Source organism: Pongo abelii, chromosome 4 (assembly GCF_028885655.2).
Source record: "Pongo abelii isolate AG06213 chromosome 4, NHGRI_mPonAbe1-v2.0_pri, whole genome shotgun sequence".
Classification (NCBI taxonomy): domain Eukaryota; kingdom Metazoa; phylum Chordata; class Mammalia; order Primates; family Hominidae; genus Pongo; species Pongo abelii.
The window spans coordinates 72,126,017-72,270,195 of record NC_071989.2 but is presented as its reverse complement, the minus strand read 5'-3'; the positions used below and the strand labels follow the sequence as shown (position 1 = coordinate 72,270,195).

Here is a 144,179-nt window from a genome sequence, read left to right as displayed (position 1 = left end):
TGATATTTGACTTTTTGATCTATGAAAATGGGAATTTCACACAGTTCAAAGTATATCAAAAGGCTTTGCTTATTTTTAACTATTTGCAACCTACAAAACATCAACTTCTTATGGTTCAACCTAATACTTAAATAAAAGTCAAGTCTCATTAAGCATTTGCAATATGCCATTTCCTAGACCAAACATTATTTATAGACAATTGCATTTAATTTTCACAATTGTTCTCAAATGTGATTATTATCCTCATGCTACAGATAAGAACATTAACTTTAGAAAATGCACTTGTTTCACGGAACTACGGATGTTAAAGGTGCTTCTGGTGAGACTTTGAAAGGAAATAATGGACATGTTTTCGACACTGGAGGAAAGGTGATTGTTGTTATAAAGTGGCAGAAAACATGGGTGAACTATGTTCTAATGTTGAAATATTAGGGTGGAAGAGAGAATAAACTGTTGTGGATTGAATTGTGTACCTAAAAAGATATGTTGAAGCCCCAACCCCCAGTATCTACGGATGTGACCTTTTTGGAAATAGGGCCTCTAAAGATATAATTGGTTAAGATGAGGTCATATTGAATTGAGTGGACCTTAAACCCAGTATAACTGGCATCCTGATGAGAAAAGAGGACAGAGACAGAGGAGACATAGGGAAGAATACCGTGTAAAGATGGAGACAGAGATTGCTGTTACACTGTCTCATGCTAAGGAACCCAATGATTGCTGGTTACCACCAGAGCTAGGAGGAAAATATGGAACAGATTCTTTCTCAGAGCCCGCCGAGAAGCAACCAGCACTGCTGACACCTTAATTTTTGACTTCTGGCTTCCAGAACTATTAGAGAATACTTTTCTGTTGCTTTAAGCTATCCAGTTTTGGTAATTTGTTATGGCAGCCCTAGGAAACTAATTCAGAGAGACAAGTATAAGGTCAGCTGTCTAATAGGTAGTAGAGACAGGATTCAACCCAAACAGACTGATTCCAGAGCTCATGCTATAAATTACAATGAAGTACTGTCTCCATAATCACATCCATTATCTTATTTTTATCACATTCTATTAGTCAGGCATTAAGGATTATATTTTATAGATGGGGAAACTGAATCTCAGGAAATGAGACAACTTGTTAGCCAGTGGCAATACAAGCATTTGAACCCAAATAAAGTAATTTCCATAAACGTTCTACTAAAAACCCAACTCACATTTGGTAATCATCCCCCACGTAACTGTATTTATAACAAGAGTATTTCAGTAGAGTGTTGACTTCTCTAGTAGCTTCTGGATTCATATGCATGTAACGCATTCCTGGGGAAGATTTGAGAACTAAATCAAAGGCTTAACTATTATCCACCACCTCTGTATACCTTAGTAGCTGAGATTTATGAGACCTCTTCTAGTATTCTTTCATGGGAATGAATCCCAAGGGCTAGTGTTCTGCAGAACTATTAACTCTGCCACTATTGCCACATTAAAAACTTACTCTTTGCCTTTCAGAACTCCTTAGACATCTACAGTAGTAGAAGGCCCCAAATAACTGAAGGAAGTTTGAGATTATCAGATGCAGCTAGGAAAAGTCTGCTCCTTTCAATTGTTCCACAGAGCACGAGTCAACCAAAATCAGAAGAGATTTGAACAAGTTTTGAGAATAGAGATGTAGATGATTAGATTATTGTTCAGTACACAAGCACACACATACACACACACATATCTCACTTCTTTTGTTTGTTTGTTTTGAGACGGAGTCTCTGTGTTGCCCAGGCAGGAGTGCAGTGGCGTGATCTCAGCTCACTGCCAACTCCGCCTCCCGGGTTCATGCCATTCTCCTGCCTCAGCCTCCCAAGTAGCTGGGACGACAGGGGCCTGCCACCACGCCCAGCAATTTTTTTTTTTTTTTTTTTTTTTGTATTTTTAGTAGAGACGGGTTTTCACCATGTTAGCCAGGATGGTCTCGATCTCCTGACCTCGTGATCTGCCCACCTCGGCCTCCCAAAGTGCTGGGATTACAGGCGTGAGCCACCAAACCTGGCCTCCCACCCTATTGATGTTGGTTTGACCATGTGACTTGCTTTGGCCAATGAGACTTAATAGGCATGTCACGAGCAGAGGTCTAGATTGTGCTCTGAACTGGGGCTTGCTGCCTTGTTTCTCTGTTACTGCCAAGGAAAGAATAGCCCAGTAGTTCCAAAGAAAGGACAATGAGTCCTTTTTGACAAAGAAATGACAAAGAAAGGCTGAGCTCGGCTATGCCCAGCCTAGACTGTCTGAGCCCACACCAACCCGCAGGTGCATAATGGATGTTTGTTATTATGTGCCAGTAATATTTTTGTGGTTGATAATTACCATAGCACTATTGCAGTAATAGCAGCCTGATGTAATACATAAAGGTTTTAATATGATTCTTTAGGGAGCTATATCCTAATTAAAAAAAAAAAAACCTAACCTTCTAAATGATTATTTTTCCTCTGCCTCTGAATAACCTTGAACAACTGAGCCTGTCTTTCGTTGCTGCATGCTTTTGTTTTATTTGGTCTCCGTTTTCTGAAAGGCAGCATGACAAGATAAATCCATTGGGAAGAATAAAATGAATCCATTTCATAAACAGCTGCAAAATCCCAGAAGAATCACTGTGTAACCCTGCATGGTCACTTTGGTTATAAGAAGAGCCTCCCCTAAGGTAAGATTCAAGCCCTGGATACACTGACTAGGGTGCCAGTCTTTTTTGATTACTGGACTTTCTGTAAAGCACCATTCTCTTAATTGCTCAGTATTTGTTAAATTTGTGAAATATTATGCAAGTTTGCATGCTTCAGGATTACTTTTCATTTATTAAACAGTTAAAGAAAATACAATTGCTTATTTCATGTAACCTGAAATATTTCTCAGGACTTCCAGTGTGATGTTCAGAGAAATTAAATTATAAAAGATTGCGGCCACATGCTGTCTCTGGGGAAATCTCTCATATTAATGAATTCCACTTGTATGCTTAAAAGCTAGCTAAACAGGCTGGGCGCAGTGTCTCACACCTGTAATCCCAGCACTTTGGTAGGCCGAGGCAGGTGGATCACCTGAGGTCGGGAGTCCGAGACTAGCCTGACCAACATGGAGAAACTCTGTCTCTACTAAAAATACAAAATTAGCCGGGCATGGTGGCGCATGCCTGTAATCCCAGCTATTCGCGAGGCTGAGGCAGGAGAATTGCTTGAACCCAGGAGGCGGAGGTCACGGTGAGCGGAGATCACGCCATTGCACTCCAGCCTGGGCAACAAGAGCGAAACTCCATCTCCCCCCCGCAAAAAAAAAAAAAAAGGTAGCTAAACAGACAATGATTGTACTGCTAGAATTGTCTCTATCTGGATGTTTTACTAAAATAATCTAAAATCCAAAAATTTTACACTATTCCTCAGGAGTCTTTCATATAAAACTAAACTTTTATAAAATAGCAATTCTTCAGTTGGAAATTCTAAATTCTCACGTCTTTGGGATTTTTTTCAAATTTGCAAACATGGGTAAACAATGGTCAATAACAATAAATTCCAATGAGTTAAGCATAAATTCACACAATATTTGTATAAAACAAACAGATTACCAAGAACAAAAGGAGCTATTTTATGAGAATGAGTGTGCATTTATTGTAGAACACTAACTCTAAAAAAAAAATTAATAAATTACTTAGAGGAGAGATTTTCCTAGTCCACCCAATTATTCAAAGGAATGGGAAGGGTGCTGTATTTGAAGTACAATTAATATAACAAGAACAGTTACAACAAAAGCCACTTTACCTGACCCCAGATCAGAATACGCTGGCAAAATAAATAATGTGCAAATATACTTGGCAATACAATTCTTTTGAAACTACTTCTATAAAATGCATGTTGTGAGTGTAACCAAAAGACAGTACCTTTGCCCCTAACTAATTGAGAATAAAACAGTAGAAATGTGTACAGAAAAGGGAAGAACTGAACTCTGTCCTTTGACAAGGTATACTACATTACTCTGTTCTTTCTTCCCCTGGACATTTAGGTTCAGTAGCCCACTTCTCTTATCAGTAAAACAAGTTCGTATACAGGAAGAGCCTGACGTTCAGCCTGGTGGAGAGGGGAGAGCCTGGAACAGGCGCTCAGAGACCTCAGTTCTGAAATGGCCCTGCCCCTGGCCAGCAGTGAGTGCTTGGGAAGAGTCATTTCACACCTGAAGGCTAGGTGAAATGTGTTCCCCACTTTCAGATAGTAGAAGCACTTGGCATGTGGAAGTTCTCCATCGTATCAAACACAAATCTAGCCTAAAGAATGTTCCTTCCAAAAAGGATCATGACTTACTATATCTAATATTCCTGTGGTCTATGGTGCTTTGTTCCCTAAAATACTACAAGGAAGAACTGGCCAGAACTCAAGACAGTGAGTTCCACATCAGTTTTCTTTTAAAATTGATTTGTTTCACTTCTCAGCCTTTTAGTTAAGATCCAGTATAGAATCTGTTATTTTCAGTTTGAAATTGATTTGTTTCTTTCATATCTCCTACCCCCCACCAAAGAAAAGTCTGCAACAGTGATTCTCAAGCTTTAGTGAACATCATTCCTGCTATGCTTATTAAAAATACATATCCCTGAGACTCATATTACAGGAATTATGATTCTGCAGTATTTGAGAGGAAACCAAGAAGGTGCATTTTGAAAAATTACCCGTAGTAACTTGGGGGCAGATGATAGTCTGTGAACCACCCTTTGCTTCTCACCCCATATGCCACCCTCCAGCCTGGAGTGATAAATAATGAAATCATTGAATGGGTTACCAATGGATGGTAAATCACGGATCATTTTTCTTATCCATATTTTCTACATTGATATGTATTATTTGAGCAATCAAATAATCAATCACAAAGGATTTTGAAAGAAAATTGTTTTAAGAATTCATATGGTAGATCCCATCCTGTAAACAAGAGAACACTCTTGCATGTAATACCGTAGCAGACAGTGGCTGAGAGTTTAGTCATGTAATTCAAGACAGCCGAATTCAGTCCTGGCCTTAGAGAGTTTGCAAAGAAAGGAATTTTCCTTTCAAAGAAAGGAATTTTGCAATGAAAACGGAGATTGTGAACTAAAAAAGGAGGAGGAGGCAGTAGTTGAAGATTAGTAAGAAAAATGTCAACATTGTTGTCACTAAATGAAATTTCAATTTTTCTCTAATTTCACTTTTTCTTTAAAAGTATCTTTTCATACTTTAAAATAAAGTCTTCACTTCTTGAAAAAATATATTTGCCTACTCTTCATTACCTCACTATTCCACTTTATTCTTACATATTCCTCTCAGACACCAGTTAAGCAGTCTCAGAAACCTGCATCCGAAGTGAAAAATTATAGCTTACAGCCACTTCAAAAAGAAACTCTATTTTTGTTCCACTGCTCTCAGTTCAACTTTCCCAGATCAGCTACTTTTTAACTGTGCAACAGACAATTTGCCTCCTAAGGAAAGAATTGTGCTACATTTACTTGTTCTCCAGAAAAGCACAAAAACTGGTATAGAATGGTTGTGTGTGGTGCTCTTTCTTATTCACTGCTACGTACTCTGTGGCATACCCTAACAGAAACAAACCATGTTCAGGCATGATACAGAATGGAACACTCACCTTTTCTAGGCACAGCCTTCGTGATCTTCCTTTCACTTGAGGCCCATTGATTCAACTCTATAACCCTAAAAAAATATGGAAGGTTTAACTTGCAGCTTTAGAAAATAAGAGGCATCTGAGAAGAAATAAAGCAATACTTTGGGATGAATTATGCATGTTTTATTAAACAATGACATTCAAAATTAAATGTGTCTATAGCAAAAAATATACACAGCTGGTGAGTCTGATGTCTTCTGTTGCCAATATTATCCCACAAGGACATTGGCAAAAGTCTACATCTTTGGCAGCCTTAAAAAAGTAAAGCGGCTGAGGCTTCTTTTTCTGTCATCATTCAAACTGTATGCAATACATAATTGTCTTCTGTATTCAGATGCTGTCCTCATACAATTCCACATCAGTCCATTCTAGATTGGTCTGTGCCGTAGACCAGGACTAATACACACACAGTAAAAATCTGCAGCCTCTGCTCACATTATTCAAAGTTCAGACTTCAAAGACAGAGCTTTTATCAATTTGAGAAAATACAGGTTAATACAGAACCTGTAAGTGCAATTCATGCCCACTTTTACAAATAGGTCTGTTGTAACTGCTTGTAAATAGCCTGTGTTTCACTTCCACAAAATATTTTCTAAGCTCTTAGAGGATTTTGAGAGACTGCCATGGCTCCTGTTGTGAAAGCATAACTCTTAGGCTGAATGCTACTTGAAAAACTATTTTCTTGTACTCTGAAATCATTTCGCATGTTATATCATAAACTTTTCTACACCACCATTGCAGTGACTATAATTAGGTTAAAAATGAGTATTAATTCTCCTGACTTTTGGCTATATGTCTTAGCTTGGGTTCCAAAAGGAAGCAGAGCTTAAGACTAGAGCTTGCAAGCAAAGAGTGTATTTTGGGAAATGATCCCAAGGAATAGAAGTTGGGACTAGGAATTTGGGAAAGAAGGAAAGTCAACCCAAAGGTGGCTTAGCAGTTGAGTCACTGCTGTCATTAATGGGGATTCTATCTCACTGGAGACCCCTTGAGGAGCTATGTAAAATAAGCTTTGGAACTTTCCAGTCAAAGGACAAAAGAGAATATTTATCTGCTAGTTTCCTTCTGTTATTAGTGAAGGGTTTCTTCTTCGAAGTAGAAAAGATTCTGAGAATAGGAGTGTATTAAGCTTTTAAGATACCAATGACAATGACAATTGTGGTGATGGTGATGATCATGATCATAATATCCAATATTACCTATTATTGACTCCATTTCAGGAATTGTACAAATAATTTTATTCACATTTTCTCATTAGGTTCTTGTGATGGTTAATTTCATGTGTCAATTTGACTGGACCCCCAGTTATCTGGACATTTGGCCAAACCTGATACTGAGTGTTTCTGTGAGGGTACTTCTAGATGAGATTGACATTTGCGGCCTGCTCCCATGTGGGTGAGCCTCATCCAATCACTTGAAGACTGAATCAATCAAAAAGACTAAGAGGGAACTCCTCTTGAACATGGACATCAGAACTACCTGGCCTTCAGACTTGAAATGAAACATTGGTTCTTCTTGAGTCTTGAGCCTTTTGGGGAACTTTATACTATGGCTTTCCTGATTAGATACGGATTCAGAAAGAAAGGGACTATACATTTTCTCTCCAGGGTCTCCAGCTTACCAAGCCAATTGCAGATCTCAGAACTTCTCACCCTTCATAAATATGTGAATCAATTCCTTATAATAAATGTATGTGTGCATTTTATTGGTTCTATTTCTCTGAAGAACGCTAACTAATACAGTCCTTATGTTAACCCCATGAAGTCAGTAGAATAGGTAATCTCCATTTTACATGAGAGAACACTGAGGCACAGAAGTATTAGGCATATCAAATAGCACAGCAAGTAGGTGGCAAAGCTGTCTGTATGACTTCAAAACTACCCCTACTATAAATATAAAAATCATTTCCTTACAATTATTTCACACAATGCTGTTGCACATAGTGTTAATAGGAGGTAGAGTGAAAAAATATGTGCTCAAATGTTTCATAAATGTTAGACTGGAAAAAATTAAGCAGGTCTCTTTAAGATTTCCTGGACTGTTTAATATTTTATATGGTAAATCTCCAAAAAAGAGTCATACGTATTATTTTTCTAACATGTTTAATCTCATAAAACTCTTTAGTAGTATATGTTAATATCTTATAATACTAGAATTCTTTAGATCAAAATTTGAAAAGTGTTTGATAGTTACTGTTTTTTTTGAGTAGTATCTTGTGTTACACATTAGTAGGAAAATCCATCCAATTGAGGAAGTGAAAAGTATTAGGCTTTATTAGTAAAAACCAGAATGCGAAAGATGATAAGTTCATGGGATAATTTGGGAAACATGGGCAAGAAAAAGAAAAAATAGAAGACAGTTTATATTCTTTCATCCACTATAGTGGGATGAACAGATCTGAAGTTCGACTAAATAGAATGGTCTACTGAGATTATACTCCGTGACCGGTGCTCCCAGTTGACCCAGTTTGGGGAGCATCTACCAGTTAGATGAATGGCATCTACCTAATTCTATTCATATTATAATAAGAAAAAATGCTAAAAAAGAACTAAACAGTAAATAGGGACATGATAACACATTGCCTAGATCTACCTTGAGAAAAACTGCAGAAGGAAAAAAGTTTGAGACAAGTTTGCCCACAAAGGATGGAATCCCAGGGTGGTCCAGAGTTACAAATCAAGGTGATTTTACTAAGCCTATGATGTCATGCACTTGTTGAGGTAGTACAGCTCTACAGAATTTCCCCATGACATAATCATAGTCAATATAAATAAACAAGCATAATCATAAATCCTCAACTTATCTTACTAACAACCACGTGGCGTGGGGAAAACTCCCAGTCTGGGAGACGATACAGCTTTTCTTCCTGAAGATTTTGTATATTTCTTTGGATTTTAATGTTGGATGCTTCTGTGCAGTTTACTTTCCTGGCCCTTTGCTGGCATCATCCTTGGTCAAACCCAGCCAAGGGGTTAGAGGAAAGAGTAGAAGTCAACATCATCAGCAAAACTATTTCCAACTATGAAAGTTGCCATGGATAGGCCAAGAGTTCCATCTTTTGAGGAAAATGACAGGAATTAAAATTAACTGGTATTCAGACAAGAAGACTTAGTCCTTCATTTAAAATAATTTGATTACAGAAAGCACTATAATGACCTGACATATTAGAAATGTTAGACCATACTGAGCATGCCACTTATTCTAGGAAACCATCATTACATTGATTCTGAGAGAGATATAAATATAAATAAAACATTTTATAAATTTAATAAGATAAATTATCAATGGCATGTATTCATCAGTAAGAAATTTTAAAAGGCACAATTACGTAGCATGCTTAAGAAGGTTGGGATTTCAGAAAGAGGCTTCTGTTCTAGGATTTACCATGGTCAGCAATAGAATCTCATAGTGCCTGGTTGCATAAGTATGCTTGATAAAACCATCCAAATGATTTCTGTGGAACTCACCAAATTCTGTATTTCAGACATGAGTCTGTTTGATTTACAGTATGGCTTAGTAAAAAATTCTTGTCTCTCATCACATATAACCAAAGTAAGGAAAGAGAAAAAGTACATGTAGGGAGAGGCTTCCAGTCATATCCTTTTCAATTATTTCCTAGATCAAACAGGTGAAACCAGGAAGACATTCTCCATGAAAGATAAGCAACATAATGGCCATAATCAAAGATAAGGTTTGATTTAGAAAGTTATTAAGCCAAATAACTCATAAATGTCTATATTAATGGGGGACACAGGGGAAGAAAGCTGGCATCCAAATAGATTATGAGAAAGAGAGAGAGATGTTCCAGTCACAAAGAGGGAAGAAAGGGAGAGAGGAAATTAAACTGATAGCATTTTTCTCCAGATTCCATTTGACAGCCTAAATTTCTAAAGCAGTATATATTTCTTCTAGGCCTGTGACCTCATTTTGAGGCTTTCCGGAAGCATCTTAATATAAGAACTTTTTAATTTTCTAAATATCTCAATTCCCAGGTAAGCAGAAATGTTTTCATTAGCAGAGGATTGAATAAGAGGGCACCTCAATTTAGCTATCTAATCACGTGATCAGAGATCTCTGCTTCTGACCTGGGGTGCCTGTAACAGAAGGAAGAATTCAATCCTAAGGATTCCCAGGTCAAATCCATTATTTAAATGTTGAGTCTCCTAATATTAGTGCACAAATGGGAAAAGGATTATATTTTACTTCTCAAAAGAATAGCTGGCGACATGGAAATGCTGAAACAAGAGCCTTAAACTTCACTCAAATTTCTCCTCAGTTTTGTCCAAACGGATGAGAAGTATTTAAATTATCCCAAAACTATGGTTGAGCTTAACAGAGCTGTAAATAATTTGAATCACATCACAAAAATCTCTGTGCCATATACCACCAGCCAATACCCACTGAAGCACCTGAAATTTCTTTAATTGGGGTCATTACACAAGGTGAAGGCATTTTTAGATTCATTCTTAAATAAATATATTATCTGGAAATGATAAAAATGTACACCCTAGTTTGTATTCTATTATAATAATGTGTTCCATACTGAATTCATTGCAAAAGTTTATTTCTGAAAGATTTCTCCAAGCTTTTAATATACAAATGAACATTGTGATAGGAATAGTGTGCAGGATTTCACAAACATTTTGCCAAGGAGCATGCCCCCCGCTCCCCCCCACCACCACTATTAAGTTAAATCTGGACGAACACTCCATTACATCCATTAAAATCCCAGTATAGGTTGGGAAATGATGGGTCATCAGATACTCTCATCTAACAGAAAACAGGGTCCTAGGATCATTGGGACCCAGCCGGGAGCAGACACTAGAGGAGTACAGGTGTGACATTTTGGGAATCCAGGCATGAGTCAGATGATGCGACAAGTAGGACTAAGGAAGTGGAAAGTGTGGGAAAAGTCTGGGCACAGAGGAAGGAGGCAAAAGAGAGTAAGAAAACCCAAAGCTTTTCACTTTGTCCACTGCATAATTTTGCATAGGCAGGTGCTATTCATCTAGCAGGCAAAGCTCACCATGAACAAATAACTTTGAGTGGCCTTATTAGTTCAGTGCTCTTAATCAGTGAAGCAAAGCCTCTCATCTGACCACACTGGCTGTATCAGGAACACAAGTAATATAAAAGGTTATATATTTTTTATCTCATAGCTTGTTTACAGGATATTAAGCCTGTCTTTGTTAGATAAGGAATTGAGCAAGGGTGTCCCTGGACTGTTTTCAGAAAGACTAAAGAGTCAGGCCCCTTCCCACAGTCTTTGTCATGCCCCTGCAAGTGCTGCTACTCTCTCTCTTCAAATGTCCAGTGTCCTGTGTCCTGGTATTTTCCATGACTTCTAAACCTATTAAAATATTTTCTTATGAAAATAACTGCGGAACTATTTATATTCTGACTTAAAATCCTGCTAAGGATTAACATTTCACCCTTCTGAGGGCAAGTTGCACATTCATGATTTATACGTATGTTCAGAAACAGGTGTCCTTTCTTCAGGCTCCATAAGGACAAGGGGGTGATTTCCCTCCCGAGGCAGACAGTGAGGATTCCTTTTCTTCTCTGAGGATTCCTTCTCATTGTTTTTAGGGGGGAAATATCCCATTGCTCTCTTTCTATAATTGTTTAATCTTTCTTATGATTTACCAAAATTTTATTTTCCTTTTCAGTATCATCCAGTTGATAGTAGTAGCTATATCTATTATTATATTAGCTCTTTGGAGCTCTAGTAGTCTAAAACTCAGTTAAATTACTGCTTCTGGAAATAGCATTTTTCCACTATAGTAAGAAATCACCTTTCTAAAACAAATTAGTTTTCCATGAACTATTTGATTTTTACAGTAAAAAACAGGCCAACGAGCTGTGAAAGAAGAAATCTTTCTTGGGAGAAAAGTAAAGGATTATCAGAGTGATTTTAAACATAGAGTTGTTTCCATGTGCTTACTTAAATAATGTAACAAATAACAGATAACATCAAGTAATATTTTTCAGTAAAGAAAACCAAAAAGAATAAAGAATCTAAACTTTTCATGTTGGAACTACAATGCAGAATTCAAAACTGACAACAAAAGCCTCAGTTTCTTAGCCTGAAGTGAGATCCTTGTAATGTAAAGTAATAAATAAATAAATAAATAAATAAATAAATATAATAAAAAGTCACCATCATCTTCCCCAATGTGATCAACAGGACAGTTGTGGTACTTTAGATGAGGTTACATATCTATCTCTGCCACTGACCAGCTATGTAAGTTTAAGTTAATTAAACAAGAAAGTTTAGCCTCAGCTTCCTTGTAAGAAAAATGAGAACGCTAATACTTTCTTCAAAGATTTCTTAGGAGGATGAAATGAGATCTGATGTATAAAGAGCTCTTTATATGTTGTAAAGCACCACTCAAATGCTAGTTATAGCGAGGGTTGTTTCCAATAAATATAACTCAAGCATCCACCAAGCCTCTTTGACCCCAGAAATGTTATTCAACTTTGTCTGCCACCCATTTCCAAGTCAAAAGCCCTCTCCATGCTTAATCCACATTTCAACCTTCCTTCTTCAAAAATATCTCTACTTTGTCATCCTATCAGCTGTACAGAATTTTCAGACTTTCTCCAGTTCCCTCAGGGAATCCAATCACAGTCAGAATATTATGAAATGAGTAACTCTACTGAAGATTTCAGGATAACACCAGAGAGGTAACTTATCATGTGCTCATTGGCTTCTGCCATCTCCCCAGCTGGGCAGCTGACATGTGAAGCTCCCTGCTGAGAGCAGCCCCGTGGCAAGGGGAGCCCATTCTCCCATTACAAATGCTTTTTCAGTGTACAGTGGTCCCAGGTGCCAGGAAATATAGCTATCACCAGCTCATCCTATGCATATAATGATTAGAAAAATGATGGAACATGATTGAAAATTATAATAGCAAGATTATCCTGTGATCATACCCACTTTTTCAAGTTACTAAAAAATGTGCTCCGTTTAATTTCTGTGCTCAGAAAAATGGAGTAACCCTGCAGCACAGATTGGAAAGGCAGGAGAAGGGTGCAGTACACCCAAGAGATGTGTGGCTGCTTTGTCAGACCTACCTTCTCCTCTGAAAAATGGAGAGGGCAGGAGAGAGCAGTTCCTTATGGTTATGTCCTTGGCTGTCCTCACTAGACACTATAAGTGCTCCAGCATCCTAACATTCCATCTTCAAAAGACAAACTTGACTTAGCAACTACCCAGCATCAGAGATCTGGAACCTCTGGGCAACTTCAGTGGATTTGGCTGAACAAGTAATATCTGGGAATTAAGTTTTCATGGATAACAAAACATGCAGAAAATTGGCCATCCTTTTCAAAAATTCAGATGAAATGTTTTTGACTCTCCTGGAGCTCTAAAGAGCTACATACATATCCATGCTTAATACAAGATCAGAGGCCTCACAAAATTTGAAAAAAAAAAGAAAAATTTGTGTACAAAAAACATATATTTGTTCTCCATACCTTCCTAAAAATGTCTTTCTTTTTTCTTTTTTTATTATGTTTTTAAGTTCTGGGGTACATGTGCACAACATGCAGGTTTGTTACGTAGGCACACATGTGCCATGTTAGTTTGCTGCACCCATCAACTTGTCATTTACATTAGGTATTTCTCCCAATGCTATCCCTCCCCCAGCCTACCACCCCACCGAAAGGCCCCGGTGTGTAATGTTCCTGCCCGCCCTGCAACGTGTCCATGTGTTTTCATTGTTCAGCTCCCACTTATGAGTGAGAACATGCGGTGTTTGGTTTAATCTTCTTGTGTTACTTTGCTGAGAATGATAGTTTCCAGTTTCATCTGTGTTCCTGGAAAGAAAATGAACTCATCTTTTTTTATGGCTGCATAGGAATCCTTCACATCCCTTTTAAGTTGGATTCCTAGATATTTTATTCTCTTTGTAGCAATTGTGAATGGGAGTTCACTCATGATTTGGCTGTTTGTTATTGGTGTATTGGAATGCTTGTGATTTTTGCACATTTATTTTGTATACTGAGACTTTGCTGAAGTTGCTTATCAGCTTAAGGAGATTTTGGGCTGAGATGATGGGATTTTCTAAATACACAATCATGTCATCTGCAAACAGGGACAGTTTGACTTCCTCTTTTCCTAATTGAATACCCTTTATTTCTTTTTCTTGCCTGATCACCCTGGCCAACACTATGTTGAATAGGAGTGGTGAGAGAGGGCATCCCTGTCTTGTGCCAGTTTTCAAAGGGAAAGCTGCCAGTTTTTGCCCATTCACTATGATATTGATTGTGGGTTTGTCATAAATAGCTTTTAGTATTTTGAGATACGTTCCATCAATACCTAGTTTATTGTAAGTTTTTAACATGAAGGGCTGTTGAGTTTTGTCAAAGGCCTTTTCTGCATCTATTGAGATATTCATGTGGTTTTTGTCATTGGTTCTGTTTATATTATGGTTTACATTTATTGATTTGCGTATGTTAAACCAGCCTTGCATCCCAGTAAGGAAGCCAACTTGATCTCGGTGGATAAGCTTTTTGATGTGCTGCTGCATTTGGTTTGCCAGTATTTTATTGAGGATTTTTGCATCAATGTTCATCAGGGATATTGACTTAAAAATTTTTTTTTGTTGCGTCTCTGCTAGGTTTTGGTATCAGGATGATGCTGGCCTCATAAAATGAATTAGGGAGGATTCCCTCTTTTTCTATTGATTGGAATAGTTTCAGAAGGAATGGTACCAGCTCCTCTTTGTACCTCTGGTAGAATTTGGCTGTGAATCCATCTGGTCCTAGACTTTTTTTGGTTGGTAGCCTATTAATTATTGCCTCAATTTCAGAACCTGTTATTAATCTATTCAGAGATTCACCTTCTTCCTGGTTTAGTCTTGGGAGGATGTATGTGTCCAGGAAATTATCCATTTCTTCTAGATTTTTCTAGTTTATTTGTGTAGAGGTGTTTATAGTATTCCCTGATGGTAGTTTGTATTTCTATGGGATCCGTGGTGATATCCCCTTTATCATTTTTCATTGTGTCTATTTGATTCTTCTCTCTTTTCTTCTTTATTAGTCTGGCTAGTGGTCTATTTTATTGATCTTTTCAAAAACCAGCTTCTGGATTCATTGACTTTTTGAAGGGATTTTTTGTGTCTCTATCTCCTTCAGTTCTTCTCTGATCTTATTTATTTCTTACCTTCTGCTAGCTTTTGAATTTGTTTGCTCTTGCTTCTCTAGTTCTTTTAATTGTGATATTAGGGTGTCGAATTTAGATCTTTCCTGCTTTCTCTTGTGGGCATTCAGTGCTTTAAATTTCCCTCTATATGCTGTTTTAAATGTGTCCCAGAGATTCTGGTACATTGTGTCTTTGTTCTTATTGGCTTCAAGGAACATATTTATTTCTGCCTTCATTTCGTTATTTACCCAGTAGTCAGTCAGGAGCAGTTTGTTCAGTTTCCATGTAGTTGTGTGCCTGTGAGTGACTTTCTTAATCCTGAGTTCTAATTCGATTGCACTGTGGTCTGAGATAGTTTTTTTGTGATGTCTATTCTTTTACACTTGCTAAGGAGTGTTTTACTACAAATTGTGTGGTCAATTTTAGAATAAGTGCAATCTGGTGCTGAGAAGAATGTATATTCTGTTGATTTGGGATGGAGAGTTTTGTAGATGTCTATTAGGTCTGCTTGGTGCAGAGCTGAGTTCAAGTCCTGGATATCCTTGTTAATTTTCTGTCTCATTGATCTGTCTAATATTGACGGTGGGGTGTTAAAGTCTCCCACTATTAATGTGTGGGAGTCTAAGTTCCTTTGTAGGTCTCTAACAACTTGCTTTATGAATCTGGGTGGTCCTGTATTAGGTGCATATATATTCAGGATAGTTAGTTCTTCTTATTGCATTGATCCCTTTACGATTATGTAATGCCCTTGTCTCTTTTGATCTTTGTTGGTTTAAAGTCTGTTTCATCAGAGACTAGGATTGCAACCCCTGCTTTTTGTTTGTTTGTTTGTTTTCCATTTGCTTGGTAGATCTTCCTTCATCCCTTTATTTTGAGCCTATGTGTGTCTCTGCACCTGAGATAGGTCTCCGGAATACAGCACATTGATGGGTCTTGACTCTATCCAATTTGCCAGTCTGTGTCTTTTAATTGGTTTACATTTAAGGTTAATATTGTTATGTGTAAATTTGATCCTGTCATTATGATGCTAGTTGGTTATTTTGCCTGTTAGTTGATGTAGTTTCTTCATAGCATCAATGGTCTTTACAATTTGGCATGTTTTTGCAGTGGCTGGTACTGGTTGTTCCTTTCGATGTTTAGTGCTTCCTTCAGGAGCTCTTGTAAGGCTGGCCTGGTGGTGACAGCATCTCTCAGCATTTGCTTGTCTGTAAAGGATTTTATTTCTCCTTCACTTATGAAGCATAGTTTGGCTGGATATGAAATTCTAGGTTGAGAATTCTTTTCTTTAAGAATGTTGAATATTGGTCCCCACTCTCTTCTGGCTTATAGGGTTTCTGCAGAGAGGTCTCCTGTCAGTCTGATGGTCTTCCCTTTGTGGGTAACCCGACTTTTTTCTCTGGCTGCCTTTAATAGTTTTTCCTTCATTTCAACCTTGGTGAATCTGATGATTATGTGTCTTGGGGTTGCTCTTCTCAAGGAATATCTTTGAGGTGTTCTCTGTATTTCCTGAATTTGAACGTTGGCCTGCCTTGCTAGATTGGGGAAGTTTTCCTGGATAATATCCCGTAGAGTGTTTTCCAGCTTGGTTCCATTCTCCCCGTCACTTTCAGGTACACCAATCAAACATAGGTTTGTTTGATAGAAGCATGTTTACACATACTCCCATATTTTTGGATGCTTTGTTTCTTTTTACTCTTTTTTCTCTACTCTTGTCTTCTCACCTTATTTCATTAATTTGATCTTCAATCACTGATATTCTTTCTTCCACTTGATCGATTTGTCTGTTGAAGCTTGTGTATGCTTCACGAAGTTCTTGTGCTGTGTTTTTCAGCTCCAACAGGTCATTTATGTTCTTCTGTACACTGATTCTTCTAGTTAGCCATTCGTCTAACCTTTTTTCAAGGTTCTTAACTTCCTTGCGTTGGGTTAGAACATGCCACTTTAGCTCAGAGGAGTTTGTTATTACCCACCTTCTAAAGCTTACTTCTGTCAATTTGTCAAACTCATTCTCCATCCAGCTTTGTTCCCTTGCTGGAGAGGAGTTGTGATCCTTTGGAGGAGAAGAGGCCTTCTGGTTTTTGGAATTTTCAGCCTTTCTGCACTGGTTTCTCCCCATCTTTGTGGTTTTATCTACCTTTGGTCTTTGACGTTGGTGAACTATGGATGGGGTTCTTTTGTGGATGTCCTTTTTGTTGATGTTGATGCTATTCCTTTCTGTTTGTTAGTTTTCCTTCTAACAGTCAGGCCCCCCAGCTGCAAGTCTGTTGGTATTTGCTGGAAGTCCACTCCCGACCCTGTTTGCCTGGGTATCACCAGCAGAGGCTGCAGAACAACAGATATTGCTGCCTCATCATTCCTCTGGAAGCTTCATCCTAGAGGGGCACCCGCCAGATGCCAGCCAGAGTTCTGTATGAGTTGTCTGTTGGCCCCTACTGAGAGGTGTCTCCCAGTCAGGCTACATGAGGGTCAGGGACCTACTTGAGGAAGCAGTCTGTCCATTATCAGAGTTCTAACACTGTGCTGGGAGAACCACTGCTCTCTTCAGGTCTGTCACGCAGGGACGTTTAAGTCTGCTGAAGCTGCGCCCACAGCCGCCCCTTCCCCCAGCTGCTCTGTCCCAGTGAGATGGAGGTTTTATCTGTAAGTGCCTGACTGGGGCTGCTGCCTTTTGTTCAGAGATGCCCTGTCCACAGAGGTGGAATCTAGAGAGGCAGTAGGCCTTGCTGAGCTGCGGTGGGCTCCGCCCAGTTTGAACTTCCCAGCAGCTTTGTTTACACTATGAGCATAGAACCACCTACTCAAGCCTCAGCAATGGCTGATATCCCTCCCCGCACCAAGCTCCAGCATCCTAGGTTGATCTCAGACTGCTGCACTAGCAGCAAGAATTTTAAGCTAATGAATTTTAGCTTGCTGAGCTCCGTGGGCATGGGACCCACCGAGCCAGGCACTAGAGGGAATCTCCTGGTCTGCTGGTTGTGAAGACCATGGGAAAAGCGCAGTATCTGGGCAGGAGTGTACCATTCCTTCCAGTACAGTCTCTCATGGCTTTTCTTGGCTAGGAAAGTGAAATCCCCCGACCCCTTGCACTTCCCAGGTGAGGGACGCTCCGCTCTGCTTCAGCTCGCCCTCTGTGGGCTGCACCCATTGTCCAACCAGTCTCAATGAGATGAACCAGGTACCTCAATTGGAAAGGCAGAAATCACCCGTCTTCTGCACTGATCTTGCTGGGACCTGCAGACCAGAGCTGTTCCTATTCAGCCATCTTGCCAGAAATCCTCCTTTTTTCTTCTAATAGTCTGAGTTTTTAAGAGTCATTTATTTCCCACCATTTTTTTACTCACAGACATTATTCAAAAGAACATAGCTATAATAATGATTATTTTATTTATGTTAATTCTTCTCCGTAAAAATTCTGTTTTTGTCTTCCCAGCAACCATGTATGGTTGGCAAATATTACTGTTATGGTTGTTTCAATTTTGTAATAAGGAAACTGAATCTAAAAGTAGTTAGTAGACTTTCCTAAGACTATACAACTAATAAATGGAAGAGCCAGGACTCAAACAGGTCTTCTGACTCCTTGGCCCATGATCCCATGCCTCAGTGAAACAAATTTGAAGAATTGTATGCAGGAAACCAGTGCAAGAACAAAATCTTAAATGTGCATGTCTGTAAACAACATTTTGCAGCTAGAGCAAGTCTTCACATATCTAAAACAGTTTCCTCATGAGCATTTTAGTTTCAAAAGAACACTGTGATAGGGAGCATATATCAATGGGTCACAGAAAAATATTATAAACATTGATATTCCTGACTCTAGATTTTTCTAAGAATTATTGTTACAGCTCACATTCATGCCTGTGGCTTTTCTCTCTTTCAATATGCCTTCAAATATGGAGAGTAGAAGCAAGATAGACTTTGTTGTTGCTAGTTACAGCCAACATACCTGCACAGCTGGTATAAGCAAAGAATTTTTTGGTAAGAGACAGAGGGGGCCCCCAAAATCTTTGGAAGGGCTGAAGAGGCAAACACTGGGCTGAGCTTCTAGGGGGAACTCCCAGAGCCACTTCTCAAAACCAGCCTGCCAAGTAAACTGCTGACACAGCCATCCTCAAGTTAGGATGCTTCTCTCACCATGACCAGTAACAGAGCCTTTGTCTGTCTGCCTCAGTATCTGCCACACGATAAAAACTCAGCACCATACCTCTTTCCCCCATGTGACAGTTCAGAATGAAGTTCTTACAGGTGCATCTGATGGGTAGAATCTAAATCACTTATTCTTACCCAGAAACAGAGGAAGTTTTCCTTGTTAGTTTCCTCATTGGGATAGTTAAAACTTACACTATGTGGAATTATTACAATATTTTAAAAATATTTTATGTAACCAGATATGGCAAAAGTTCATTACACTAATTGTTTAAGTGAAAATAATAGAAACTACCATATGGTGTTGTCATATGAATTAAGTGAAATAAAATTTGTAAATGACTTAATACAACTGGTACAAAGGAAGTGATTAATAAATAGTGTGTATTATACTGTAGCAGATTGTTAAGTAGAACCTTTCCTACTGTTCTGGAATTGGCAACTGGGTCTCAAAACTTAGAACACAGGATTATCTAATACCTCACATCCTAAATAAGGTGCAAATAACTTGGAAAACAGATGGACCCTCCAAGATTTAGTAAGAGGTAACTGTTGCTCACAAACATCCCTCAAAACACTCTCTCATATCTTAAACAGGATACTAGAGAGGGGGAAAGGGAGGTAGGAGATGTAGATCCTCTGAATGCCATGTGACTGATACTGAGCCTAGCTGGGGCACTGAAGCTCCACCTCACTGAATGAAGAAGGAAGGTGAATGTTTACCCATAAAGTCCAGTGGGGGGTCCTCTAAAGGATCACTTGTAGGAATTGAAGATGTCTGCAAGAAAGTGAGACGTGGCATCTCATTCCCCAGTGTGACGTGCTACTCTGCCCCCAGGCCCTATTTGAGTAGAGAACAGAATTGAACACAGATGGAAAGGAGGTAATGAAGGTGAAGCCACGTGGTGACACAAGGATGCGTGAGTTTCTCATAGGTCAAGAGAATGCTGTGGTAGGAAGCAGGACCTGAGCTATGTAGCTAGCCCCCTAATCAAGAGGGCTGTCTATTGCTTCAGAAATCAGCAGGAGCTTGTGACCATGTGATGTCCTGATGGTGAAGAAGCTGGAATCCAAGAGAAGAGTTTGGAAGAGTTGAAGCTGGAGACAGATCTTCCATGAGAGGAACTATGAATCAGGAGTCTCTTCCACAGGGCCACCTAAGGAGATTATGTGTGTGTCCAAACATCCATTTCCATCTTCCCCTTCTCTTCCCATCTCCCTCTTCCCTAGCCCAACACACCAAAGAAGTCAAAAAAAAAAAAAAAAAAGGAAAATGGAATCTGACAGCAAGTTCCCTGTCTCTCACTTCAGGCCCCCTCTGGGCATTAATAAACCCTGAGTTAGGAGACAGGGCAGATACGACTGGAGTTTTAGATTAGACTGACCTGGAATTAATTACTGGAATTGGTTTGAAAGCAGATTCAACAGAATGAGGTCAAAGGCACTGGCTGAAAAGAAACAAGACCCTTGCATGTTTGTATCCCACTAGGATAAACCTTCAACAAACCAGTGGTGATGGTATTTTCTTATTATTTCTATTCACTCCCTATTCCTCTATCAGTATTGGTTCACCTTTTGAAAGACAAGATAACTAGGACCAAGTGGCCTCAGCCAGTGTCATGAGAATGTCTCCCCATCCTTTGACCTTTTCTTCACCCAATATTGGCCTCAACGTTCATACCCTGTGGCCAAGGTAAATGCTGACAACAGCCTATGTGTCCTCTTCTTTGGGACTTTTCTCTGCAGACTTGTCTATAACCAACACATATCTTAACTGGAGCAGCATCTAAGGGCATGAATCTTCACACATTCTGTTAGAGCATGATCTGCTTCCCCAGAATCCCTGAGTTACAATGTCAGAATGTTGTAGAGCAGCTTCTGGAACTTTAATGAGCATGTAACTCACCCAGGAATCTTGTTCAAGTGCAAATTCTGATTTAGTGGGTCTAGGAAGATACCTGAGATTCTGCACTTCTAACACTTTCAGGATTCTAGACCACACATTGTATAGCAAGGCTCTAGAGCAGAGAACATTCTAATTCTATTGTATTATATCAGAACCAAAATAAAGAAGCAAAGTTTTCCAGGAAAAGACATCACCAAGAGAAGGCAGAAATTACATTTATTTCACTATTACAGCATTTTTCAGATTACACTCTGTATGCTTTAGGGCTAGATTTTCCATGTCCAAATTGGTCTCTTTTTATGTTAACATTTATCACCTGAGAGTAGCCATATTTTTTCTTCTAGTATTGATGATTTTCTTAGGATATTTATAATTTCCCACCTCAGAAAACCAACTGCATTTAATGTTTAAAAAATTCCTTGTGTCAGGAGGACTCAACCTATAAATTCACTCAAAAGGAGACAGAAAACTTGAACTGCAGAATTCCTAATGATTTAATTATGTTCAATTCCATGTATATGCTAAATTTCAACTTGTCCTTCATCTTACACAGAATTATTCTTTTTCATTCTCTTTTTCCTGTTCCCTTTATATAATTGTTTATATTTAATAATTCAAGTATCAGATGTTTTAGGACAATTATAGATTCAAATACTCTGATAGTAGACAAACTATTTGGTTCTCAATTTTGCTCTCTATGAGGGTGTGGCCCAGCGATCTGTTTTAACGAACCCTCTAGTTGATGGTGATGCACACAGAACTTTGGGAACCCTGGCTGTCAAACTGTGGCTTTCAAATTAGGGTCTCAAGCCTGCTCCTGCCACACCCAACTCTGATTGGATTGTTTTAGAAGTGGGCCTGTCCATCAGTATTTTTTCAAAACTCCCCCCAGTGAATTTAGTGTTCTCATATACAAACAAACAGAAACTACTGCTCTAAGGAGTGCTATTCAGTGCAGGGTCACACAGCTAGTAGGTCCAGAGCTGGGATCTGAATCTATGTGCTTTGATTACAGAACCCAAACTTTTTCACACTATGCTGACGTCTTAGTTTCCCTTTCCCCTGCTCCAGGTCCACAGAATTATCTCTATGATGACTCTAACTTTAACATTATGACTGATTATCCATTATTTCTCTAAAATTGGTTCTATAATATTTCTCATCATTGTGCCCTTCATCCTTCAATCCCATTTCTTAGGTCACATATCTATTGAAGCCACATCCCACTCCTATTCCTAACCCCGGCCCTCCCACCATGCTCTTTTGCTATCTCCCCAACACCATCATGACACAATCACTTGGAGATAACATTGTGCAACTGTTAATATTTGAAAGTCCAGGCTGTTAAAACTGAAAGGATCTCTGAGATCTGCAAGTCCAGGCCCTTTCTACTGCTAATAAGTATAATTGCCTTAGATTTTCCAGATGCAATCTTTCTATCATATACATTTCACGAAAGGGATACTGGGTGTAGCACAAAGCAAGGGCTCTGACATGCAGCATGCATAAAGACATTTTCGCTCATTGGAAGAAAGAAGCTTAGAATTGCCAAAGTCGTCTGTATAAATCTCTATCTTCCTTTTCCTGTAGTGCTCTGACCCATATGTTCTGAAATTCATATACAGGGCTCAAGTGGAGAAAAACCAGATGTTCAGTGTTTTCTACAGAGTGAGAAACAGGCAGAAAGGGGCTGGGAGGGAATTAGTCTATTTAATGGTCTGTTCTTTGTCTCAAAGAACAAGACCATAATTGTGCTTCAAATTGAACATATAGATGGAAAAAAAAAGTCATTAGTAAGACTGGGTAACTTGTAAGTGGAAAGTATTATCTTCAACTACTAGCCCTTTTTTAGAACCTAGATATGAATGGGGTATGCTCTCCTAAAATTATTTGGCATATTTGAGATTAAATCCAAGTATTTAATTAAAATGAAAATTAAAGCCTAGTTATGAACTAATAAGCCAGAATGCCAGTGCTTACCTGTTAATAACAATTCTCTGCCTCAGATTTCTCATTCATAAAATAGGAATAAAGCACTTTTCTTATGAACTTTATTACATTGGCCCAAAGATAACATAATCTACCATGTGTAAAAGAAATCTGGAAAACAAAGCAAGAAGTCTTATCTTCCTCTTATTATCCTATAGCCAATAGGATAAAAAAATAAGAAATATTTTCACAATAACTGATAGGTTTAGTTTTTCCTATGGGCAAAAGTGGCAGCTGCTCTGGGTCATTGCTTTGTGAGGAGAACCCTTAAAAGATTAAAAGTGGCCGGGCGCAGTGGCTCACGCCTGTAATCCCAGCACTTTGGGAGGCCGAGGCGGGTGGATCATGAGGTCAGGAGATCGAGACCATCCTGGCTAACACGGTGAAACCCTGTCTCTACTAAAAATACACACACAAAAAAATTAGCCAGGCGTGGTGGCGGGCACCTGTAGTCCCAGCTACTTGGGAGGCTGAGGCAGAAGAATGGTGTGAACCCAGGAGGTGGAGCTTGCAGTGAGCCAAGATGGTGCCACTGCACTCCAGCCTGGGCCACGGAACAAGACTCCATCTCAAAAAAAAAAGATTAAAAGAATATCTTAAGAACAAAGACAAAAATGACATCTACAGCAGCTGTCAAATTCTGTCAGCTACCGATATCTTCAAATGATCAAATCCCACACAGTCAAACAGCTTGACAAGAATGTAAGCAACACTTACTGGCACAAAAACTTCTTTAAAGCCATTGCTCACACTATGCATCACAGGCAGTTCTGATCATTGATCCTTTTTCAAAATGAAGCTGGGTAAAAACCTGTTCCAGAGAAAGATGACCCAAATCACCCTATAAGCCTCACCACCAGTGAACGTTGAAATAGGCAAGTTTGGCTTTTTTGACAGTATATTCACTATAGGAAAACTTACAAGAAAACTCAAAGGTATTGGTATTTTAAAATTTCATTAGTATATGTCATCTCTGTTTTAACCTGAGAGCAAGGTGGGAACACAAAGAAGACTGAAGTACAGAAAATATACCCAAAGTCCTAGGAATAATTTTAATACCATAATTGATAATGAAGATTCTTCCCATATTGCCAAACCAGGACTGTGTGGCCATTGTATACTTCCTAGCCTTTGTATATTGCTACAAGAAAGCATTGATTTAGATTTAAAAATACACAACACATATAAGTCATACTTGGTGAAAAACAATCCAATGCTAAAAATAATGAGCAATATTTGAAAGGTGTTAGATGACTTATGTGTGGAATCACTGCTGGTTTTCATAAGAATACCTTGCTTGTGCCTTCCTTTGAACTACGTTTGTTTCATCATCTCAGTTCAGATACCCTATAGTAATATAAAACTTCAAAATGTAATTGGCTTCCTTCAGTTTCCTATACACAGAATCATAGATTGTTAAGAGCTAGAGGACACTTCTGGAATGGCTAATTCTGGACATCTATGCACCCTTCCTTCTTACTTCAGCTCATGATGGCCATCACCAGACCACTATGATCCCCTTTTATGACGAACAGAGACATAACTTAAGAGTTCTTTTTCTCAGTGATAGTTTGTTAAATATACCAGTCAGGATGCCAGCAAGAAACAGATGACATGGCCAAAGTAAGAGACTTGAAAAAGGGTTTAATTAAAAAACTATTTATCAAGGATGACTCAGCCTGTAAGGTTTGGAGGGACTGATGAGGTAAGAGAAAGGGGACAGCAGGATGAGTCACATAAAGATGGTCTTCCTGACAATAGTTATAACTCTTGGTTGAGACTCAGCCCAGGTGATCCCACAGAAGGAGGTCTGGGGTAATAATACTCTAAGCTCACCATTATCCCTTCTTCAGGGCTCCTATTGGGACCCAGCATTTAACAAATTTAACAGGAAACCAGAAGGCTAAGAACCCTCAGATGTAGTCCATAAAGGTGATCACCTGGGACAGAGAATGGGTTAAGGAAGGATGGCGGGGGATGTAGAGGGGCAAAATAAAGTTATCCAGCCCCTTAGATGAAGTTATCGTCCTTTAGGTGATTTGCCCTACAGCACACAGCTAGTAAATAGCAGAAGTAGGAGAGAAAGAGGCCTTTTTCCATATTCTTATTACCAGGCCTTTTCTTTGCATGCCATTGCTGGGGAAGGGATGTTCACATATGCTCCCACACAGCCATGAGTATATATGTGTGCACCTTAACAACAGGGAGTTGGCCACTGGGAAAATTCATCTACCACTCTAGGATTAACTAAAACGTCTTAGTTGGTCCTTTAGTTCTGTGTTCAGCCCAGGCACTGTCCAGATCAAGCAGTCTATAAGCTCTGGATCCAACCAACCTGACCAACAGTGCTACAGCTTAAACCAGGTGAACTTTAGGGCCCTTCTAATGCAGTGTTCCAATGTGATTCTAGGGATCATTTCTTTCCTTTTACTGTGTAAATCATAAAGCTGCTTTCTGGATTTACATGAGCCCAAATTAGCTTACCTTTCTGACCCATGACATTACTGAAAATGTCAAACTGTCTTCAACTCAGTGTTACTGTGGAAAGTCCTGTACCCATAATTAACTCAAGGTCATGTCCCAGCTTCTTGTGGTATTAGGTGAAAGTAAACAAAGAGGGTTTTTTAATGAGTGGGTCATTTAAAATTGTTTAAAGTGGCAGAAATGTTTCAGTCACCATTGTTATCCAAAAAGCTTCCTTAAGTTTAGAGCATGAAAATATATGTGAAAGCACAGATTTGGGTTGGGATGGCTCTTTATGTGCTAAATCTTAAAGAGGATCATATTTCTAGACATTTGGTAAAAACATGTTTTGATATGATATTATTACAATATAGGATGTTTAGTAAAATACTTCAGTCTCACATTCTTTTTCATTTAATGGACAGGATTTTAAATTTCCTTATATATTACTAGTGTTCACTTATGTTGGTGATATGGTTTGGCTGTGTCCCCACCAAAATCTCATCTTGAACTGTAGTTCTCATAATCCTCGTGTGTTGTGGGAGGGACCAGGTGGAGATAATTGAATCATGAGGGTGGTTCCCGCATCCTGTTCCCATGATATTGAGTTAGTTCTCATGAGATCTGATGGTTTTATAAGGGGCTTCCCACTTCGCTTGGTTCTTGTTCTCCTTCCTGCCACCATGTGAAGAAGGATGTGTCTTCTTCCCCTTCCACCATGATTTTAAGTTTTCTGAGACCTCCCCAGCCCTGTGGAACTGTGAGTCAATTAAATCTCTTTCCTTTATAGATTACTCAGTCTTAGGTATTTCTTCATAGCAGCATGATAATGAACCAGTACAGTTGTTATGAAAACATCAAATCCCAACCAAAGTAATCAGCTAGGAAACAAACATTTCCTTATTTTTACATACACTCCACATCAGTGATAGACATTACTGTGTACCAAGAGTGATACTATTTGCTGAACAAACTCAGCAACAGATAACACACAAATAATTCTGAAACATTGTCCTGCTTCAAGCTATTCTGTCATTGACAGCACTACAAGTGTCATTAGTAAATATGAACAATACAAGTAAATAGATGCATTAGTCCATTCTAACATTGCTATAAAGAACTACCTGAGACTGGGTACTTTTTTTTTTTTTTTGTCTCTTTTTTTTTTCTTTTTATTACTATTATTATTATTATTATACTTTAGGCTCTATGGTACATGTGCGCAACGTGCAGGTAAGTTACATATGTATACATGTGCCATGCTGGTGCGCTGCACCCACCAACTCGTCATCTAGCATTAGGTATATCTCCCAATGCTATCCCTCCCCCCTCCCCCCACCCCACAACAGTCCCCATAGTGTGATGTTCCCCTTCCTGTGTCCATGTGTTCTCATTGTTCAATTCCCACCTATGAGTGAGAACATGCGGTGTTTGGTTTTTTGTTCTTGCGATAGTTTACTGAGAATGATGATTTCCAATTTCATCCATGTCCCTACAAAGGACGGGAACTCATCATTTTTTATGGCTGCATAGTATTCCATGGTGTATATGTGCCACATTTTCTTAATCCAGTCTATCATTGTTGGACATTTGGGTTGGTTCCAAGTCTTTGCTATTGTGAATAATGCTGCAATAAACATACGTGTGCATGTGTCTTTATAGCAGCATGATTTATAGTCCTTTGGGTATATACCCAGTAATGGGATGGCTGGGTCAAATGGAATTTCTAGTTCTAGATCCCTGAGGAATCGCCACACTGACTTCCACAATGGTTGAACTAGTTTACAGTCCCACCAACAGTGTAAAAGTGTTCCTATTTCTCCACATCCTCTCCAGCACCTGTTGTTTCCTGACTTTTTAATGATTGCCATTCTAACTGGTGTGAGATGGTATCTCATTGTGGTTTTGATTTGCATTTCTCTGATGGCCAGTGATGGTGAGCATTTTTTCATGTGTTTTTTGGCTGCATAAATGTCTTCTTTTGAGAAGTGTCTGTTCATGTCCTTCGCCCACTTTTTGATGGGGTTGTTTGTTTTTTTCTTGTAAATTTGTTGGAGTTCATTGTAGATTCTGGATATTAGTCCTTTGTCAGATGAGTAGGTTGCAAAAATTTTCTCCCATTTTGTACGCTGCCTGTTCACTCTGATGGTAGTTTCCTTTGCTGTGCAGAAGCTCTTTAGTTTAATTAGATCCCATTTGTCAATTTTGGCTTTTGTTGCCATTGCTTTTGGTGTTTTAGACATGAAGTCCTTGCCCATGCCTATGTCCTGAATGGTATTGCCTAGGTTTTCTTCTAGGGTTTTTACGGTTTTAGGTCTAACATTTAAGTCTTTAATCCATCTTGAATTGATTTTTGTATAAGGTGTAAGGAAGGGATCCAGTTTCGGCTTTCTACATATGGCTAGCCAGTTTTCCCAGCACCATTTATTAAATAGGGAATCCTTTCCCCATTGCTTGTTTTTCTCAGGTTTGTCAAAGATCAGATAGTTGTAGATATGTGGCATTATTTCTGACGGCTCTGTTCTGTTCCATTGATCTATATCTCTGTTTTGGTACCAGTACCATGCTGTTTTGGTGACTGTAGCCTTGTAGTATAGTTTGAAGTCAGGTAGTGTGATGCCTCCAGCTTTGTTCTTTTGGCTTAGAATTGACTTGGCGATGCGGGCTCTTTTTTGGTTCCATACGAGCTTTAAAGTAGTTTTTTCCAATTCTGTGAAGAAAGTCATTGGTAGCTTGATGGGGATGGCATTGAATCTGTAAATTACCTTGGGCAGTATGGCCATTTTCACGATATTGATTCTTCCTACCCATGAGCATGGAATGTTCTTCCATTTGTTTGTATCCTCTTTTATTTCCTTGAGCAGTGGTTTGTAGTTCTCCTTGAAGAGGTCCTTCACATCCCTTGTAAGTTGGATTCCTAGGTATTTTATTCTCTTTGAAGCAATTGTGAATGGGAGTTCACTCATGATTTGGCTCTCTGTTTGTCTGTTATTGATGTATAAGAATGCTTGTGATTTTTGTACATTGATTTTGTATCCTGAGACTTTGCTGAAGTTGCTTATCAGCTTAAGGAGATTTTGGGCTGAGACAATGGGGTTTTCTAGATATACTATCATGTCATCTGCAAACAGGGACAATTTGACTTCCTCTTTTCCTAATTGAATACCCTTGATTTCCTTCTCTTGCCTAATTGCCCTGGCCAGAACTTCCAACACTATGTTGAATAGAAGTGGTGAGAGAGGGCATCCCTGTCTTGTGCCAGTTTTCAAAGGGAATGCTTCCAGTTTTTGCCCATTCAGTATGATATTGGCTGTGGGTTTGTCATAAATAGCTCTTATTATTTTGAGATACGTCCCATCAATACCTAATTTATTGAGAGTTTTTAGCATGAAGCGTTGTTTAATTTTGTCAAAGGCCTTTTCTGCATCTATTGAGATAATCATGTGGTTTTTGTCTTTGGTTCTGTTTATATGCTGGATTGCATTTATTGATTTGCGTATATTGAACCAGTCTTGCATCCCAGGGATGAAGCCCACTTGATCATGGTGGATAAGCTTTTTGATGTGCTGCTGGATTCTGTTTGCCAGTATTTTATTGAGGATTTTTGCATCAATGTTCATCAAGGATATTGGTCTAAAATTCTCTTTTTTTGTTGTGTCTCTGCCAGGCTTTGGTATCAGGATGATGCTGGCCTCATAAAATGAGTTAGGGAGGATTCCCTCTTTTTCTATTGATTGGAATAGTTTCAGAAGGAATGGTACCAGCTCCTCCTTGTACCTCTGGTAGAATTCGGCTGTGAATCCATCTGGTCCTGGACTTTTTTTGGTTGGTAAGCTATTGATTATTGCCACAATTTCAGCTCCTGTTATTGGTCTATTCAGAGATTCAACTTCTTCCTGGTTTGAGACTGGGTACTTTTTAAAGAAAAGAGGTTGAATTGACTCACAGTTCCACAGGCTATTACAGGAAGCATGGCCGGGAGGCCTCAGGAAACTTACAATCATGGTGGAAGGCAAAGAGGAAGGATTGACATCTTACATGGTCAGAGAAGTAGGAAGAGAAAAAAGCAGGAGGTGCTACAGACTTTTAAACAACCAGATCTCATGAGAACTCACTCACTATCATGAGAAGAGCAAGGGGGAAATCCGACCCTGTGATCCAATCACCTCTCACCAGGCCCTTCCTCCAACACTGGGGATTACAGTTCGCCATCAGATTTGGGTGGGAACACAAATTCAAACATTGTCATCCCACCTGGCCCCTCCCAAATCTCATGTCCTTCTCAGATTGCAAAATCAATCATCCCTTCTCAACAGCCCCCCAAGGTTTAACTCATTTCAGCATTAACTCAAAAGCCTACAGTGAAAAGTCTCATCATTCTGTCTCTTCTTAGCGCTCCAAACTGTTCCAACCTCTGCTAATTACCCAGTTCCAAAGCTGCTTCCACATTTTCAGGTACCTTTATAGCAATTGCCCCACTTTCCAGTACCAATTTTCTATATTGTGTTCTTACACTGCTACCTGAGACTGGGTAATTTATGAAGAAAAGATGTTTAATTGGCTCACAGTTTTACAGGCTATACAGGAAGCATGGCTGGGGAGGCCTCAGGAAACTTACAATCATGGCAGATGGTAAAGAGGAAGGAGTCATGTCTTACATGGCCAGAGCAGGAGGAAGAGAACAAAGCAAGAGGTGCTACACACTTTTAATCAAACAGATCTTGTGAGAACTCACTCACTATCATGAGAAGAACAAGAGGCAAATATTCCCCCATGATCCAATCACCTCCCACCAGGCCCCTCCTACTACATCAGAGATTACTATTTGACATGAAATTTGGGTGGGGACACAAATCCAAACCATATCAATAGTCATGATTTTTTAAATGATATATTTCATGTGAAATACTTTTCATTAAGAATAACAGTCCTATAACAAAGTGACTAATAGAAATTCCACTTTTGCATTAGCAACAGGTCACAAAAACCAATAACACAAGTAAGATGCCCACATAATCATGTTGGTATACCACTCTCATGTTTATAAAACCCTTTCATATTGAATGAGTTAGGAATATGCAGCTCAAAAAAACGTTCTTCTGGCATATTGACAGTTTTGAATTAAAGACACTTTTTTAAAAAGCAGTACAAAAAGATTATTTTGACCTTTTAACCTGCTTCTTAAAAGCAGGAAATGAAATTCCTACATGAAAGACACCCTTCCTATACCAAAAGGAACATTATTATCCTCAAGAACGAGAAGTTGAGCCTGAAAGAATTCTATACACACCTTGTTAAAATAACTCATCTTTTAAGCCACTCCACAATATTTTGTTGCCTTTTCACAACTTACTATTCTTGGTCTGATTCAGCATGTAAATGCTGAATCAAACTGCTCCTTCAGGTCATCATTTCCTTATGAGGGCTCACAGGCTACATAAATCTTGTAGTAAATAAACTTGCTTGCTTTTCTCCTGTTGATCTATCGTATGTCAATTTAATTCTTGGACTCAACCAGAACCCAAAGAGATGGAAATGGGGTTTTGTCTCCCCTCACTATCCACTTGAACCTCTGGTGACAGTTGAGGCTTAATGGTGTCAACAGTTAGAAACTAATGATGTTGACAAAGAGATATGAGGTGTGAAGGAAGTACGTTAACAATGCCCTTCACCATACCACATCTACCTGACCACATTTATCAGAGAAAAAAAGGTTCCTTGCCCACTTTCCCAACCAGTCAGTAACAGGACCAGAATCTAGGTTTTCTGATGCCTGGTCTCATGCTGTTTCCATTACATTGCTTCTGATGAGTCTTCTATAATTGGATTGAATTCACAGCCCCCACCATTTCTAAGCAGAGCCCTTCAAATAAACAAATATTTACTTTAGTTAAATCACAATAATCTGTGTTAGAAATCAGAAGCAATTAAGGATCATATACATTTATTCATCTGAGGTAATCTTGCTCCAACAATTATTGGCTCAACTAATAGTGATACCTCTAGGTTATAATCTCCTAGGTGGCAGGTCATTTTCATATAGAAATTTTTTTGGAATAAAATAACTGCCATTTGAAGATCTCAAACTGTGTCCAAAGCTACACTCAAAATACCAAGAAAATGATGATAGGCCTTCACGGCAGTCCAAACACACACAATCGGTCAGTGGGTAAATAAAAATGCAATTAAAAATTTGCAATGACAACAGTCAATGCTAGTCTCTTTTAGGACATTTTTTCCACCTATCTATGGCTTTTCTTCCCCTTGCCCCTACCAATATGATAATTCCGGCTCATACTGTTTCACATCTAAATTGCAATGTTGTCCCTGTTTCTGCGGTATACCTTTTGTTCTTCCTATCTGTCCTAGATACAAAGTAAAAACAGGGAGCAAGTGGGAGATAGTTTCAGTAAAAAAACTAACAATTATTAAGCCCAGACTAGGGTCCAGGCTTAGTACAAAGGACTTTACATATGCATTTTCTTCTTATAATATGCAGCCTTTGAGGTGGGTAATCATCTTCCCATTTTAGATGAGGAAACTGGGACTCAAAGAGGTTAAGCAACTTGTCCAAGATCATATAGCTAGCAAATGGTAGAACCTGAAAAAAAAAAATCAATTCACATCTACTCCATATCTAATCAAAAATCATAATCTAATCCCTATCTAAACCAGAGCCCATGCCTAAGAGTATGTTGCCATACACATTTTAGCATCACAATCGGCAAAAATGATTCTCTGAGAATCTAAAACAAAGTGGATCCCTTCGACAAAGCGATACTCAGGTTCACGATCCTTTCCCTGCCTTGCTCACCCTGCTTTCTTCGCTCAGAATTGCGCAGCCAGTCCTGCAAAACACAGCTTTGATTGTGTTTCATTTTTTGCTGGAAGCCTTTCTCATTTCAGCACCCTTCCTCTGCTTTGCCATGTCCTGAAGCATATCTCTGTAACAGCATATATCACACCGCCATCTGATCCACCATTTTTCTGTCCCCTCAAAAGGCAGTCAGCTCCTTGAGAACTGGGGCTATAGTTTATTCCTCATTGTTTAGCACCACACTCACTTTTACCATTATGAGCATGATGCAGGTAGAGCTGAAGGAAGGAAAATACATAACACTAAGTTTAGAGTTTTAATCTTGTATTAGGCTGGAAACTCTACTGAATTGAGATGGAGTTTGCGACTTAAGTGACTAAGAGAATGTCTATTACTCAAGAGTGAACAGAACATCCATGAGAGCTGATGAGTTCCTGTCTGGTAGCTGAGAAAGTGGAAAGGAACAGAGGGAAAAAAGGAAGATTTTGTATTTTAGTTGTGGCAGGTTTGTTCAACAAACCAATCACTTTGAACTCCCAATACCTAGAACAGTGAAGAAATAAATAAATGATTTTCCTTTTCCTAACTATGAAGACTTCCTCAGTACTTTCCTAGCAATGCAAGACACACTTCTAAATGAGCAAATTTTCTAGATACCAGAGTTCTCATCTTTGGAGAACCCAGATCTCATCTTTAGATTTCCCGAGGAAAACTAACTCTGCCTTGGGAAATTCTGGTCATAGTAGCTAACACTTATGTATTTACTGTATGCAAGGAAGAGATACTGAGGCCTGCTTGTGAAGGGCATTGCATGACATAAGAAGTTTCACATATATTTTATCATTTAACCCCTATACCAAACTTATGAGGCAGGTATCACTATTCCTCTTCCAATTTTATGGACATAGAAATCAAGAGAAGAGAAGTGACTTGCCCAAGATCACATTGCAAGTCAATGGAGGATTCCAACCCAGCCTATATGTCTCCATAGCCCATATTCTTAACCAATATCCAAGACCATCATCTGTTTAGAGACAGTTCAAGGAGGATGCAGGAAGGAGAAATAGAGGAACTCCAAGCAGAGGGCACTTTACATACAAAGGAGTTGAAGTTAGAGTAGCCTATCTTATTGTGACAAGGTTAAGACTTCCAAGGAGCTGGACTTTTGGAAGAGTGAGTAGTTGTGGCAGGAGAGGTGTGTTGGGACCCGGCTGTTAGTAACCTCAACGGCGTGACAAGGAGTGTGAGCATCACCTGTGGCCTGCAGAGTAAGGGACTGCTACAGCAGCATATGGAAGATGGAGAGGAATTCAGAAAGTTGGAGAGGAATTCAGAAAGTTGGAGAAGTACAGACCTGCTAGATTGTATTGCTGAGGCAGTGGGAAGGGAAGTAGAGGGGAGAGGCTTGAATTCAAAAGACAGTTCTGAAATAGAAGCATCAGGATTCAATGAACAACCAAATATGTGGAATAAATGGAAGTGGGGGAAGAATGAATGGGAGATTTGCTGGGTGGTGATGGCCATGAGGAACAGGTTTTCAAGGGGAAGTGATGGATCCAGGTTGGGGGATGCTGAGTGTGAGGGACTAGAGTATCCACATAAGATGTCTAGAGGCAGTTGAATGTGAGAAGCTCAGGTGAAGGATCTTTAGTAGAATGTTATCTGGTAAAGGTTGGCTACAGTTCCTTTTCTAGTTCACATGTACACCCAGTTATCTGTGCTACAACGCTGGCAGTGAATGAAATTATCTGGGGAGGATATAAAGTGAGTAAAAGCAGACTTTTTTCCTTATTTTCAATTTTTAGGTTTTATTCATGTTCTTGTGATTCAAATGCCCTTTTATTATTCTTCCAAATATGAATTCTGGCCTGGACAATATTTTTTTTAAATCTCTAGGATTACTTTTCATTCTTTATTTACATTTTATTTATATATTCCACAGCATATTTATTCCATAATAAATACCATTACACACACATACACACACAGTTTCCTTTAGTTTTCTTTCTAAAGCATAAATCAGATGGCTCCAGGACATCTGGGGGTATGCCTGATCTGAAAAGACACCAAGTCTCACCTTCCAGGGACTTTTATCTGAATAGGTCACTTTGTCATCATCAAACTGTACTTATTAAGCATTAGTTCACACATTTTTGTAAATCCACTGGTAATAGCTAGATCCCTTTTTGGCAAACTATCAGGTAATGAGCAGCTGGAGTTTTCTTTGTCTTAGTGATATTATCTCAGGCTATACGAGGCCCCATTGGCTTAGTAAACATAATAGGAAATGCATTATTTATATTGGTCTTCATTAATACTTAATAAAATTATAGGTGTGTGATGTTTCCAAGCTTCCTGCCCTACATCGATGAAACTGGTACACGAGTGCCTTCTCCCAAAAGATCACAGTTAAACGATTGCTGCTGAACGTATGTTTATGTTTTTAATTAATTTATATGAACTTCTAATGCCAAAGCTGGAAAATAATAAGCTAAATTTTAAAACAGACAATATTACCATTTGTGAACTTTAGATCTTATGGTGTTGAAATTGCACTATACTTATTTTTCAACTTCCTATAGATACCTTAAAAATTATTATTATTAAATTATTCTGAAGTTCCAGGAAAGAAAGTGAGAGGCAGAAGGAAGTCATTATAGCAATAAGGGACTTGGCTTTCAAATCCAACCTTTATTTTGCTCACTTTGTCTTGTTGTTCACTCACCACTATCTTTCTCTCTCTTGTTTACACACATCTTCTTTTCATCCAGTTACTAGCAACAAATAGTTAATGGTCATAGATTGAGCTGCACTGGGTAATTAATAACAATAATTTATCAGATTTATAATGCTCCCTTAGAACATTTTAAATGCTTCCAAAAATATTTTATTTCCACCATATATGTAGTCTCTGTAGAGATACAAAGATGATTGGGACTCTGCAATTGGAATGCTTAAAGTCTAATAGTAAACATAAAATATATAGCACAAATGATCAACTATGAATACGAGAACAGGAAGCTCAAGTTCTTTCCCTGTTCTCTGACTCAGAGCTCCTAGAAGGCAGGGTCCTGTGCCTTATTCCTCTTAAAATTCCCGATATCTAACATCACAGCTGGCTAAGAGCTTGAGAACTGAATAAACAGCCCCCCAATAAAAGTGTCATTCTTTCCACCCTGTGCATCACTAACTGTGCTGGCAGCCCAAAATAAGGCAGTCAAGAAAACAGATCAGGTCCCTGCCCTTGTGTCACTGCCAAGGTAATGGGAGAAATAGACAACTCACATGAAGGCAAACAAATAAACATAAAACTGTAACAGATTCAATAAATCCTATGAAGGAAGTAATGGAGACATGGAATAGAGAGTGATGAGAGGTGAGCAGGAAGGGAGGGAGGCTTTAGATTAGGAGATCAGAAGGCTGCTTTGAGAAGGAGGCGTTTAAAGTGAGATCTCCAGAATAAGAAGGAGCCAGCCATGGGAAGATGCAGGTAAGGAGTATTTAAGGCAGAGGGAAGAGTAGCTGCAAAAGGCTAAGGCCTGCAAAAGGAATTATAAGAGGACAGGAGCGAAGCAGAGAGACCAAGTGGAACGTGCTGGAATCTCAATAAGAGATGAGGGCACTTTGATCTAGAACTGTGGCAGTGGAAGTGGAAAGATATGGGTAGGTTTGAAATTTATCCTGGGACATGATTTTCTCTGCTCTTCTCTTGCAATCTGATCTCAATTCTATCTTCTAGAAATTCTTCAAATTTTCTTATTTTCCAATGTGCTTTATGATTTTTTTTTAGTCTTTTGAGGGGGAATGGAAATATAGGTTGAGTATCCTTTATTCAAAATGCTTGGAACCAGAAATGTTTCAGATTTCAGACTTTTTTAAATTGGGGAATATTTGCAAAATTCTTGCCAGTTGAGCATCCCAAATCCAAAAATCTGAAATCTGAAGTGCTCCAAAGAATATTTCCTTTGAGCATTATGTCAGTGCTCGAAAAGTTTTCGAGCAGCTCTGATTTCAGATTTTTTAATTTGGGGTGTCTAATCTGTACCAAATCTTTTCTGATATTTCAAAGAATGGGGGGTAGAAGTGGAGATAGATTGCTTCTCAGCCTTATGGATAAAATAAGGTGTAGAAGTAGAGATAGATCCTTACCCAATGTACATAAAACAGTTTGTATTAGTCCATTCTCACACTGCTGTAAAGAACTGCCCAAGACTGGGTAATTTATAAGGAAAGAGGTTTAATTGACTCACTGTTCAGCATGGCTGGGGAAGCCTCAGGAAACTCCAATCATGGAGGAAGGTGAAGGGGAAGCAAGGCACCTCCTTCACAAGGCAGCAAGAAGGAGAATGAATACAGGAGCAACTACCAAACACTTATAAAACCATCAGATCTCGTGATAACTCACTTACTATCACAAGAACAGCATGGGAGAAACGACCCCCATGATTCAATTTCCTCCACCTGGTCTCTCCCTTAACCCTTGACACATGGAGATTATGGAGATTATGGGGATTATGGGGATTACAATTTAAGATAAGATTTTGGGTGCGAACACAAACTACATCACAGTTTCAAATAAGCGAAGTTTGAGTTTATAGTATTCTTATTTTCCTAATGTTCTCTTCTCTTTCGGTGACTATTTTAGCCGGCATTCTCTAGAAAATAGAAACAAAGACTTTAAGTCCTTTTCAGGGAATATAATCCAAGGAGCAGGAATGAGTAGTAGTGAAATGGGATGAAAAAGCTGGAAGAAACAACAGAAAGATGCATTATGGAGATGGCTACTGCTGGAGCAATTGGTTGCTCCATTTCACAGAACCTCTTAAGAGTTCCTATGAAATGCATGTCAGGACCACCTGATGGTAGGAGGGAATAAAGAAGAAGTATTTATTACCCATCTGCCAAAGATTCACCTTCTAAAACTTGAACTCCCTGCACTTCTGAGTTGTGCATCTGAACCTAGAGGCAGTTTCCACAATGTCTGCCACCCCCCACCACACCCCCCACTCCCACTGTAGCATCAGCAGATAAATCACAGGAGGGGAAGTGAGCGGCAGACGCCAGCCTGAGATGAAGTGCAATCAGGTTGCGTCCAGGTGAAGCTCATGAGATCTTGCACAGAATTGGTTCTACGGCAGTGACTGGCAATAAAATCAGCTGGTGCTGAAAGAATCTGATACAGTAACTAAAAGCACTTGACCTCTTATATTTTCAGAGTCCTCCGTGATAAATACAATTAGAGTTCCAAATCATAAGGCTGAAAAGGGCAACAATGGATTAATATTTTATACAGTGCCAGTTTTTAAATATACCCTTCAAATCTTCCCTCTTGTTAGCATCCTGTGCCACCCATTCATGTGTGTGTGTATTTGTATAAATAATGTTTTTCCCTTTCCAAGATGGCTCTGATGCTTTTTGCATGTGTGAAACACAAGGTAGACAGCAGTCTAGCTCTTAAATTTTACAATGCCTGTCTTTTGGAGGGCTAATAATGGAAATACTAAGTCGTGTTAAGGTTCTAAATTTTTCTAAATGTTAGCAAAATAAAATTATTTTAAGAAAATATTATGTCCCACTACATTATTTCTATAGCAGCTATTTACTATGTTAGTACTAAGCTGGTGATATTTCAGGCCACCCCAAAATAACCTTGCCTAGCAAATGTGGATGACTGTGTTCATGTGGGGGTGGATATAGGCTAAAACTTTCACGTCCCGATTTCTGTGTCAGTAATCTTCCCACAGATAGAGTTAATTCCATTATCACAGTAACTACGGCTGTTGACAGCCTCCAGGACTCCACTCCATAAGGGTTGCTAAAATATCGTGGGAATCATTTTAACTCAAGTTTACACACCAAAACAACACTACATAGTGGAAAAATGTAAATTTGTCCCACCCCTATTCAGACCGTGTAAGAAATTGCTTGTTATTAATTTTACCATGGAAATTTGTGGCCAGGTATGGTGGCACACACCTGTCATCTCAGCACTTTGGGAGGCCGAGGTGGGTGGATCATTTGAGATCAGGAGTTTGAGACCAGCCTGGCCAACATGGGGAAATCCCATCTCTACTAAAAATACAAAAGTCAGCTGGGTGTGGTGTCACGCCTGTAGTCCCAGCTACTCAAGAGGCTCAGGCAGGAGAATCGCTTGAACCTGGGAGACAGATGTTGCAGTGAGCAGAGATCATACCACTGCACTCCAGTCTGGGTAACAGAGAGAGACTCCATCTCCAAAAAAGAAAAAAAAAAAATTGTTCATAGTAAACTCGTCAGGTTTAATTTCCCATTCTAAGGAAAGCAAATTTTGGTTTCTGGAGGAATTTCTATTTGTTAAACAGAAGTAAAACCTTTGTCCTTAATACAATGGTCTTTGATGTTACTGTAGGCAGGTTTAATGAATAAGGAGTATTGAAGTTTGGATGTAGAACCATTAATAGCAGTAAATTGTCCTGAGTAAGAAAGGTAAAGAGGGATTGAGAATCCCCGAAAGAGATTTAGAACATGTGAGGTAGGAACAAGAAGGCAGAGAATGGATGAAGGAAGAAACGGGGTGGAAACCTGGTAGCTCTGAGGACGAAAAGAGGAATTTAGAAGACGAAGCAGGGCTCACTGAGCTTTGTGGGCAATCAGTGAAACCGCAGTCACTTGTGATGCAAATGCCCTTCTCTTGCCCCCTATAAAATCCCTTAATAAATACTTTACTGTTTCCTACCACTTTCATTGATGTAAATTTTTATCTGAGGGAAACTAAAATAGGAAAAGAAAATTAAATAAAAAAGAGAAATGTATAATTTTTATTATTATGAAATTGGTTTCTCTCACTAAATGTTGAACAAATATTTTTAAAATATGGGTTGAAGCAGTACAGTTTTTTCTTTAATTCTGCAGGGCACCACATGAATCTGTCTATCCCTGACATTAACCTAATTCTATAATTCAAAGTAAAAAAGAAATTAAGTTTTCCAGTGACATGAGGCAAGACAAAACTGATGAGGGTCTTCTCCACCATAGAAGCTGGTACTAATGCTTAAATATTTGGGTAACTTCTCTGTAAAGTTTGTCATGATCACTGAGAGATACAAAGGCAAATGAGACATAGATCCTTCTCTAAAGGCTTGTAGTATACAAAAAAGAATGCGAAGCTCTTTCTCTGATCTCTTCCGCCATTTCATCCTGTCAATGACAAGACTTTAGCAACTATCCTCTGAAAAATTAATTAGAAATGATGATACTAGTTTTGTAGAATCTAATGCCTTAACTTGATCTATAAAGAAAAAAGTACCATTCCTCCCACATTCTAATAATTTGTCATGGCATTTGGTTCACACTACAAAAAGTAGAGCAGTGGACATATTGTCATTGTGCCATTGGATGAACATCAGCTCACCTATTCCAACCAAATAGAAACAGGCTTTGGATAAAACATTTCCATTACAATTTAAAGTACCCAGCAACATTTCCTGCATTAATATCTATTTGTACTCAGCATACTTCCTTATCAGTCTAATTACTGTGACAGATTGTTTGCGAAGTGGCCACAATTATTCCCTTGCCTGTATCCATACCCATGTGTAATGCATCCTCCCAGCTGGACTGAATTTGTGACTAAGTTTGATCTATATAATGCAGCTGAAGTGATGTGTACCAACTCTAAGCCCAAGCTGCAAGAGACCTTTCATGCTTTCTATATTGGTTTGCTGGGGCTGCTATAACAAAATATCATAGACTGGATAGCTTAAAAAACAGAAACATATGTCCTCATGTTTCTGAAGCCTGGGAGTCCAAGATCAAGTTGTCAGCAGGTTCAATTTGTTCTGAGGCTTCTCTCTTCTTGTCTTGCAGATGGCTGCCTTCCTGCTGTGTCCTCACATGGTCTTTTCTGCGTGTTTGCATGCCCCGGGTGTCTCTCTGTGCGCTCAGATTTCTTCTTATACTCTGACACTAGTCAGATTGGACTAGGGCCCACCCTAATTCTCTCATTTTATCTTAATCACCATTTTAAAGACCCTATCTCCAAATACAGTCACATTATAAGGAAGTTAGGGTTTCAACATATAAATTTTAGGGAGACACAAATCAGTCCACAACACGTCCCTCACTCTCTCTCTTTTTTTTTTTTTTTTTGCAAGGGGGTCTTGCTCTGTTGCCCAGGCTAGAGTGCAATGGTGCAATCTCAGCTCACTGGAACCTCCACCTCCCGGGTTCAAGCAATTCTGTCTCAGCCCGCTGAGTAGCCATAACTACAGGTGCGCACCACCACACCCAGCTAATTTTTGTATTTTTAGTAGAGAGGGGGTTTCGCCATGTTGGTCAGGCTGGTCTCGAACTCCTGACCTCAGGTGATCCACCTGCCTCGGCCTCTCAAAGTGCTGGGATTGCAGGCATAAGCCACCGCACCCAGCCCCACATTCTCTTGATGCTCCTCTGTCACCATATGAAAAAGCCCAGGCTAACTTCCCAGATAGCCTATCAACTCCCAGAAGCAGAGCTGCCCAGATGACCTGCACCTCAGCATAGAAACATGGGAGACTCCAGTTGACACCAGAAGAACTATCCAGCTAAACCCAGCTTAACCTGCAGAGCTGCACAATTGTGAGATAAAGAAAATGTTAGTTGTTTTAAGCCATTAAGTTTAGAGGTGGTTTCTTACACAGCAAGAGAAAATTGAGATAATAACCAAATAATTAAAGTGGACTGAGAACTTACTAACCTTATTCATAGCCATATAGTCAGGGTTCTTTGGTTGTAATCATCAGAAACCACCTCTGGTTAACTTAACTAAATAGAAATTCATCGGAAAGATAGCATGCTTAGAAATAGACAGAAACATAAGTAGTTCTGAAGTCCAGGGAGCAAGAACTCTTCTATATTTTGTCAGAGTGCTATGCTGCCTGTGGAATTTTTTTAAGTACATTTAGAACACATGCCACCAATCTAAGATTCAACGTCCCAAGAGAAAGTTCATTCTCAGCCTAAGTCACATGTTGCAAGTCCTGGGGAGTAGGTTTCAGTTCCAAATGTCAATCAAATGCGTAAAATACAATAGGCTTACCCATCACTAAGTTTACTTAACCTTAAGAAAGGAGAAAGAACAGGGACAGCAGCATTCTACATCAGCAGCATGGAGGTCTTGGACACCACAGACACAGACAGTATCCAATGTTCCAGTCACCATATGACATGTAATTTAGTCTAGGGACAAGCACTGGTGTGAGTGTGGATCATGTAAGCGAAAGAAAACCACAGGGTCTAGAGCCCATCAGCTTAAATACCTTACTATTATAATTACCTATCACTGGGGCACTGAAAGGGAGAGGGATCCTAGCTTCCTTTTGTGTAGCTACAAATAAAAAATTACAGTTTATAAAATAAATTATCCTGACAACCAAGTACAGTATGAAAGAATATTTACAGATCAGTAATGTATTCATAGCAACCCCAGAAAGACCCTCATTTATTTGCAATGAATACATTTCTTAAGCCGGTGTTTTAAGGAAGTTGAAAATGGTCTATCTTACCTCAATTAATTATGATGCTAAGGACAACTGCAATCTAGCTATTAACCTATTCCTTCCACAGCTCCCCTCCCGCAAACTTGGCTAAGAGAGGATAGGGCAACTTTCTTTTATACACAGTTCTTCACTAAATGGAGGTGAGATAATTTCCCAGAAAGAATACAGAATGTTATTACCAAGAGAAGCAGAAGAAATGGAAACAGGGAGAGCCAAAATTAACAAATGTTCACAAAAAAAGGGACTACATCAGGTCGTAGGTTTGAAAAACAGAGCAACAAAATATACAAGAAGTAGTTTCTGTCCTTAAGGAGTTTAAAATATGTTCCAAAAAATAAAATGCACACACAAATAGGCACTCAGCTACGCCTATGGGTTCTATTTCCAAGTGACAATGGAGTGGTAGAGAAATAAAGACTGTGGAGGATCAGTAAAAAAAATTGCTGAGAGGAAAGGAAAAATTGTAGAGAGGAATTTTTCATTTAGAGTCTAAGGATGGACTTCAGGGAGCAGTGGCTCTAAAATGTAGACAAAATTCTATGCGTGTGTGGATACACAATATGTGACATTTTAATGTGGTTCCCTCCTTACGGACTGCCCCATTCATTTATGCAACCAGTATATTGGACACATCCCAAGTGCAAGGCACTGTTCTAGTCTCTAGGCAGCACGAACAAAAGAGACCCAATTATCTGCCCTCAGAGAAATTCTTCCAGTGAGACAAAACTTGGTAGCACTATTACCATACATTGGTAGGTAAGATGAGCAATGAGTCCATAGAAGTAACCAGAAGAAAAAGATTCTGAATTCCTAGCTTTTGAGTTTTATTTATTTTTATTATTATTATACTTTAAGTTTTAGGGTACATGTGCACAACGTTCAGGTTTGTTACATATGTACACATGTGCCATGCTGGTGTGCTGCACCCATTAACTCGTCATTTAGCATTAGGTATATCTCCTAATGTTATCCCTCCCCCCTGCCCCCACCCCCACAACAGTCCCCAGTGATATCTAACAGAAGGAGTAGGAGTATGCTTATATATTTTTTTCTTTTCTTTTTTTTTTTTTTTTTTTTTTTTGAGACGGAGTGTCAGTCTGTCGCCCAGGATGAAGTGCAGTAGCGCATTCTCGGCTCACTGCAAGCTCCGCCTCCAGGGTTCACGCCATTCTCCTGCCTCAGCCTCCTGAGTAGTTGGGACTACAGTCACCTGCCACTACGCCAGGCTAACTTTTTGTATTTTCAGTAGAGACGGGGTTTCACCGTGTTAGCCAGGATGGTCTCCATCTCCTGACTTCGTGTTCCGCCCGCCTCGGCCTCCCAAAGTGCTGGGATTACAAGCGTGAGCCACCACGCCCAGCCTATTTTTAAATATTTTTTTAATTTATAAGAGCAGAATTGATGTTGTGGAGTGCTAGAAAAGTTGAGAGGTATTATTTAATCTACAGACACAGCTGGGTGCTCAAGTGCATTTGCAGTCCTGACTTTCTGTGATAGGTTCTGAAGCCAGCAGGGCCCGCAAGTGGCTTACCATGGATTTAATGACAAGTATGACAGATGTGTAGCTGCAGTAGCTGAGTACCACTCCGTCCCTGCCACTCACTGGTGCTTGTGTCTATGTTTAAAGAATTCACCTTTTTTCTGTGCAAAGCAACATTATCCAGGTCTCGATTAATTCATAGTGTGAAGTTCCCTTTTTTAATTAATTTATTTGTTATCTAGAAAACTTTCAAACCTGTAAAAAAGTTGAAACAATTACAGAGAACACTTGCATACCCCTCCCCAACAACCACCCACTGTTCGTGTCCAACCTCACTCCTTCCAACCATCTCCCAACCTGCCTGCCTCCCTAGGCTCATGGGCCTGAAAAACTGTGGCTCTTTCTGTTCCATTGCCTGGGACGTGGGGCAGGTGCAGGACTTCTGACACCTCTAACACCTCTCCCTAGCTCTCTTCTTCCAATTCCCCTTTGCCTTGACAGCTTGGAGACTTTGAGTGGAACAGGATAAATAGCTTGGCCATAAAGTATTGTCCTTCTGGAGATATAACAATAGGTATATGTATTTTCTTATTTTAGAAAGGGTAAATGAAAAAGTAATGAAAATGACTTACAGTAGGGGATGGGTGGGGATGGAGAAGAAGGGATGGGGAAGTGAGTAAGACAGAAGAGCAGACATGGTAAATAGTTGGGGCTTTTAAAACATATTAACAATTTATATATTCAAAAACTAAATGAAAAGAGTGAAAAAAGTCAAGCTCTAAAATTGTTTACTAAAAAAACAAACAATCTTAACTGCATATAAAACTGATAACTATAGAGAAGATAATTGGAGCATATTTGAACACACATAGGTTTAGTAGGATATAATTTAAGATAATAAAAGAATTGCAAATAAATTTTACCATAGTTAGTAGTTTTCTCTTGGTGTTGGTATTGTTGTAATTCTAAAACTATTTTGTGTGTATTTTAGGATTTTATAATGAATTAATGGATTGATACTGTTGGTAACCAGCATTTTCACTGGGGGAAGGGAGTTACACATATGTTACATGAAGAATTTCATGGTATTAAATTTACTTTGAAGTAACTAAGGTAAATTTATAATTTTCAAATGTCTGTATATATACATACACATATATTTTTTTCATGATTTTTAAATATCTGTATATGTATATATTGATCACTAGTTTGCAAAATGTAACTTGCCTTACTTATCTATAAGTGAATTTAATCTCTATCTCAAGCCTGCATTCTGATACTAGAACCTAATCTAGCTACTACCAATAAACCATCTCAAATAAACACAGATATTTGAAAATAATATATATAAATTATTTAAAATATCATATTTTACATATACACTTATGTTATACATATATATAATTTTTACATATAAAATATATATATAGCAGGAAGGAATCCAGTAGTCAGGACAAAAGGACTCAGCAGCAAATGCAGCAGGGATCCTGTAACTGGAGTGAGATGGGGACACATCTGTCTTGGTGAGGAAAGCAAGTACAGATGGGCACCAATGAGCAGAAGCCCCAACATGCCACTGTACATCTCAGCAGGTACCAGCTCTGAGCAGACCAAGCACAAGCAGAGCCGCAGACTTTAGAAGTAACCCCCAGAAGGAGAAAGAGGAGAGAAAATACCATGATTTGTTATTTTAAATCCCGAATCATAGAGAAGTCACTAAAGGGATAGTTTTTTAGCAGTAGCTGGATAAGGTCCTACTATCAGCCAGAATGCAGGCTTGCAATAGAGATTAAATTCAGCTACAGGTAAATGGGAAAGTTACCTTTGCACACCAGTTAGTGGTCCTTAAAGACTTTATGCCAACGGGCTTTTTTCTGGGAGAAAGTCTATAATTTTAACTAGATTTTCAAAAGGCCTCTCAACAAAAACAGGTTAAGAACCATTATGTTTGTTTAACAGAGATGATGTAAGGGCTACACCAAGGAGCTCATTTCACTACAACAGCTGCATTTTACATTCTTTTTTTTTTTAATATGTACTTTAAGTTCTGGGATACATGTGCAGAATGTGCAGATTTGTTACATAAGTAAACACATGCCATGGTGGTTTGCTGCACCCATCACCCATCATCTGCATTCTAAGTGGTCACTGGGACCTTAAGCTCTCCTCACCTTCCTAATGGATGTTTTCGTCCTTACTCACTAGAATTTCATTCACTCTCCTGTAACTGTCACATGAATTTCTTTTCTTTTTTCCATTCCCATCTATTTTCTCCTGGTGTCTTACATGTTTTCAGTTGTATGATAAATGATATTTCTTCTATTCATCATTGTTAATATTCAACTTATGTTTATTTCAGTTGGCATGTTCCTTTTCTATTCATAGTCAAGATAGGGTGGTTAAAATTTGAATTATATGTTTTCTATGTATACATTTTTGCTAAAGTAGAGCTCTGTATTAACATATAAAGTATTTATGTTCATTGTGAATGATTTTTAAGAGGGAAGTAATGTACCACAGGAAAAAGAGGGATTGGGTGGGATTCAGTGATCTGTTTTCTAATCCTCACTCTGCTGAGTGTTTAGCTGTGTGACCCTGCAGATCTCTGGCTGTTATTGCCTCAGGTGTAAAATCAGTTTGTTAGATTATCACAGGCAGCTATGAGGCAGGGTTCTGGGCCACATTACTGAGAGAACAAATAGAGACAGATAGAGTTTGATTATTTTTTGTACATGGCTCACCCTCTTGCTTTCACACAGATTCTTCTAATGTCTTTATATCATGGCCTTAACATGTAATACACATGTCATTGTGTATTTTAAAATGTGTTGAGTATATACAAAATTGGGAGAATGTGGACTACAAACTGTTATTCTTAATTCCCATTTAACTTTGCTTCTGGCCAGTCTAGCACTTGTCAATTTTCAAACAAAAAAGAAATATATAATAGATAACACTGCTGGCCTCTTTCCCCATTAAGAATTTTCAATCACATTGACAGTTAATATAGAATAATATATCTGGTGATGAAGAAGAGGGAGTTTTGAACAATTTATTTAAATATAATAGCTTTTACATTTCATGAACAATTTTTAAAATCTCTCAAATATGAAGCTCATTGAATTTGGAGATTTTGTGGCTGACTCCCATACCCCATCCCTTACATTCTCCTTGTGGAGTGGTGAAGAAACATTGCTTATTCACAATATTTTAGGCTCAGAACTACATGATCAATTGTAACCTTTTCTGTTATCCCATATCAGTAGGTTTTGAAATGTCCACAAACCATTTTCCTAATGAAATCTCACCTGAAACCCAATATATAAGGGAGAAAAAAGGCTGAGCGTCCTCTTTATATAAGAAAGGAATGGGCAAAAATCCTGTATCGTTGGTCTGTTCCATACCTACAGAGACCTCCGCAATCCTTACATGCCACCAAAGTGGACATCACTGGTGTGGTGTTCTCAAAGATCTGGGGCCATGGATTTATGGCTACCACCAGTCAATCCACACTTATTTATCCAATATATATTACTGAATGCCTACTATGTGTCAGGCACTATTTTAGATGCTGGAGATACAGCAGTGAATAAAACAACCTAAAATCGCTGCTCTCTTGGGGTTCACCTTATACTAGTGAAGACACCCAATAAAAATAAATAATTATATATGTAAAATAGTGTGAATTCTAAAGGGAAAACAATAAAGCAGAGAATTGAGTTTCAGAAAAAGTGTTTTGCCAGGATAGGGGATAGAAATTTTAGACTGGATAGTGAAGGAAGACCTTTTGGAGAAGATAATGTTTCCATAAAACTTCTGAAGTGAGGATGGGAGTGGATATCTAAAAAAAAGGCCAGTCAAGATAGAAACAATAGTTCAAAGGCCCTGAGGCAAGAACATTCCTGGGTGAAGCACAGCAAGCAGAACAGTGTAGCTGAGAAAGGGGAGTAGTGAGGGATGGGTTCCATCTCTCAATGGTGCTGGTTGGATCACATAAAATAGCTGATATTTGACAGTTTTTCACCTACCAGACAGCATTGCAATATGGCTCAACCTAAAACTTGCAAGGAATGACTTAGAACAATATGAGTGGATTATTTACAGTATGTGAGAGCAGGGACTAGGGACACTTGACAACGCCTTCCCAGCAGCTAGCCTACTCTTAAAATCTCTAGAACAGCTCCTCTGTCCACATTCAATCAAAACATGTGAAGTGGCCTCAAGAATGCAGAAGACAGAGTTCTGGACTAAGTTGCCTGAGTTTTCTCCTGATGCAGTCATACCATATAGATTCTGACCTACAGCTCATGCAGCTGTAGGTTGGCAATGATATGTACTTCCCCATCTCATCAAGTTTTGTGAAATACCTCAAGATAGTGGATTTATTCAGTCATATCTCTAGTGACATTTGATTAGAATTCTTCTCCCTCAACTGCCACCTAGCCCTACTAGAAGTTCATGAATAATGTCTTACCTTGGGATGCCATAACCAAACACTACAGACTGAGTGGCTTTAACAACAGATGTTTATTTTCTCATAATTCTGGAGACTAGAAGTCCAAGGTCAGGGTGTCAACATGATGGGTTCTTGTGAGGATCCTCTTCCAGGGAGGCTGCAGACAGCTGCCATCCCACTGTGTGCTCACTTGGCTTTTCCTTGGTGCATGCCCCTGGGGAAAGAGAGAATAAGCTCTCTGTTGTCTCTTCTTAGGAGGGCACTAATTCCAACAAAAAGACCCTGTAACTGAAAAGCAGGTTAGTTGCTCACCGCTTGTAGAGTCCAATTAACAAGAGCGAGGTCTGGTCCAAAAATAAAGTGAATTTATTCCAAAGCTAGCTCGGGGGAAGGGGCACAAATCATCCTGCCTTTAAATGTGCCACTTCACTTCTGGAGCAGAAAGCGGTCACTTCTATGGGGTAGGGAAGGGAGTAAGCAAGGATGGGAGTCTTCCTGCTAGCTCGGTGCCTTATCTACCAGGCAGTTGAGTTGGCACCTTCCTGGGCAGAAGTAAGTTGTAAAAGTGGTCAAGTTGGCATGCTTTTGACATGGCCTCCTGGTGGGTGTGATTTCCAAGGAGATCACCCCCAACTCCTATTGGAGGGTGAAAGTTCACAGGCAGTCCCCTGGAGGTGAGAGTTCCATGGGGCATACTTTGGTCTGCAAATCAAGTGTCAACTCTCTGGGAGAGATCCATCTTGGAGCACATAGTTAAATGAACTTGCCCTGTAGGGAATGTCTGGTGAGGCGAAGGTGAAAGTTGTATTTACATTTCTAAAGGGCTAAGTAGAAAGAAGGGGGTAGGGGGAAGAGGGGAAAAGAAAATAGAAAAGAAGAGAAAATAATTTTAAAAATTAAACTACCTCTTAGAAAAATGGGGATACTCGGTTAAAATCCCACCCTTGTGACCACATTTCTAAATCTAATTATCTCCCAAAGTCTCCATCTTCAAATTTCCTCAACTTGGCGGATAGAGTTTCATCACATGAATTTGGGGGGACACAATTCAGTCCATAACAAGCAAGATATATGCAAAGAAAACAAGGGAGGCGAAAGCTCATTTTTGGTTGTTATATGGATTTGTCTGAAGTTCCATCAAGAACCTCTAGCCCTGATAAACAAGACTGGATTATGTGATGGTCAAGACACTCTTTTGGTGCCTTTAGACCAAAGCCTGCACTAAAATCAACCAAAGAAGCCTCCTCAGCCCCTTTCCATAGCCCTTTCCAAGGAAGGTGTGCCACTCCATAGACATGAGAAGAGCAGAGAGCAAACTAAAGTTGATCCAGAGAAAGTCAACTCAGACGGAGACATCACGAGTATACCAGTTAGTTGGGGCTCACATCACACGCACGAGAACATACTCTGACTAGCATAACCACAACAGGAAGCAAATGAAGTGCTTCACAGAATCCTAAGGAAAGGCAAGAACTAGAACAGCTCTGAGGGTCTGGGGAGCAGCATCCCAGGGAGGGTCTCTTTATGAGGTCTCTGGCCTCAAAATGGCTCAGCTCCAACAATTTTCTACCTTGGAATCACTCTTCCTGAATTTTAAAAATCTATTTAATAACATTTCTCATTAAGTGGGTCCATAGTCATTGAAACCACGTATATCTTAGTGATGAAGGAAAAGGAGTACAAGTCTAAAATCAAACTCCCAGGAAGGACTCTATTGGTCTTGCTTGAGTCCCTACCCATCATTGTAGAGAGGACTGGGGCATCTTCAGTGATTGTTTCATCCAGACCACACAGAAAGAAGAGTAATCTATGGACAACTAGGATCTTATTGCAAAAGAAGAGGGCAGGCAAAAAATACTATGACATGTCAGGCAGAAACCCAAGTCTTGACCATTTTACTCAGTTCCTTGCCAAAAACTCTACCTTCTACATGTCCTTATTTATAATTTTGACACATCCGTGGAAAAAAAAAGTATGAAAGGGGAGCATTAAGGCTAATAATGCACCACATTTTGTTCTTTTTCCTGTAAGCCCCAGTGTTTGTGTAGGGGGATGGGGGGATGGTCAATCAAAAAGCTATGCCTAATTTCTCTAAATCTTGACACTGTTTCTGTGTATCTGCTCGAATCAATGAAATAAGGTAGAACTCCTCTTGGTTTAAAAATATGTTTTCATATTGTCTTAGAAGCCTATCAAGTGAGTCAGGACTGAACTTTAATTATATTTATCCAAAAGCCATACTGTACACAGTCTGAGACATGACTCTATCCCATTTCCACATGTAAAAGGGTTAATTGATAAGGACCAAGCATGAAGATGATTCAGAAAATGCAACCTCAATAATATAAATGTTCGAATTTTATATTTTCCAAAATGCCTGAAATTTTCATAATATGAAATTCTTCACATTATCAATTTAATTTTTTTCTAAAGTAAACTTCTCCTCTATTGATCCACAGGAAATGAAAATCTTAAAATATATATGAAAGCAAATATCTTCCCCCAGGTCCTTGTAGTTCTTATTCTGCTCCATTCCATCCAGAAACATTTAGCCTATGTACCTAACTAAAAAACAGAATCTACCTGCAGCAGATAAAGGTAAAAACATCTGCCAGAAATGATATGCTCCTTCAGCTTTCCAAGAACTGTGACTTTTCTAACCCCAAATCTTCCATGACCCATTTCCTCAAGTTCTAGAGAGTCAACAGAAAATATAAGTTTATCACAGCAGCAGCTCTACTCCTGTAAAGCTTAATAAACCCAAGCAAGTCCCTACAACTAGGCTATATGTGAAGGCTAGAAAAATGTACAATTAAAGAATCAATTCACATGCAAAATCTTTCCTTAAACAAAAGCACATATTACAATGTATTTTCACATTGGTGTTAAAAGCCATAGGCCATGAGGAAGTAAATATAGTATTATCTATAGGCAGATGGTAGCACAAAAAAAAATAGAAAAAAAGAAAATGCACTATGGTTTCAGTTTATCAGTGTGCAGCCTAGATTCTAACATATGCCAACTTCAAATTCAGTTGGGACTTCTTGGCCTCTATAATCACATTAGTCAATTCCTATTTTTTAGATATACACACATACACACATATATACACACACATATATTACATATAACATACACATTACATATTGCATATAGAATATACATAATGCATATATGTGTATATTTATGTGTTTATATATTAATTATATTTGTGTATATATACATATAATATACATACTGTATATGATAGTAATATATTAATACATGTATATTAAATACACATAAAATATACATATGTGTATATATGTATATATAACATGTTTATTCATATACATACACACATTACATATTACATATGTATATTACATATATGTGTATTTATATATTACTATATGTATATATGTATATTACACATGCATTATATATGTACACACATATTACACATATATGTTACATGATTTCCTATTGATTGTATTTCTCTGAAGAGCTCTGACTAATACACTTCCAGTACAGTACATCACAATGCATAGAAGAAAGAAAGTTTACATCTTGTTTTCTGGATATCTTTTGAAGATGCCCTATATTTTGTTTGATCTTTCAGTCTCGGCAGCATATTGAATGGTTAGATATGCTCAGAGAAACTTTTATAATGATTTCTATATCCTTTCTCACCAGAGCACTGCCTCTAAAATCATCAATGACTTTACAGAATTCAGAGCCTTTCAAAATTGAGGAGAGGCAATAGTGGCAATAATGCCGGCAATAGTGCCCACTTGGGACGGAAACACTGCTGCATTAATTTATATAAACCCAAATGGGCAGAATAAAGTCAAAAAACTCTAGTAATGAAGAAAAATATAATGTAGACTTGGTTTTCTATTTTGGAGTGTATGCAGAGGGGGCAGGAAGGAGGGTTATTCATAACACTTTTGGCATTTCAAGGATTTGTTAAACATAATATAAAATGAAAAGGCAAAAATCAAATGTTATTTGTTGAATTGTGGAATATGGATCTAAATTCAGACGTCTGGAAGCAAAGTGAGAACAATCGATTCAGTGACAAAAGAAACCTTTTGAATGTTAAAACCCAATATTTTGTTTAGGCCACTCAACTCATATAAGTCACTCCAATTTTAAGGAGTTAAATGTCTTTAAGGGTATGGGAAAAACATTCAAGGCCTTGGCCTCCTTACCCCTTTCTAACTACTTTGCATAAATATTCACTGTAAACTTTAGAACTCAGGATAGAAGAGGTGCTAAAAATTGCTTATTAAATTGAATACTCTTCTACACTGCCAGGTCATAAATGTGGTTGTTAAAATGTTAATTGTGTTTGCCTCTAACTGCTAACAAGATGAGTGATTTTTTTTTTTTTTACTGCTTCTTCATACTTTTCTGTATATTCCAAAATTTTTTATGTTGAGCATGTACAAGGAAAAAGAGGTAAATATGTAACAAAAAATGCATACAACACAGTAAATTTTAGTTTAAGCTTGAAGATTCCTCTCGTATTATTCTGAATAATCTTTGGTTGTATTTTCAAAAGTAATGTCAAAAAATAAATGTAGACTCAGGTAAAGAGATACTTAATTCAAAAGACTGCAACCTCTTATACCCATTAGGATGACTATTATCAAAATAAATAATTAAATAAATAACAAGAGTTGGCAAGGCTGTGAGGAAATTGGAATATTTCTGCACTATTGATAGGAATGTTAAGTGGTACAGCCACTATGCAAAACATAGTTTCTCAAAAAATTAAAAGTAAAATTATCATATAATCCAGCAATTTCACTTCTGGGTATATATCAAAAAGAATTGAAAGCTGAGTCTTAAAGAGATATTTACACATTTATGTTTATAGTAGCATTATTCACAATAGCCAAAAGGTGAAAGCAACACAAGTGCCCATCATCTAATGAATGGATAAACAAAATCTGATATATTAATACAATGAAATATTATTCAGACTTAAAAAGGAAGCAAATTCTGGCACATGCTATAACATGATTGAACTTTGAGGAAATTATGCTAAGTGAAATAAGCCAGTCACAGAAAGACAAATACTGTATGATTCCATTTATATGAGATACATAGAGTAGTCAAAATCATAGAGGCAGAAAGTAAAATGGCAGTCGCCAGGGGCTGGGGTAGGGGAGGAAATGGGGAATTATTATTTAAATCGAGCTTCAGTTTTGCAAGATAAAAAAGTTCTAGATTGCAAGACAATGTAAATATAAATACTACTGAACTGCATACTTCAAAATTATTAAGATGGTAAATATTATGTTTATTTTACCACACTCAAAAAAATAATTTTTAAAAAAAAGGACTATTGCAAAGGGGGAAGAAAACTACTGCAACAGGGAGAAAGCTCCAACTAAAGATTTGCAAAAGTCTCAAAGGTTAGGCAACAAAGGGGGAATTTTCTTTTGTAGGGAGAAGTAAACAAGGCTAGAAAGAACTCAGCACAGGAGAATGGGATGGGCAGGCTTTGTGATCAGACAGTTGACAGAATTTTGCAATCCACAGGTTTTCAGAAGAGGTTATTCAGGAGGGGTTGGTCCACGTTCCAAGGCTGGCTGCGGCTGAAGGTGGATCAAAGGTCAGGGATTGTAGAAAGAGAAGAAGCCAGACTAAAGTTTAGTGAAGTCACTTTAGCTGGCATCTTATCCAGATTGGTCAGTGAAGACAAACAGGTCAGCTAATCATTTATGAAGTAAAGAATGAGCATTTGGAGAGTGTATGTATGGCCTTGTTGCAGATAAACAAGGGGATTATGAGGAGTCTTATCCAAGTTACATGTTTGCAGTAAGATGTTTCCCAGAGCACAAATGAGTGGGTGGGAGGATTTCTTAATTGTTCCTGTTTTCTAGGACCACAGGGTTCAGGTAAGGTCCAATATGGTCAGTGACGTGGTGTAAAAAGACAGAAGCACAGCTAGAGTGGAGTCAGGCAGACCAATGCCAGAACTCTAAGACCTTCCTCAAATGCTAGTTCTGTGCCTCAGTTTACCCTTACCTAAAATCAGTTATAGCTATCAAGTGAGTGAAGATGCTGGCATGACTCAAACAGGGGTCTATGAAAGTTCTTAAAAAGAGGTCTGTGAAATGTCTTTAAAATAACAAAACACTATAATGGCATTAGGTATTATTATGAAATGTAAGCCCACTGCCTGATAGAAATGAGAGAGGGTTGAAAAAGCTTATCTTTTACATATTTAAGAGACAAAACGTAGTATTGAAATTATAGGGAAATACCTGACAATGTATACTTGACAGCCAAATTGCATGCTAGAAAGTATAAATCCTACAAAAATCTAAGTTATATGAGGACAGAATAGAAAGCAAATGTTCCTGAGGAAAGAAGTGCTTACTTGGGCCTAGATGAAAGGTGATATTTGTTGAGTGGAGGCAAGCATGGAAAAAATATTGGTAATATCCACAGGTCGTAGAATGGCTGGGTATCTGCTAGGGACCTATATTACTTTGCTAGTGCTGCTATACCAAATACCACAGACTGGGTGGCTTAAACAACAGAAATTTTTCTCACAGTTCTGTAAGCTGAAGCCCAAGACCCAGGTCCCAACAGTGTTGTTTACTGGTGAGGCCTTTCTTTCCAGCTTGCAGATGGCTGCCTTCCTGCTGAGTCCTCACGTGGCCTCTCCTCTATGCATGCATACTTCTGGTGTCTCTTTCTCTTCTTATAAGAACGCCAGTCCTGCTAAATTTGGGCCCCACCCTTATGACCTCATTTAACCTTAATTATCTCTTTAAAGACCCTATCTCCAAATACTGCTACATTGGGGGTTAGAGCTTCAACATGAATTTGGCAGGGAGACAACTCAGCTCATTACAGGATCCCTAGGAAATAAGGTTAAGAAGTAGGGATGAAGCCAATATGGGAATGGCATAAAAATGAGGTTTCTGGGAAATGACGTTGGTATACTCATCACAACTGTCCATTTAAGACATCTCGACCTAGAATGCCCTATTCCACATAATCAGTTCATTAGACCCATATGCCTATACCCCTTTAATGAGTGAGTAAAGAGGGGAAAACAAATACAGTACCCTTGAAAAGTCAAGGTCCACTTCCCAAACGGTTTTGTCCTTTCCATTTGGGAAAGGCTGAAGGAATCTATCCATGTGGTAATTCTGAATGTGCTACTGAAACTCTAGAGAAGATAGAAAGGGAAGGTTTTCTGCACTTTGAAATGCCTACCAGGGGAAGATGAATATATACCAAAGAGAGCCATTTGACCTAGATGTAGCAACAGTCTACAGTTGAATTCATCATTGTACACCAGCCATTTACCATCTTGACTGGAGGAAAAACTAGCTGTTCAGAGAGGGGAAATAGCAAAGTCTCGCTATTTTTCTGACTTGTTATTCTCACTCAGTGGAAAAAATGTTTTTCAAATATACTGATTATTCTGAGACTTGACTTTAGAAATATTCAAAAAAGGAACTTTAAAAATATAAAATGAAGAGCTTGCATATAGTTTTCGGAAGGAAACAATAGTATGCTACAAAATGCCTCTCATGTCCCAGGAAAGATAGTAACTGCTTGCGTAAACATATGATTATTGATCTCTTTTTGGAATACTTCATTCCCCAAGATTCTTGTACTCATTAAGACAGTGGTTCTCTACCATGGGCAATTTGGACACCCAGGGATATTTGGCAAATATCTTGGACTTTGGCTATGACTGGGGACTGGGGTTGCTCTTGGCATGTAGTGGGTAGAGATTAGGGACAAAGCTGAACATCTCCCAATGCACAGAGCAACCCTCCACAACAAAGAATTGTCTAGCCCAAAATGTCAACACTGCCAAGGTTGAGAAACCCTGGAATTTGAAAACAGAAAAAAAAATTTAGGGAAAAAAGGACTGACACAGAAAACCTGCCCGCCGGACAGTGCCTTTGCAGGGCAGCGGGTGAGCCTCTCACCACTTCCTGGTTCCCTTGGAAGTTCTAAGTAAATAAAGAATTGAGCAAGTCAGATAAAGTACAGTTTCATTATACAAAGTACAAAGCTCTGTAAAGCTGGTTTGGACAATGCTATGAGGCACTGAGGCCAAATACAAGCTTCCTTGTCCTTTCCCCTCATTGGGAGGCAGCTGCCACACACAGCAGGCCTGACCTAGCTTACCTTCTGGGGAGCTGGAACAGCCGCCTGCCACACTTAAGTACTACTTCAATACTGCTAACTTGTGGGAAGTAGGGCTGTTTCCACTCTATGGAAATGCAGTATGTGGGTGAAAAAGTATTTCCCCCAATCATTAAATCCCATAAACGTCAGAAGCCTTGTTTGCACGGGAATAGCATGGCAGTTGAATATGTTCAGTGGTGCAAGGCAGGTGTTTGTGGTTCTCCCAATTCGTAATACAACTGTTTCTTTAACTCTATCTCCTACCATTCTCCCTCTCACTCAAACTCCTGCCACATTGGCCACTTGCTATTCTTCCAACATGTCAAGCATGCTTCAAGCGCATCAGCACACACTTTGGCACTTAGATGTCCTCTGTTAAAATGTTCTTCACCCAGAAATCCCTTACTTCATTCAGGTCTCTGCTTAAAAGACCCTCGCTGACCACCCACTGTAGCATCTCCCACCCCCACAATTCACTAGGCTTTTTCCCTTCCTTTTCTTCATGGCACTCCCCATCCCCTGCTGTTTCACATACCTGTCTGCTTCTCATCTCTCTCCCTCCCCACCCTAGAATAGAGGCTCCATCACAGGGGGGATCTTGTCTAATTTCAATGCCTAGACTATTATCCGAATATCATAGGCACTCATTAGAAGTTTGTTAAATAAAAGTTTTAAATGCCTTTTTATTTTCTTGCTCTCTCTCCGTTTTCCTCCCATTAGTTTTTCCTAAACTCTGAAACCTGCTATTTTCTGATTTTATATTATCCATATTTATTTCTTTGTCTAAATATTAAACCAGTTACTGTTACTAACCACTTTGTTAGCCCTTGGAGCTAATAAAAAGTTTGCTGAATTTGCAATAAACAAGTACTGAACAGCTTCTATAAGTCACAGTTTTAGGTGACATGGGTAACAATACAACAAATGGAAGGGAGCATGGACTTGCCCTGTGCAAGAAAAGCCAGAGAGAGCCAGCATTCATACCAACGCTTTAATGGAAGGACCCATGAGATCTGCACCATGATCAAGAACAGTGTTGTGTGAGGTCCCAGAGAGGCCGACGATTCTGCCTCTGGAGATGATGAAAAGCTTCCTGGAAGAACTGATGTTTGAAAAAAAATAAATAAAATAAATAAATAAATAAATAAATAAATAACTTAGAAAACAGGCAGAAACCGGGAGAAAAACAGCCCAGGTAGAATTATAAGAAAATCAATGGCAGATGTATTAGCCTGAAAGGGTCCGATGACAGGGTAGATAGGGGGATGAAATGGATTAACCAGCCTCTCAGTGAATCAACTGTAATATGATAAGATGATAACTCCAAGCCTTCATGACAGTACAACTGTGCTAATAGTGATTGCAGTGATGTCGTTAACAAAAATCACATTAACAATAGTAATTGCAGCAATGTCATTAACAAAGTCACCTTTAGGGTGAGAAATGATGAGTTTGATCTCTGTCATTTTGTGTTTGAGATTCCAGAACAGGCCCCATGGTGTGGTGGAATTTTGTTCCTGGCTGTGGAGCTTCGTGGCTTGGCTCTGGAGCCCTCCTAGAGATGCTGTAAGCCAAACAATATCATTGGTCACATTATTGCTCTTCATAAAGTAGCAGAGTGGATTATGTGGTTTACCAGTAGACTCCTGACCAATATGAAGGCCATCAAACAAAAGTCTTTCCACTTTATTTCTTATACACTTCAACTAATTTTATTAAGTTGGACCACATAACGTGGCCATTTTACAGGTCAAAAATAGTTAAATACAGGCAATTTTATGTCAGTGCTGTTGTGATAAGCCCATGCTCTGGAATCAAAGAAACCTGGGTTTAATACTGGACCAGAATTTATTAAGTATGTAATTTAAATCTCCAAGCCTCAGTTTCCTACACTATGAAATAGCAACAATGATCTGAGTGTTTTATAGATGTTGTGAGGATTAAACGAAAGACACACGTGAAGCACTTAGCACAATGCCAGGCACTTCTCATCTTTCTTCCCTCCTATTACAGAGAATAGCGTTTTCCTACCCATCTTCGAGGTTATTTTGTCTTTCCCTCCTTCCTTCATGATCATTTTTTCCCTGGTATTCCCTCCCTCCCACACTGTCAGCCACTTCTCCCCACTCTCTGCAATCACACTCAGGTCTTCAATATCAGGACAAAACTTGACTCCACTGGCCCCTCCTGCCACACTGCTGTTTTCTGAGTTTACAATTTATAAACTGCTTCTGCTTCCTCAAGGTCCACCCATGTATAATTCCTTGAAGTAGAATAACTGCCCCTGTAATTCTACTGAAATGGTCACTCAAATATTACCAGTGACTTCTAAATGAACACATTTAGTGATCCTTTCTCAGTTGTAGTCCCTTTGGATTTCTTTGAATCATTTAAACTGGTTCCCACCTACTCTGTCATAAAATCCCTCCACGGCATTAAGACTTGAAATCATCTTCGATGGCTCTTCCATGCCTACATCAGGGCAATCACCAACTCACATTGCTCTTCCTTCCCAATGTCTCTCATATCTTAGTCTCCATATTTCTACCACACTTTTTCCATTTAAATATGTGAATCAAACTTTACATATTTCTAAAATTTGTCAAGGGAAGAGCATATATAAGTAAATAATTTTTTTCAGTTTTCAGCTAAATGAGTGGATAGAGAAGGGAAATTCCTAACTCAATGACAACAGGAATTGTTCAGACCAGCAAGGTTGGAGGTCTCGGAAACTAGTTATATTGAGGAAACTGTTGCATTTAATTAAAAGTAGGCAAAGCGAATCTATCTAATTCAGGATCCATGGCTGTGAATCTTTCTCTGGGCATATACCTAACCACCAGAAATTGCAGTGACAGCATAAGAAAGGAGGGAAACTTTCAAGAAAAGAAGAAGTACAAAAAAGATGTGATTTACTGGCTTCCCCTGCTGAAGCCTTATCAGTGCCATGCACAAAGCCCCAACATCTCCATGGAGCACAAATTGAAAAATCAGTCCATGGGGCCTTATATAAGACTGAGAGTGGCCATTACCTTTTCTCTTTAAACTTATACTCACTAACGATCTCCTCTAAGTCTTACAATATAAGACACGTTTGTCTGAAAACATGGTTTCCATGAAATCCTTAAACTAGATAGTCTTGTTATTAAATAAATTCCTTATCCTGAGTTTAAATTTTAACCTGTCTTTAAATGAAGCTGACATTATCACCAAAGGGAAATTATAGTAGATCTGACTGCACAGTTCTCTAAATTCCCAATTAAACTAAGTTCTTAAAAACATTTCTGTGTAAATATTTTTTTCCAGAAAACAATTTGCACTTGGGTGAACTATTCAAAGCATGTTGTATATTTTTAAGAGTCTATTTCTCTGTTTGTAAGATAACACAATTCTCAAGTGTTACTTATTTTCAATGCTTCCATTAAAAACATCTAGAAAAATTTCAGCTTTATTTTCCTTGAACAAACCCGATAAATGTTATTACTACAAGTTGGCTTAGGGACATCTGTTTTAAAATCTGTGGTATTTTAATTTGAAGATAATGTATTCAGACATGCTTTTGGTGACAATCGTTCTAATTAGGACATCTTTTATCTTTTTTAATATAAATGATCTCTCTTCGTTCTATGGTCTTTCCATTTTTCCTAATATAGCAGCAAAAAATATTTTCTTCAATCTGCAAGATGGAAAGTTTTGTGAAGTCCTATACTTTCTTTCTTCTAGATAAAGTAGAATGTTTCATTCTCTTGAAAGAAAATAAGAGCCAAGAGAACATGAGGGTAAAATCACCTTGTCAGGAATGACTGAAGGCTACAGAGAAAATGAAGAAAGAAAAACAAATAAACATTCCAATGAAAATAAATGGATCAAGCCAGACTGCAAAGGGAAGCAAATAGGTCTCTGAAGACAACAGCAAGGGAGCAAATGTTTAGAAAGTACACAAAACTCTCTGCTCAGCTGTTCTTACTTCGGCATACTTCTTACCATGTTCTTGATAACTTACAGACTTCTTTTACTTATTTCACTAACATACACTTTTCCTTATCACTAGAGCTCCATTCTGTCTTTCCTAGAAGACAAGTAAAATTGATAAATATTTGAGATGTCCCACCCATGGTGGGAAAAGGGTGGAAGATGAGAAGAGGCCTGAGGGGTACACTAAGCCAGGAATGAGGAGGCCCATGTTTGGGCGTCAGGCCTACTTCTTGTTGTCTGTAGGATGCAAGTGTTTCTTTCTAAAAACTTAAGAGAAACGACACACGGTTATTATTCTCCACATGGCGATATGGAACAAACTAAGTGATAATAGCAAGTGATGGATGCTAAGACGATGTTGGCATGGTGAGTGGGGTTCAGAGGTCTGGGCATGAGTGTCCAACAGATGTTAAACCAAACTCAAGACCCAGCATGTGATAAGTGTTCTCTAAATATTTGTTGAATGACCAAATGAAGGAATGAATGGATCTCTTGGTAGACAATGCCAGCCTAGCCAGTGGAATTCAGAAACAGAGGCTTGGCCAGGCATGGTGGCTCATGCCTGTAATCCCAGCATTTTGAGAGGCCGAGGTGGGTAGATCACCTGAGGTCAGGAGTTCGAGACCAGTGTGGCCAACATGGTGAAACCTCATCTCTACTAAAAATACAAAAATTAGTTGGGCATGGTGGCACATGCCTGTACTCCCAGCTACTCAGGAAACTCAGGCAGGAGAATCACTCGAGGGCAGGAGGTGGAGGTTGCAGTGAGCCAAGGTCATGCCATTGCACTCCAGCCTAAGTGACAAGAGCAAAACTCTGTCTCAGAAGGAAAGAAAGAAAAGAAAAGAAAAGAAAAAAGAAAAGAAAAGAAAAGGCGGGCAGGCTTGAACTCTTTGTTATAAAATATTTTGAACAAAATTCAGACCCTGCAACATGATAGCATCCCTTAGAAATCTCTGTTAAATGAAGGAATTGACCCATCCAATTGGGGCAGTTACATAATTTGTGGGACTTGGTGCAAAATGAAAATGCAGAGCCTTTTCCTCAAAAAAGCAAGAAAAAAGGTGGACTTTTAAGGGTACTGTTAAGTACCTTTAAAGGGTACTAAACTATAAAGTTTTCTATTTAGGGTACTAAAATACAAGGTTTTTTCTTTTTTCTGCAGTCTCCCTCATTCTCAACTTGTTATGGTGGTTTTTATTCACTACTTAATGTCATTCTAAGTAAGTAAAACTTAAAATTTTACATTTTCAGCTGACTTTTACCACTCATCTTTATATTTGAGAATGCCAGTTGTAAATGCAAGTACAGGAGCATTTAATTAGTATGTAGAATCATCATACACAATCATACAGACATATGTATTTCACCCGCAATAAACCAGTGGAAACATTGCACAAAACCAACAACAATTTGTTCTTTTTTTTCACTTCTTGATATGTGCCCATTCTACAAACCCTCTTTACCTTCAGCTTACTGATAAATAAGGATAAACTGAAAAGAAACGAAACTGTGGTTGTCCTATGTTTCCTTTTCCTTCTAACTTCAATGGATGTGTTTGATTAAGACAGCAAAATAACATAAATAAGAAAATATATGATATGGTTCTTTGGTTGTTCATGTTTCTTAGGATAACACTGTCTTCTTTCTGCCTTCTAAGAAAGTTATGGTTCAAATGGAAAGTATGGCTTCCTGGGGCTATGAGCATCCCCATTTATTCCTGTTATAGATGGAATATGCTTGCCTTGTACTTGCTTTGAGTCTCACTGAACTTGAATGCATCATAGTTCTTCAGGAATTCTGTACCCATAATGTCAGTATGTGTATATGGAGCAACCACCACCTACAGACACACATTTCACATGTGTCTCCTCTGCTCACCAACATGCTTTCTTGTCCCATCAGGCTCCATTTATAAAACGTAAGTTGTCAGCATGGTATGTGAGGTTCAGACGTCAGGGCATGAGCTGTTGTAAAAATGTTAAACCAAACTCAGAACCCAATACATAGTAAGTGTTCTATAGTTATTTGTTGAATGAGTGAATGCAGAGAAGTAAAAAGGAAGTAATCAGGAAATAAAATTATTAGGAATTTTAAGATAGCGATAGTAGAGCATTAAACCAAGTGTAGAACCCTTCTGGGCACAAGGTCCTATGCAACTACACAGGATTCAGGCCCAAGAACAATCAATAGATAGGTAGATTGAAAAAGAGGAGAAAGCATAGTAGAAATGTGTGGGTACTCAATGTACTACTGATATTAGTAGCAATACAGATAACATTTATTAATGCATTAATTCACTTAATCTACATAACTACCTTACAAAGGAAGAAATTATGTCATGTCTAATTTGAAGGTGAAGACACTAAATCCCAGACAATTTTTCTAGAAAGTAGTAGAATCTGGACTACACAAGTCAAGCAGTCGGGCTCCAAGACTGATGCTATTAAACACTATGTGATACAGCCTTCAGCATTCATTGAGTATTTAACAGATAATGCTCTAAGTGTTTGCATGAATTATCTTCAGCATCCACCTCTAAGATAAGTGCTACTATTTTCTTGATTTTACAGAAGGAAAAAACTGTGGCTTGGAGAGTATAAGTAACTTATCTATTATTTAAAAAAATCTAACAAGTGCTAGAAATGGGACTCGAATTTATGTTTTTAACCCTTACACTAAATCCTCTCCAAGGAGCTTATGTTATCTCTAGAAGATAACAACCTAGTAAGAGAGAGAGCCATGTGCTGAAATCACCATAGTACCAGTGAGTAATGTAATTCTGAAAGGATATTTTCACAGTAAAGTCCTGACTGTTTACAAACATACTTTGAACATGGGTCAAAGATTTTATTTAACTCATTAAGCAATAGGAATCCAATAAGATATATAACATCAGTTCAAAGGAGAATCTGAAGAACAGACATATATATAGGCAATCAGGAATGCTAAAATAAATTTACTAACAGATGCAAAACTGATCAATATCCACATGACAAGTATCAATTACATCTCCACTGGACAAAATTTATTTACATCTTTATGAACAAGAATCATTTGTATTACTGTCCGTTTTCTACACCTCACAATGTTATAAAATAGCTCAAAGACCATGAAAGATGCAGACTCATGGATTGAGATGATCCTGGGAAGAATACAGCAGGTCCTCAAATAATGTTGTTTCATTCAACATTTTTTTTTTTTTTTATAACGTTAATGAGAAAAAAAACATTAATTCCTGGCTGGGGCCACTGCACAGAGTTTGCATATTCAATCCATGTCTGCATGGCTTTCTCTGGTTACCCCAGTTTCTTTCCACATCCTAAAGATGTGCATGTCAGGTTCATTGGCATGTCTAAATGGCCCTAGTCTGAGTGAGTGTGGGTGTGTGTGTGAGTGGCCCTGCAATAGGATGGCATCCTGTCCAGAGCTAGTTCCTGCCTTGTGCCTGAGTTGCCAGGAGAGGCTCTGGCCACCCATGACCTTAAACTGGAATAAGCACATTGGAAAATGTATGAATACAGATTACTGTCAAACAAAAATTTATAAGATAGAAGACAATTATATAAGTGCACAACAATAAACGATGTGGTCTAAAAGTGTTCAGCTAGCCTGTCAAATTTGTGATTGTGTTTGAACTGTGTAGTGGCAGGACAGTTTTCTTTTGGCAAACATTTTTATTTAACCCACCACCACTATGTCTGCCATCACTCACTGATTCACCACAAACTGGGTAAATCATTAGCTTACTTGTTTTTATTAATTTTTTTTTCAATGAATGTACAGCTCACATTTATTTTAATGTTTAATATTAGAAGTGTTGAGGTCTTTATTTAGAAGTTTGGCGATCTTTTCATGACCAGAAATATGCCATAGGAGCTTTACTCTTATTTATATCGATTAGCCTGTGATAAAATTGGTTTCATGATACATCATTTCACTCAAATTCACAGTCTGCAAGAACCTGTTAGAAAATGTTGAGTGAGAATTTACTGTACTCTAGATATCTTCTACATTTCCATTGAAAAGACACCCTAATGGAAATCTTTTTGCCCATTTCATTCCTATTTCACAGATTTTCCTGAGAAGTAGATAATTATTCTCTGCTTATTTGTCTTTTTATTGAACTCTTCTGGAAAAAACCCAGCCCCTCACAGGCCCAAATATCAGCTTTCCCCTTGTCTACACCTGAAGAAATCTCATAATAATGAAGACCATAAATTCATAATGACTACCACCAATTGAACCCTCCATACAGCAGCCTTCAGGGATCCTAGGGCATTTCTGTGCTGATTTCACTGTCCCATTCTATACAACAACAATGTGAAACATTTTCATGTCTCATAAAATCTCTGATCACAATAACCTTCAAAACACTTAGCTCCAAGAAAGGTACGGGTACCCCACGATCAGAACAGGGACTCCGTGTACCTTTGCTGTTCAACAGTGCTAGACTCTAGATGCTGGATCATAGGAGGCTACAGGGGTCCTGGGCAAGGGGAGAGGGCACAGAAATAAGGGTATCTGGGAACTCATAGTATGGCTTAGGAGTATTTCAATATTTTAACTACCACTATGACTAGACTTCTCCATGCATCCAATTCACCCACTTCCCCAATCTCAACAGATGACCTCACCTCCTATTCCACAGAGGAAACAAAGCCATCAACTTTTAACTAACAAATGAATCCTCCTACTTCATCCTCATCTCATTCTAGAATGTAGAAAAGAGTCTGTATGGCACATAGAGAGGGTATCTCATGTCAGTTACAAATAGGATAATGGAAAAAGAGGCAAAATCAGGCTTAATAAATGCAGTTATATGGAAGAAGGGAAGGGAACATTGAAGGGAAGTAGATACTATTGGTTAGTCCATTTTATGTTTCATCAAAATTACACAGTAGGATGACAAAGAATTATCAAATATACATAGGTTCTATAAGAGGATCTCTTCACGGAAAATTTGTTGTGAATCACTTCAAAAGGTTGAGAGTTGCTTCCTAGCAAGAGTGTATTAGGGAGCCTGATTATAAATTCAGCTGAAATGAACCCAAGGGACATTTGCCATATATCAAATCCCTAAAAATAAGAATTTTATGTGTGTTTCAGATGAGCAGAGAAATTGAATTTATTTTGAAGACATCACAAAGATGCAAAGGACCAGAAATGCTAGGAAAACTTTTTATACTTTATCTTAGCAGACAAGGATAAAAATTATAGATTCATGTATTTGAAGTGAGTATAGACGACATTGTGAAAGAAGCAGACCTACAAGAAGTTATGGACTAAGTACTATGCTTAGCATCCTCTAATAGGGCCTCTAATAGGGCCTCAAGAAATGTGACATGGAATACTGAAAGTAGGTGTTCTCAAACAGTGTATATATATATATATATATAACATTTTGTTATAGAATTATATATACACACACACACACATTTTTATATATATGTGTGTGTGTGTATATATATATATATATGGAGACGGAGTCCTGTTCTGTCACCCAGGCTGGGGTACAGTGGCACAATCTCAGCTCACTGCAACCTCTGCCTCCCAGGTTCAAGCGATTCTTCTGCCTCAGCCTCCCAAGTACTGGGATTATAAGAGTGCACCACCATGCCTGGCTATTTTTTGTATTTTTAGTAGAGACGGGCTTTCACCATGTTGGCCAGGCTGGTCTCGAATTCCTGACCTCAGGTGACCCACCCACCTCAGCCTCCCAAAGTACTGGGATTACAGGCGTGTGCCACCATGCCCGGCCCAGTTTTTATATTTTCAGCCAGTAATTCTTAAACTTGAGCTTGCATCAGAGTTTTCTGGAGGACTTGATAAAACACAAATTGCTGGACCCTATTACCAGAGTTCCTAATGCAATAGGTCTGGGATACAACCGAGGAATTTGCATTTCCAACAAGTTTCCAGATAATACTGATGCAGCATTGAGAACCACTGGTCTAAACTATGTCTAAAAATAAAATAAACCAATGGAAAAATACTTATTTGAGCGAATGGAGGGGAAATAAATTAATAGCAAGTTAAAAAAAAAAACTACTTCTGAAGAAATAATACTAGGAGCTTTTGACCACATGTAATGCTAATTAACTCAAAATATGACAATTGAAGAAAATAAATGGTCCTTTCTCAAAGTCCTTTTGCCATATTTTCCAGACATTGCATCATCTGTTTTATAGTCTGTTCCCCATTCGTTTAGCTTTGATGGTGTTTGCCATTTCCCTAGGATTTCTCTTTCTCTTACACCATTGTCTTTCAATTGACTGACACTTGTTTTAGCCTTCTTTTTCCTGGATTCTTGGAGTTCCTCTTTTCCACAGAGCATGCTGCTCAGACTGGCATCAGAAAGCTGCTGATTCCCCAGGATTCTTTGAATTCTTTTGATTTCATCCCAGCTGATTTCAACTCACTGGAGATCAAGCGAACTAAAAGTGAACATTCTAAATTAAAATTGGACAACTGAAGCAACACAGACAAGATAGTCTCAGCTCAGAATATGCCCAGTCTTATTCTCATAGGGTCAACAAAGTCCACCCACATGGCATGAAAGGATTATTTACTGGGCTGGCTGTGCTGCTGGCCTGAGAAAACCTGAAGGATGAAAATTCCAGCTCTTCATACAAAGCAGCAATGGATGTGGTTGGATGGCACTACATAGAAGCCTATCCAGGAAACTAAAGTTGCAAAAAACAGGAAGACATTGTAGCTGCTGTTATCATAAAGAAGAGAAGTTAACAAAGGAACAGAGGTGGGTAGGAATATGATTTTTTAAAAATGTGTGGGAAAACACAGCTAGTTAGAAGCTTGCACAACCAAAAATTAATGGATGCCTCTGTCACCTGATTCAGAATAAAGTAAATTGTTTTGGGAGAGGGGACACTGGGAGAAAGGATAGTGAATTAATACAGAATAAATACATTTCACATAGTAAAACTCACCAGTTATTTTAAAAATTCAAATAATACACTTTGGGAGGCCAAGGTGGGCGGATCACGAGGTCAGGAGATCAAGACCATCCTGGGTAACACGGTGAAACCCCGTCTCTACTAAAAATACAAAAAAATTAGCCAGGTGTGGTGGCGGGTGCCTGTAGTCCCAGCTACTTGGGAGGCTGAGGCAGGAGAATGGCATGAACCTGGGAGGTGGACCTTGCAGTGAGCCGAGATCGTGCCACTGCACTCCAGCCTAGGTGACAGAGCGAGACTCCGTCTCATTAAATAAAATTTAAAAAAAAATCAAATAATAAAAGTGAAGTGTTCATAAAAAAATTCTAGCCACATGAAATTACTTTCTCAAAACTTGTATTTCTACATCATATAACCCTCCTAAAACAAACAAAACTTATTTCTAAGAGCTTTGAGAATTGCTTTCTGTGATAGTTTTGTGTCAACTTGACTAGGTTACAGTCCCCAGTTACTCTATCAAACACTAGTCTAGGTGTTGCTGAAGATATTTTGTTGAAGCAATTAAAGTAAAAATGAGTTCACTTTAAGGATGGAGATTATTTTAGATAACCTACATGATCTTGATTCAGTCAGCTGATAGGCCTTAGCAGAACTGATGCTTCCCTGAAGAAGATATTCTGCCTATAGACCACAGCATCAGCTTGGCCCAAGAGTTTCAGCTTCAGTGACCTTCCCGACAGCTTGCCCTGTGGACATTAGACTTGTCTAGCCACCCTCACAATCACACAAGCCAATTTATTATGATAAATAACTTTTTTTTTTCAAGACAGAGTTTTGCTCTTGTTGCCCAGGCTGGAGTGTAATGGCGCAATATCAGCTCACTGTAACCTCTGACTCCTGGGTTCAAGTGATTCTCCTGCCTCAGCCTCCCAAGTAGCTGAGATTACAGACACGCACCACCACGCCTGGCTAATTTTTTGTATTTAGTAGAGACGAGGTTTCACCATGTTGGTCAGGCTGGTCTTGAACGCCTGACCTCCAGTGATCCACCCGCCTCAGCCTCCCAAAGTGCTGGGATTACAGGAGTGAGCCACCACGCCCAGCTATAAATCTCTTAATATATATCTCCTACTGGCTCTGTTTCTCTGGTTGAACCCTGACTGGTAACATTTTCCTTTTATAACTTTTCATTGTATCACATAGTTATGCCTTCTGCTAATTCCCACAGGCCAGTTTCTTAGATATTCCACATCAATCCTCTACCATCTAATACATGAATATGCCAGAAGGGTAGAACTGGTAATCATTAAGAGTTAATAGAGAACTTCTGTTTAAGGGAGCAATAATAGACCAATTTCCCAACTAAGTGAGCAAAGCAATTTTTTAAGAGGAAAAGCATTGGGTACTGCTCATAAATCAGAAATTTTTTTAATTTATGCAACCTATGGTTGTAGGTGGAACTGCACCAGAGAAAAAATTCACTGTAATAATGGAATTTACTGTCAGGACAGTGAGTAGACAAGATCCCCAGCCACCACAAAAAAAAAAAAAAAAAAGAGAGAGTAATAATAAATGTAACTAATATTGGAGCACTTACAATGTGCTAGGGGCTGTTCAAAGTGCTTTATAAATAGGAACTCACTTAAGCCCCACAACATCCAAATAAAGTAGATACTAGAATTATCCCCATTTTACAGATGGGAAAATTGGGGCAAGAATGACTAAGCAATTCACCCCAAAATACTCTGACAGTAAGTGGCAGGACCAAAGCGCAAATCTAGTTTGACTCTAGAATCTGCACTGTCAATCCCATATTACCTCATAAGTCCTGGGAGCAGGAATAGGCAGTGGGATGATTCATAGGCACACTTAACGTCTACCATTACCTTCACTAACTAAAATGCCAGCATGAAGAGGGGTCCATTCTTAGTCTCACCTGGAGTAGATGGTGTGCTCAGTGAGCAATGTAGCAGATACAGAAGGGGCAGCCAGATAACCCTAGGCTATTGCAACATATAAAGAAATGAAATCCTTCTTTCTCATTCCCACAGTGAATCCAGTCACCCATTTCTCCTCATAATACTTACCAACCTAAATATTTCTGAAATATTAAAATGTTCCTTTCATTCCATATCCATTACAACAGCCTGGTCCAAGCCACAGTCATGTCCTTCTTGTATGAATGGCCTCAAGAGCGTTCTACAGTGATCTCCCCATATCCACTTGGCCCTTACAACCTGTCCTAATAATTAAACCTAGAGTGGGCCTTTAAAAAATTTAAATATGCCATTTGCTCACTTCCTATTTGTCAATAGCTTTCCATTGCTTTTGGATTATGCTCAGTATCCTTATTGTGGCTTGCAGGGCCCTGCCCCATCTGGCCACTCCCACCTCCCTAGACTTTTCTCCCTGTGCTCACTGCACTCTGAATGATAGTTTCTTGCCATCCCTCCAATTCGTCAGGAGCCCAGCAAGTTTTTATAACCTTTACCACTACTGGTAATTCGGTAGACTTTTGTTTAATTATCTGATATATGACTGCTTTAAGAGTTTGTAAACCATGTAAGAGCAGGAATTGAGACTGTCATATTCATCATTATATCTCCAGTGCCCAGCCACATCTGACTCAGAGGTGGCCTTCAGTAAATATTTGTTGAGTAGATGAATTTTTTGCTACAATGATGAAGTTTCCAGACACATAAGTACTTCTGTCCCTCACTCTGAAATGGACAAAATGTAACTACTGGAAAAATGCAAACCTCTGCTTTCCCCTTTATCTGAAACTAAAGGAGCTAAAGAAATAGTCTCTGACAGACCATACACAGTTCAACTCCAAATCCTAGACACATAAAAAGTACCCACCCGTAAGGATGACAAAAATTACTAGACAATAGAAACATTTTAGTGGGTTTTTAAAAAGTGAACAATTTGGGGAATCGTAACAAATACCTAAAATGTACTATGACAAATTCTGTAAAGTTTGAAAAAGGTAATTTATTCATAATCTCAATTGTATTTGCATGTATGAAAAAGGATCAATATGAGTTAGGAAAGATGGTTTTCAGATGAAAATCAAGAGAGATGAATTTTATCCAGGCAATAAAGTTACACTAATTAGAAAACATCGAAAACAAACAAATGCCTTAGAAGACATGTTTAACAAACTCTCCCAGAATTCAGTGGAAATTTTCAAAGAAAGACAAATACACTGAACAAAACACTGGCAACATGGGAATTATCCATAATATCCCAGTATGAAGTACTTTAAGAGGTGAGAAGGGCCAGAGGAAAAGCAATCACCAAATAAATAATGGTGAAATGATTTGAAAGCAAAAAGAAAAGGAAATAAGGCTTTTAGATAGAAAAGGTCTATTTAGTAGCCTTATAAATTTAACTATTTAAAAAATTTTTCAAAATTCACAACTGTATAGATCCTGGTAAAAGTTTTAAATTTTAAAAAAATAGGTGTCTTAAGGACAGCAAAATAGGTTCACTCCAAAGAAAAAAGGGAATATAATCAGTGAAATGATAGGTTCTGCTTAAAAAGTTGTACCAAGATTACTGTGAAATTTAATACAAATACAAATAACCCTGAAAAGATAAATTCATACCTAAAAAAGAAACTAATAATGAAAGTCTAGATTCAATGTTAGTTGAAATAAAAGGTGATGGTGGAGAAGACAGAGAGAAAAGTATTTTAAACTAGGAAGATGACAGAGTTCAGTGAATAAAAGAAGCCACAGAGGCCTGGGTTCAAATTCTGGCCTTGCCAATTAACTAGCTTCGTGCTATAAAATAAGCAATTAACTCCATGGAACCTATTTTCTCATAAGTAAATTAGGATAATAATCTATACGGCACTATTGCAAATATTAAATAATGTATATAAAGATCTCACCTTGTTAACTGGAACAGAGTAGTGACTCAAGCTGCTATAAAATGCCATATTTTTAACATAGAAAGGAGGTTTTTGAGGTCAAATAACACTAGAAGAACAAAAATGTCAGGTAAAAGTAACAAATTGTAAAGAAGACCTAAACAATAGGAAAATAAAAAGGAAGCATTTTTAAAAATCAGAAGGCTGTATAAAATAGGACATATGTAAAACCAAATTATTAGAAAAAAATAATAAATTATAAATTCATATAACCACAATTACAGTAGAAAATTATATATACTTCTCTCAGTTTTTGACGGAGAAATTAATGCAATGTAAAATTAATTGGTATATACTAAATTTTGTACCTGCAGAGCATACACATTACTTTTGAATGTTTGGTGAGTGTTTACAAAAAATGGTTATATTCCAGGCTATTAATAAATTTTCAATAATTTTCCCAGAATGTTTAGAAATCACTGGGGCAAAAAGACAACCCAGGTAGAGACCTGAATTGGGAAGCCCTATGCCACCAGACTCAGCACAGCATAGAAGCACATGGTTATTTTTGTTCTGTGTTGGTTCTCAAAACAGAAGCCTGTCTCCATTGATGAGTCAGCTCTTGTTCAGATGAAAATTAGACCCTTAAGAGGATCAGCAGTGCTTGCTGATCAATAGGTTGACATTTCATACATCAAGGCTTTTCTTTGGTTTTTCAATTGCCCTCCAGTTACATCTCCCAAAGCATGTTGGGAGAAAAATCCAGCAGCAGCCACCATTTTATTTGTCAAGGAGTCTCTAATAAATGCAACAACTTTTCAAACACTACCAGATTAAGGAGCAGTTTTCAACCTTGGTGTCTCACTTTAAAAAAGAAAAGGGGAAGGGCTGACATAAAAATCCTTATGATACCCTTGCAACTATGATGGCTCCCCTCACATACCACATATCAAATTAATTGATCCTTCATATAATTCAGATATATTTGGAAGTAACTTGTCTTTTAAAGGAGATGACTTTGATCAGATGCTCTCCAAGGGTGAGTGAATTTGAAGAAAATTTCTGTGCCATACTGAACACATTATACTCATGCTCTTATCCTCATCTTTATATTTTAAATACTTTCTCTATTTGCAGTCTTTTTCAAGTTACTTTAATTCTATGATTCTGCTAGGTGATTTTATTACTTGTTGTTACCTGATTTCTGTTGTAATAATAATTCATTTATGTTTTAGATTTTTACAATGAAAAAAATTTTAAATATGCCATATTAGTGGGACAATTTATACCAAAAAATAACAATTTTTATTTGAAGCTGAGGATTAACTGACTTAAAAATAACCTAATTTGGACTTTTAGCATCTATATATTTAAGATTTTTGAAATTTTTTGAATATTAGAAATTCCTATATAACAAGAATTTAACAAGTATATATATTGCATTCATTAAATATGTCATGCTTAAAACAAATGCTAATCTAAAGATTGTGAGATTCAAGCGACTTTACATCAGATCAGCAGAACAATCAATACAAAGGCAAAATGCCATATGCAGAATTTTTTTAAAAATTGAATGAATCCTTCATTTGAAGAATTATGCTAAAACCTATTTAAGCAAAGTAATTCTTTTTAAGCTGGCCATGAGAAAAGGCTAAAATGAGAAAAGTGTGTCAGCACAATCAAAATAATAATTGATGGCTTATAAGAGAAATTCAAAGACCATTTTGCAGGGTTCAGATAATATTTGGTTGTCTCATTCCAGTGTCTTCACTCTTTTCAGCTCCTTACAATGGATGGCACCAAAAAGTATGTAAACAACAACAACAACAAAAACTGAAAATATTAGCATGTTTGGTTTTGCACAGCCCAAAGGCTGTGAAATTTCAAAATACCTCTCTAGCATCAGAAACTTCGGGAGTTAATAGTGTGCCTGGATCTCAGAAAGGAGTCTAGCACCATTGTTTTTCTCTCCTTCTCACAAATAATTATTCCTTTTAATCTAACATTTCACTGTCTTAAAAGAGAAACTGGACTATGCCTTCTGTACTCAATAAAACCAGGTATTAAGAAATTGGGACAACTATATAAAAAGCATGGCTCCTTTGTATTACCATTACATGAGCTTCTAAGTCCTTATAAAATGAGGTCAGAGAATGTGGCCTATGAGAAACTGTCTTTGGAATTTGTGCACACATGTTTTATGGCCTATGATAAGTTCACTTTTTGTAAGTATTCCATGACCTAGGAAAAAAAATTTATACATTTTTTTACTCAAGTTATTGGGAGCAGTCATTGTTCAAAAGATAGTCACTGGATCAAGATGGTTGATTGTAGTTTTCAAATCTTTTATATCATTATTGATTTCTGTCTGCTTGATTTATCAGTTACTGAGAGAGGTAAATTAAATTCTCCCATTTTGTTGCTGATTTGGCAATTTCTGCTTATATTTCAGTTCAACTTTTGCTTTATATATTTTGAAGCTATGTTATTAAGTACATTTACATTAGAAATTATTGTCAATATCTTCCTGAAAACCCAAATCTTTAATTAACATACAATAAACTCTTTTATTTCTGGTAATGCTTTCTACATTAAAGTCCACTCTTTCCAGTTAATGTACCTACATTAATTTTCTTCATTGTTTTATACTTCCTGTTTTATCTTTTTCATCGTTCTACTTTGAATTTTTCTGGATCCCTATACACAGCCCAAGACACTGTCTTTTCTAAAGTGAAAATTGTGGAAATTTTAAAAATCCACTCTGAAAAGATTTGCATTTTAACTAGGGAATTTACCACATTGACATTTATATAATTACTAATATAAATGGATTACTGTCTACTATCTTATCTTGTGCTTCCTCTTTGCTCCAATTTTTCCTTTGTTCTTATTTTTCTTCTTTAGTTATTTAGAATTAATTAATATTTGTTTCTTATTTTTTTCCTTTATTTTATTTTACCAATCCTAGGTTAGAAGACATAAACTCTATTTCCATTCTTTGGTGTTTACCTGGAAAATTTTAATATGCATATTTAATTTACTAAAGTCTAAAATAAGCCAATATTTTTACAATCTTCTCAAAAACACAAGGATCTCTTAGAATGGTTTTCCCTCATCACACTCCTTCCTGACTAAATCGCTGTCCAGTGAAATTAGTTCTACCTTTTTTTTTTTTTTTGACATGGAGTCTCGCTCTGTCACCCAGGCTGGAGTGCAGTGGCACCATCACGGCTTACTGCAAGCTCCGCCTCCCGAGTTCACGCCATTCTCTTGCCTCAGCCTCCTGAGTAGCTGGGACTACAGGCGCCTGCCACCACTCCCGGCAAATTTTTTGTATTTTTAGTAGAGACGGGGTTTCACCGTGTTAGCCAGGACGATCTCGATCTCCTGACCTTGTGATCCGCCCGCCTCGGCCTCCCAAAGTGCTGGGATTACAGGCGTGAGCCACCGCGCCAGGCCCTCTTTATTCTTAATCTAACAAATTAGACATTATTACTGAAATTCCAATGTGTGTTAAATTTCCCTGTAATATTTTCCATCCTTTTGTTTTCCTATGCTACATTCTGAGCAATTTCTTAAGAGATACCAGTGTACTAAGTGGTTTTCTTTCTTCAAGTATGTCTAATCTGCTGCTTAACTTGTATAGAGTTTCTAATTTTAGTTGTTATATTTTTTATTTCTAAAAATTTAGTTTTTGTTCCTTTTCAAGTATCTCCAATTATTGTCAATAAAAATATGTTCCTTCATTACACTTTTTCCGTCTCCTTTTATTTCATTAGAGCATTTTATAACATGATTCTTTATATTTGTTGTCGGAACATTCCAAAATCTGTATTTTTTTAAAGTTTCGAAACTTTTGAAAGTTTAATTCTGTAGTTTATTTTTCCTGCTGGTTTTGTTTATGATGGCTTGTTTTTCATATGTTTTATAATTGTTTTTAAACTGTGCATTCATATTCTTCAAAAACAGAGTAGAAATTCTTTGAAATCTTGTTTTAAAATATTTCCCTCCAGAGAGATTCATGTTTCCTTCTGCCAGGTATCTGGAGGTACAGCTGACCCAGGGACACTATAAATTTTCTACTCAGGTCTGTTTTTTTCAGGTACCACAGGAATGTGATTTCCATCCCCAAATTCATGTGACTGGAGGATTAGAGTTAGGAATTTTCTGGAGGGATGTGTTTCCCCACTCCACCCAGAGCCAAGGCACAGACAGGTAGTATCTCTGTGGGGTGGATTTTTTTCTGGTACACTACGGGAGGTGAACCAGCTTTATTCAAGGATCTTTTATCTAACTCTATGATGCTCAGAACCAGGCTTTATCCTCACATTAAGTGTGACCTATTAAAGTGTCACCCACCATGACAGATGCCCCCAGGCAAAGGCCAGCTCCAACACTCATTCACCCATCTGTATCCATGCTTTCTCATTGTTTCTGGCCTATTATAATTTCCTTTATTGTATTGACAGCTCTGCCTTTACAAATATATTTTAACAAACTTTTTTTATATTCTTTGACAGGATATATTCTTCAGATAATGGGTCCCTCATATAATTGAAAATCAAAGACAGCCCATTTAACTGCAGTTCTGCTAGAACTTTGGATTGGCTCCTAGCCACTCCACTGAAAAATAAATGTACACCAGTGATTTTGAACAATTTGCCTGTTTTGACAAGAAAATTCTAGAACTCCAGTTTCTGTTGTTTCAGACATTGACTAGATGAACCTTGGGAATCCACTGGGTTTGTGTTGCTGCCTCATCTATGAAAGACAATAACTAGATGCTTCACTTTCCATAAAGCTATGTAAGGTAGGCATTACTTGCCCTATTTGCAAATATGAATAACTGAAATAGCAGGATGCACAGGTCATTATGAGCAACTTGAGACAGGATGCATAACTGGATACTGAGGGCAAGGACTCTGCTCATTTCTTTCACATCCTTTGCTCCTTCTATGCAGTCTTCAGTTTTCCCCAGGCAAACTGGAACTGGTTAACTTGGGAATAAAATCTGCCCTCAAAAATATCTTAAGTTTATTAGATAAGTGACTAGTAAAAATTGCAGTGGAAGTTCTTGACAAATATTTTACAGACAAATGTGAAGAGGAACATTCCTTCTTAAAGAGAAAAAAAGAGGACATTTGTTAAAGATGATGCAAGTAAGAAGGTTAAGAAAAATCTGTTTTCAACACTTCCACCAATGCTCCTGAATTATGAGCAACAATATACCAACTACTTCAGAACTCTCTGTCTTGAAATTGTTTCAGATCCATTATAATTTGTACTGCACCACCATCACAATATCTTCTAAATGATTCATCTGTCTTGATGAAAGAACAAATAATCTAGTGGCTGAAAAAGGGAGTGTTTTAATCAAAGTTGAATACTCATATTTTAAGATAATAGTAGGAAGGACAGTGTACGTTTCTGCTGGACATCCCAGGAATTTATCAAACTGCCACTATCATTCTCATATATTTTGTTCCCAAAGTATTCCCAGCCCAGTTCCCAGTGACTACCCTGAGGGCTGCCTTGGGAAAGGCAACCAAATTGGGAAGGGGCTTGTATTCGTCAATTTTCACACAGCTATAAAGAACTATTATACCTAAGACTGGGTAATTTACACAGGAAAGAGGTTTCATTGACTCACAGTTCTGCATGGCTGGGGAGGCCTCAGGAAACTTACAATCATGGCAGAAAGCAAAGTGGAAGCAATGCATGTCTTACATGGTGGCAGGTGAGAAAGTGAGAGAGGGGAGAAGTGCCACACTTTTAAACCATCATATCTCATGAGAACTCACTCATTATCACAAGAACAGCCTGGGGGAAGCTGTCCCCATTATCCAATCACCTCCCACCAGGTCCCTCCCTCAACACGTGGGGATTACAATTCAAGATAAGATTTGGGTGGGGACACAGAGTCAAACCATATCATTCTGCTCTTGGCCTCTTTCAAATCTCATGTCTTTCTCAAATTTCCAAACACAATCACACCTTCCCAACAGTCCCCGAAAGTCTTAACTCATTTCATCATTAACCCAAAAGTCCAAGTCCAAAGTCTCATCTGAGACAAAGCAAGTTCCTTCCACTTATGAGCCTGTAAAATCAAAAATATGTTAGTTACTTTGAAGAAACAATGGGGGTGCAGGCATTGGGTAAATGTTCATGTTCCAAATAGGAGAAATTGGCCAAAACAAAGGGGCTACAGGCACTATGCAAGTTCAAAACCCAGCAGGGCAGTAATTAAATCTTAAAGCTTCAAAATGATCTCCTTTGACTCCATGTCTCATATCCAGGGCATTCTAATGCAAGGGGTGGGCTCCTCAGGCCTTGGGAAGCTCTTCCCCTGTGGCTCTGCTGGGTACAGACCCTGTGGCTGCTTTCATGGGCTGGCATTTAGTGCCAGAATGGTAGATCCACTGAGAGCTTGCACCACACTCCAAGTGCATGGTGCAAGGTCTCAATGGATCTATCATTCTGGAGTCTGGAGGACAGCAGCCATCTTCTCACAGCCCCATTAGGTAGTACCCCAGTGGGGACTCTGTGTGGGAGCTGCAACCCCACATTTTCCCTCTGCATTGCCCTAGTGGAGGTTCTCCATGAGGGCTCCACTCCTGCAGTAGACTTCTTCCTGGACATCCAGACATTTCCATACGTCCTCTGAAAGGCTCCCAAAGTTCAACTCTTGTCTTCTGCACAATTGCCAGTGCAAAACATGGAAGCAGCCAAGGCTTGGGGCTTGCACCCTCTGAAGCAATAGCTTGAGCTGTACCTTGGCCACTTTTAGCCCTGGCTGAAGCTGGAGTGGCTGTGATGCAGGGCACCATGTCCTGAGGCTGCACAGAGCAGCTGGGCCCTGAGCCTAGCTCATGAAACCATTTTTCCCTCCTAGGCCTCCAGGCCTGTGATGGGAGGGGCTGCTGTGAAACATGTTGGTCAAAACCATTAAACAAGTCTCTAGGAAGTTCGAAATTTTCCCACCTTTTCCCAACTTCTTCTGAGCCCTCCAAACTGTTCCAACCTCTACCCATTACCTTGTTCCAAAGTTGCTTCCACATTTTCAGGTATCTTATAGTAATGCCCCACTTCTCTCAGTACCAATTTTCTGTATTAGTCCATTTTCTCACTGCTATAATGCACTACCAGAGACTGGGTAATTTATGAAGGCAAGAGGTTTAATTGACTCACAGTTCCACATGGATGGGGAGGCCTCAGGAAACTTACAATCATGATGGAAGGGGGTGGGGAAGCAAGGCACATCTTATGTGGTAGCATAACAGAGAGTGAGTGGGGAAATGCCACACTTTCAAACCATCAGATCTCACTCACTCTTTCATGAGAACAGCATGGGGAAAACTGCCCCCGTGATCCAATCACCTCTTACCATGTCACTCCCTTGACATGTGGGGATTACAATTTGAGATGAGATTTGGTCAGGGACAGAGCCAAACCATATCATGACTTGTGAGTCAGCTTCATAAGCTCTTCAGCAAAGCAGCAAGAAAGAGCTCTTCCCTATAACTCCCTATCATATCTCCCTATAACTCTGTCCTCTGAATCCATCTGGGGGAAGCTACTCTTTCTCAACATTACACATTTTAACCATAGCACCAAACATACAGAAGAGGCTATGGGTCCAGCTTTGTATCAAAAAGGGTAAAATCTTACTAGCAGGTATCAGACACAAGATGTAAGTAATAAGGTTAAAGTTAAATACATAACTCTACTTTTCTCAAGTTGCGTATTAGTTGATACAAAACCAATGCCAAGTCAGCCTGGATATCCCTCTCACCAAGTTTTTGGTCCCAGAGGCTTTGTCCTCGCACTGCCTCTGTCGTAATACTTGCACTCCTGGCTCTACGGCTCTACCCTTGGATTTTTTCAAAGTGGCATCTACAAAAAATACAAACCTCTCTCTTGCTTAATAGATTGCCTCATCTTGCACAACATTGATATATTATTACACTGAATGATTCCCATCCCCAACGTGGGTAAGAACATGGAGGATCAAATGGGCTGAGGGAAATAAAAACCATTTTTCTCCAACAGCATACCAATGAGTTATGGCACCCTTGGGCGGGACACTATATATCATAATATAGCTGGACATAGCACAATGGCTCCTTAAGGTAAGAGATGGCTCAGGCCAGTCATCAAACTAGATCTGTAGGGACAAAATTTTAAGTGAGATTTAGTCACTTAATCCAAATAAAAAGATAAGGTCATAGATATATACACATTGCCAACCAAGTCTTACTCATTTGCTCACTTGAAAAGCCTGAAGTCTAAGAGTATCTCTAGGAATTCCTTTAAATCCTTGGGTTCTCACTACCCCTGTAGTTCCAGGGAATGAGCAAGTGGGGAAGCATTCAGGAAGGAAAGGGATATAAAGGCAGCCTGAGGCTCCCCTCCTCATTGTCTCTTGAAGTTTACCTGCCCTGCTACACTCCCTCTCTAGAGATCAGCTATGACCCCAACATTATCCATTTGGGAAAGAGTCCAGCTTTTAAAATGAATTAAAATGTCCCAGCTGCTCTTGCTCTGCATCCTGCTGGGTAACAACAGCCCACAGAGATTTGTGCTAATTGCTGTTAAACTTCTGCATCACTTTCCTACATCCTGTCATTCCACCAGACATTTGAGAGTGGGAAGCACAGCTTGGATATTTTCAAATGCCTAGGCCGATTTGGCAAAACACACCAATAAGCATCTGATAATGTCCACACAGAGGATTCTATGGGTCTCATGCTGCACAGTCTGAGTCTGCTGAAATGAGCTTCTCTCCAGAAAAGACTCCATCTGACAAGTTAAACGCAGATTCAGCAGCTTGGTAACTGGCTGTAAAGACTTCATTGATGGAGGTAAGAAGGCAGAGAAATAGAAGAAAGAGCAGCTGTCTTCTGAAAGACATTTTTCCCAATCAACTTTTTTAATTTTAAAAATTATATGACCACTTTCAGAACATTTGAAAAAGAGAGAAAACTGTCATCTGTAATATCAGAGCTTAACAAAATATTCTTGCTGAATTATAACTTTCAGGATTTTGTTCCTACAGGTCTGTTTTTTAACTTAGTGGTTATCATAGGTACAAACACTGTGCCTAAGTCTTACTGTTCTTTGTCTTCCTGTGCATGATCCTAATTTTTGCTAACCCATTGTCTCCTAAAACTTTTTCTCTGAGCTATTTTCTTCAGAAACAGTATGCACCTCAGCACTTGTTTCATAGCCTGGGCTTCCTTTGAACTGAAGTTATTCAATTCAAAGGGCTCTTGACAAACTGCCAAACATGTGCTACTGCCACTTTTGTTACAGGTGTCTCTCTGTCGTTTTTTTCCCTCTGCCTCTTCCTGCTTCTTAACCTTCCCACCCTTACCACAATTTCTTACTCCTGGAAGGGGAAAATAATAATTCTCCCTCCCTGGTAAGAGAAATAACTATTTTTTTTCAGCTATTGTGTGTTCTTCAATTAGCCTCCAGATGTGCTTTGAAAAGACTTCCCTCTCCATTTTGCTCTTACTGTTTTCCCATTTCAAATACCTTGTAGCAATTGTACAAGACGACTTTCTGCCCCTAAGATTATGGCTTCACCTGTTAGAAGTATCAACATTGTAATTACTCAGATGTTCCTTACCAGTACATATGGGTTACACTTGTTATATAGACAAGTTTTTAAGGAAATAAGAACTCAGTCTTTAGGTATATCATATGATACTTGTTTTGAATCACAGTGAATCAAAGTAAGCAAGTAAGCATGCATATATGATGTATATATGAGTCATAATATCATGTTGCACAAAACATCACTTTATTTTCTTTAATAAAAATATATCTGGCTCTAAGTGCCAGTCATTAGAATGATAAGATCTCTGATGATAGTATTTTGGAGGGTTTTGGGGTTTGGGTTTGGGCTTTTGGTGGGGATGGGAACTCCTCTTTCCCCTAGGGCAAATGTAAACTTAATCTCTGGGAACCTGAAAAATGAGGGAAGAGTCTGACTATTAGCCCATTGTGGCTACTGTATTTATTTCCTACTGCTACAAACGTAGTGACTTATAACAACACAAATTTATTATCTCACATTTCTAGAGTCAGAAGTCTGCAGTGGATTGCATGGGGCTAAAATCAAGGTATTGGCAAGTCTATATTCCTTCTGGAGACTCCAGGGAAGAATCCATTTCCTTGTCTTTCACAGAATCTAGAGATTTCTCACATTCCTTGGCTCATGGCCCTCTTCTGTCTTCAAAGCTAGCAGCCATATCACTCCAACCTTTGCTTCCACCCTCATATCTTCTCCTCTGACTCTTCTGCCTCCCTCTTTCTTTTACTAGGATTGCTATGATTACATTAGGCCCACCCAGATAATCCGAGTTAATCTCCCCATCTCAAGATTCTTAATCAAATCACATCTGCAAAGTCCCTATGCCATATAAGGTAAAATATTTACAAGTTTCTGGGATTGGGACATGGACATGTTTGACAAGCCATATTCTGATTCCCACAGCCACAATTGTCATTTTCCACTGTGATGCCACCGTCAGCCCCTACTCTCTACCGTCTGTCAGATGCTGCTACTCTGGATGCACTCAGAGGCCACCATCATGCTTCCCTCTACTGAAAACAGGCTCAGCCACAGAATCTGCCACAGTCTTCAGTGGCCCACCTTGGGCACTATAGCCGCCCTTCAGCCATCAGCCCAGTGGGACCATGTGGCACACAGGGTCTAGATCTATGAAAACCATCCAAAACTTATGAAAACCATCCAAACCCTTGTCTCCTTCCTAGTCTCAGATACCCTTTCCATATCTCTCCCTCTCTCTTCTCCTCCACAACCTTAAATAGTAGCTACATTGCCTTCTTTCTCAAAGGCCCTTCATTTCTCCCAAAATTCTAAATGTGAGATTATCCTGAAGTGCTTGACAACTTCTGATTTTGTAAAGCAGAAGCTTTTTTTGTTTTTTGTTTTTTTGGTTTTTTTGAGATGGAGTTTTGCACTGTCACCCAGGCTGGAGTGCACTCGCCTGATCTTTGCTCACTGCAACCTCTGCCTCCCAGGTTCCAGCAATTCTCCTGCCTCAGCCTCCCAAGTAGCTGGGACTACAGGGATGCACCACCACGCCCGGCTAATCTGTGTATTTTTTAGTAGAGATGGGGTTTCACCATATTGGCCAAGCTGGTCTTGAACTCCTGACCTCATGATCCACATGTCTCGGCCTCCCAAAGTGCTGGGATTACAGGTGTGAGCCACTGCACCCAGCCAAGCGGAAGTTTTTAATAAATCTTTAAGACAAGGAACACAGACAGACCCACCAAGGTTTTACCCCTTCTTGAAAAGGGTAAAAAAATTAATTTCTTTTGCATTAAATTTCCTATAGAAATAAGAAAACAAGATATATGACTATTTTAATAAAATTGTGTCCCATCTATAACAAAGTTCCTAAAATTAAGGTGAACAAGGGCAAAGTATTAGAAATGTGTTGCTAAAAAGAATATATATCATATATAACAGATTTAGCAGAATTTAATTCAGTCTTATTTCTGGAGAAATACAGAGCACTTCATTATAACACTGATATCAGAGACAGGCAGAAGCAATCTAGAACATATAAGAATTTATTTTTAATATTTAATTGTAATTCCAGAGTCATATCTTAGCCAATAGTAGTTCTTAATTTATAGGATTAATTTTTTTTTTTAATGTTGGGATTCTACTCCTGTTGAAAACACTATAAAAAAGGAGCAAGAACAAAGAAGTTGGAAAAAGAAAAGCAAGTAATTGAACAGAAAAAATATATATATTTTGTAAACCAGCCTTAGGGAATACAAAATTGAGTCAAAACACATCATATCTTTGGAACTGTACTTCTTTTAGGAATGTAGAAACTGAAATATGCATGAAAAGAAAAGGGCTGATGGAGCTCGGGGAAAGTGTGTTATGGTATTCAGCTGTGCTTTGTCATGAAACTCCAGGACAGAAATAAAACTCTAACCCAGACCCCTTTTTTATTAATGGGAATTGAGTAATAGAAGAAAGGGAGGCATGAATTAGAGAAGTCCTCTGGTATACACAGATATTTGCCTCTAAAGCTAAATTAAAAATATTAATGAAAGTGTTGTTTTTTCCACTGAAAACATCTGAACTTCTCTGCACTTGCATAGTCATTATAATTTTAAGAGATGAGAATTAAAAATTTATTTATGAAGTCATTCAGTTTAATGACTGAAAAAATAAAGCCAAATAAATAATAAAGGCCTATACATCAATCAGTAATTGGAAAACAGTGGCACAGGGGGAAAAAGATATATTTATTTGTCTCTTCATTATAGTTTTCAATAGTACTCAGCAATAAACTTAAGAAAAAAATGTTATTTTGATCACCATGATAAGTCACAACAGCTAAGTAAATATATACATTGGTAAAGCAAACATGTATTTTAATTTTATCCACATTCAGATAGTAGATTTTCAAACTATTTGAGCACCTTAAAAATGTTAGTAATAGTTTTAATGTGCATAACCTAAAAAATATATTGAAATTATTGAGATTATACAAAATCCAGTTCCAAATTAAGTTTTCAATGAGTAATAACTAACTTACTTGGTTATTCCACTCCTTTTCTAAAAATAATATTATAGAGAACAAATATTTTACATCCTAGAAATAACTTTCTACTCTGAAAAGACCTCTCTAGATTTCTAAGGAAAAGAAAGCATAAAAATATGTGACTGTAGACTCAAGTAGTATACCTCCTGAAGGAAAAACAGAAAAAAAAGAAAAAAATCTATGGCCCCCATTATGTTGCCAGTTCTGAAGTGCTATTCCTATATTAATTGGAGAAACGCAGAAAGTTACGAGTCAAATGCAGTCAGAAGCTGCACAATGCCCAAGGTAGCAAAGAATTTGCAAAGCAGAAATCTTACATTTTCCTAAAGGAAGTAAAGCAAAACTACTGAGGTAGAGATTTTGAAATAAGATAGAATGTATATCACTACTTTCTACAGAGGAGTTAGATGCAAAAAACTTGTTTTGCCCAGGCTCTCTCCCAAGATTCTTCATTTATACTTTCTATTGTGTTTTCCTCTTGTATTGTACCAGTTCTTATTACTTGGCACAAAAAACTTCCTGGAACAGGTAATTATGCCAACATCAAAATAATTTATAGGCTGATATTCCTAAGGTTACCATAAATCCAAGAAACACAGCTTTTACAACTTCAACCTCATGAGCCCTTCCTCAGCTTTTCCTTTTCCTTTTAGTCCACAGCATCTTCTTTTTCATCTTTTCCCGGCTTTATGATGCCATCATCTTTATTAAGTGTTCTTTTATTTGAGCCTTTAATGATCTTTCCTGGAGCCCTGTAATATTTATTATTTATACCATTTAACTTATTCAATTGACTCCAGTATTACAGTTCTCTTTGTAAATCCATCTGTTCTATGCTCTCCTGAAATCATATGCTGCTTAAGGAACAAGACCATAGTTTACATTTACATGTGTTTTTTGGTTTTGATTTTGGTTTTGGTTTGTTTTTGGTTTGGGTTTTGCTTGGTTTGGTTTGTTTGCATTTAAAATAACTATAACAGTTCTCTGCTCACTGTAAGCTTACTATAAAATTTGATGAGGAAAATGATAATGAAGAAAGTGAAGAAGGAAGAGAGAGAGTTGTGTGATTAGTCATAACTAGAGTTATATAAAGGCTCCAAAATAGAATCTGTTCCAGTCATTCATTCTTGAAGACAATGCATTATTTCTATCAAAATGCAAAGAACCAAGCAATGACAAGTGACCTATGTTAGTTACTCATCAAAAGAAGATGTCTCAGCACATTCCTTTTACTTATCTATATGACTCAATTCCATTTAATTAACCATACTATTTTCTCCAAAATAATTTGAATTCGCCATCACATAAATTCTTAGGCAATAAATCTGACAATAGAATGATGTTTTAAGCTATTTTAAGTATCAATTGGATAGCCCCTGGCTCCTTGTGAAAATTGCTGTCAAAAAATTGCTTTAAAAGCTGTCTTAACTTCAAAAATGAAGTCATAGCTAACTTGACATCTTATACATGTCAAGATTATTAGATTCAACTTATCCAGTGAACTCTCAAGTAAATTATCCTAGGATGACAAATATGATGCAATAACTTGGTCTTTGAGTTCTCTAATATGTTTTCTCAACTTAACAACCAAAACAGGACAAGGGGAACTTAGTGTTCAAAGGAGAGTCACAAAGATAATGAAAGGAGTGGAAAATAAGATTTCTAAGGAGGGAAACAGAGATTATTTAACCAGAAAGAAGAAGGCAGAGACTCAACTTTTAAAGGTGCTTCTAAGCCAAGAGAGTAGTTAACCTCAAAAGTGAGATTAGTTATTCCTTTCCAGAAGGGGTAGAATACAAAAAAAATTGAATTAAGTTTCCATGGTGAATGTATAAGTTAGAAATTGTATTAAGGTTCTCTGGAGAAACAGAACACACATGCACATATCTAGCTAGCTAGCTAGCTATATATATATATATAGATAAATACATACACCATCATACATCACTTAATAACAGGTATGCCTTCTGAGAAATGCATCATTAGGTGATTTCATTATTGTGTGCACATCATAGCATTTACTTACACAAGCCTAGATGATATAGCCTACTATGCACCTAGGCTATATGGTATAGCCTATTGCTTCCAGGTTACAGACCTGTACAGCATGTTACCATACTGAATACTGTAGACAATTGTAACACAATGGTAATTATTTATATATCTAAACATAGAAAAGGTAATGTGTTGCACTAAGATGTTACAACAGCTAAGTTACCCAGTGATATGAATTTTTCAGCTCCATTATAATCTTCTGGGACCACCATTATATATGTAGTTCATCATTGACTGGAATGTCACTATGTGGTATAGGACTCTGTGTGTGCACATGTATGCATATACATATATATAAGTTAGAAATATATATGGCAGGGAACAGATTTATGTTAAGGAAATGGCTCATGTGATTATCGGGTCTAGCAAACCAATAGCCTGGAGATTCAGGTAGTAGAACTGCATGTTGCAGCTTTGAGTCCCAAGGCTTTTCCAGGCATGGTTTCCATGTTGCTGTCTGGAAGCAGAATTCCTTCTTTGGGAAACCTCAGTCTTTTCTCTTAGGGCCTTCAACAGATTGGAGAGGCCCACCCATATCTGAAGGAAAATCTACTTTAGTTAAAGTCAACTGACTGAAACTGTTAAACATATCTAAACAATATATTTACAGCAACATATAGCTAGTGTTTGACCAAACAACTGGGTACTATAGTCCAGCCAAGACGACACATAAAATTAACCATCACAGAAATCAAGTAACATTTCCTGAAAGGGGAAGTCACCAAATTTCTGACTTGTCTTCGGTTGTTTAGTTCAGAAGCAATCCCTTCGAAAGGCGAGATAAGAAATGTTGGTGAGGGTAGAAGTGATATCATTGGTGAAAATGTGTGTTTTCATGACAATTATAGAAAGCATATGAATCCAATGTCTTATATCCAGGAATTAATCCTAAGAAACATAAAGACAATTGTGCAAATATGTTCGTGTCCAATAATGTTAAGTCATTTTTATAATGGTAAAATGGATGGAAAATAAACATCCATAAATATAAGGTAATTAAATAATCTATGTTGAATCTAAACAATGGAATATTATAATTTAAAATATTTATGTAGGTATTGGGTGGGAAAGGGGCTTTAATCTTACCTTGTCTTTCTCTCTGTACCTGGGTCAGGTGAGATGACTCTGCCTAAAATCTGTTGATGTCAGGCTTGATATTGTGTTAGTCCTACATAGGATGTCAATTTTGGATTGAGTATCTTGGTTCTTGCTTTTTACTCTTTGCTCAATTTTCTTTTTGTACAGACCACTATACAGAATGAAAATTCCTTCAGATTCTTTGTATTCTTTTATATCCATATATGCTGGGCTGTTGTAAACAAATTCCACACCGCAGAAATTCATAACTGGGGCAATTGTGATTGGACTTCATTCCTTACTGGTTGCCATAAAAGTACTTCTGTTAGAATCATATTGATAATCAGAGCAGCTCTTTTCACAGTGTCTGTGGTCATTTCACTAGCTATGTCTCAAAAGATACATTGACTATTTTGTTCAATGGCTACTAGTTTTTAAGAAAGTCCCAGAAGAGTTTGTGACCTGTAAGCAATAGTAACACAATGGTAAGTATTTATGTATCTAAACACCTAAACATAGAAAAGATAATGTGTTGTACTAAGGTGTTACAACAGGTATGTCACTAGGCGATACGAATTTTTCAGCTCCGTTGTATAATACCTAACAAAACTGTACAGAAAGCAGCTGCAAGTGCTGCCTCAAGTACAACAACTAGTGCAACACAGAATGCTTTCGGGAATAAAGAATTTGGAGAATCTCCTAACTATACCACTACTACCTTTTGGCTATGTTTATTGTGATTTACAAGAGCCAGCTCATATCTATTCAGAAGAGCTGATTTTAAATTTTTCAGGAATCTTACAAGCTAGTTGATATCAAATTGCTAGCTTGAAATAGGCCACAGTGAGAATATTTATACCATGGAAGACAGCAAAGGCGACAAATGAGGGGCTTTTTTCAAAGAGGTCATAGTTAAATATTTACCAGCATCCTACTGAATATATGCTGAAATATTAATAATGGTTTTCCCCTGGTGGTAGAACTGCAAGTAGATAGAAAGAAAACAAGAAGAGTATAAAGGCCAAGAAAAGAAAGGCTTTTGAGCACTCAACTGTGTCAAATAAGGTTGAGACATATCTTTTGGTGTACTCATTTCTGTTGGGTATTTACGTAGGCATGACATTGCTGGTTCTTAGAATATGCGTATTTTCAGTTCTAGTAGATATGTATTGCTAAGACATCTCCAATGTAGTTGCACCAATTTGCACTCAAAGTAAAAGAATCTTTTCCTTATAGGTTTGCATGAGTTATTTTTATATTCTAGATATGAGTTCTTTTTCAGATCTATTACTGCAAATATTTTCCCCAGTCTGTGATTTGCCTTTTACTACTGCAATGGTATCTTTGAGGAACAAAATTTTTTAATTTTAATAAGTCTAAATAATCTCTTTTATGATTAGTACATTTTATGTCCTATCTAAGAGATGTTTGCCTACTCTAAGTCATAAAGATATTTTTTCATGTTTCTCGAAGCTTTATTATTTAATGTTTCATGATCCATCTGGAATTGATTACAAGTATGGTGTGAGTTAGAGGTCAAGGTTTAACTTTTGGCTATCCAAATGTTCCGGTTCTATTGTAGCAGCTTTATTCACAGTGCCAAAAACTGGAAACAACCCACATAAATCACCCACAATGCAAAAATAAATTTTGGGATTTTCATGCAATTTAATATTATTCCACAATGAAAATGAAAACAAAGCTACTGCCCCATGCAAAAATATGGATGTCTCCCCTGGACATGTTGAACCAAAGAAGCTAGACTCTGAGAAGTGCATACTGTTAAGGTTCTATTTTTTAAAATAAGCAAAGTTGATATGTGGTAAGAGAAGTCAAAACAGTGGTTACCTCTAGGAAATGACTGGCAATAGGCAAGGAGAAGACTTCCAGGCCATAGGAAATATTCTACGGTGGCCATGCTGGTGTATTCAGTTTGTAAAACTTTTTTGAGCAATATAAAATCTGCTTCTTAAAAAGCACTTAAAATCTGTGCTTTTTACACTATGTATGCTATATGTGTAAACTTAAAAATATGTTTGCAACAAAAGGTGCTGAGAGGGCAAGTGTAAAGTGTTCACTAGATTTAGCAAAAATAAAACTTTCTTCAAGGAGAGCAGTTCATTGGAGCAGTTTTAGGTCAGAAAGGATGAAGATAAGAGTGGGCAAAGGAGTGAATGAGAGACAAGAGTGAAAAAACACTTTCCCAAAAGTTTGTGAATAGGAGGAGCGAGGCAGTAAATGTATAAAAATATGATTTTCTTAGAAAGAAAGTGATGAGAGCATGTTATGCTAGTGAGAAAAAATTTAATAGAGAAAAAGACATTGAAGATATAATAGAAAGAGGTGTGAGGAATACCATTAAAATACAGGCAACCCTCGCTTTGTTACACTTCAATTTATCGTGCTTTGCAGCAATTGTGGGGTATTTTTGTTTGTTTTTCTCTTGTTGTTGTTTTTACAAATAGAAGTTTTGTGGCATCCTTGCTTGGAGCAAGTCTATGAGAACCATTTTTCTAACAATATGTGCTTGCTTTGTGTCTCTGTGTCACATTTTCATAATTCTTGCATATTTCAAACTTTTTCATTATTATTATATCTGTTGTGGTGACCTGTGATCAGTGATTTAGATTTTAGTATTGTAATTATTTGGGGCACCATGAACTATGCCATATAAGATAGCAAACTTAATCAATATGAATGTTTTGCATGTTCTGAGTGCCCCAACAACCAGTAATTCTCTTGTCTCTCTCCCTTTCCTTGAATCTCCCTATTTCCTGATACACGACAATTTGAAATTAGGCAAACTAATAGCCCTACAATGACCTTTACGTGTTCAAGTGAAAGGAAGAGTCACACATCTCTCACTTTAAATCAAAAGCTAGAAGTGATTAATCTGGGAGAGGTGAGGGAGCTGCAGAAGAGAAGTTTGAAGCTAGCAGAGCTTTGTTCATGAGATTTAAGAAAAAGAAGCCATCTTTGTAACACAAAAGTGCAAGGTGAAGCAGCAAGTGCTGAGGTAGAAACTGCAGCAAGTGGCCAGGTGCAGTGGCTCACACCTGTAATCCCAGCACTTTGGGAGGCCACGGCAGGCAGATCACCTGAGGCCAGGAGTTCAAGACCAGCCTGGCCAACATGGTGAAATGCTGTCTCTACTAATAATACAAAAATTAGCCAGGCGTGGTGGCAGGCACCTGTAGTCCCAGCTACTCGGGAGGCTGAGGCAGGAGAATTGCTTGAACCCGGGAGATAGAGATTGCAGTGAGCCGAGATAGTGCCACTGCACTCCAGCCTGGGTGACAGAGCAAGACTCAGTCTCAAAAAAAAAAAAAAAAAAAGAAAAGAAAAGAAAGAAAGAAACTGCAGCAAGTTATCCAGAAGATCTAGCTAAGATCAATGATGAAGGTAGCTAAATAACAAATTTTAAATGGAGACAAAACAGCCTTGTATTATATTTAAGAAGAAGTCATCTAGGACTTTCATAGCTAGAGAGGAGAAGTCAATGCCTGGCTTCAAAGTTTCAAAGAATTGGCATCTCATGCTATAGAGAAATTTTTCATGAAAGAGTCCATTGATGTGGCAAACTTCATTGTTGTCTGATTTTCAGAAATTACAATAACCACCTTATCCTTCAATTCCACCACCACATTGTCAGTCAGCAGCCATCAACACTACTAAGACAAGACCCTCCACCAGCAAAATGATTGCAACTCACTGAAGGCTCAAATGATCATTAGCATTTTTTAGCAATAAGTATTTTTAAATTAAGATATGTACATTGTTTTTAGACCAATGCTATTGCATACTTAATAGGCAACAATATACTGTAAACATAACTTTTATATGTACTGGGAAACCAAAAAGTTTATGTGACTTTTTAACATAATGGTGGTCTGGAACCAAGCCCACAATATCTCTGACGTATGCCTGTACCTCATACCATGGGAAGGGATGAGATCCAAAGGATAGATGAAGAATTTAGTGTGTAATAGCAAACACACCACCTCCGCTGAAGCAAGAGAACAGGGTAAAACAACATGGGAGAATATACTGATAAATTTATGTTTTTCTTATTTGTTTTATTTCTATGGATCATTTTTAGTTTGGGTTTTCTTATTACAAATATTTTAAATAGTACCCAACTGATGGCTTCTCTTTTCTTTATGAGAGTTAGACATTCATTGAATGGGTAAAAGGTGGAGGCATTCCTCTTGAAAACTGGAATAAGATGCGAATGCCCTCTCTCATCACTCCTATTTCAACAGAGGAAGGCCTGACCAGAGTAATCAGGCAAGAGAAAGAAATAAAAGGCACCCAAATTTGAAGAGAGGAAGTCAGACTATCCCTATTTGCAGATGAAATGATTCCATACCTAGAAAACCCTATAGACTCTATCCCCAAAGCTTCTTGATCTGATAAATAATTTCAGCAAAGTTTCAAGATACAAAATCAATGTACAAAAATAAGTAGCATTCCTATACACTAGCAACATCTAAGCTGAGGGCCAAATCAAGAATGCAATCCTATTCACAATAGCCACAAAAATAATAAAATACTTAGGAATACAGCTAACCAGAGAGGTGAAAGATCTCTACAATGAGAATACAAAACGCTGCTCAAATAAATTAGAGATGACATAAATGAATGTAAACACATTTCATGCTCATGGATAGGAAGAATTAATATTATTTAAATTGTCATATTGCTCAAAACAGTTTACAGATTCAATGCTATTCCTACCAAACTACCAAGGACATTCTTCACAGAATTAGAAAAAAATAATTGTAAAATTCATATGGAACCAAAAAAGAGCCCGAATAGCCAAAGCAATTCTAAGAAAAAAGAACAAAGGTGGAGGCATCACATTATCTGACTTCAAACTATGTTACAAGGCCACAGTAACCAAAACAGCACGGTCCTGGTACAAAAACAGACACTTAGAGCAATGGAACAGAATAGAGAGCCCAGAAATAAAGCCACACACCTACAACCATTTGATCTTTGATAAAGTCAACAAAAACGAGCAATAGCGAGAGAACTCCCTAATCAATAAACAAAGCTGGGATAACTGGCTAGCCATATGCAGAAGTTTAAAAATGAACACTTCCTTGCACCACACACAAAAATCAGCTCAAGATAGATTAAATACTTAAATGTCAAACCTAAATTTATAAAATCCCTGGAAAGTAACCTAGAAAATACCATTCTGGACATAGGAACTGGCAAAGACATGACGAAGATGCCAAAAGCAACTGCAACAACAACAAAAAAAATGTCAAATTGAATCTAATTAAACTAAAGAACTTTTGCACAGCAAAAGAAACTATGGATAGAGTAAACATACAAGCTACAGAATCAAAGAAGATATTTGCAAACTATGCACCCAACAAAAGTCTAATATACAGAACCTATAAGAAGCTTAAACAAATTTGCAAGCAAAAAACAAACAACCCCATTAAAAAGTGGGCAAATGACATGAATAGATACTTTTCAAAAGAAAACATACACGACCAACAAGCATATGAAAAAATGTCCAGCATTGCTAATCATGACAGAAATGCAAATCAAAACCACGATGAGATACCATCTATCACCAGTCAGAATGGCTACTATTAAAAAGTCAAAAAATAAGAGATTCTGGCAAGGCTGTGGAGAAAAGGGAATACTTATACACTGCTGGTGGGAATATAAATTAATTCAGCCATTGTGGAAATCAGTGTGGTGATTCCTCAAAGAACTTAAAACAGAATTACCATTTGATCCAGCAATCTCATTATTGGGTATATACCCAAAGGAATTTAAATCATTCTGCCATAAAGACATATGCACGCATATGTTCATTGCAGCACTATTCACAATAGCAAAGACATGGGATACACCTAAATGCTCATCAATGGTAGACTGGATAAAGAAAATGTAGTACATATATACCATGCAATACTACGCTGCCATAAAAAAGAATGTCCTTTACAGCAACATGGATGGAGCTGGAAACCATTATTTTAAGCAAACTAATGCAGGAACAGAAAAACAAATACAGCATGTTCTTACTTATAAGTGGGAGCTAAACAATGAGAGCACATAGACACAAAGAGAGGAACAGACACCGAGGATTACTTGAGGATGCAGGGTGGGAGAAGGGACAGATTCTAAAAACTACCTATCAGGTACTATGCTTATTACCTGGGTAACAAAATAATCTGTACACCAAACTCTCAAGATACACAGTTTACCTATATAACAAACCTGCACATGTACCCCTAAACCTGAAAAAAAGTTAAAAGAAAAAAGAGAGAGTTAGATCTTCATTTGAGTAATGGAAAGAAATATTTGGTGATTTTGATAGATTAGGGGAAGACTTGAGTCACTACAGAGGGTAAAGCAAGCTGGTAAGATAAATATAGTAAAATTTGCCAGACTATGTTAAGGGCTTAATGCAATGTCATAAGGGTATAAAATCTCCTTCTGAATTTTCTCAGTTTTGATATACCTAGCATGTAACTTATTATATGATATAAAGTAGAATATTTCTTCTGTCTTCTTACTAATGTTTAGCCATGTTTCCCAATACATATACCTAACAATTCATCCTTTGCCCATTGATCTTAAATGACATACTAGGCATTTATACACTTATAACTGCCTCTTTCTATTCTAATCCTTTGATCTATTTATGCTCTAGTATATTGTTCAGAGGTTTATAATATTTTAATATCTAGCAAAACAAGTTTTTCTTAATGATTCCCTTTTTGCAATGTTTTCCAAATTTAAGGTATAAAAAGGTACCCACACATTTACTTTCTAATGCTAATAAAGTATTTTCTCTTGGTTTTTTATTTGATTATTTCAGTGGAAATTTGATAAAAATTAGTGTTAAACACATGACTTCTTGATGTCTAGTTCAGTTATTTGATTCTGAATTCACCATTTAACACTATTTTGCTTGTTTGTAATTTACATCAATATTTTTAACTTCCAAATGACCTGTTCCAGTTGGTAATCTCTTGCCTTCCAATTTTCAGTTGAATCTAATCACTTAATTAGTTTCTGTTTGATCTTCATAAAATATTGAAATTTATAACATTATAGTCATTTTTTCTATCTCTTTGCTAGTCTCATTGGCTTGATTATTTCATATAAACTACAGAATAATTCTGCCAAGTTCCACTAAATTCAGGTGATATTTTATTGCATTCAGTATGTAAATTAATGTGGGAATCATGAGAATTTTGTTATATTGACCTTCCCATCCATGAATATGGTATATCTTTTTATCTTCCTCCTACAACAAGCCTGCTTGTTAGGGGTTCAAACGTGATACCCGAAAGACTGGCACTTTGTTATGTCTTAGAATCTGCCCCAGAATTGAGGTCTCTCTAACTTTGTCAGGTCCTCACCCACACCCCCAAGTCCAGGAAGGTGCTTCTTTGGAATTCTCTCATTTGACTAAGAAGAAATTTCTCCAAAAGAAATGCAATTGTCTTATATCCCCTCTCCAAGAATCCCATCAAATAACCAGGAAGGATCCACCACCAGAAAAGAAACTGGGAGTCATCATCACACCCATATAGGCTTTTCATCTATTCTTCTGAGGGAACTCAGAGAGATTACATCAGGTAACTTTTTCTGCATAATAAGACAACATTTGTTCCCATGCAGTTCTTCCTCTCACTTCCCTGTAAATTGTCCCATCCAGCAACCAGAGAAAAATATAGTAACCATTGTCTTAGCATTGAGCCTATTCAATCTCCCATTTTTCTCTCCCTTATGAAGAGAGCATTTAAGCCTAAATCGTCTGGTCCCTCTTTGAGTTCATATTTTGTATGATTCTCATATACATGTATCCACATAATAAATTTGTTATGCTTTTCTCTTGTTAACCTGTTTTGCGTTGTAGGGGTGTCAGCCATGATGCTTCAAAGAGGAAAGGGATCACCTCCTTTCTGCCCCTACACTGCCCATACTATATTTAGTTTAATAAAATTTTACAGTTTTGTTTTGTTGTGATTTATTTTTATTTATTTATTTTTTTTTTTTTTTTTTTGGAGATGAAGTTTCACTCTTATCACCCAGGCTGGAGTGCAATGTCGTGATCTGGGCTCACTGCAACCTCCGCCTCCTGGGTTCAAGCAATTCTCCTGCCTCAGCCTCCCAAGTAACTGGGATTACAGGCATGCACCACCACGCCCAGCCAATTTGTGTATTATTAGTAGAGACAGGGTTTCACCACGTTGGCCAGGCTGGTCTCGAACGCCTGACCTCAGGTGATACACCTGCCTTGGCCTCCCAAAGTGCTGGGATTACAGGCATGAGTCACCATGCCTGGCCTGTGATTTATATTTTAACCAACTAGTTCTCAAAGCTGTAAATCATACTTTGCTGTGGAATTCCTCAAAGGCCAAAATTGATAGAAACCCCACCTCTATAGATTCTAATTTAATAAATGTAGACTGAGCCATAACCATATTAATTTTCTTATAAGTAATTTTGATGCACAGTCAGGATTGAGAACATTTGGAATATCAAGAATGTAGAAACTAAGTTTAATAACATAGTATTTTCTTTTTGGCTCTTCTCTACCTTTTTAAAAATAGTATTGTATGTAATTTTTATTTATGTATTTTGACTTTAATATAAGTTCGTAGTGTTAAATTTCTGTTAAGCATCATTTTATTGCCTGCATAATATCCCATCTTCTGAATAAATGTAGCATAATTTACTTAAGTATTCTCTATAATTTCCCTGACTTTCTGTCATGAGCAGAAACAGTAATATTTCTATTTGGGGCAATAACAAAAACAAAAGTAATAGCCCAAAATCTAAATGTTTTATTATTTTCCACTACAGTGTTCTGGAATAGCTACCTTCATTGAATTCATACTTTACTATGTAGTATATAAATGAAACTCATCTATATATTTAGTTGTACTTCCTAAATATCATAGCAGTGTAGATACATTTCATGAGATAGTCTTTGTTTCTAAATGAAGCAGAAACTCTATGTTTAAATACTTAAGAAACACTATAGGTAGGTCATTTGTTACAAAACTTCAAAAAGGAAATGTTTTACTCCTGTTAACATGAATAGAATATGTTCCCCTGTAACAATTTGTGGTGAAATCATGTATTGTAAATGCATGCTATGAAATATAATCTAAAGATGAATCTATATATTCATTACTAGACTAAAATGAATTTGTAAATCATGGGATATTCATACAATGTATAAAATGTGAAACTGCAGTTACAATAAACTTGAAGCACATATAGCAACATAATATTTATTAATAAAAGATGATCAGGTGATTAAAAGCAGTTTGCAAAATGATACGTACTGTCCAATTTACATAAGACTTTTCAATACAAGAACAGTGCTATTTATTATATGTAAGCTAATATATATGAGTTAGAAGTATAAAAGAATATCTGATATGATTAAAACCCAATTCAGAAATGATTACCTCTGGGAAAGGAAGAAGGGGAATGCCAGCATGAAAGAGTACAAGCGGAACTTCAACTGTATTAGAAATATGTACTCTTTCAAACAAAAAGAAAAATATTACCCAAACTGGCAAAATATTAATAAAAAGATACTGAGTGACAGTTTTACGAATATTTGTTGAGATAATTTCTTTACTTTGATATTTTTAAACATTTTGGAAAATAATCTGAGTAACAATTCAAAGCACCGAATTTTAATGTTAATTTTACTGTCCCAGTTTGATCTGGAACACATTGCTTATCTTCTCTGTTCTCCAATTCTTTTGTCAGTAAAATTAATATGTTAACATTTCTCCCTTTATCCAGATGGTAACTGGCTAAAAGCAACAATAACTATAAACCACATCAAGTTCTACGTATAATTAAAATACTTAAATCAAGAAAAAGAACTTTTTCCCTCCAGTAAAGAACCCATGATCTACAAGAACAGAAGAAAAAAATCAAAGGCCACATAAGTTAAAAGTAATTCAATTTAGCTCTTTTTGTTCTCTTTGTTAAAAAGTGAAACAAATATTCTACTTACTGATTTTTTTAATTAACAAGAAACATAAAGTGATACCTAATAAATAAAATAAAATAATAAACTTTCATTTTGCATTTTTTCTAAGTAAGAGAAACAGAGTAAAAGGAGAAAGCAACACCTACGGGTGTTGCTTAGAGGCATGAAGAGAGGCCCATAGTTATGAAGGATGAAAAAATTAGATCATAGAAAAAATTGTTCATAGCTTCCACATGCCTCACATAAAAACATCTCCATTTCTTATTCAGTTTTTATTGCTATGCTTTAATACAAGTAACCAGTCATGTTGGCTCCACCTTTACCATGTCTTCAATCCATTGAGATTCTGTCCTTCCTAATGATGCATTTTATTTTTTAAGAACACGATTCTCCCTTTGACACTTCCTCTTGAGCCCATATTATAACAAGTCTGATTGAATGGTCACTCTATGTGACCAGCTGGTTGCATCCTCAACAGGAAGATCTTGTTGTCTGGTTCTCTACTTGCACTAGGTGACTTCCTGTGCTCTGAGGCTAAATGGTATTACTGACTATGCTTCATGGTCCAGTGAGACCACAAGCTGGAATCTGTCATCAGATGAGGCTGCTATATAAAGGTTCCAAGTTGCTACTTCTTGAATGTGTGAATGTTTTCTTTCATATCTCATGACACAGGTGGCCATGGCTGGAAAGACCAGAACCTAGAATCAGACTACACAGTAATTCAGGCAACAATCCCAGTTCAAGATGTGGATGAAACAATTAGTTTGGCAAGCTAACTCTGGCATCTGGATGGTATTAGCAATAGCATTTCCCAGGTAAGAGAACAATATAAAGTATTATTAAGTCCTAACAGGTGAACAGAAAGCAGAAATTAGAAACTCAGATGAGTGATAATTGGCAATAAAAACAGGAGAGTTAACCATGTCTTTAATCTATTGAGATTCTGCCTTTCCTAATAGCCCAGTTTATTTTTTAACAACATGATTCTACTTTGACATTTCTTCTTGAGCCCATATTGTGATAACCTACCCGTTTTTTATTTTATTCATCAGAACATGGAGCACAGACAGCAATACCATTCAACCTCACAGCACAGGAAGTTACCCAACCCAACTAGAGAACACAACAGCAAGGTCTGCCTGTTGAGGTTGCAACCAGCCAGTCACATAGAGTGACCATTCAACTTGATTTGTCTAAGACTGTCCGAGGTTAATTATTAAGAGTGCTCCCTTTCACTCTTGGAAGTGTCATGGTTTGGACAATTAATTATATTTTCACCCTCAAGCTGTTGCCATTAAGGTCTTCTACATTCATGTTTCATTTTTACAGCTATAGTTGTTAGTGTGATATCAATTTGCAACTATATATAAATAGCAGATTAAGTTAACCAATTCAGATGCTTAGTATGACCATTTGTGGAAGATTTATTGCCCTAGTTTAAAAATAGTATAAGAAAATGAAGGCTACTAATACAACAAAAGAAATAGAAATTACTGCAATTAGAAGTAAGAACTTCTAGATACAAAAATGAGTAGAGAAAAAAAAACAACAGAAAGTGATGTCAGCAAGACAGTAAAATAGGAGTTCACAAGCTTCACTCCCCACCCACAGAAATCTAGCTAGCAATTATCCACAGGGAAGAAGACCATTATAAATATACCAGAACTCAGAAGTAAGGCTGAGAGACACCCCGTTGGACCACAGAATTGAGAAAAGTCATAATCAGACGGTGAGAAGAATAGTTTTTATTAACTGTGCTGCCCACGCACAGCCCCATACGAGCATGGTGCTATACACAAAGGTTTACCTTAGGCTCATGGTTTCTGCAGTGGGAGAGGTGAGTTGGGGAAACACATTCTGCTTTCTCACTATTCTGGGACCCCTTGCAGGAGGCTTTCTTCTGCCTCACCCCATGAGAAATGTTCAGGAGTGCCATCAGGCTAGACAACTGGGGGTAAGTTGGAGACAAAGAAAAGGGGTTCATACCAACCAGTGCATGAATCATGGTAGTTGCTCTGCATTCCAGCCAACAGAGGTATCACATCAGAGAAACTAACCATCAGTATCAATAGAAAACACTGCACAGAGGCAAAACAACAGTACTTCCCAGCCAGGGAAGACAACCTGCAACTCTACCCAATCAGAGATGGTTACAGAGCTCAGCTAGCAGCCTCACCTAATAACAGAGCCCAGCCAGTGGTCTCACTGGACCACAGAGCACAACCAGCAACACTGTTTGATATCAGAGCACAGGAAGTGACTCAGCCCAACTAGAAAACCCAACTAAGATCTGCCTGTCCAGGGTTGCAACCGCCAGCCCAACCATAATGTCAATCTAGACTAAATAGTAAAGGTCTATCACCAACAAAGAACACATGCAAAGGACAGGAAAGGTGGCCATCTCCTTAAATGCACACTTATCAACATAGGAACACAAGGATTATTTAAAATTCAGGGACATATGACACCACTGAAAAAAATAAAAATAAATAAAATGGTCAATAATGGACCCATAAGAAAAGATCTATGAAATGACTGACAAAGAATTTAAAATAATGCTTTTAAAGAAATTCAGGGAGCTGCAAGAAATATGGATAGAAAATTAAATGAAATTTGGGAATCAATTCATGAACAAAATGGGAAGTTTGACAAGAAATAGAAACAATAAAAATTATAAATCCTAGAGATAACACAATCACTCTACTGAAAATTTCAGTAGAAAGCTTCAACAGCAGATTTGATCAAGAAGAAGCATCAGTGAGCTTAAAGACATAACATTGGAATTATTCAATCAGAAAAGCAAAAAGTAAAAAGAATGAAAAAATGAAGAAAGCTTCTGGGATTTATGGGATAACATGGAAAGGATTTATTGGATAACATGAAAATGTTCAAGTCATTAGAGTTAAAGAGGGAGTAGAGAAAGAAAGATAGAAAGCTTACTTAAAGAATAATAGCAGAACACTTTGGGAGGCTAAGGCAGGTGGATCATGAGGTCAGGAGATCGAGATCATCCTGGCTAACACAGTGAAACCCTGTCTCTATTTAAAAATACAAAAAATTAACCAGGTGTGGTGGCACATGCCTGTAGTCCCAGCTAATTGGGAGGCTGAGGCAGGAGAATGGCGTGAACCCAGGAAGTGGAGCTTGCAGTGAGCCAAGATTGCACCACTGTACTCCAGCCTGGGCAACAGAGCGAGACTCTGTCTCAAAAAAAAAGAACAATAGCAGAAAACCTTTCAAGCATGGAGAGAAATATAAATATCCCTATATAGGAACATCAAAGGACATTAATCAGATCCAATCCAAATAAGACATCCCCAAGACATATTATCATTAAAATGTCAAAAATTAAAGACAAAAACAGGATCCTGAAAGTAGCAAAAGAAAAGAAACAAATAATACAAAAAGGACTTCCAATACATCTAGAAGCAAGATATTTGCCAGAAATCTTATAGGCCAGGAGGGAGTGGGATGACATATACAAAGTGCTAATAAAAAAAAGGAAAAGAAAACTGTCAACCAAGAATACTGTATCCAGCAAACCTGTCATTCAAAAATGAAGGAGTGATAAAAGATTATCAGACAAACAAAAGCTGAAAGAGTTCATCACTACCAGACCTGTATTACAGGAAATGCTAAGGGAGTTCTTCTAGCTGAAATAAAAAGATAATAATGAGTAACACTATTTATTTTTATATTTATCTAAAAATACAAAACTCATTGGTAAAAGTACAGAGTCAAATTCAGAATACTCTAACACTGTAAAGATATTGTGTAAAATGCTTATATCTTCAATATAAAGTTTGAAAGACAACTATTTTTAAATCATTACAATAATTTGTTAAAGAATATGAAGTATAAAAAGTAAATTGTGACATCAAAAAATCATAATAAGAGATAGTGGAGTAAAATGTACAGGATTTTTTTCTATCAAAGTTAAATTGCTATCAGCTTAAAATAGGATGTTTTTGGTAAGCTTCATGGTAACTACAAAACTAAAACCTATTACAGATGCATAAAAAATAGAAAGCAAGGAATCAAAACATATTATTAGAGAAGAATTGTGTCTGGAATTGGTATGTTCTTGGTCTCGCTGACTTCAAGAATGAAGCCACAGACCCTCACAGTGAATATTACAGTTCTTAAAGATGGTGTGTCCGGAGTTTGTTCCTTCAGATGTTCAGATGTGTCTGGAGTTTCTTCCTTCTGGTGGGTTCATGGTCTTGCTGACTTCAGGAGTGAAGCTGCAGACCTTTGCGGTGAGTGTTACAGCTCTTAAAGGCAGTGCGTCTGGAGTTGTTCATTCCTTCTGTTGGGTTCGTGGTCTTGCTGGCCTCAGGAGTGAAGCTATAGACCTTCATTGTGAGTGTTACAGTTCATAAAGGTGGCGCATCTGGAGTTGTTCCTCCCTCCCATCTGGAGTTGTTCGTTCCTCTCAACCAGAGTTGTTTGTCCCTCCCAGTGGGTTCGTGGTCTCATTGGCCTCAGGAGTAAAGCTGCAGACCTTCGAGAAGGCAGCATGTACTCAAAGAGTGAGCAGTAGCAAGATTTATTGTGAAGAGCAAAAGAACAAAACTTCCACAGCATGGAAGGGGACCCCACCGGGTTGCCACTGCTGGCTCTGGTGACCTGCTTTAATTCCCTTATCTGGCCCCACCCACATACTGCTGATTGGTCCATTTTATAGAGAGCTGTTTGGTTGATTTTACAGAGAGCTGATTGGTCCATTTTACAGAGAGCTGATTGGTCTGTTTTGACAGAGCACTGATTGGTGCATTTACAAACTTTAGCTAGACACAGAGCACTGATTGGTGCATTTATAATCCTTTAGCTAGACAGAAAATTTCTCCAAGTCCCCACCAGCTTAGCTAGACAGAGAGCCCTGATTGGTATGTTTACAAACCTTTAGCTAGACACAGAGTGCTGATTGGTGTGTTTGCAAACCTCTAGCTAGACACAGAGTGCTGACTGGTGCATTTACAATCCTTTAGCTAGACAAAAAAGTCCTCCAAGTCCCCACCCAACCCAGAGCCCAGCTGGCTTCACCTCTCAATGGCACTCACCAGGGGACTTTGCAGCACCTAGCCTGGGCACTCCAGCAGCCCAGAGGGAGCTCTTCCCCCCGATCAAGCCCAGCAGGCACCGGCCAGCCACAGGGAGTGTGGGGCCCGCTGAGCCTATGACCACCCGGACCACCCAGAATACAGGCCGGCCTGCAAGCATCTCAGGCAGCCCCGGCTTGCACCCACACCTCCCCCTCCACACCTACCGGTGAGCAGAGGGAGCCCGCTCAGGCCTCAGCCAGCCCCAGAAAGGGGCCCCGACAGCGCAGCTGCGGGCTGAAGGGCTCCTCCAGCTGGCCAGAGCGGACGCCGAGGCCAAGGTGGCACCAAGAGCGATTGAGGGCTGCTAGCATGTTGTCACCTCTCAGAACCACTTAACTGCAAAGAAAGACAGTAAGAAAGGATGAAAGAAATAAAGAATCTACAAAAATAAAACCTAAAAATAATTAGCAAGATTAGGCAGATTTCCCCCATGCTGTTCTCCTGATAGTTAGTGAGTTCTCAAAAGATCTGATGGTTTATAAGTGTGACACTTCCCCCGATGCTCTCACTCTCCTGCTACTGTGTAAGATATGCCTTGCTTCCCCATCACCTTCTGCCATGATTGTAAGTTTCCTGGGTCCTCCCTAGCCATGCAGAACTGTGAGTCAATTAAATCTCTTTTCTTTATAAATTACCCAGTCTCACGTAGTTCTTTTTTTGTTTTTGAGACAGTCTTGCTCTGTCTCCTAGGCTGGAGTGCAGTGGTGTAATCTTGGCTCACAGCAACCTCCACCTCCTGGGTTCAAGGGATTCTCCTGCCTCAGCCTCCTGAGTAGCTGGGACTATAGGCATACGCCACCACACCCAGCTAATATTTGTATTTTTGGTAGAGACAGGGTTTCACCGTGTTGGCCAGGCTTGTCTCGAACTCCTGGGCTCAAGTGATCTTCCCACCTCAGCATCCCAAAGTGCAGGGATTACAGGCGTGAGCCACTGTGCCCAGCCAGTATCAGGTAGTTCTTTATAGCAGTGTGAAAACAGACTAATACAAATACACATAGACTGAGAGTGAAGGAATGGGAAAAGATATTTATTACAAATGGATACCAAAATAGAGCAGAAGTAGCTATATTTATGTCAGATAAAGTTTAAGTTAAAAATTATAAAAAGCAACAAAGAAGGCCACTATGTAAAAACAAAAGGGTCATTTCAGCAAGAGGACACTACAATTATAAATATATATGTACCCAACATGGAACAACTAAATGTATAAGGAAATTTTAATAGATCTGAAGGGAGAAATAGACTACAATATAATATTGGTAGAGAATTTTTACACCCCACTTTCAGCAATAGACAGATCATCCAGGCAGAAAATCAACAAGGAAACATCAAACTTAAACTGTACTCTAGATTAAATGGACCCAGCAGACAGATACAGCTGAAGAATATACATCCTTCTCAGTTTAATATGTTTCTCAGTTTCACACGGCACATACTCCAGTACAGATTATACATTAGGTCACAAGACAAGTCTTAACAAATATAAAAAGAATAAAATTATATCAAGTATCTTTTCTCACCACAATAATATAAAACTAGAAATCAATAGCAGGAAGAACTTCAGAAAATTCATAAATACATCAAAATTAAACAACATGCTTTGAACAATCAATGGGTCAATAAAGAAATTAAAATGGAAATTTAAAACTTTCTTGAGACAAATGAAAATGGAAATATACCAAAACCTATGGGATACAGCAAAAGCAATTCTAAGAAAAAAGGGTTATTATAATTACTATAATAATTATACTATTAAATATCTACATCAAAAAAGGAAAGTACTCAAACATCCTAATGTTACACCTGCAGGAACTAGACAAACAAAAACAAAGCCCAAAATTAGAGAAGGAAGAAAATGATAATGGTAAGAACAGAAATAAATGAAAGAGACTAGAAAAACAACATAAAATATTAATGAAATGAAGGTTGATTTTTTAAAAAGATAAAACTGACAAACCTTTAGCTAAACTAAGTAAAAAAAAAAGAGAGAAGGCTCAAATAAAATCAGAGATTTAAAAAAGAGGAGACATTACAACTAATACCACAGAAATGCAAAGAACCATAATAAACTATTATGAGCAATTATATGCCAACAAATATAAAGTAAAACCTAGAAGAAATAGATACATTCCTGGACACATATAAGCTAACAAGATTGAAGTTTGAAGAAATAGAAAATCTGAAAACATCAATAATGAGTAAGGAGATTTATTAAATCAGTAATAAATAGTCCCCCATCAAGGAGAAGCCCAGGACCTGATGGTGTAATGGTTCAATTCTACCAAACATTTAAAGAAATAATACTAATTATCCTAGAGCTCTTCAAAAAATTAAAGAGATTACTTCCAAACTCGTTTTACAAGGCCAGCATTACCCTGATGCCAAAACCAGACAAAGACTCCACAAAAAAAGAAAACTACCATCCAACATCCCTGATGAACATAGATGCAAAAATCTTCAACATACTAGCAAACCAAATTCAACAATACATTGAAAAGATCATTTACCATTATCAAGTAGGATTTATTCTAAGGACGAAAGGATGTTTCAACATATGCAAATCAATAAATGTGATACATCACATTAACAGAGTCAAGAACAAAAACAATATGAGCATCTCAATTGATGCAGAAAAGGCATTTGACAAAATTTAACATCCTTTATGACAAAACTCTCAACAAATTAAGTATAGAACGAATGTGCCTCAACACAATAAGGGCCGTATATGACAAACCCACAAGTAACACCATACTGAACAGGAAATAGTTGAAAACATTTCCTTTAAAACATAGAGTAAGATAAGGATGCCCCTCTCACCACTTTTATTCAATACAGTATTGGAAGTTCTACCCAGAGTAATTAGGCAGGAGAAAGAAATCAAAGATATTCAAATTGGAAAGGAAGAACTTAAATTGTCCCTGTTTGTAGATAACATGATCTTACACACAGAAAACCCTAAAGACTCTACCAGAAAAACTGTTAGAACTAATAAATGAATAAGTAAAGTTGGAGAATACAAAATCAACACACAAAAATCATTATTATTTCTATATACTAACAGCAATCAATCTGAAAAAAGAAATCAAGAAAATCTCATTTAAAATACCTACAAATAATAAGATACTTGGCAATAAATTTAACCAAGGACACATTGACAACTATAAAACATTGATGAAAGAAACTGAAGAAGACACCAGTAAGTGGAAGGCTATCTTGTGTTAATGGATTTTCAAAATGTCTATACTATCCAAAGCTATCTATAGATTCAATGCAATTCACATCAAAATATCAATGATATTCTTGTAAAAATGTTAAAAAAATCCTAAAATTTATATGAAACCATAAAAGACCCAAAATAGCCAAAGCAATCTTATGAAAAAAGAACAAACCTGGAGGCATCATATGCCTTTACTTTGAAATATATTACAAAGCAATTGTAAACAAAACAGCATGTTACTGGCATAAAAACAGATACTTAAACCGGTAGAATACAACAGGCAGCCCAGAAATAAATCCACTAATTTACAGCCAGTTGATATTTTACAAAGATGCCAGGTACACAAAATGTAGAAAGGACAGGCTTTTCAATAAATGGTGTTGGGAAAACTGGATATCCACATGAAGAAGAATGAAATTAGACCCTTTTCTCATACCACATACAAAATCAAATCAAAATGGATTAAATACCTATATATAAGACCTGAAACAGTAAAACTGTAGAAGAAAACATAAGCAAAAAGCTCCATGACATTAGTACGTATGATGGTAAATATTGAACATCGACTTGATTGGATTGGAGGATGCGAAGTATTGTTCTTGGGTATGTCTGTGAGGGTGTTGCCAAAGAAGATTAACATTTGAGTCAGTGGACTTAGAAAGGCAGACCCATCTTCAATCTGGGTGGGCACAATCTAATCAGCTGCCAGCACGACTACAATAAAGCAGACAGAAGAACATGGAAGGACCAGACTTGCTGAGACTTCTGGCCTTTATCTTTTTCCCATGCTGGATGCTTCCTGCCCTCAAACATCAGACTTCAAGTTCTTCAGCTTTGGACTCTTAGACTTACACCAATGGTTTGCCAGGGGTTCTCCGGCCTTCAGCCACAGACTTAAGGCTGCATTATTGGCTTCCCTAATTTTGAGGGGTTAGGACTTGAACTGACTTTCCTGCTCCTCAGCTTGCAGATAGCCTACTGTGGGACTTCACCTTGTGATTGTGTGAGTCAGTACTCCTTAATAAAAATGTGGCACATATACACCATGGAATACTATGCAGCCATAAAAAATTATGAGTTCATGTCCTTTGTAGGGAGATGGGCGAAACTGGAAACCATCATTCTCAGCAAACTATCGCAAGGACAAAAAACCAAACACCGCATGTTCTCACTCATAGGTGGGAATTGAACAGTGAGAACACATGGACGCAGGAAAGGGAACATCACACACTGGGGACTGTTGCGGGGTGGGGGGAGTGGGGAGGGATAGCATTAGGAGATATACCTAATGCTAAATGACGAGTTAATGGGTGCAGCACACCAACATGGCATATGTATACATATGTAACAAACTTGCACATTGTGCACATGTACCCTAAAACTTAAAGTATAATAATAATAAAATTTAAAAAATAAACAAATAAATAAATAAACTCCCCTTCATATATACATCTATCCTATTAGTGCTGTCCCTCTAGAGAACCCTAATATAGTGTGGGTGATGATTTTTTAAAATATGACCCTTACAACACAGGCAACAAAAGCAAAAATAGACAAATGGGATTACATCAAAGTAAAAATCTTTTGCATAGCCAAGGAAACAGTCAACAGAATGAAGAAACAACATGCAGAATGGGAGAAGATATTTGGAATCTATCCATCTGACAAGAAATTGGCAACCAGAATAGAAAAGGAGTTCAAACAAATAAACAGCACAAAATAATATATAATATATTATATATATTATATAATATATAATATATTATATATTATATAATATATTTAATATATTATATATTATATAATATATTATATATTATATATTATATTATATATTATATATTATATATTATATTATATATTATATATTATATATTATATTATATATTATATATTATATATTATATATTATATATTATATTATATATTATATATTATATTATATATTATATATTATATATTATATTATATAATATATAATATATATTATACTATATATTATATAATATATAATATATAGTATAATATATATTATATATTATAATATATAGTATAATATATAATAATAGTAATTATTATTATAATGCAATTTTAAAATGGCCAAAATATCTCAATATACAATTCTCAAAAGACAGCATACAAATGGCCAACAGGTATATTTAAAAATACTCAATTTCACTAATCATCATGAAAATGCAAATTAAAATCACAATATAAATGCTCAATTTCACTAATCATCGGGGAAATGCAAATTAAAATTAAAATTTGTCACCTAAAACCTATTAGAATGGCTGTTATCAAAATGATAGAAGATAACAAGCATTGGCAAGGATGTCAAGAAAAGAGAGCCCTTGTACATTGCTAGTGGGAATGTAGATTAGCACAGCTATTATGTAAAAAAGTATAGAGATTCTTCAAAAAATTAAAAATAGAACTACCATATGATCCAACAATCCCACTACTGGGTATATATTCAAATGATATGAAATCAGTATATCAAAGAGATATCTGTACTCCCATATTTATTGCAACACTATCGACAATAGCCAAGATATGGTGTCAACTTAAGTGTCCATCAATGAATGAATAGATAAAATGTGGTATTTATACATAATGGAATACCATTCAGCCATAATAAAGAAGGAAACCATAATAATTGTGACAGCATGGATGAATCTAGAGAACATTATGTTAAATGAAACAAGCCAGATACAGAAAGACAAATATCACATGATCTCACTCATATGTGGAATATAAAAAAGCTGATCTTATAGAAGAAGAGAGTAGAATGCTGGTTATGAAAAGCTAGGCTTGGCTGAGGGGAGGGGAAGGTGCGGGAATGTTGGTCAAAGAATACATATTTATAGTCAGATAAAAAGAATAAGTGCCAGAGATCTATTGCACAGAATGGTGACTATCATTACTGATGATATATTGTATTTTTCAAAAATGTTAAGAAGGTGGATATTGTGTTCTCACCCACAAAAATGATAACTATGTGAGGTAATACATTCATTAATTAGCTAGAGTTAACCATTCTATAATGTATATATACTTCAAAACATCATGCATACACAGATAAATACATATTATTTTATATGTTAATTTTACAAATAAATAAATTTGGGGGAAATAAAACAATAGAAATAAGGTGAAAGTTAGAATCCAGACATACTCATTTAACAAAGACTCAGCCATGCTTATTTAATTGGTTAGACCTTTCTTAGCATCTTGCTCATAACACATGAGTTCCAGATCTCAGCAAAATCTCACTTACTTAGGTATTCTGGGAAATCTTCTATGGTATCTCATATGAGTTCATAATCAGTTCTATCCGCTATCAAATGGTGTCTGCCTTGATCTGCTCTAGACCTCTTGGAGATGGTCTCCTCACCACTGCCAATCATGTGGTACACACTTGACAATATTTATATTCCACTCAAACACTATCTCCTAATGCGTCAATGCTGCAAACACTATCTCTACAAGCGTTGCTATTTCCTAAAGATTCCTCAGTGGACCCATGCCACATTTTGAGCAAACAAATTTGAGGAAAATATTCCTTTTTATCACACTTCTTTTCACAAATATTTATTATTAATGGCACTGTCCTGGCCACTAGGGCAACAGTGGTTTGAAAACAGGGTCATGGTAACTGCTCATAACACATTTACAGTTTAGTGAGGAAGCACATCTGACACATATTAATGTTTATAGTATACCAGGAATTATGCTAAATACTTTATCTGCATTTTCTCCTTTATCATCACAAAGCTACAAGGTAGGCATTTTTATTATCACCATTATATTGGATGTTGTAGTAGGCTGAATAACAGCCATTCAAAGATATCAGGTATCAGGTCTTAATTTCAAAAACTGTGACCAAAACACGAGGGATTCAGTCTAGGTCCTGGGGTTCACCACACAGAAAGCCAATCACTGAGATGACAATTATTGCCAAGAAAGAAGGCTTTAATTCGGTGCTGTAGTCAAGGAGATAGGAGCTCAGTCTCAAATCCACCTCCCTGACTAAGACTAGGGGTTTATATAGCAGAAAAGAAATGCAACAGTGTACAAGAAACAAGAATTAGGGAGGGGAAAAGAAGCAATCATGATGAATGAGGTGTCTGGCATCTCATTGTCTGGATGTGATGATCTGGTGAGTTTCAGTTCTTTGACACTTTGAGAGGCCTGAAGGTTTCCTGAGGAAGGAACTCAGTTAAAACAAATGTCAGTTTCAACCTTTAAGACCAGAAGGGTCAACCTCTAATATTTATCAAAAAAAAAACTACCTATGGGACTATTTGGGTCAGCTTCAAAACCTGTAAATATCATCTTCACAAAGAAAAAGAATATTTGTACATGTGATTAAGCCAAGGATCTTAACTTCATGGGAAGATTATCCTAGATTATTTGTGTGGGTCCTAAATCAAATCACACATGTCTCTTTTTTAAGAGAGAGGCAGAGGGAAATTTCACAGAGAGAGAGAGAGAGGGAGCAAAGAATGTGAAGACAAAGGAAAAAATTGGAGTGATGCAGTCACAAGCCAAGGACCTCCAATCAGCAGTCACCCCAGAAGCTAGAAAAGGCAAGAAACAAATTCTCACCCAGAGCCTCCAAAGGGAGCATGGCCCCGCTGACATCTTGATATTAGAATTCTGGAGGCCAGAATTATGAAACAATAAATTTCTGTTATTTAAATCACCAAGTTTGTGGTGATTTGTTATGGCAGCTAAAGAACTAATACAGATGGGAAACTGAAGCTTGGAAAGTAATTTGTCCATAGTCACAAAGCTAGAAATGTGCAGATCTGGGATTTAAACTCAAGGAAGATGTCTCCAGAGCTTTCTCTTAGACACCTACCTAAGGTATTTTACCAAAAATATCTTCTGGGCACCAAATCCATGATGATGTCTGTTCCCAAATCTCAAAGAATGTTTCATAAAAGGAGTTGCTTCCAGCAGCACTTTTCTTCCTATAGTTCAGGTAGAAATCCTTGGAGTTGACTAATGAATAGAGACCGCTGTCTTCAACATTATTCATGTTTCTTCCTTTCTGCAGCCTCTGTGCCTCTCTGCTTCATCTGTCCTCTTCCGTCTCCATCAAAAAAAAAAAAAAAAAAATGCTTATGAACCTAGACTTTTGTAGATCAACTCCTAGGGGAACCACCAGTAGTCCTATAATTAGGTAGAAGAATAAGTTCAAATAATAATGCCCTAAATTTATATTACATGTCAAAAAAATCTCTAAAATAATGAAAAAATTCCATAGGTAGTTAAATTTGAATTAACAAGAGAAATGGAAGATAGGTAACAGAAAAATTCTCAAAGGAAACTAAGCTACTCTCTGGATTCTTTACTTAATTTATTTTACGTGTTTATGCAGTTCCAAAATATGCAAGATCTCACTTGTGATGCAATTATTCTGCCACTTCCATCTGCACTTTCCAATTGAGTAAACTGACCATTTCTTTTCAAAAGCATTGCTGAAATACGCATTATATAGAAATATTTCTGAGAAAATGTTAGACAACTGAGAATCACTTTTGTGTTGTTGCTAACATAGAACTGATGTGAGGTGTCTCTAGAGAGTAACAGATTCAATTTTGTGAAACATTAGGTAAACAAGAAATGGTTCAGTGTTTCAGAATATGAAGAGAATAATTTCATTTTACTTTATCTTGGGCCTTGAGCTCAGTAGACCTGTCCGATTGCTTCTGAATGCAACGTTGCAGCAAATAACACATACATTTTTATTTCATACATCATTTATAAATTCTACTGCGATTCTACACAGCCAATACACATTATTCTTCCAAAACAAAGAAGCAGTATCCTGACTTTGTTACCCCTACTGGTCACTGGAACTTCTGCTTAAGCACAAACAACTTACATTTTGAGCACTTTAAATCACTATCAGGCAGTTATATCTTCCCTTGGATGCTCTTTTTACTGCATCCCTATGTCCTTTATTCTCCTCCCCTCTAAATTCTGGTGTTTCCTCAAGTTTAATCTATTTTTCTTGTCTTCTCTATCTATACACTTGCTCTTCCTTGTAACCACAATGACACTGATAACCTCAAGTATCATCTGCACTAAAAAAAAAAAAAACTCTTCCACTTAAATTTTTGAAAACATTAACAAGAAGAAAGAATTCAAGCTATCTTTAACAGAATATATGTATAAAATATATATTTTATATATATATATGTTGAGCATCCTTAATCTGAACATTCAAAATCCAAAATACTCTAAAATTCAAAACTTTTTGAGCAACAACATAATGCCACAAGTGGAAATTTTCATACCTGATACCTTTGCTTTCTCGTGGTTCAATGTTTACAAACTTGGTTCCATGCACAAAATTATTTTAAATAGCATACAAAATTAACTGTAGCCTAAGTGTATAAGGTATATGTCTCGCTGATTGCTAGCACAACAGTCTGAGATCAAACTGCAAGGTGGCAGCGAGGCTGGGGGAGGGGCACCCACCATTTCCCAGGCTTCCTTAGGTAAACAAAGCAGGCAGAAAGCTCAAACTGGGTGGAGCCCACCACAGCTCAAGGAAGCCTGCCTGCCTCTGTAGGCTCCACCTATGGGGGCAGGGCACAGACAAACAAAAAGACAGCAGTAACCTCTGCAGACATAAATGTCCCTGTCTGACAGTGTTGAAGAGAGCGTGGTTCTCCCAGCATGCAGCTAGAGATCTGAGAATGGGCAGACTGCCTCCTCAAGTGGGTCCCTGACCCCTGACCCCCAAGCAGCCTAACTGGGAGGCACCACCCAGTAGGGGCAGACTGACACCTCACATGGCCAGGTACTCCTCTGAGACAAAACTTCCAGAGGAACGATCAGACAGCAGCAATCGCGGTTCACAAAAATCCGCTGTTCTGCAGCCACCGCTGCTGGTACCCAGGCAAACAGCGTCTTGAGTGGACCTCTAGCAAACTCCAACAGACCTGCAGCTGAGGGTCATGTCTGTTAGAAGGAAAACTAACAAACAGAAAGGACATCCACACCAAAAACCCATCTGTACACCACAATCATAAAACACCAAAAGTAGATAAAACCACAAAGATGGGGAAAAAACAGAGTAGAAAAACTGGAAACTATAAAAAGCAGAGTGCCTCTCCTCCTCCAAAGGAATGCAGCTCCTCATCAGCAATGAAACAAAGCTGGACGGAGAATGACTTTGACGAGTTGAGAGAAGAAGGCTTCAGATGATCAAACTACTCTGAGCTACAGAAGGAAATTCAAACCAAAGGCAAAGAAGTTGAAAACTTTGAAAAAACTTTAGATGAATGTATAACTACAATAATCAATATGGAAAAGTGCTTAAAGTAGCTGGATGGAGCTGAAAGCCAAGGCTCGAGAACTATGTGAAGAATGCAGAAGCCTCAAGAGCTGATGTGATCAACTGGAAGAAAGGGTATCAGTGATGGAAGATGAAATGAATGAAATGAAGCAAGAAGGGAAGTTTAGAGAAAAAAGAATAAAAAGAAATGAACAAAGCCTCCAAGAAATATGGGACTATGTGAAAAGACCAAATCTATGTCTGATTGATGTACCTGAAAGTGACGGGGAGAATGGAACCAAGTTCGAAAACACTCTGCAGGATATTATCCAGGAGAACTTCCCCAATCTAGCAAGGCAGGCCAACATTCAGATTCAGGAAATACAGAGAATGCCACAAAGATACTCCTCGAGAAGAGCAACTCCAAGACACATCATTTTCAGATTCACCAAAGTTGAAATGAAGGAAATAATGTTAAGGGCAGCCAGAGAGAAAGGTCAGGTTACGCACAAAGGGAAGCCCATCAGACTAACAGCTGATCTCTTGGCAGAAACCCTACAAGCCAGAAGAGAGTGGGGGCCAATATTCAATATTCTTAAAGAAAAGAATTTTCAATCCAGAATTTCACATCCAGCCAAACTAAGATTCATAAGTGAAGGAGAAATAAAATCCTTTACAGACAAGCAAATGCTGAGAGATTTTGTCACCACCAGGCCTGCCCTAAAAGAGCTCCTGAAGGAAGTGCTAAACATGGAAAGGAACAACTGGTACCAGCCACTGCAAAAACATGCCAAATTGTAAAGATCATTGAGGCTAGGAAGAAACTGCATCAACTAATGAGCAAAATAACCAGCTAACATCATAATGACAGGATCAAATTCACATGTAACAATATTAACCTTAAATGTAAATGGGCTAAATGTTCCAATTAAAAGACACAGACTGGCAAATTGGATAGAGAGTCAAGAACCATCAGTGTGCTGTTTCAGGAAACCCATCTCATGTGCAGAGACACACATAGGCTCCAACTAAAAGGATGGAGGAAGATCTACCAAGCAAATGGAAAACAAAAAAAGGCAGGGGTTGCAATCCTAGTCTCTGATAAAACAGACTTTAAACCAACAAAGATCAAAAGAGACAAAGAAGGCCATTACATAATGGTAAAGGGATCAATTCAACAAGAAGAGCTAACTATCCTAAATATATATGCACTCTATACAGGAGCACCCAGATTCATAAAGCAAGTCCTGAGTGACCTACAAAGAGACTTAGACTCCCACATAATAATAATGGGAAACCTTAACACCCCACTGTCAACATTAGACAGATCAATGAGACAGAAAGTCAACAAGGATACCCAGGAATTGAACTCAGCTCTGCACCAAGTGGACCTAATAGACATTTACAGAACTCTCCACCTCAAATCAACAGAATATACATTTTTTTCAGCACTACACCACACCTATTCCAAAATTGACCACATAGTTGGAAGTAAAGCTCTCCTCAGCAAATGTAAAAGATCAGACATTATAACAAACTGTCTCTCAGACCACAGTGCAATCAAACTAGAACTCAGGATTAAGAAACTCACTCAAAACTGCTCAACTACATGGAAACTGAACAAACTGCTCCTGAATGACTACTGGGTACCTAACAAAATGAAGGCAGAAATAAAGATGTTCTTTGAAACCAACGAGAACAAAGACACAACATACCAAAATCTCTGGGACCAAAACAGTGTGTAGAAGGAAATTTATAGCATTAAATGCCCACAAGAGAAAGCAGGAAAGATCCAAAATTGACACCCTAACATCACAATTAAAAGAACTAGAAAAGCAAGAGTAAACACATTCAAAAGCTAGCAGAAGGCAAGAAATAACTAAAATCAGAGCAGAACTGAAGGAAATAGAGACACAAAAAACACTTCAAAAAATTAATGAATCCAGGAGCTGGTTTTTTGAAAGGATCAACAAAATTGATAGACCGCTAACAAGACTAATAAAGAAGAAAAGAGAGAAGAATCAAATAGACGCAATAAAAATGATAAAGGGGATATCACCACCGATCCCACAGAAATACAAACTACCATCAGAGAATACTACAAACACTTCTACGCAAATCAACTAGAAAATCTAGAAGAAATGGATAAATTCCTCAACACATACACCCTCCCAAGACTAAACCAGGAAGAAGTTGAATCTCTGAATACACCAATAACAGGAGCTGAAATTGTGGCAATAATCAATAGCTTACCAACCAAAAAGAGTCCAGGACCAGATGGATTCATAGTCGAATTCTACCACAGGTACAAGGAGGAACTGGTACCATTCCTTCTGAAACTATTCCAATCAATAGAAAAACAGGGAATCCTCCCTAACTCATTTTATGAGGCCAGCATCATCCTGATACCAAAGCCTGGCAGAGACACAACCAAAAAAGAGAATTTTAGACCAATATCCCTGATGAACATTGATGCAAAAATCCTCAATAAAATACTGGCAAACAGAATCCAGCAGCACATCAAAAAGCTTATCCACCACGATTAAGTGGGCTTCATCCCTGGGATGCAAGGCTGGTTCAATATACGCAAATCAATAAATGTAATCCAGCATGTAAACAGAACCAAAGACAAAAACCACAGGATTATCTCAATAGATGCACAAAAGGTCTTTGACAGAATTCAACAACACTTCATGCTAAAAACTCTCAATAAATTAGGTATTGATGGGACTATCTCAAAATAATAAGAGCTATCTATGACAAACACACAGACAATATCATACTGAATGGGCAAAAACTGGAAGCATTCCCTTTGAAAACTGGCACAAGACAGGGATTCCTTCTCTCACCACTCCTATTCAACATAGTGTTGGAAGTTATGGCCAGGGCAATTAGGCAGGAGAAGGAAATAAAGGGTATTCAATTAGGAAAAGAGGAAGTCAAATTGTCCCTGTTTGCAGATGACATGATTGTATATCTAGAAAACCCCACTGTCTCAGCCCAAAATCTCCTTAAGCTGATAAGCAACTTCAGCAAAGTCTCAGGATACAAAATCAATGTACAAAAATCACAAGCATTCTTATACACCAATAACAGACAAACAGAGAGCCAAATCATGAGTGAACTCCCATTCACAATTGCTTCAAAGAGAATAAAATACCTAGGAATCCAACTTACAAGGGATGTAAAGGACCTCTCCAAGAACTACAAACCACTGCTCAATGAAATAAAAGAGGATACAAACAAATGGAAGAACATTCCATGCTCATGGGTAGGAAGAATCAATGTCATGAAAATGGCCATACTGCCCAAGGTAATTTATAGATTCAATGCCATCCCCATCAAGCTACCAATGACTTTCTTCACAGAATTGGAAAACACTAAAGTTCATATGGAATCAAAAAAGAGCCCGCATCACCAAGTCAATCCTAAGCCAAAAGAACAAAGCTGGAGGCATCATGCTACCTGACTTCAAACTATACTGCAAGGCTACAGTAACCAAAACAGCATGGTACTGGTACCAAAACAGAGATATAGATCAATGGAACAGAACAGAGCTCTCAGAAATAATTTCACATATCTACAACTACCTGATCTTTGACAAACCTGACAAAAACAGGCAATGGGGAAAGGATTCCCTATTTAATAAATGGTGCTGGGAAAACTGGCTAGCCATATGTAGAAAGCTGAAACTGGATCCCTTCCTTACACCTTATACAAAAATTAATTCCAGATGGATTAAAGACTTAAACCTTAGACCTAAAACCATAAAAACCCTAGAAGAAAACCTAGGCATTACCATCCAGGACATAGGCATGGGCAAGGACTTCATGTCCAAAACACCAAAAGCAATGGCAACAAAAGCCAAAATTGACAAATGGGATCTAATTAAACTAAAGAGCTTCTGCACACCAAAAGAAACTACCATCAGAGTGAACAGGCAGCCTACAAAATGGGAGAAAATTTTCGCAACCTACTCATCTGACAAAGGGCTAATATCCAGAATCTACAATGAACTCCAACAAATTTACAAGAAAAAAAAAAAAAAAACCCCATCAAAAAGTGGGCAAAGGACATGAACAGACACTTCTCAAAAGAAGACATTTATGCAGCCAAAAGACACATCAAAAAATGCTCACCATCACTGGCCATCAGAGAAATGCAAATCAAAACCACAATGAGATACCATCTCACATCAGTTAGAATGGCAATCATTAAAAAGTCAGGAAACAACAGGTGCTGGAGAGGATGTGGAGAAATAGGAACACTTTTACACCTTTGGTGAGACTGTAAACTAGTTCAACCATTGTGGAAGTCAATGTGGCGATTCTTCAGTAGCAAAATGACTGAATGAAATTAATACAAAAAAACATAGCTTCTATGTAACACTAATTGGCATATGAAATGCTGGAAAAGATCCAATTTAAAATTGCAATTTTGAAGTATTAAATACCTAGGGTTAAACCTAATATTAAAGGGTAATATGAGACTTCTAGCTTCCAGTTCAGTATGTAAGGAACTTGGAAGCTGTTGCTCCGTTCTGACAACAAATGAAAAGCTAAACAAACAGAAAATCAATAATTATTCTTAGATTCATCAGACAAGTGAGATCACAGAACAAATGGTTTTTCCAAAAATTGAAGAGAGAGACAGGGAGAATTACAATATACTGGAGCAGAAACCCACAAGCAGAAACTTCCCCTAGGGACCAGTAACAGGGTAGAAAAACCTACACTGTCACTGACAAACTGGTGGAGGCTTAGTATGAACACATCTGAGAGATTAAAAACTACAAGGAGGCCTAGACATTGTAGGTATCCACACTTTTGTGAGTTTTCCTCCAGGAGCTTGATCACGTTCTCATGGTAAATATCAGAGAAAAATCTCCTTATGCTTTCATTGGCAGGAGAGGAAAAAAAGTATTTTGAAAGACACCAAAGCATTCTGTCTGTAACAAGAACTGCCTTCAAGAGAAACTATTTTACTAAAGCCTAACCTCGTGTGTTTTATCAAAGCCTAATTGACCAGGGTAAAGAAAAATACCCAATTCTAGCCCATTCTAGTTATCCTTTCTTATTTAAAGGGGTCGGAGGAGGATTGAGAAGCATTGATGAAGTTGACAGCACGGGGGCATAGGCTTACTAAGAAAGTGAGACCTAATTATAAGACTATAAAATGCCTTTCTTCATGCCTTACCATAGCCACTGAAGGCCTATTTACTGGAGTTCCATTTATGTAATACATTCTGTCTGGCTTTCAACAAAAATTATAAAGCGTACTAAAAGGCAAAAGGCACAGATTAAAGAGATAGAGCAAGCACCAGAACTAGACTCACATATGGCAGAGATGTTGGGGTTAGCAGGAATTTAAAACAACTATGATTAATATGCTAATGGAAAAGGTAAATAACATGTAAGATCAGATGGGTAATATAAGTAAACAGAGATTCTAAGACATAATCAAAAAGAAATACTAGCGATTAAAGGCACTCTAATGGAAATGAAGAATGTCTTTGATGAGCTCATTTGTAGATTGAACATAGTTGCAAAAAGGATCTCTGAGCTTTGAAAATATATTAATAAAAGCTTCCAAAACTGAGAAGTAAAGAAAAAAAAGGAATGGGAAAAAGAGATTAGAATATCCAAGAATTGTGAAACAACTACAAAAAGTGTGACGTAAATCTAAAGGGAATACCAGGAGAAGAAAGATTAAAAGGAACAAAAGAAATATTTGAGACAAAAACAACTGAAAATTTCCCCCAAATTAATGGCATGACCAAGCCACCAATCTAGGAAACTCAAAGAACACCCAGCCAAGATAAATGCTAAAAAGACTAAACCCAGGCATATCATATACAAACTGCAGAAAATTAAAGAAAAATTATTAAAAGAAGCCAGAGGGGAAAAACACCTTACCTATAATATAAAAGCAAAGACAAAAATTCCGTTCAATTTCTCAGATACCATGTGCAATGGGCTGAATGTTTACGTTCCTTCAAAATTCATGTTGGCATAGTAACCCGTTAAGTAATGTTACCAGGAGGTGGGGCCTCTGGGAGATGATTAGGTCACAAGGGCAGAAGCCTTGTGAACATGAATAGTGCCCTTATTTAAAATAAATAAATAAACAAACAAACAGAGAGATCTCTCACCTCATCCACCATGTGAAGTAACAGTGAGAAGATGGCTGTCTAAGAGGGAAATAGGCCCTCACCTAACTCCATATCTGCCAGTGCCTTGATGTTGGACCTTCCAGCCTTCAAAATTGTCAGGAATAAATGTTTGTTGTTTATAAACCACGCAGTCTGTGGTAGTTTGGTATAGAAGCTCAAACAGATTAAGATAGCATGCAAATGAGAAGAGGATGCAGTGTAACATTTAAAGCATTGAGAGAAAAAAACACCAACCTAAAATTCTGTACCCTGAAAAATAACATTTCAAAAATGAAGGAGAAATAAAGACTTCCTCAAACAAAATTTAAAAAGAGGAAATTTTTGTAGTTCTCCTGCCTTGCAACAAATGTTTTAAAAAGTTCTTCAGAGAGAAGGAAAATAATATAAGCGAAAAACCTAGATCCAAGTAAAGAAAAAAGGTAGATTGGAGAAGAAATAAGTGAAGGCAAAATGAAAACTTTTATTTTTCTTTCTTAATAGATCTAAGAGACAATAGTTTGTTCAAAATAATAATAGCAGCAATGTATTTGATTATGTGTAGCATATATATATACTTATGTATGAAGTAAATTACAGCAATGAGAGAGAAGGGAGGAACTAGAATTATTTTGTTAATATTATGATGCACTTGCACTACTGTGAAGATATATAGTGCTATTTGAAAGTGGACTTGGATTAGTTGTAAATATATATTACAAACTCAATGAATAGCAAACAGTAACAAATATAGTATGTATAAATCCAAATATATAAATAATCACTTTAAATGTGAAAGGCCTAAATATACCATTTAAGAGACCAAGATTGGACTAGAGCAGATCAAAATGCAAGACCCATTTATATGTGGTTTATAAGAAACGTACTTCAAATACAAAGAAACATATGCTTTAAAAGTAAAGGGATGAAGAAATATATATCTTGGTAAAACTAATCAAAGGAAAATGGGAAGCAAAAATTTTGAATGTTACTGAAATTACACTGCTATAAATTCAAATTACAGTGTTACATGAAATAAAATGAGAAAATAATTAAACATGTTACTACAAAAAGAAAAAAGAAAACCTACAAAACTCCAGCTAAACACAAAAGAAGACAATAATTTCAGACAGAGCAAGCTTAGGAGCAAGAATTATCAACAATAAACAATGACCTTACATAATTAAAAAGGGTTCAATTCTCCAAGACAACACAACAATCTTTAATGTTTATGAACTCAACAACAAAACATCAAAATATGTGAGGCAAAAACTGACCAAATAATAAAGAGAGATATATGAATCCACTATTATAGTAGGATACTTCAATGCCCCCTATCAGAAATAGATACTTCCAGCAGGCAGAAAAAATCAGTGAGGAAATAGTTGAACTCAACAGCACCATAAATCAACTGGATATAATCAACACCTATAGACTACGTCATCCAACAACAGCAGATTACACATTATTCTCAAGCTCAAGTGAAACATTCATAAAGCTAGGGGAAACTCTGAACTGTAAAGCACACACATTAACAAATTTAAAAGAATAGAAATTATACAATATCTGTTATCAGAACACAATAGAATTAACCTGGAAATAAATAACAGAAAGATAGCCAAAAACTTCCAAAATCTTTGGATATTAAATGATTCACTTCTACGTGACATATTTGCTATAGTTGGGATGTTTGTCCTCCCCTAAACCTCATGTTGAAATTTGATCCCTGATATGGTTTGGTTGTCTCCCCACCCAGATCTTATCTTGAATTGTAACTCCCACAATTCCCACATGTCATGGGAGGAACCCAGTTGGAAGTGATTGAAATATGGGGGCAGATCTTTCCTGCACTGTTCATATGATAGTGAATGAGTCTCATGAGATCTGATGGTTTTAAAAATGGGAATTTCCCTGCACAAGCTCCTCTCTTTTCTGCTGCTATGTAAGACATGACTTGTTCCTTCTTGCCTTCTGCCATGATTGTGAGGCCTCCCAGCCATGTGGAAATGTAAATCCATTAAGCCTTTTTCTTTTGTAAATTGCCCAGTCTCGGGTATGTCTTTATCAGCAGTGTGAGAACAGACTAATACAATAAATTGGTACCAGGAGAGGGGTGCTGCTGTAGATACCTGAAAATGTGGAAGCAACTTTTGAACTGGTTAACAGGCAAAGGTTGGAACAGTTTGGAGGGCTCAGAAGAAGATAGAAAAATGTGGGAAAGTTTGGAACTCCCTAGAGACTTGTTGAATGGCTTTGACAAAAATGCTGATAGCAACATGGACAATAAGGTCCAGGCTGAGGTGGTCTCAGATGAAAATGAGGAACTTGTTGGGAACTGAAACAAAGGTGAGTCTTGTTATGCTTGTTATGCAAAGAGGCTGGTGATATTTTGCCCCTGCCTTAGAGATTTGTGGAACTTTGAACTTGAGAGAGAGAGATAGGTTATCAGGTGGAAGAAATTTCTAAGCAGCAAAGCATTCAAGAGATGACTTGAGTGCTGTTAAAGGCATTCGGTTTTAAAAGGAAAACAGAGCATAAAAGTTTGAGAAATTTGCAGCCTGACAATGTGATAGAAAAGGAAATCCCATTTTCTGAGGAGAAATTCAAGCTGGCTGCAGAAATTTGCATAAGGAACAAGGAGCCAAATGTTAATCCCCCACACAATGGGGAAAATGTCTCCAGGGCATGCCAGAGGTCTTCACATCAGCTCCTTCCATCACAGACCCAGTGGCCTAGGAGGAAGAAATGGTTTCGTTGGCCAGGCTCAGGATCCCTCTGCTGTGTGCAGCCTAGGGACTTGGTGCCCTGCATCTCAGCTGCTCCAGCCATGACTAAAAGGGACCAAGGTACAGCTTGGGCTATTGCTTCAGAGGGGGGAAGTGCGAAGCCTGGCAGCTTTCACATGGTGTTGAGCCTGCAGGTACACAAAAGTCAAGAATTGAGATTTGGGAACCTCCCCCTAGATTTCAGAAGACATATGCAAATGCCTGGATGCCTTGACAAAGGTTTGCTGCAGGGGCAGGGTCCTCATGGAGAACCTCTGCTAGGGGACTGCAGAAGGGAAATGTAGGGTTGGAGCCCCCACACAGTGTTCCTACTGGGGCACCACCTAGGGGAGCTGTGAGAAGAGGGCCACTGTCCTCCAAACCCCAGAATTATACATCCACCAACACCTTGCACCATGCTCCTGGAAAAGCTGCAGACACTCAATGTCAGCCCATGAAGGCACCCAGGAGGAAGGCTGTACCCTCCAAAACCACAGAGGTGGAGCTGTCCAAGATGATGGGAGCCCACCTCTTGCATCAGTGTGACCCGGATGCGAGACATGGAGTCAAAGGAGATCATTTTGGAGCTTTAAGATTTGACTGCCCTGGCAGATTTCAGACTGTAGCCCCTTTGTTTTTGGCCAATTTCTCCCATTTGGGACGGCTGTATTTACCCAATTCCTGTACCCCCCATTGTATCTAGGAAGTAACTAACTTGCTTTTGATTCTACAGACTCATAGGCAGAAGAAACCTGCCTTGTCTCAGATGAGATGTTGGACTGTGGATTTTTCAGTTAACGCTGAAGTGAGTTAAGACTTTGGGGGGCTGTTGGGAATGCATGATTGGTTTTGAAATGTGAGGACATGAGATTTGGGAGGAACCAGGGATGAAATGGTATGGTTTGGCTGTGTCCACACCCAAATCTCATCTTGAACTCTAACTTCCACAATTCCCACATGTCATGGGAGAAACACAGTGGGAGGTGATTGAATTATGGGGCTGGATCTTTCCTGTGCTGTTTTCATGATAGCGAATAAGTCTCATGAGATATGATGGTTTCAAAAACAGGAGTTTTCCTGTATAAGCTCTTCTCTTCTCTGCTACCATGTAAGATGTGACTTTTTCCTCCTTGCCTTCTGCCACAATCTGAGGCTTCCCCAGCCACATGAAACTATAAGTCTATTAAGCCTCTCTCTTTTGTAAATTGCCCAGTCTCAGGTATGTCTTTATTAGTAGCATGAAAACAGATTAATAAATTCCCAATGTTAGAGGTGGGGCTTAATGGAGGATATTTGGTCATGAGGGCAGATCCCTCATGAATAGATTAATACAATCCATTGAGAGTGAGTGAGTTCTCACTCTAATAGTTCCTACAAGAGCTTGGCTTTAAAAAAGAGCCTGGCACATCCCCCCCACACACACCCTTTTCTTCCTTTCCTGCCATGTAATCTCTACACACACTGGCTGTCTTTCACCTCCTATCATGAGTGGAAACAGCTTGAAGCCCTCACCAGAATCCAATAGATATGAATGCTATACTTCTTATACAGCCTGAAGAAACATGAACTAAATAAACGTCTTTTCTTCATAAATTACCCATCCTATTTATTTATAGCAACACAAAATGGACTAAGATATCATGGATCAAAAAATAAATCCCTAGGAAAACTTTAAGACATTTTGAACTAAATGAAAATAAACATATAATTATCAAACTTTGTGGATGCAGCAAATCAGTGCTTTTAAAATTTTCTAACATTAAAATGTATATGTTAGAAAATAATAAATATTTCAAATCAATAATCTAAGCTTCTACCATAGGAAACCAGAAAACAAGGCAAATCAATTCCAAAGCAAGCAGATGAAACAAAATAATAAAAGTTACAGCAAAAATCAATAAATTAAAGACAGGAAATCAATGAAGAAAAATCAATGAAAGCAAATGTTGGTTCTTTGAAAAGATCAGCAAAATCAACAAACCTCCAGAAAGACTAAGAACAAAAAGAGAAGACACAAATAACTGACATTGGAAATGAAAAAGGAGACATTATCACAGATCTCATGGACACTAAAAAGATAATAAAGGAATATTATTAACAACTCTATGTCCCCCAAAATTGATAATCTAGATGAAATGAACCAATTCCTTAAAATACACAATCTGCCAAAATTCACACAGGAAAAAACAGACAGCCTGAATGGGCCTTTATCAATTAAAGAAATTGAATCAATAATTAGTAACCATCCCAAACAGAAAGTCTCTTGCCCAGATGGATTTGTTAGCAAATTCTAACAAACATTTAAGAGAAATTGTATCAATTCAATAACTGCCAGAATACAGAAGCAGAGGGAATAATTCCTAACTCATGTTATGAGGTCAGCATTACTCTGATATTAAAACCAAAGATATCACAAACAAAGAAAACCACAGATGAATATCCTCATAAAGATGCAAAAATCCTCAAAGTAAATAGCAAATTGAATCCAACAATTTATGAAAAGAATTATATACCATAACCAAGTGGAATTTATTCTAGGAATGCAAGGCTAGTTCAACATTCAATAATTAATTAATGTAATCTATCACATCAATAGCCTCAAGGAGAAAATCACATCATCATTTTAATAAACATATAAATAGCATTTGACAAAATTGAACACTCATTGATGATAAAAGCCCTCAGCAAACTAGGAATAAAGAGAACTTCTTCAATTGGATAAAGAACACCTAAAAAAATGTACAGCTAACATCACATTAATACTTAATGGGGAAAAGGAGAAGGTTTCCCAAAAAGATCAGAAACAAGGCAAGGAGGTTTCCTCTTACCACTCCTTTAAAACATTGTACTGGAAGTCCTAGTTAATTCAGTAAGACAAGAAAAGGAAAAAATGTTATGCTAATTGGGAAGGAAAATATAAAACTGTCTTGGTTTACCAGTGACATGATTGTATATGTAGAAAATCCAAAAGAATTCATCAGGAAAAAAAATCTCCAGGAACTAATAAGCAATTACAGCCAGGTTATGGGATGCAAGGTTAATATACAAAAGTTAATTGCTTTCTAACATATTAGCAATGAACAAGTGAAATTTGAAATTTAAAACATACTATTATTTGCATTGGCATCCCCAAAAATGAAACACTTAGGCATAAACATAACAAAATATGTACAGAATCTGTATAAAGAAAACTGCAAAACTCTAATGGAAGAAATCAAAGAACTAAATAAATAGAGAGATACGCCATGCTCATGGATAGAAAACTCAATATTGTCAAAATGTTCATTCTCCCCAACTTGATCTATAGATTCAATGCAATCTAATCAAAATTCTAAAAAATTATTTTGTAGATACTGTCAAACTAGTTCTAAAGTTTCTTTTGAGATTCAAAAGACCCAAAATAACCACACAAGATTGAAGAAAAAGAACAAAGTCAGAGAACTGTCACAATCTGACTTATAGACTTACCATAAAGCTACAGTAACCAAAACAGTGCGATATTGGTTAGAGAATAGGTAAATAGATCAAGGAAACAGAATAGGAAACAAAACTACACCTATATAAATATAGTCAACTGGCCTTTGACAAAGTAGAAAAGGCAATAAATTGAAGAAAAGATAGTCTTTTCAACAAATGGTGCTGTGCTAGAAAAGCTGAACATCAATATTAAAAAACAAGAGAAACAATCTAGACACAAACTTTATACCCTTCATAAAAATTAACTCAATATATATTACAGACCTAAATGTAAAATGCAAAACTACAAAACTACCATGACATAATATAAGAGAAAAATCTAGATAACCTTGGGTATAGCAATGACTTTTATTTTTATTTTTTAATTCAACTTTTATTTCAGATACAGGGGTTACATTTGCATGTTTGTTATGTATTGTTAAATATTGCATCCAGGTAGTAAGCATAGTACCCATTAGGCAGTTTTTCAAACCCTCCCTCACCAGTAGTCCACAGTGTATGCAATAGGTAGTTTCCAACCCTCTCCCTTCTGGTAGTCCACAGTGTCTGTTTTTCCCATGTTTGTGTCCATGTGTGTGCTCAATGATTAGCTCCTACTTATAAGCAAGAATCTGTGGTATTTGATTTTCTGTTCCTGTATCAATTCACTTAGGATTATGGCCTCCAAGTTCATCCATGTTGCTGCAAAGGGCATGATTTCATTCTTTTTTATGGATGTGTTGTATTCCATGCTGTATAAATATCACATTTTCTTTATCTAATCCATCATTGGTGGGTACCTAGGTTGACTTCATATCTTTGCTATTGTGAATAGTGTGGTAATGAACATACAATTGCCCATGACTTTTCGGTATAATGATCCATTTTTCTTTGGGTTATGATGTGATTTGAATTTGTGTCCCTGCCCAAATCTCATGTTGAATTGCAATCCTCAGTGTTGGAAAAGGGGCCTGGAGGGAGGTGATTGGATCATGGGGGCCAACTTCCCCCTTGTTTTTCTCATGATGGTGAGTGAGCTCTCGTGAGATCTGTATTTTTTTAAAGTATGTAGCACCTCACCCTGTGCTCTCTTCCCCCTTCTCCAGTCATGTAAGACGTACCTCTTTCCTCTTTGCCTCCTGCCATGATTGTAAGTTTCCTGAGGCCTCCTCAGCCATGCTTCCTTTACAGCCTGCAGAACCATGAGCTGATTAAACCTCTTTTGTTTATAAATTACTCAGTCTCAGGTCATTCTTTATAGCAATGTGAGAAAAACTCACATTGAAGTTGTTCTATGTGAACAACAGGTTATATACTCAGTAATGGGATTGCTGGGTCAAATGGTAGTTCTGTTTTAAGTTCTTCAAGAAATCTCCAAACTGCTGTCCACAAGAGCTGAACTAATTTGCATTTCCACCAAAAGTGAATAAGTGTTCCTTTTTCTCTGCAGCTTCACCAGCATTTGTTGTTTTTTGACTTTTTAATAGTAGCCATTCTGACTGGCATAAGATAGTATCTCATTGTGGTTTTTGACTTGCATTTCTCTGATGATTGGTGATAATGAGTATTTTTTCATGTTTGCAGGCCACTTGTCTTCTTCAGGAAAGTGTCTTTTCACACACTTTGCTCATTTTTTTAATGGGGTAATTTGGTTTTTGCTTGTTGGTTTGTTTATGTTTCTTACAGATTCTAGATATTACATCTTTCTCAGATGTATAGTTTGTGAATATTTTCTCTCATTCTACAGGTTGTCTGTTTACTCTATTAAGAGTTTCTTTTGCTGTGCAGAACTCCTTAATTAGGTTCCACTTGTCAATTTTTGTTTTTGTTGCAATTACTTTTGAGGACTTAGACAAAAATTCTTTGCCAAGGCTTATGCTTAAAAGGGTATATCCTGGGTTCTCTTCTAGGATTTTTATGGTTTGAGGTCTGACATTTAAATCTTTAATTCATCTTGAGTTAATTTTTGTATATGGTAAAATGTAAGAGTCCAGTTTCGTTCTTCCGCACATGGCTAGCCAGTTATCCCAGCACCATTTGTTGAATAGAGAGTCCTTTCCCCATTGATTGCTTTTGTGGGCCTTGTCAAAGAGAAGATGGTTCTAAGTATGCAGCTTTATTTCTGAGTTTTCCATTCTGTTCCACTGGTCTAATGCATCTGTTTTTGTACCAGTACTACGCTGTTTGGGTTACTTTAACTTTATAGTATAGCTTGAAGTCAGGTGGTGTGATTTCTCTGACTTTATTCTTTTTGCTTAAGATTGTCTTGGTTATTTAGGCTCTTTTTTGGTTCCACATGAATTTTAAAATAGTTTTTTTTTCTAATTCTGTGAAGAATGACATTGGTAGTTTGATAAAGATAGCATTGAATCTGTACATTGCTTTGGGCAGCACATTGGCCATTGGCAGTAAAATTGGCCATTTTAATGATACTGATTCTTCCTATCCAAGAGCACGGAATGTTTTTTTCATTTATTTGTGTTGTCTCTGATTTCTTTCAGCATTGTTCTGTAGTTTTCCTTGTAGATATCTTTCACTGCCTTGGTTAGCTGTGTTCATAGGTATTATATTTTCTTTGTGACTATTGTAAATATATTGTGTTCTTGATTTGACTCTTAGCCTGGATATTACTGGTGTATAGAAATGCTGCTGGTTTTGTACATTGATTTTGTATCCCTAACCTTACTAAAATTGTTTATCCATTCTAGGAGCCTTTTGGCAAAGTATTTAGGGTTTTCTAGGTATAGAATCATATTGTCAGTGAAGAGAAAGAGTTTGACTTTTTCTTTTCTTATTTGGATGCTTTTATTTCTTTATCTTGCCTGATTGCTCTGGCTAGGGCTCCCAGTACTATGTTGGATAGGAGTAATAAGAGTGGCAAACTTGTATTATTCCAGTTCTAATGGGGAATGGTTCCAACTTTTGCACATTCGGTATCATGTTGGATGTGGATTTATCACAGATGGCTTTTATTATTTTAAAATGTGTTTATTTGACTCATAGTCTGTTGCAGGTTTTTATCATGAAAAGATGTTGTAATTTATTAAAAGTTTTTTCTGTGTCTATTGAGATGATCATATGGTTTTTTGCTCTTAATTCTGTTTATGTAGTAAATCATATTTATGAATTTACATTTGTTGAGCCAGCCTTGCATTCCAGGAATTAAGTCTACTTGATCATGGTGTATTAACTTTGTGAAGTGCTGCTGGATTCGGTTTGCTATTATTTTGTAAATGATTTTTGCATCTATGTTTATCATGGATATTGGCCTGAAATTTTCTGTTTTCATTGTGTCTTTGCCAGATTTTGGCATTAGGCTAATGTTGGCATCATAGAATGAGTTAGGGAGCAGCCCCTGTTCCTTGATATTTTTGAATAGCTTCAGTAGGATTGGTACTATTTCTTCTTTGCACTTCTGAGAGAATTCAGCTCTGAGTCCATCTGGCTCCAGACTTTTTTCGGTTGGTAGGTTTTTTATTCCTAATTACAGTGCTTGATATTGGTCTATTCAGGGTTTCAATCTCTTCCTGATCCAATCCTGGGAGATTGTGTGTTTCCAGGAATTTATCCATTTCCTCTAGATTTTCTAATTTGTGTGCATAGGATTTTCATAGCACTCTCTGAGAATCTTTTGTATTTCTGTGGGATTGGTTGTAATGTCATCTTGGTGATTTCTGATTGTATTTATTTGGCTCTTCACTTTTATCTTTGTTAATCTAGCTAGAATCATATCAATCTTATTTATTTTTTTTCAAAAAACCAACCCTTGGTTTCATTGATCTTTTGTATGCATTTTTACAACTCAATTTTGTTCAATTCTTTGGTTTTAGTTATTTCTTTTTCTGCCACCCTTGGGGTTGGTTTGGGTTTTTCTCTAGTTCCTTTGGGTGCAAAATTAGATTGTTAATTTGATATTATTCTAAATTCTTAATGAAGACGTTTAGTGCTATAACCTTTCCTCTAAATATTGGTTTAGCTGCATCCCAAAGATTTTGATAAGCTGTGTCCCTATTTTCATTAATTTAAAAAAAAATTTTATTTCTGTTTTAATTTTGGTGTTCACCCAGGAGTTATTCAGGAGCAAATTGATAAATTTCCATGAATTTGTGTAGTTTTGAGAGATCTTCTTGGTGTTAATTTTTATTGCACTATGGTCTGAGAGTGTGCAAGCTCTGGTTTAATTTTTTTTAACTTATTGAGACTTACTTTATAACCAAGATGTGATAAATCTTAGAATATGTTTCATGTGGAGATGAGAAGAATATATATTCTGTGGTTGCTGGGTGGAGTGTTCTGGAATGTCTGTTATGTTCAATTGATCAAGCATTGAGTTTAAATCCAGTTTCTTTGTTAGTATTCTGCCTTGATGATCTGTCTAATGCTGTCAGTGGAGTGTTGAAGTCTCCCACTATTATTGTGTGGTATTTTAAGTCTTTTCATAGGCCAAGAATAACGTGTTTTATTAATCTGGGCCCTCCAGTGTTGGGTATGTATATATTTAGGATAGTTAAGTCTTCTTGCTTGGTTATACCCTCTATTATTATGTAATGCCTTCCTTTGTCCATCTTAATTTTTAGTGGTTTAAAATCTATTTTATCTGATATAAGAATAGTGACTCCTGTTGTGTCTTGTTTTATGTTTGTATGGTAGATCTTACTCTATCACTTTACTTTTAGCCTGTGGGTGTCATCACTTGTGAGATGGATCTGTTGAAGACAGCAGATGGTTGAGTATTCTTTTTATCCAGCTTGCCATTATATGACTCTTAAGTGGGGCATTTAGCTAATTTATATTAAGGATTAGTATTGATATGTGAGATTTTGATCCTATCATTATGTTGTTAGCTAGTTATTATGTAGACTTGATTATATGATTGCTTTATAGAGCCTATGAGCTGTGTGACTAAGTATGTTTTTGTGGTAACTGGTGTCATTTTTTGGTTTCATGTTTAGCATTCCCTAAAGGACTGGTAAGGCTGGCCTAGTTGAGATGAATTCCCTCAGTGTTTGCTTGTCTGAGAAGGATCTTATTTCTCCTTCACTTATAAGCTTAGTTTTGCAAGATATGAAATTCTTGGTTGGAATTTCTTTTATTTAAAGATGCTGAAAATAGGCCCCAAGTCTTCTGGTTTTTAAGGTTTCTGCTGAGAGGCTTGCTGATAGCCTGATGGGGTTCCTTCTCTATGTGACTCGACCCTTCTCTCTAGTGGCCCTTAAGAACTTTTCTTTTGCATTTATCTTAGTGAATCTAATAACTATGTGCCTTGGGGAAAGTCATAGTCTATAGTATCTAGCCAGGGTTTTTGGATTTGCATGTAAACCTTCAACCTTTCAAGCAATATTAGGGAATTTTTTATGGACTATATCCTCAAATATATTTTTTGAGTTGCTTTTTCTCTTTCATTCTCTCTCAGGAATGCCAATGAGTCATAGATTTGGTCTCTTTACCTAATTCCATATTTCTCAAAGGTTTTTTTCATTTTTAAAATTCTTTTTTCTTTATTTTTGTCTGACTAAGTTGATTCAAAGAACCAGTCTTTGAGCTCAGAAATTCTTTCCTTAGCTTTGTCTATCGGGGTGTTAATACTTCTGACTGTATTATGAAACTCTGGTAGTGAAATTTTAGCTCTAGAAGTTCGGTTTTCTTCTTTCTTGACTATTCCATTTTTCAGCTCTTGGATCATTTTACTGGATTCCTTGAATTGCCTGGATTGGCTTTCAACTTTCTCCTGAAACTTCGTGAGCTTCCTTGTCATCCAGATTCTGAATTCTATATCTGTCATTTCAGTCATTTCTGATTCATTTAAGTATTTCTGGGGTACTAGTGGGCTTCTTTGGAGGTAAGAGGACATTCTGGCTTTTTGAAGGCAATTACTTTTTAGATATGATATAAAGGCATGTTCCTAGAAAATAATAACTGACATACTGACATTCATTAAAATTTAACACTTGTGCTCTATAAAAGACTGTGTCAAGAGAATAAGAAGACAAGCAATGGACTTTGGGTGACAATAATGTGTCAATATATGTTTATCAATTGTAACAAATGTACCACTCTGGTATGGGATATTGAGAGTGGGGGAGACGGTGGGGGGCAGGCAGGGAAGGGATATGTGGGAACTCTATTTTTCACTCAATTTTACTATGAACCCAAAACTTCTATCAAACTAAAGTCTATTTTTAAAAACCACTATTATGAAAAACCAGATAGGTAAACAAAGGTTTAAAATTCAACTTGAAGCTATAAAGGACTCAAGGTATATCATGTACTTAGATAAGAATATTTAGTATCATAAAATTAAATCTCTATAAGTTAAACTACAAATATAACACAATCCCTGTAAAATTACCCAGTAATTGTACAAACTGCATATATATATATATATATATATATATATATATATATATATATATGGCATTAATAACCAGAAAAAATATATTTAAAAAAGAGTAATAAAAGAGATGGCTGGGCACATGGCTCATGCCTATAATCCCAGCACTTTGGGAGACCGAAGGGGGCAGGTCACAAGGTCAGCAGATGGAGACCATCCTGGCTAACACAGTGAAACCCCGTCTCTACTAAAAATACAAAAAAAAAATTAGCCAGGCATGGTGGCAGGCACCTGCAGTCCCAGCTACTCTAGAGGCTGAGGCAGGAGAATGGCATGAACCCGGGAGGTGGAGCTTGCAGTGAGCCGAGATTGCACCACTGCACTCCAGCCTGGGCAACAGAGCAAGACTCTAACAAAAAAAAAAAAAAAAAAAAAAACAGGAATTCTACATTCTCTTTATGTATTAATATCAAATCCTCTTTAAGACAAAATAACTAAAGCAGTGTGGTGATTTTGCATGAACAAAATTTCAAACCAATAGAAGAGAATAAAAAGAATAGAAATAAACTCAAATCTATGTGGTAATTCTGTAAATACTAAAAATGATCTCACATGAGTAAGGTGATACTAGATTTTTATCTTTCAAAATATGATATTGGGGGAAAATGTAACCACCTGGAAAAATAATAAAGTTGGACATCTACCTAAAATTTTATAACATAATAAATTCAAATTAAATCAAAAATTTAAAATAAAAACTAAAACTATAAAGGTACTGAATAGAACCCTGGGAGACATCTTCTCTAATCTTTCAGTGGTATAGGCTTTCTCACCATGACACAAAACCTGGAGACCATAAAGTAAAATAAGAGTAAGTTCTGCTAAAATTTTAAATATTTGTTCATAGCGAACTCCATCACAGAAAAGTCAAAATACATGATTACCAAAAAGGTAGGGGGAAAAATCCACAATCAAAAGCAATTTCACAACACACACACACACAACCCCACACACACACACACACAAGCATACCTGCTTTTATTATTACATAATAGGCACTAGTCATCAATAAGAAAATATCAACAACTCTTTAAGACAATATAAAAATTTTTTCATAAGAGAAATGAAATTTGAACTACTGATATATTTTACATATTAAAGTTGCAATGATAAAATGATTGATAATATTTATGCTATCCAGATTATATGTTAGAGGTTACAGGAACACTTGTATCTTGCTAGTTGGAGCACAGATCTATGATGGGTTTCAGCAACATCTATAAAAATTATAAATGTACATGCCCTTTGGCCCCACAATGCCAATTTTAGGAACCTATTTTACATATAAATGCACACATTCTACATATAAATACATACATATTCTACATATACATTTATGCAAAATGACCTACATACAAAGTTATATATTTTAGTGTTATTTCAGATAGCAATAGATTCAAAACAAACCAAATGTCATTAATAGGGAATTGATTGAATAAATGAAAGAATATTCTGAAACTGTTAAGAATGCAGTAAAACAATGTTTTATCTACTGAGACAAAACAATCTCAATATAAGTTAAGTGGTAAAACAAGATACAGCACAGTGTGTATAGTATGTTTCCATTGTGTCAACAAGAGAGGAAAGAATGTAAATGTTTGATTGTACTCTCCAGAAAGATTCACAAGAACACAATAACACAGGTTACCTGTGGGAAGCTGGAGATGGGTAGGAGACTTTTCACACTCTACTCTTCTGTATATTTTACATTTTGAATTATGTGAATGCATTACCTGTTCCAAAAAATAAGTAAGTAGTTACATTTAACAAAAAATATTGCAAGAAGAGGAGGCTGCTTTCTCATTCCCTAGTTACATGTTACATTTTCTGGTGTGCCCTTTCTGCCTATCTGAGGAAGAGGAGGAAAGAAATGGTAAGAGAAGACCCAGCAGGGAGCAGTAGGAGTCTGGTAGGGCTGGGAAGCTTGAGACTCTCAGGGGCCAGTGAACTTGGAAGATGTCTTGAACAAGAGGCAGTAGTTGATGGAAGTCAGAAAGAGGTGGGGTCTGATGCTGTCTCTGCCTTCAGAAGATTGTGTCAAGGGAGAGCCCAGGCCACCCATGGAGAAGCCTTTGCACACCACAATGTCAGCCAATCCGTCTTAGCAGGAGACAGATGGCCAAGATAAACTAAATCTGCAGTTAAGTAAGAGATGCTTTTCTTTCCATCATCTTCCTCTGCAAGGCAACATTCCAGGAGAAAAAGGGAGCCAGAAGATGGGTGCGAGAAGGAGAGAGAGGACAGATGATGCCCCTCTACACATCCGGTCCCTTAGTCTAGTCCAGAGGGCAGAGAAAGGAGTAAATAAGCAGTAAAGTAGGCATGAGATGGAGATGTGGACCTTTTAATGGACCTTTCACTTACTATCTTTTTCAATACCTTGTTCATCTATGCAATACATAAGTAAGATGTTAGTAATAAATCTTGATAATGTAACAAATATCCATGAGGCCACTATCCAACCCAAGAACAAAAACATTACAATATTATTTTTAATTGTACTAAAATACACACAACATAAAATGTATCATTTTAACCATTTTTGAATATATAGTTCAGTAGCATTAAGTAAATTCACATTGTTGTGCAACCATCACCACCATCTGTCTCCAAAATTCTTTTCGTCTTGTAAAACTGAAAATTTGTACCCATTAAACAATAATTCCCCATTCCTCCCTCACCACTGCCCTGGAAACCACAATTCTACTTTCTGTCTCTATAAATTTGATTACTCTAGGTACCTCATATAAGTTAATCCTAAAATATTTTTCTTTTTGTAATTGTCCTTTTTCACTTACTGCAATTCAAGTTTCATCCATATCACAGCATGACCACAAAGTTTGGAAACCAGCCCAAAATATTACCAAGCCATAGGAAAACGAGGATCCACAAAATACGGTTGATTTAAAAATGAATGCATTTCATGTTTGTGCCTCAACTAAGTACAGACTCTTCTCAACAAACCAGTTGCTGCTGATATTTCCTCTGCTGATACACTTAATCCTGTGGAATATCAGCAGCAACTGGTTTGTTGAGCAAACTGGTCTGTCTGCTGAAGTCCAAAATTAACAAATACCCAGCCTTTACAGAAATATTGCCATGTTCTTCTAGAATTTCTTTAAAAATAAAGAACCCTTTCTTTTCTAATTTGAAATGTCTATTTATAGTTTGAAAATCAGGCAAATACCTATGCAGATGATAATGTCAGAAACTGTTTTCATCTCTGATGAGCCGAGTTTAAACAACTCTCTCTGAGGAAACATTCTTTGAGTTCAAGTTCCTCCTCCAATTATCTCTAAATAGACCTCAAAGCAAATGAAGATACTCTCACAATAGGTAACTTGCAGAAAATTTACAGATGCAATCTTTTCTCTTTTTTGCTTTCCTCAATCATTGTCCTACTCATAATGAAAATCTTAAGTGAAATAGTTAAGTCTCATATTTCAATACTCTCCTAGAGTAAAAACATGGAGATGGTAGAGTCAGCAAAAACTTTTGGAGTCAGCAAAAATTTAATGTGCATGTGCTCTAACATTGTTCATTAGGTATTCTGATTTTATATTTGCAGTAGGGGTAAAATTGCTCAACAATAAATATATAAGATTATGTCTAGAAATTTAATATGTCCAAAGAGCCAGGCACAGTGGCTCTCGCCTGTAATCCCAGCTACTTGGTAGGCTGTGGAGAGAGGATCACTGGAGTCCAGGAGTTTGAAACCAGCCTGGGCAACATAATGAGACCTTGTGTCTAAAAAAATGGAAAAACAACATTAGGTGAGCATGATGGCACATGCCTACAGTCTACTGGGGAGGCTAAGGAGGGAGGTTTGCTTGAGTCCAAGAGTTGAAGGCTGTAATGAGCTATGATGGTGCCACTCTACTCCAGCCTGGGTGACTGCGAAAGACCCCATCTCTAAAAAAAATGTGTATATATATATATAAAATATATATATATATACATAAAATATATATATATAAAATATATATATATACACACACACACACATATTTTTTATATATTGTATAAATATATACTATTTGGGTATATATATTATATATAAGAATACATATATTAATATATATATTCTTTGGATATAAAGAAATACATCCATAATCTCTCTGGTTTCTTTGTGCTATCAGAGATAGAATAAGTAACCATAAACTAGTTATCTACTGCTAAAGAAACAGATATCTTTATTTTGTGAGTCTGTAAAGTTCAGAAGGAGAAAGGCCAAAGGCTACTGTCTTTCTAATAGTATAATATACAAAACACAAGAACACTTGTAAAAGGGATTACTCCAGAAAAAAAGATCAAACAGTTCATTAAAATTCATTTTATAAAATATCTTTCACAGATACTATGTTAACTTCTGAGAAATTTAGCATCCTGTTGAGATCACAATGATTTGCAAGACAAAAGAGAAAGAAAATTATTTTATATGAAAAAGTACAACTAAATTATGAGACCTTTCAAGATTTGAAATGCAATTTATTTTTTCATATCAGAAAAATGAACTTTTTTGATCTGATGAGCTAATATATAATTCAATATCTAGGTATAATGTATAGTATTTTTTTCCTCAAGTTGTCCTTTAAGAACTTGATTCAGGCCAGGCATGGTGGCTCATGCCTGTAATCCCGGCACTTTGTGAGGCTGAGGCAGGTGGATCACTTGAGGTCGGGAGTTCAAGACCACCTGGCCAATGTGGCAAAACTCTACCTCTACTAAAAACACAAGAATCAGCTGGGCATGGTGGCACACACCTGTAATACCAGCAACTCAGGAGGCTGAGGTAGGAGAATGGCTCGAACCCGGGAGGCAGAGGTTGCAGTGAGCTGAGATCACACCACTTGCACTCCAGCCTGGGGGACAGAATGAGACTCCATCTCAGAGAGTCGGGGAGAAAACCTGATTCAGCAGTTCAGTCGCCTTGTTTTATTTTTCAGTGTCTTTAACACCTTGCACGCACAAACTTTCTAACTTTCCCCATTACAAGTGATGAAAAGCATTTTGATGACTTGTGCAGCAGTATCAGCAATGCACCATATTTGAAATTGGAAAAAGGAACTTCTTAGAGATAAACTGATTTGGACTTTACTGAAATGCACAGAGAGAGGAAATCTTCCCCACCCCGCTCCCTGAATAAGGTGATTTCATTATGTTGTTTTTAAACAGACACTTTCCTGGAGACTCCCATCATTAATTAGGCTAATTTTACTGGGTGATGACCCTTCAAACTTGAATGGGAAGGGAAAGTCATAGGCTATTTCCTCATTTTTCCAAAACTCTTTTCCGAGTGTTACGATTTCAGAAATCAGAATGTGATTTGTTCTGAGGTGAAAATTTAACTGAGTGTTCCTTGTGCCCATTATCTGCCTAGATGAACAAAGAAAGTCCTTCTCTTCCTTCACCATCATCATCACTACCATTAACTGAATAACGACTTATAGAGCCATTGTCCTTTTAAAATACTGCTTACACATGTATGATCTAAAGTAAATTGCCCTCAGTTCTAGCTGCACCTTAGAACATCAAGAGCTTGTAAAAATACAGCTGCCCAGGTCTGCTACAGATCAATTGTTTTAGATTTTTTAAGGGTAGGATTTAGATGTCCATATTTTTTACATTTCCCCAAGAGATTCTGAAGGACAGTGAATACTGAGAGTCCCTGAAAATTCAATTTTCACGAAAATCTTTGGGCAGACATTGGTATTAACCCTGGCTATCATTCAGGCTCAGGTCTGCATTCTTCTAAATATTATATTTTTTAACTATTTTTCTGTACTGTTGCCAAATAGCAGCAAGTACTTGGAATGGAAGCTATATTGACTCATGTCATATTCTTTCTAATCAAAACATGTAATATGTCTAAAATTTATAAAGTGCAGGAGAAAATTACCATAATAAAAGGGGTCATTTTCTTAATCTTTTTAAAAGAGGAAAAATGGCCACAGGATAAATAGGCTTTAAATTAATTCATCTGAGAACCAGCAAATAACATTAATAACTACCAGGACTTCAAGCGCTTGGCCTTGGACTCCAGCTTTCAGTGTGTTTGTCATTTGTCATAATTAGGGTCACATTCTTAGTCACATCTAGCAGATAAAAGATATTGGCTGCAGGTAGCTAATTGTTACAGTGAAACCAAGTAACTATTTGGAAGGCTGAGTTTCCATGCTCCACAACGCAAGGTATTCCTATAAATAAACCTCTCCTCAGTTGCTCCCTTTACCATGAGCCCACTGCTAAAAAAGAATCTGTCACCTATTATTAGTGTCCGTGCTCATCAGTAGTGCCTCCATGATGGCCTATACTTCACACAATTACTTCCATCTGTTTCCCATAGCAATATCTCTTTCCCCAGGGAGAAATCTAATAATTTCACCCACCCTGACATCAAGTTCTCTTTGGACACAGTGGCTTCTGAGGAACACAGAACACCACCAGATTCTAAAATAATATGTCCTGTTTTCTCCTTCATCTCAGCTTAGAAGATGTGAGTGACACCTAGCTCATTAGCGACCACATTATCAGCATTCTGTTAGAAAGTGGAGAGAGGAAACATATTTTCGTATTCTGATTATTTTCAGAGTAATATAGATTTAGCAACCTGTTTACTGGCAGCACACAGAACCTGGCAGCAGATTTCCTCCATGTGTGAAGTGCACAATGGCACTCGACATGCACTCATTGACAAGTTCCCCACACCAGCACCACATGCCTGCTGAGCACAGGAAGTATGCTGGCTCCCACATACAAAGACACTTTCTGCTTTAAGTAGCTGCTATCCCTTCCTTTGGGATTGGTACTTTTAATTTGTTAAGGGTAGAATTGTGGAAATGCTTAGAATTGTTTGGGCTCTCTTCTTCCCACAGGTCCACAATGGCAGAAGTGCCGCACACAAAGTTGGTTTCCCTCAGCAGCTGTGTTTCATTTCTAACCAGAACAATAACGAGCTCAATAAGACATAACATATAGATAATTGTATAGTTTTTCCTCCCTTGATTTACTGAATGCAAACCTTAGTTTACTTCCTTACTTGGATTCATGATTGGTAAGATAAATATTTAGAATAATGGTTTAAAGACCATCATTAGAGAAATAAGATTTAAATATTTGCCTCCAATTATAGTTGTGTGTGTGTTTTGGGCAATCAGTCATTAGTCAAGAACATATTGAGCACGCAGTAGGCCAAAATACAGTGCCTCTGGGAATCTAAAAAGATTTCAGGCATGATCCTCTTCAAGGAATTTACAGAACAGTAAAAGAGATTGCCATCTTGAAAGTAATTGTTTTCAGAAATCATTTGTAAGGAAGACAAATTAGCAAGCTGAGCACCCAGTGAAATCTTTCATATGCCTGGGCCCTTTTTCATTATTACTGAAATGAAATATCTGCTAGTGACACATAAAATACCTAAAGCAAAAGAAGTAAATAATTTGTTTTGGTACAAATACAAATAGGATTATATGGGATTGGTAAATGAAGAAATGATACCAGGATAACGTTAAAGTTGTATTGATTTATACATGATTATTTTGGCCCAGTAATAATTTGTGCCACCAAGTACTAGCAGTTGAACTCAAAGAACACTAACAAAATTGAATATAGCAATACAGCTGAATAGAGCAAGCCATAGCAAATTTGCACCAGTTTGGTCATGTACTCTCTCTGAAAATGGTTATTTCAGGTTCTCCTAGATATTGCTACAGTTTGCTCTTGTCTTTCTAACTCAGTAGTTATGCCTGATATGTTTCCCCTCATGCCACTCCCATTATGAAAATACCTTTGTTTTCAATTTTAAAATACATTTACTGCCGTATTTTATTTCTTTGGAATTTAGGTCTTTTGAAACTAAAATTTGTATTAGGATTATGTATTAGTCGGTTTTCACACTGCTACGAAGAACTACCTGAGACTGAGTAATTTATAAAGAAAAGAGGTTTAATTGGCTCACAGTTCCACAGGCAGTACAGAGGGAATGGCTGGGGATGCCTCAGGAAACTTACAATTATGGCAGAAGGGCAATAGGGAAACAAGCCCTTTCTTCGTATGGCAAACCAGGAGGAAGAGACAGTGAAGGAGGAAGTGTCACACACTTTTAAACCATCAGATCTCATGAGAACTCACTCACTACCATGAGAACAGCAAGGGGGAATCCACCCCCATGATCCAATCACCATCCACCAGGTCCCTCCCCCAACATTGGGAATTACAACTCTACATGAAACTTGGGTGGGGACACAGAGCAAAACCATATCAGATTGCTGTCATTCTTGTTAGTGGTCTGGTCACAAAGCTTAGGTTTTGAGTGACCTGCCCCAAGCACATTTTCCTCGTAAGTTCTCGTACTTGATTAGTGCACAATTTTGCAGAATACAAGGTTCCCAGGAATGCATATTCAGGCCAAATGTGAACCTAATGAAGGCAAAAATCATGGCAAGTGTTGAAAGATGATTAGGGAAGGCATTACAGCTGCATGCCTCATCCAGATGTTGAAAGAAGGGTAAAACTGAAACAAGCACAGAAGAGGGAAGAGATGGGAAGAGCAGCAGGAGCAAAGAGGGAGAAGTCATCAATGTAAACCATGAGGTTAGAACCATCAGTAGAACAAGATCAAGTAGGAGGAAAGTGTTTTATATGAGATTTACCATGAATATAAAGGCCTCAGATGCTAAAGTTTCTTCTTTAAAGAGTGGAAAGCTATTGGGACTTTGGGGTAGAGGTGGGAACCGGAGGATTGACAAAGCAATTCCCTTTCAGTGCAGCAAAGACTTCTAGAAACATTCTAGTCTATCCCTATTCTTTTATACTTAAAAAACTGAGGTCCAGGTAGGTGACTAATTTATTCACATTCACGTTAATTAGTGGCCTATGTCTCCTGGTTCCCAGTCCCAAGCTCTTATGACTATACCCATGTAGGACAGAAGACATTTAAAAAGTAATATTATGACTACAGCAATTGAGGACCTGGTCTGTACAGGCATTGTTAGATATGGAAAGAAAGAAATTTATTTTTAAGACTTTATGAAGAGAGGATATATATTTATGCATGGTAAATAACTAATGAGGGATAAGTATTTCCTGAAGCTGTAACATCATATATGTCATACTATATATGACAGATTATTTGAGGTAATTCGTATGTCTCTTGTGATGATACATAAGCTATTATGGTAATATTTGGTAATACCCAGCAGGTCATTTCAGAGTTAAAATGTAGAAAAATATATGGCTCATCTCTGAAAATAATAATGAAAAGAAGCAAGAGGAAAAGTGAAGCCATGTATATAGCAGTAGAATTAGTCCATGAAGCTGAACCAAGACTACGTTCTACTCTGCTCTTACCAGGAAATGAGCTACCAAACAAGAAGATTCTCCCCACTCCATGTTATAGCTAGTTAGGAGGAGAGAGACAATAAAGACTCCCCAGGTGTGTCAAGGAAGCCAATCCTTCCTAGTCACATGGCCAGCACATGATACCCGTGCAGCATTTATAGAGCATGAGATGAAGATGCTCTGAGACAAGCTGGCCCTTTAATGGACCACATCAGAGAGGCATTTCTTTGGTATAGTACCACTTTTAAAGTCTAAAATTATGATTTTGCCAGTGTACTCAGAGTTCCTCACTTTCTAAGGAATTAACATCATTCTTTCATGTTAATGAAACTCCCAACAGACTGCTGCATCTGCCAAAATTCCAATGAGAAAAAACAGACCACAAGATCCAGGGTCACTCAGTAATGCATGAATTCTCTTTAAAAATCTATTTAGAAACCACAGCATAATCAGAAAATTGTGCTGAGTGCATGGAGGCAAAGGAAAGGGAATTATTTAAATGACTTTAAAACCCTTGTCCTGGAGCAATGACAGCCTCAGGCATCCAAATTCAAATCAATAGAGATCTACCAGACAGGCGAGAATACACATATTCACTGATTAGGGCTGCAGTGGACTGGTTTTAAGGAAATATTTTTATGAAATGTCTTGTAAAGAAAAACAACCTTGAGTTACATTTTGAGCAATTATAAGCAATTTTGTAGGAGTTGCAGTTAGAATCTTTACATGATATGTGATTTTCAAATAATTCAAAGCACAATTTTACTTTGCCAAAAGGCTATTCTATGAACTCCTTCCAGATAATTACAGATTAATCTGATAACAGCCACTAATTAGACTATGAAGAAAATTAATGAATCAATTGTGGTTCTCTTGGAACAACAGTCTTCCAGAAGATTGGGTGGGAGGGAGGCTTGCTTAAAATTTCTTATTTCAGAAACAGTTTAAAGAGTAAAAACAGTAAAATTAAATGAGAAGTCTGGATAGAGGGAAACACATATTACCAGAGCAAAAGCCAAACTCGTTAGAACTGCCTGTAAATGTGACCTATAGAAAAAGAATAGATTACAATAAAAGAAGATATTTCATTGAATTAAATTTATTTAAAGTATATTATTAAAATTAATGGCACAAAAATGTGCATCAAACTAAAATCTCACATAGTCACTGCAAAATTCCATAATTTTATGTCTGATCAAATCTTTTCATCATTCCTCCAAGCACGGCTTGGGCCTTTCCGATGTTTTCAAATTTTTCATCTTTCTTACTAAAACAAGCTTCCACTTTATCTAATCTAATACAATGATAAAAATATTAATATAAGGTAATGAGGTCTGCTGTCTGCTAATGTTGCCAGGATACCCACTATGCCACATGATTTTAAACTCTATGGAGGAATTCCCAGGGAACAAAGGGGTTACAGGTACCCTCAATAAATTCCTAACTTTGCTGCTGTTTCCAAGAGCTTTGGATTTTGCTATGACTTTGACTTTAGAATGTAGCCATTCTCTTATAGATCCTTCTATTCATCTTCATGGTTATTCTTTACAACAGCAATATATTGCTAGGCTGGCCTTTCTGAGCATGGAAAAAAATGTCTTTATTGCAGGATATATATGTGCATACAACATATATATATATATATATGATTGTATATGTGTATCTACATATACACATATACAACCACAAAGGAAGATCCAAGTTGAGCTTTGTCCCCCCTACCTTAGAAAGAATTCTGGCTTGGTACAGTAACTCACCCTTGTAATTCTAGTATTTGGGGAGGCAAGGCAGGAAGATTGCTTGGAGCCAGGAGTTCAAGACCAGCCTGAGCAACATAGTGAGCCTATATTATACAAAAAATTTATGAATCAGCCAGTCACAGTACTACATACCTTCAGTCCTAGCTGCACAGGAGGGTAGTAGGGTGGCAGGACCCCTTGAGCCCAGGAGTCCAAGGCTGCAGTGAGCTATGTTAACACCACTGCACTCCAGCCTGGGCAACAGAGTGAGGCCCTGTCTCTAAAAAATAACAAAAGTAAAAAATAAAGAATTCCGACTGTCAAGTGAACTCATCATACCATTTTCCTGTTCTGGAATGCTTCTACATGGAAGTTAGTAGTTTTTCTTTTCCTTTTGTCTTTCCCAACCCATTTTAGAACCTCTCTTAGGTATTCAAACAATTTTTCTGTCTTTGATCTCCAATTATTATTTTCCCATATATCCACCCATATGCCATATAAATAGTTCCTAGGCAATAGGATTGTGCTAGGAATTGGTAACCATATAATGTAAGACATAGTCTCTACTTTCCAAATGCCTACACTCTAAGAAGGAAAACAGGTCCACATTAAACAAAAATAGAGATAGTATTAAAAATAGGTTATATTCCATCAGTATTAGCTGAATGCAGGAAGTGCCTCTAGAATTCAGAGACTTTAGTCTGAAGATGGATGTGAGCAAAGGAGGACTTATAGCAGTGCGGGATGGTGCAATGAAAACTTGATTTGAGATGATGGACATTTTAACACTGCCAAATTCTCAGAAAAGAATAGACTATGACCCCTTCTATAACAACTAAAAGACCTTAGGCATTGTAAAACAATGGGTAAGAGCCTGAAGTCTAGGGGCCAGATGACCCAGTTCAAGTCTGCTACTCTAAAGCTATAGCAAGTAACAAAACTTGCCTGTAACTCAGTTTCCTTATCAGTAATATAAAATTGTGCTAAGTATAAGTTAACACATAAAATGCTTTTAATATTGTGCTTTACCCAGAGTAGGCTCCATACAAATATTTTTTGAAAATTTTTAGCCATGTTTTATTTAATTATTATTTTTAAAATTTTTATTTTTCCATAGGTTATTGGGGTATAGGTGGTATTTGGTTACATGAGTAAGTTCTTTAGTGGTGACTTGTGAGATTTGGGTGCACCCATCAGCTGAGCAGTATACACTGCACCCCTACTTGTAGTCTTTTATCCCTCAGCCCCCTCCCACTCTTCCCCCGAAGTCCCCAAAGTCCATTGTATCATTCTTATGCCTTTGCATCCTCATAGCTTAGCTCCCACTTATGAGTGAGAACATACAATGTTTGGTTTTCCATTCCTTAGTTATTTCACTTAGAATGATAGTCTCCAATTTCATCCACATCACTGTGAATGCCATTAATTCATTCCTTTTTATGGTTGAGTAGTATCCCATCATATATATATATATATATATATATATATATATATATATATGCCATAGTTTCTTCATCTACTCGTTGATTGATGGGCATTTGGGTTGATTCCACACCTTTGCAATTGCAAATTGTGTTGCTATACACATGCATGTGCAAGTATCTTTTTTACATAACGACTTCTTTTCCATGGGTAGATACCCAGTAGTGGGATTTCTGGATCAAACGATAGTTCTACTTTTAGTTCTTTAAGGAATCTCCACACTGTTTTCTACAGTGGTTGTACTAGTTCAAATTACCACCAGCAGAGTAGAAGTGTTCCCTGATCACTGCATCCATGCCAATATCTACTGTTTATGATTTTTTATTATGGCCATTCTTGCAGGAGTAAGATGGTATCACATTGTGGTTTTGATTTGCATTTCCCTGATCATTAGTGATGTTGAGCATTTTTCCACATGTTTGTTGGACATTTGTGTATCTTCTTTTGAGAATTGTCCATTCATGTCCTTAGCCCACTTTTTGATGAGGTTACTTGATTTTTCTTGCTGATTTATTTGAGTTTGTTGTAAATTCTGGATATTAGTCCTTTGTCAGATGTATAGATTGTAAAGATTTTCTCCCATTCCTTAGGTTGTCTGTTTACTCTGCTGACTATTCCTTTTGCTGGGCAAACGCTCTTTAGTTTAATTAACAGCTATTCATCTTTGTTTTTATTGCGTTTGATTTGGGGTTCTTGGTCATGAAATCTTTGCCTAAGCCAATGTCTAGAAGGGTTTTTCCAATGTTATCTTCTAGAATTTTTACAGTTTCAGGTCTTTGATTTAAGTCCTTAATCCATCTTGAGTTGATTTTTGTATAAGGTGAGAAACGAGGATCCAGTTTTATCATCCTACATGTAGCTAGACAATTATCCCAGCAACATTTGTTGAAAAGGGTGTCCTTTCCCCGCTTAAATTTTTCTTTGCTTTGTCAAAAATCAGTTAGCTGTAAGTATTTGGGTTTATTTCTGGATTATTTATTGTGTTCCATTGGTCTATGTGCCTATTTTTATT

General features: G+C 37.5%; 1 long non-coding RNA gene across 1 annotated transcript; it reads right to left on the bottom strand.

Annotated features, from left to right (window-relative positions):
• Positions 1-47,624: 47,624 nt before the first annotated feature.
• LOC129059278 (uncharacterized) lies at positions 47,625-117,850 on the bottom strand. The gene is made up of 3 exons (XR_008525072.1): positions 117,763-117,850; positions 109,418-109,651; positions 47,625-47,785 (listed from the first exon to the last, which is right to left on the bottom strand). It is a non-coding gene; the product is annotated as an uncharacterized LOC129059278 (long non-coding RNA).
• Between the last annotated feature and the right edge of the window lie 26,329 nt (positions 117,851-144,179).